The sequence below is a fragment of the Stylophora pistillata genome, chromosome 7 (assembly GCF_964205215.1).
Source record: "Stylophora pistillata chromosome 7, jaStyPist1.2, whole genome shotgun sequence".
Classification (NCBI taxonomy): Eukaryota; Metazoa; Cnidaria; class Anthozoa; order Scleractinia; family Pocilloporidae; genus Stylophora; species Stylophora pistillata.
In genome coordinates this window covers 24,185,104-24,329,282 of record NC_142525.1, presented here as the reverse complement: position 1 = coordinate 24,329,282, position 144,179 = coordinate 24,185,104, and the positions used below count along the sequence as shown (strand labels likewise).

Below are 144,179 nucleotides of genomic sequence, written 5' to 3'. Positions count from 1 at the left end.
TATGTCTCCTTCATGTTTTCTCTCAATCATCACTCACCCTACTTCTCAGATAATTCTAAACTTCTCGACACATAAAGGATCTAGAAAATAACGCCAAAATGCACCAATAACAGCAAAACAAGGTGCTATTAAAGCGACACATATACACTCAGGTGGTATAGTATTCAAGACTTCGCGATCTATTCGGTGGAGGAGCCTCACTCTTGTAAGAGAAATGATGTAACGTTCATTTCTAGGTATATATAACAAATAGACAACAACAAAATTATCAATATCTTTACATTTCTCTTGTAAAAGTTTTCTTTCATGACAAGTAGGATGTTACCATGAAAGAAATGAAAGCTTACGATCTAAACACTGACAAAACTAATGTGTACTTAAAAACAATTCTTTTCGTTACTTAGATCTGAAAAGAATCCAAAAAAAACCTAATTTAGTGTAACTTGTAAATTTTGAAATAAGACTCTGCCCAACTTTGATTCCATAATTGACTATTATAAGTGAAATAAGGTCAATCATAATGCAAGGAAATTAAAAAAGTGCACAATTTGGAGGGCTCCTTTAAAAAAAGTTTGCTGTTACGAAAGCTATTATACTTTCACTTTATAGCTACGCTTACTCTGTGTCTCTGAACTCCCCCTGGATTCGCGCTGTTGACGACATATGCAAATACAAGGGCTTGAGAAGGATACTCTGTCACTTTTTCGCCGTCGAGGCATGATGACAACTCTATTCTGAAAGTAAGATTAAAGCATAGATATAATAATTATCTTTAAATTTGGTCAGAAAATGCTCAAACTGACTGTGAAAATAAAAAAAAAAATGAATTTAAGCATTTTGGTATGCGCAAAATCTCGGGGAAATTACAGGGAAAGGGGGCTTTGACTACTTATTTAGTTGTTGTTGTTATGACTTCTCGGTCTTTGTACCTAGTGATGAGACGACGACAATTGCATAAGAACAAAAGATTAAACATTTTTTTTGACTAAAGAAATAACCGCGGTACCTTGGTGAGGCCAATAGAGTTCAAATGAACAAAGGCTGATAGTTTCTAAAGAAACTGTTTGAGGCTTCTCTTGCTGAAGGCTCGAATAGGGAATAGTATTTCGTCTTCAATCCTGTTTCCGGGTCTTTGTCCCTAATGTGGGTAGCAATTCAACGTTCCTCTCCGTGCTGTAACTCGCTTATGGTGGACGTGATGCTATGGACAGAATAGAGATGAAGCTCCTCTCCGAGAATGAGGTTCACTAGAGTGCTTTTTCCAGAACCACTTTCACCTTCAGAAATACGTTTGGAAAATATGGCTGAGAGCATGTCACCAAAAAGTAGTTTGAAATGAAAGTCAATTTCTAAATCCGTGGTAAACTGCTAATAGTTCTTCTCGCTTCTTTGCATCCAAGCCGTTTTATCTTGAGAAAACAGAAAAGGTCTGAAATAAAAGAATATAGTTGCATATGGACCCTGGCGAATGTTAATTGACATCTTTTCTTCCCACTTTTCCCAAGTTTCAATCCAACCGTGTGCCATTCTAATCGTTTGAATCAGTTAATGAAAAGTTAAGTGCAGTTTACGGTCACAGCTGCGATGATATAAATCTTAAAAGTGTTTGAGTTACAAGCACTGCTGAGTTTAGAAATAAATGTCCCTTGCATGGCTCCATGTGTCTGCTAGGTACATGTAACTGAGAAATCCGGAAAAATGTGGAAATGAAATGTTTTGACTTGAGCTTCAATTTTCTCACTAGCTGAAACGAACCGAACCAATCCTCAAACCGTTGGGTTTGACAGTGATTGATGCCACTGAAATTACAGGTCGTATGTAGGATGTCTATGATACGATTGATAGTATCAGTGGTCAAATATCCAAGCTTCTCTCTTCCGTTAAATATCTTATTTCTGTTATTGGTTTTCACTGGGCTCGATACTCGTAAGGTACGATTTGGTATTTCTTACATTATCTCTATTATTATTGTAAAAGCGATCGTGAACGTTGGCCATTGCTCTTCGCATGGAGTTGCATATGCTTGGTAGAAGACAGGATGAATGCTGTGATCTGCTAGAAAAGTTGTCAATATGACTAATGTGCATGAACCTAATGAGGTTACAGTGTCAATAAAAGTACAACAATTCAGATCTCGTCATGCAAACTATGTATATTATAATTGTACTCTTATTTAGTGTGAATGCCATGACTTCAGACGAAGCCCGAGTGAACGCTCCTAGAGCGTCTAGTTATTTACTGGAGCACTCTTGTAAACGAAGCTTGACAGCTGACCAAAAATTCGACCATAAAAACGACATGGGCTTAGTTTCATAGTTCTCTACATTACAAGAACTAAAGGTTGCAAGATATTTTGGGTCTATCAATTGAGTTTCACGATGTTTATTGACCATCGTAAAGAGTTTCTAAGCTGTCTTTTCGAGCGTTAGCTTTTCTTTAGATCGAATGCAATTTGGCAAATTTATTTAGTGCCGCTCTGTGATCCTGCGGCCTGCTCCAAATTCGACCTTTCCAGCGCATGTGAGCAAATCGTTGCGAAGATTCGCTTCGTCGTCGGTGTTTACATGAAAAGTCGTTTTCGAGGCTGTGATCCGAAGTTCGTCAAAGAAGGTTAACCTGCCTCTGCTTCGATCGGAAAAATGTTTCAAAAGTTAGATTTAATTTGCGACCTAATCAACGCAAGGGAAGTTTGAGGTCAAAACAAGTTAATGTGCTGAATTTCAATCAAATTACAAACCGTCTGAAACACGTTATTTGAGATGTGACCTGAAAACATGTTGTACTAACTATTGATAGTTAAAACTAAACTTAATCTGCTTTCATGCTAGACTTGCAGGCACTCAGGTCACTAAAGAGATGGCGATAGCTGTATTTTATATTTGAATGAAAAATTTCCCTAGCTGGATTATCAGTCTGATGCTGTATCAATGCTGCTTTTTTGTTAGTAAATTCGTTCGGGACTCGTATTTCTGCCAATTTTTTGGAGCGAAAAAAAGCGTAAAAGATCGATCGTGTATTACATTTTGTGACTCTGTTCAAACAGTTCCCTTGAAAGTTTTACCTGCGGATTACAAACACTCGATTAGCTCTCCCCTAAACACCGAGTTAAATGTACTTTTTGCAGTCTTGAAGGGCCTCATGATAGCCAGGACAGATGATGGACATTGCTCTCATCTGTACGTGTTCTAATTCTCGCATTAAATATTCAGGCAAACTATAGTGAAAAACAAGTACTGCATAGTCCATGATTGATCTAATACAACTAGAATAAAAGAGCCCTAGATCAATCGTCATTGTTGGTGATTTAAACATGGACAGGTTATGACCTGACAGTGCTGAAGGAAAGATTCTAACTGATCTTCAAGAAATTAACAATTTGGAGTGCTTGATAACAAAACCAACAAGTATATCAGTTCACTCACAAACGCTTCTCGATGTTCTGCTCACAAATACCCCAGAACTTTTTGTAAAAAGTGAAACGTACGATCCAGGACTAACTGATCACTGTATGGTATACGGAGAAATGAAAGAGAAAGTTCATAAGCACAGAACGAAGGTAACTACCTACAGGCAGACGAGAAACACTGATTTTCAACAGCTCAACCACGAACTTCTAGAAGCACCGTGGCATGTGGGTAAAATATTTTTTGATGTAGATGATAAGTACGAGTATTGGACCGCCCTCTTCGAGTGCACAGTGAACGCACACGCCCCTATCAAAAGAAAACGTGTGCGTGAAAAGGACGTACCCTACATGACCCCAACTTGGAAAAAGGCGATCAGGAACAAGAGGAAACTCGCCATACTGTTTGCGAAGAACCGAACGCCAGAGAACATGGAACTTAAAAGAAAGTACAGGAATATTGCCACACGCGAACGGAGGAAGGCTATCATGGAATACTGGTTCGCCAAGTCAAAGGAGCTGAAATCCAAGCCAAGGGAGTTTTACAACGCCTTTAGGCCATATTTTAATGGCAAAACTAAGGAGTCCACCTTAATCAGTTTAAAAACAGAAGAGAGCATCATTGTAAAAGATCAATGCGAGGTAGCTGAGCAATTAGTGAACTATTTCTCCACAGCTGCTGTTAGCATTGTAGGAGACAATGCTATTTGCATCACAGAGGAGAACCATGGCAACCATGGCAGCGTTAAAGCTCTGAGAGAAGCATACCAAGGAACGCACTTCGAGTTCAATCGCGTCAGCAAGGATCAAGTGCAAAAGGCGCTTGAAAATATCAACCCCAATACGTCCTGTGGGTGGAACCCCGGAGCACCGCCTAAACTCCTTAAGAACGTGGCCTGTGGAATTGCCCCATCGCTAATGACTCTCTACAACAGCTGTATCGAGCTGGAGCCATGGCCTTGTGCGTGGAAAATGGGAGAGTGGACGCCAGTGTTTAAAAAAAGGTGACAGACAACTGGCGAAGAACTATCGTCCCATCACGTCCCTTGTTACCGTAAATAAGACATTTGAGCATATGCTCAGTAAGCAAATCACCGGGCACTATGATCCAACTCTCTATCAGAGAATGACAGCTTATAGAAGACATCATAGCTGTCATACTACTCTACATAGACTCGTGGAAGACTGGAAATCAGCTGTTGACAGAAAGGAACTGGTGTACATACTGTCTACTGACTTGAGTAAAGCCTTTGACTCTCTTAGCCATTCTCTAATCGTAAAGAAACTCGAGGGCTATGGCATTGGACAAAATTCTCTCAACCTTCTTAGATCATACTTTGACAATAGGCTCAATAGAGTGAAAATAAAAGGAGTGACAAGTGACTGGAAATGGGTGGTGCTTGGCTGCCTGCAAGGCTCGTCCTTTGGCCCCCTTCTGTGGAATTTGTTCCAAAATGATATGTCATTTCATATAAATAATGCTAATTTGAGCATGTATGCCGACGACCATCAGATGTATGTCACGGGGAAGAAGCATGACGTTGTCGCGCAAAGTATCAAGATACATGTAGAGAAAGCTCTATCCTGGTACAAGAACAACTATCTCTCAACCAACCCAGAAAAGTTCCAGCTATTCACGATCAACCCGAGAAATGTTGACAAAGATAACCATAATCAATTTTTTTCTGTTGATGGTCATACCATTAACAGAATGGGGGAAATACGGCTTTTAGGAGTTCAAATAGATGAAAAATTGAGTTTTACTAGTCATATCAGTGATCTATGCTCTAAGGCCAGTCAAAAAGTAGGGGTCCTAGTGCGGCTACGCAATTTGATACCCTGTAATGCTAAACTATCACTTTACAGGTCTTCAATTCTGCCCCATCTAACCTACTGTCATTTAGTATGGCACTTTTGTAATGCATCGAATCGGAGAAAGCTTGAGCGGATTCAGGAGCGTGCACTTAGGGCGGTGTACAAAACTAGATCAGCGTCCTATCAAGAACTGCTATGTCGCGCCAAACTACCGACGTTGAACAATCGGCGCCTACAAGACATTACCACTTTGATGTTTAAAGTTAAGCACAGTCTTGTACCTGAGAATATTTCTGACTTATTTAATATAAAGAACACTCAATATAATTTACGGAACAGTGACTTTGAACTGCCAAGATTCAAAACTGTAAGATTTGGTAGGAATACTATTAAATATATGGGACCTCTCATCTGGTCGAAGTTACTAAGACACCTAAGAACGATAGAAACTCTAAATTCGTTCAAGAAGAAAATAAGAAAAGTCGACCTTTCAACTCTCGTTGAAATTTAAAACTTAACTAAATAACTTTATAATCTTTTTAATTATCTACTGTAAATAACTATCACCTACATACGTAAATGTAAGTGACTTTTAAATTTTTTAGTGTCCCCCATTAGCTTATAGCTAAAAACATAGACACTTAAATAAAGTTTTTCATTCATTCATACGAGCAACCTTGGCTCTCTTAAGTTGAATCAAGAAATATAATATATTAGAGGCTTTTTTTAACAATTTCATTAATATGGGTATTCCAGGTCAAATTACTGGAGATATTAAGATCCAAAAGCTTTACATTTTCTACCACTTCTAAAGCATCGCCATTGATGAGAATGGGCTTAAATTCTTGCTGGAACTTTGAAAACGATATTCGCATCTCTTTACACTTTTCATTGCTTAATTGGACTCTATTTTCCAGGGACCATTGTATTACTCTACCTGTATGACACTGTGCGTTACTAAGCTCCCCATTTGCAACCGTCTCGGAGATGGTGGTGTCATCTACAAATTTCCATAAGCGAGCATTTTGGACTACTGGATCGTTGATCATAATTAAGAAAAGCCAAGGCCCTAGTTTGGTTCCCTGGGGGACGCCCGATGGTACTGATCGCCAATCAGATACATATCCCTCACTAAGTTTGATTCTTTGAGATCTGTCTGACAAAAGTCGATAACCTAATCAATTACGCTATTTGGCACGTTTAACTTACATAATTTCTTTATAAAGATGCTATGGTTAATTAAATCAAAGGCCTTACGATAATCGAACAAAATAGTTCTTATAGTAGCATCATTCCCGTCGGTGCCCTCACACCAAACATGAAGCATGTCCAGTAAAGCGAAGGTGGTACCGCGCCATACTGATTCATATCGAGATTATCAAGAACGGCAGGCATGATGTAATCGCGTACCACGAACTCCTCTACCACCTTCGAGATACATGGAGTGAGTGAGATGGGTCTAAGATCTTTCTCTAGCATTTGCACGGGTTTTTTCTTAGGAAGCGGGATTATATCAGCCAATTTCCACGAAAGAGGTAGGCGTTGCTCTTTAAACAGTGCGTTGAGAATTTTGCATACAGGAAAAGCAATAAGATCGGCGTATTCGCGCAGAAACCAATTAGGAACCTGTCAGGACCACATGATTGGAATAGATGAAGTTTTGATAGTGTTTTCCAAACAAGTTTTTCGGATACTTCTAGGAACTCCGGGGGATTTTTTTCTAGTGCCAAACGAGTAATGGGACACAACAGACGATACTCTTCAAGAGGCTCGAGGAGTGCTTTATTTATGGAGTTCGCCAATTCATGTGTGGGAAAGTTCTCAACTTTCTTAACGTTTGTATGATTGGTGAGATCGCCTGAGAAAATTTTTTTTGTCAGTCGTTCGATAGCCCTCAACCAAGTTCATTTCCCAGAACGAGAAACTATAAAAATTTCCAATCTAAAAAAAAAAAAAAAAAACACTCATGCTAGCCCGTCTAGGTCAAGAATACGGACAGAATGATTGTTGGCGTGACTATGTTTGCATATCGACTTAAAATGTAAAGAGATACTTAGCGTTCAGTGTCGGGTTCTTGTTCTGATATCCAGCTCATTTTGGTCTTCAGTCCAGCCGGTCATGGCCCGGAAAAGAGCGTCAGAATTGTCCAGCTCGTTAGCTGAGAGCCAGACGATTTTTCTTGTCCGAGCCATGACGATATCTGGCATTTACAAAACTTTTAAAACGTCACCTCTTGATAAATCGACAAAGGGTGAAGAAAACAAACAATGCATGTGGTCTCGTTATCTCATTTCCAAGAGTTCCCTTAGGCCTGCTTTCCATTAGTTTTGATCCCGATAATTTTCTTCACGCAATCACAATGAAGTTATCGTTTTCATTGGTTTTATTATGTTGTCAGCAGCTTGTCATTCAAGGGGCAGAGGGTAATGCATTCATTTGGATGTTGAACCGGAAAACAAAATATGCAGAGTTAAAAAATGAAGTCATATTTGAAGCCAGAAAACCCCCCTTTTTTGGAATTAGATAGCATGCTTTTTCAAACATATTTAAAACTATGTTTAAATTTGGTCATCGTATGAACTCTAATCTCTGTCAGTATGAATTGATTTGCCCTCAAGAAGGATACACGAGTTTACTTTTCGAAGCTATAGACAGGATAATATAAACAGAGCTGTTTTCGATGCCTAGCTCGGGCTGTTACGAAATGATTGTGTTTTGTACAAGTAAATAACCCAAATGAATTCCGATGATTGCAAGTTGGTCTGAAACGGCTTTCTGTAATTTGCGAAGCGAAACGAAATGAAATGAAGATCTATAATTTGCGGAATAGTAATCTGGCGACGATTTTCAAAGTAGAAATCTGTACTTTTGCGAAATGGACGTCTATAAATGACTTGTGAACCAGATAGAATCCGTAATTTTCGAAATAGAAATCTGTTAATGATTTGCGACACAGAAATCTGTAATTTGCGAAATAGAAATCGCTTGATGATTTCCGAAATAATTTGAAATCTGTAATTTGAGAAATGGAAATCTGTCATTTGCGAAACGAGAATCTGTTTAAAAAAAACTTCACAGCTCGGCCAGAATGAATAGGTCAGCTCACTTCAAATGTGGATTGTATACGCAGCCTACCAATCATAAGAACAACAATTAGCGAAAGTGAGAAATAAAAAATCCGTGTGGCGCTCTTTGCGAAATCTCCACTACGTTCGTGAATAAAGCAATGCGCCATCTATGTTAGAGAAGAGTTGCACTATGCAGAGTAAACGTATGAAGGTGTAGCCTGATCGTCCGGGTGAGTGTAGTCCTGAGAAGGACTGTTGTCGGTGGTAGTGACTGACGTTTCGACAACCTGTGCGGAAGTCATCATCAGAGTCAAGAGTCATCAGAGTCATCATCAGTGTCAATCTTGACTCTGATGATGACTTCCGCACAGGTTGTCGAAACGTCAGTCACTACCACCGACAACAGTCCTTCTCAGGACTACACTCACCCGGACGATCAGACTACACCTTCACATGTTACCCCCGGGTTCAAACCATTTACTGCAGAGTAAACGTAATTTGAAATATTTGCTAGAGTTGTAGCAAGTTCGAATGCGGGATTTGACACTTCCTGACCGAAAATACACGTGGAAAATGTCGCGGTAGGCTTCTAGATAAGATATTACGTTTGTTGATGTAACTGACCCCAGCTATTTGATCTTCTTGAGCTACACGCATGTTTACGATTTTTTCGTTTTTCTTTTATTTATTTACTTTTTTTACGGATTTGTATTTCGCAAATTTCAGATTTTCATTTCGTTTCGATTCGTTTCGTTTCGCCTTGCAAACTACAATTAACATTGGCATGAGATTCCAAGTAACGCCATTATTGCTTAAACTTAACCATTTCCCCGAGTTCATCGATTTTATCAATGGTTTTTTATTTCTTTGATGCCATGATGAGAAAAGTCAATGAGCACAATTTGTAGGTAGGAAAGAGATGACTATCAGGTTGGGCATTACGCCGCAATTTTATAGCCTACGTACTCTTTAAATATATGAAATCGGCTCCCCTGTCGAGTACACAAAGCGAACTTCACTGATTTCTGGGAAATCAGTGAAATCAGTGGTATCAAAAGGGGGAAGGGGAATTTAATTATTTCGTAGCGTTATGCACTTATCAAGTTGTGTAAATAGCATTCAAGCCTAGAAGTGTTGTTAAATTAATGTTATGGCAACATCCATCAGCAGGTTGATGAAATAGAGTCAAAACCCTTTATTGCTTATTATTGTGTTGTTAGAAAGTAGCTGCATCATTTACATTGTTGTCATCAGTACAGTAGAAAGCACTCCTGTAACTCCCACAAGTAATTAACCTGTAACTTCTCTCCAACATATCCCTACATCCTCCAGAAAACATGTAATCGGAATACTCAGATTCTTGTAATTAATTTCCAAGGACAATATAACAGCTGGAGTGGAAAACTAACATTCAGATCCTGAGAATTAAACGGTTACAGCAAATCTCTCACTTAGACCTTAAAATGCCTTCTTCACGTTGTTTCGAAAGAGAAAAAGTACCTTGAGGTACCAGCAGACACATTCGTCAATTAAACGTTTGTTGTGAGGAAAATCTCTTTCCCACTCCCCGTAGAGGCTGGCCAACCATTTTAAGAGGTTAAAATCTCTAACCCCATCCCCCCTCCCCAGTCTCCCCATTCACCGCTCTCCCTGTAAAACACAGCACAGCCATTGTTAATCGCTCTGGATTGGGCGTCTAATCTGAAGTATGTTCTACGTCTATTAGGAAGAGAGTTTAACAAGAAGAATATACGACATCAAATCACTAAAAAAATTTCCCATAGTACAAAAGGATCCAAAGGACTGTGGATGACTGGAAGGGCAATTCATGTTATTTCCGAACGGAAGGTTTCAAAGGCGAGGTATGAATTCCTTCGTAGATAGAGTTATTTCCTGTTATGTGGAATGAAAGTACTGACATAGTAAATTCTGGAAAGCCTTGCCATTGGATTTTATTCGTTAATGAAGAAGGTGCATTTATGTGTACGTGTAAGCTTGTAGCAGTCGAACAGACACAGGATGCTTCCATGAATGCTAAAAAATGGTCGGAATGCGACAGAAGTCAGCACACCTTTCCGAAAATCTCGCATGATTCCTTGTTTTCCATGTTTTCAAGATTTCACAGTGCAATTTAGGATCTAGCATTTTAAGAGACTCCTTGGGACCGACCGTAACGGGTCCAGTGTAGTCGAAACATTCCAACAGAACACATTTCGTGGGCACCCTCTTTGAATCTGTGTATTTTTTTTTTTTCCAATAGGTTGAAAGTGTTGACAGTGATCTATGAAAAAACAAATCCCCCGGAAGGAACTTACTGTAGAAAACAAGTCTCTACAATAGACATATTTTCCCATAATACAAAGGTAACTTTAAAGTCCATGTTGATGCGCGTCATCTATTTTTGGATGTGATTGATTTAGTGCGTGCGGAGCGTGTGTGTGGAGTAGACATTTTTTGCTATGGTCCACAAAAAGAAATTATAAAGGCCTACGGTGTCGCGGGATAGATATGTAAGTTCGTTTTATCTGTAATTTATCCTTATTACTTGTAGTTGGCCCAGTTCGCAGTTCAACTAATATATTATTCATTTTGTGTGTGATCATTGTGATTTTACGTACCGCGACCTCGTGGCCGCGTGGATATCTGAGTCGATTTCTTTATATTAGTTCTATATTTCCGCTCGTTTCTGGTTGTTTGCATTTAGCCTGTTTAGTTGTATTTTGTTGCCTCTGAGGGTTTTCATTTGTCGATCGCTAGTGTCTTGTAACGTTTGTTTGTGCAACTGCCTTACGCTAGTCCTTCATAATTTTGTTTATTTCAGTTTACGAGATCAGTTAATGAATGTGATGTGAATTTCGCTTCGGTTTCTGTAAAGTTCCAACCGTTCTGGTATTTTTCTCCGGTCGTGGTTTTCTCGGCAATACATTCGGCCTTGATGTTCGCCTGCCGTTACAGGACTGTACTTACATCTATAGTTCATAATCAAATTATTTGCCAATTCAATGTGAGAACAACATAGAAAAAGGTGACTGATGAGAGTCTTCTAAGAAGCTTTTAAACTTCTTACCCCTCATTCGCAGGTAACTTCCCGACCTGGATTCCAACACTCAGTGCTAAATTACACAAGGAGTTCGAACTGTTTGTCATTCTCTAATGCACATTCGAAAATATGCCATTCAGTATAGACGAAATCGAGGAACTGGAGGATCTTTTCGAAATAATGAAATCGTTTAATCTTAGCGCAAAAGGATTAAAGGGAGCGGACGACATCAAGGTCAAACTAAAGGAGCATTTGGCAGCTCTAGAGGGATCTTCCCAACGGGAAGCTGGGCATGTAAGTAGAAGATTTCTCTGTATATCATTGTATTACTCGCTAAGGTTACTTCCTACTTTCAGAGGCCGAAAAAATCAATTTTTTTTTTGGACTAGATTGAACTTACAAATTTTAACAAACTTTTAGGGAAAAAAAAAATTAAAAATCTCAAAAAGCGTCCGACTTTATATTTACAAAAACTTATTTTGAAATAAAAGTTATAATCAGTCAGGAAGGTGTCATATTCTCGTAAATAGCGAATCCCCCTGGGAAATATTCGCGGTAATTTCATGTCATTTGCATATTTTGTTTACATCGCGCACTTGACAAAATTCACACGCGGAAGTTATCTGCTCGGGGAAAGTCTTTTCTCACGGATAAAAAAAAAACGTAGCTCAAAATTAGAGGAATCCTTGGGTAAAGAAAAAGAAAAAAAACAGGCCCAAAGAAGAGAGAAATGCCAGCATTTTGTCAAAAAAGAAAACAAAAACAAAAACAAAAAACAGTCCTTGCTGAAAGCGACACTGATATGTGATATGTAGCGACTCTGCTACATATTTCCTGTCAAATCATTTCCGAATTGTAACACCCTAGCAATTGTTTTCCAAAATTTGTCTCAATTTGGCCTGCTCCAGAGGAAGTCGACGGCATCTTTGAAGTTTGTCCGCCCGCCACGAAATTTTGTCCTTTGGTAAACAAACCGGTCGCGCTTGGTTTTTCATTGTGATGACAGATTTTTGACATAAATAAACAGTTTTGTCCTCAAGTGCGACTTGTCCTAAAGGCTCTTGGTTTGGCCAGGAGCCTTCGACAAGCTCGGCATCCGCTGAAGATTGGCAGCATTCGACTATCCTTGGGGCAAGTAGCTTAAAAATTAAAGTCAACACCACAGAAGGTTGTAAACAAGATTCTTTGTCCGAATCTGACGAAATCGATGGGGAAAAAGAAGAATGCGACAGATTTACCCTTTCTACCGTGGGGTTTTCCTTCGCCGACTTCGTCTTGTACTAAACGATCAACATAGTGAGATTTAAAAAAAAAAAAAAAAAAAAAAACATGACTTCTACGCGATACTTTTCCGGGAAAAGCTTGTTCCCATAGTCATTGACGCTAGGAGGCCTCGTCTTCTCATTGGCTTGCTGTTTCAGGAGGCGAGATGATCTCCTGGTGTGACGCTAGTTGGTTACAAACCTTTAGGAGCTAAAATCTTGCATTTGATTTTGAGAGGAATACATACACTTTGGGCGACTTTATAGGGTATGTAGATTTGACCGATTTTCGTGAAATTTCGCCAACACATTCCTGGCATGAAGACGAACAAACGTGTGTCAGGAAATTTTGATATTTGAAATATTTTTTACGTGGTGTCCATTTACGCAACTGGCTTCGCATATTTTTCGCTACTCTAACTTTAGATGCGAATATCTAGACAACCAATCAGAATATGGGAAAAGCCTGACACGCTTGTGTTGATTGATGCCTTGTGAATGAGACTATGCAGCCATTTTTCTCGTGCCGGCCGCAGGATCCGAAACCCGATAAATTCATAGCAGGACCCTCGGTCGTTTCACGCCGTACCGGCTCCTGGCACTTCCTAAATGAAAAAATCGCCTAAATTATATTTTTTATCGTAAACTGCATTTATTAAGCTTTGTTTTTATGTATAGTTTGTTAGGGTTTTCTTCAAACTAGCGTGCGTACGAGTTTTTTCCCGAAGGACACCCGCGAAGGTAGGAAGTATCCTTAAAGGCCCATTTCCAACCGAGATGCCTTGCGCTCCATTTTCCTCGTAGCTGCGGAATCGCTTTGATATCTTCTTCCATCTTACTAATTAGGGCTTTCAAAGTTCCATCTTGAATCATGTGCGAACAAAAAACTATCGTAGTATCCATACCAGTAAATAGTTTTTAATTCTTACATGTATGACGGTGAAAAACGTCATTTGAAAAGTTGATGCCGCCGAAGAAGCGGTCAAAAGGAAGGCCGAGTCTGCTCGGCTCGGCAAAGATGATTCGACTTCGAGAGTCTGTGTATGATTTATGGAGGGCGAGGAAAACAACCATGGGTTTCGGTAACACTACAGACAGTGCTTTTGCAGAAATGTTATTGCATTGTTCCTACGATGGAACTAGAGACTCCGAGGAGATTTTTTCGAGGTGAGAATAATTATTTGACTGATTTTTACTTGAGATCCTGAGATATGTATGTAAGCGATCTCATTTGTACAAGTCATCATTCTATAATTGAAATGCATAAAGTAAATCAGTTTTGGCCAATATTGGTTATCTGTTTATATTTTATTTAGTGTTAAAGCCGAACAATTTCCTTTAACATCAGGTAAGCTTTGTACAAGTTTTATACACAGACTCGATTTCTGATTTTTCAGTCTCAAATATTTGGCTGCAAATTTGTTTACTGTGTTCTTCACCAAATCTTTGTTTTTCTTTTTAATATAGTGTTTGTGAATGACTATCAGAGTTCGCCATTTAACAATAGCGCGATTCCAAAACAAAAACAAATGACTGCAAAGGATCTCGGATGGAAATGGGCCTTTAAAGAGAGTCACGAAGGTCGTAAAAAGCTTAACGCATAATATAAAGAAACTTAAATGATGGAGAAGAATGGAAATCTAGGGCTAATTACTGTGCGGTTGATGACTTTGTGGTACTTCTGTTCTCGATAAAATATGTTAGGTAACCTTGCTTCTGAGACAAAACTTATTAAAGTATTGCGTTATTTTCAAAGGCGAAGTTAGGATGTGTTACCAAACATAGTAACGCGGTAATGAGTAACGTAAGTGACGGCATAAAAATCTCGGCTTTCCTTCCGCAAAGTGTTCAATTAGCAAATCTTGTCTGTTTTTCTAGAATTCAGTAGTATTTATATTTGAACTATGCCACTTAAGTAAAGGTGCTTGGTGGGGCTTCCTGTGAAATATCTGTTAAGAGATATTTACGATTTATAAAAAAAAAACAATATAACAAAATAAAATTCAAAACAGTAACATAATATGTGATATTAATTCACGTCATATTTTATACAACATTTTCAGTTAACTTTAAATTGCTAGTATAGCTTAAGCCAAAGGTTTTTGAAATTTCCTGGAGAAATATAAAAATTTTCCTAACCAATTTTACAATTTTCCAAATTAGCTCCAGTGACGACCTAAAGCCACCCCCACAGACATCCCCTCATCCCAATTATCTATGCTTTCAGTAACTCACATGCAAGGCAGATGGAAGTGATAGTTCCTTGACACAATATGAAAAAAGGACTGGTTTTTTTTGGAAACCTATCACCTGCATCTCGTCATGAGAAGACACAAGTGCTTTTTGCACTGCAAGAATTAAGCCCGCTGAGTTCGTTTCTTTCGGGTGTGATAATCCCGTAGTTAATCTCATTTAATATCATTAAATAAATCATGAGCCGACTTGCTCAAGTTATCAACACTCTCGAGTTGGCACCTCGATAATGTGATTATTTCAATATTCGAATGTCACGCTTTTGCCCACCAATCTTTTCTTTGCATACTGGTATTACAAACGCGTGATTCAGTAGCAGTAGAGATGGCACTGAGGAAGGTTTCTCGCGCTTTACTCGGGTCATCAGCCCTGAATTAAGTCCTCAATCGAGTTGGTACATTCTTAGTTCGAAAGTTTGTGGATCAACGCCGACACGATATTTTAAGCGGTCGCCTGTTGTCGCCAGTTTTCCAGGTGATTTCAAAGAATCGACAGTGCCTACATTCGGCTGCAAGATGGCCGCCACTCGGTGCTCTAACAAGAAGTCTTTAAATGCAACGGAAATTTTCTGTTCCTCGTTTGGGTTGATAACCACTCTGCTTTGCCGTTCTTCTTCGGAAAGCTCTGAGTTCATTTCGCAGCTGAGAGATTTGCTGAACACATTACATCTCACTAACATGTCTGCTGACGAAGAAAACGGAAGCAAAGCAAACAGAACGACACGCGCTTCACGGCGCTTGGAAATGCCACCGACACCAACGAACAAGACGTCGTCATCTATGGCTATGTCGCGTTATCAAAGACGTGTATTACGTGTGCGGAAAAAAAACAGGGAAAGTTTGGCGATGGTGCTTTGAAACATGTTTGCATTTGGCGACCTAGAAGCGAAGGCCATCGTCGATGAAATTGTCGAAGTTGAACAACATGCCTCGATTAAACGTGTCATTTCAAATGCACTGTTACTTCTTTGCCCAAAATGTCGCCTCCATCATTCCTCGATGACTACCAACTTGAGAACAATATCTATAAATATAAAACGCTATTTTTGTGGAAACGAGGTTTGAATGACACGAATGTGTTCTTAATATTTGACAGCTTTTCACTTGGTCCTTCTTTGTTTGCCAGTTTGGAACGTGAAAAGCCCTCGATCAGTGCGCTTGTGAAAGTGCCTTTACATTCTGCAATTGCTTCAACTGCGATTTACTATTTATCATGACTTCCTCACCAAGGAGAATTTAATAGAACTGAATCTGTTCTACCGCAAAAGTGTTAAGAGTAAGAAGGTGCTGTTATTGCTGCAAGTGCTTTTGTTTCTGTTATAACCCTGTTTGTTTCTATACCTTCTTAGACGTTTCAAGTTTTATCGGAAGCTTGCAAGTTGGACAAAAGAAAACGTGATAAGCTGTGTAGCCTATACCAAAAGACAACAGAATTCTTTAGTGAGTTAAAAGAAGACGTCATCGTAAAAAACCTGGAAGAAAGCTTGGGAGACTTTAGAACAACCTTGAAGAAAACTGCTGAAAATATCAGGCTGAAGGATCACTATGTAGTTCTTGTTGCAGGTGAGCGGGAATACGAAATTTTATCTAACGTAGAAATGTGGTCAGTGAACAATGCTAGACAAAACTCTAACCCGCTTACATTCGTGGTAAAATTTTTTAGGGAGACGGAATGTATTCTTTACCAGACTAAGTGATTAAAAAAACTAGAAACACTGACTAAATTGATTTATTACCGGTCCCGTGAAAGCCAATATCCCGAATGATCCCGTGCGACTATGGAACACTCTTTGCTCTGTCAGATGAAGATGGCAGTCTCTGCAGAAGGTTTTCTTGTCTATTTCATTTACTCCCTTGCCGCTCCCTAAAGCAATGACAACTTTCCTCGGTTTTGAAAAAGACCAAAAACAAGGTCACCTCAGGGCCCAACATCTCCATTGAGCTCTGAAATTCTTTAAACAGTGGCAAAATTTTAATGTAACAAACTCAATCATTCGTATTGGCACGAAATATACATCTAACCCACCGCTTTTTGCCTGTACCTACAAATTTCACTCAACCGCAACTTTATATTTCTTGAGATTCGAAAAAAATTCTTAGAGAGTATCGTTTACACCTTAACGAGGGAACAATCGCTGATTTAGCACTATCACTCCTGCCCGGTTTACCGTGGACACTCGTAGATATTTTAATGAGAGAGACCACCTACTCCCGTCACTCAGGAGTAGGTGGTCGGTTTGGCTAGCTGACTTGCTAGGCCATGCAATTAAAAGTATGGTATAAGTGCAGAAGGAAATTGGACATTTGATGTAATAAGCAGTAGCGATCATAACACGACTTCCAGTCACAGCTTCACGCACCACGAGAAGCTTAAGTTAGCACATACCCAGTTAGCGTACATATCTACTCAGCACAAGAGTTTCGTAAAACGCATTTTATTTAAGGACACAAACTCTAGTTGTCAATTTTTTTTAATCCCGATCAAAAGTGAACATTTCAAATCCACTGACTTCAAGAATGTGTTACGCATTATAAAGAATTTTACTTACCAGAATATCGTCTAGACGTTGCCTCATAGGCTAGAAAACATGTTCTCCAATAACTGAAATCTGTTGTTCCTAGAAGTTATTTATGTCATTCCCACCTCTTTTGTTACTAACAAAGTTCATCTTTGAAAAACAGGTGAAACCAGTGCAGGAAAAAGTAGCATTATCAACCTCATTCTTGGAGAGGAACTTCTTCCCTATTCAATTCTTAGTACAACATCAACCATATGTGAGCTGAGATATGGCGAGAAACCTGCCATTCGCGTGCACTTCAAGGGAGGAAGCGACTATACACAGGTGCCCATTTACCAGGAGTTTGAAAATTCCTCGGAGGATTTAAAAAAAGAGATTGGAGAGTTTCTGAACTTAAAAGATGAACGAGAGAAAGGATCTCCTTATCAAAAAGTGGAACTGTTTTGGCCACATGATTTGCTTAAGGTAACTATAACGTTGTCTAACCCGAAAAAAAAAACAAACAAAAACATAAAACAAAAAAACTAAGAAACAAAATCATCCGGAAAAAAGTGTTTGTTGATAACGGAAGTTAACGAGTGACGTTCAAAAAAAATACCAGACTCCTTCCTTTTAGTTTCCTTTAAATCTTAGATCCATTTACTACATGTCTAGACTTCCCTTTAAACTTATTGGTAGAAAAAGGGCTGACAGGGTGATAATCCACAAAGGATCATACCCAATCAGTTTGAGTTTCCTTCATTATAAACTCGAGTTATGAGTTTAATAGCCATACTTGGAAGAAACGATCATAAAAGTAAAAGAGATATACTATTTACATTCAAATTCATAATTTAACGCTATGGTCGCTGTCAACACAGGTTACATAATGATTTAATTTTTCTTTTTTTTCCATGTAGGAAGGTGTTATGATTGTTGATAGTCCTGGAGTTGGAGAAAACGAAGCCATGAATAAATTTGTCCTGGACTACCTGTCTGAAGCCTTTTGCTTTATCTATGTGATTAACAGCACCAATGCTGGAGGAGTTCAGGAGGACAGGGTGAGCTCCCATAGCTCTCCTTAATATTTTGTTCTAATCCCAGACCATAAATGAATGATTGAGAGTGGATTTCCAAACATCTGAACTACCTTTGTAGAGGATACTGTGGCTTGCGCTGTATTTTCCCCACAATATCACATATCATTTCTCTCATTTCTTCGAGCCAAGTAGAATTTTAATAATCTGTCGGTTTTTTTATTCCATGCCTCAATTTATGGTTTGAATGGTTCTTTATCGAGTCTCATTAGTTTGTATGAATCATCCTGTTTATTTGCTGCCGCTTCTTTAGATATGTGATTAAACACCAGAAATCTTCCCTAGACTTGCTTTGCCTCAGGGCCTCATTTTTTCCTTTTTTCGGTGAGGCAGGCGAAGAAAAGTAACTATTCCTCCTAGACCAGTCATTATATACCAGTCATTAAATATGTAATAATTTATCTTGCGTCTTCATGCCTTTTTTACTTTAGGTACCCCAGCGAATTCACTTCACAGTTTGATATTTTTATTTTCCTAAAACAGCTTCTTATGTTGCTCGGCGAAGCAAAAAGTCTAAAAAAGGACGAAAGAATGGATGACAGGTTGTTTACCAAGTGTGCATTATTTGTTTCCAACAAGTGGGATCAAATTCCTGGCAACAATGTCGAGCAAGTGAAGCAAAAGCAAATTGAGAAACTTACTGAAAGGTTTGGAGACCTTAATCCGGAGAAGCAGATCTTTTATCTATCTTGCATCAGAGCTCAGCGTGCACAAAAGTATGGGGTCATCACCGAGGAATTCGATAAACTTTTGGATGGAATAAGTAGTCTCGTTGTGTCCTATATGCAGAGTAGTCTTCAGATCTACTTCAGGTAAGCCAAACATTATTTCAAAATAACGAAGTCTTGCCACGTAAAGGATCATATTGGCTGACACTGCTTTATGCTTTGGTTAAGAGTGCTCTTTCAACTTATCATTGAGTTTAATTGATAATAGAGTTTCTCCTGAGCTTAACTAAAACAATTCTAGCAGCCAGCGCGCAAAACTCTCGGTTGAGATATCCAGGTTTAAGCCCCGGGTCCCGACAACTATATGCCCCTGAGGTCATATTCAAAACTCAAAATATATTTAACGGAGTTACGGATATCGGCTAGCCATTACTTTTTCCTTGGTGTTATTGTTCAAATTTCAAGACTACAATGACGTCGTTTTGAATGGAAATGGCATACGAAGACTAGCTTTTGGGGACCCGTGTGATAAACAAGACTCCCGAGAAACTAGCTTCTGACTAGGTCATTGCGTTGTACCTCCATATGAGAAAGTAGCAGCAAATTGTTAGGGGAAACGTGAAATTTAAGGGGATGGACTTCGATGGACTTTCAATCTATGCAACTCGAATGACAGCTATTTATTTCACTATATGCATTGGAATTCGGGATACTTTTTGGCAAGATGGACAACTAAACTTTCGTGGTTAACTATGTCTTTGAGTGCTTGAGTATGAAAAGAGAGCTTTGTTCCACAGGGGGGATCAGGGAGGGGGGGGGGAGAATCACAAATTAATACATCCACAAAGGGCTTAAACTCGAAAAATTCTGTGAAAGTCCTTAAATATGTGTATCCAATTTCGGACCTCATAAGCCTCATTCGGACAAAATTTGACCTCATTCACGATTCAAAGATACGGAGTTTTCATGAAAAAATTCAAGGGTTAGTACATCTGTTCACGTTGATGGTCATTCATTCCCGAGGAGACAGCTGTCAGGATCGCGCGAGTAATAACACTGAATTCAAGTGAATGCGATGGACTTAACACTTTTGAACATCCTACAGGTGGCTTGAAGACCTCCTGTCTCGAACGTCCGGTCAAGTTCGCAGTCTGTTGAAAACAACGAGTATGTCACGAAAAGAATTAGAGAAGAAGATAAAACGAGTGATGGATAGAATGGCTGAACTGGAAAGCTCACAGGACCAACTTTTCGACGAGCTGAGTGAACATCAAATGCAAGTTATCAAAGGAATTATTAATGATCTTGTCACTCATTTCAAATCAGACGACATCGCCAGGAAATTCTGTTCGTGGTACGGGCATGAGATCCCTGTAGTTAAACCAACGTGGGAGGAAACTAAAAGTGAAGTACTAAGGTGTATCTCCGAAAGAGCCCGGAAGTTTGTACAGGAATGGGAAGACGAGAAACATCATTTTGCCAAAAGCCAAGTTGCCCTGATTCATCATTGTATCGAGAAGTATGACATCATGGAAGAAGATCTCAGAAACGTAGAAGAAGGAGCTCTCTCTGGAAATCCAGTGCAGGACAGACCCGACGACGCATACTCCGGGCTACCTGCTATTCAACCGAAAACACTTTCCAAAACACATCCACCAGGCAATGCTCCGGTATGGTTCCGACAAGGTTTGGCGTCAGTGGTACTTAGTACTCCTTTTATGGCTGCTCTGTCTAAGACATTAAAACGGAACTTTCAAAACAAAAAGAAGCTGGAAAATTTCAAAACTAATCCAAATTCATACATGGAGAAGAAATCCAAGAAGTGTCTGAGGATTATTGCGAATGAGGATAGCTTGCTCCCCTTCATAACTGAGCAGTTGGAGGATGCTGTACAGTTCCTGGTTCAGATTAAGGCCAAGATTCCTCGAATTAGAGAAGGTGATAAAAAGTTTTATCTACAACTGCTTACAGATTCGAGGAACGTGTTCGAAATCCAGGGGATCTACCAACCCGTTAATTCGAGTGTGGACGCATTGAGGCGAGAAATAGCAGTTTTCAAAATCAGTTCCATGAGAACATCGGATTTCTCAGCAGGGAAACTAATCTGGAGCCAAGATGATAAATTTATTGTAGGAAAAGGAACCTTTTCCACAGTTTACAGTGGTGTTCTCTCGCAAGAAGGACAACCAGAAACTAAGGTGGCGCTTAAAGTCTACAATAGCCCTCTTAGAAGCAGCAACGTATGGCATTTTACCGAGGAGGAAAAAGTTCTCAGGTAGGGCTCTTCATTTGCATTGCGCGCAAAATTACTTTTCAAAATTTTAAATACAAAACTCACCTCACAAGAGCATTTATTGAAATATCCTTTTTGGAGTAGGACAACAACCGCGCTTTAATCATATCAAACCAGAACTAGGTGCGTTTGAACTGGGGGTTGAGTAAAGTACTTTCAACCTTATCCCTCTATATTTTATGGTAAAACGTCTGCAGCTCGAATAGGATAAAGCACTGAACAAAATTTTTACGTAAAATGTTCTCGCAAGTATCACAAAATTATCTTCAAAAAGAGTACGACATATCTTTAATTTCGAAGACATGTTTCGATGTTACGAACATCATCGTCAGTTACAGAATATTTGAAAAACCGTTAGGACTATGTAACAACTAGGCGAAACATGCATAATTAATTATGATTAAGTGACAAAAATTACATATTTGAGTGAATAACAAAGTGTTGGAAAGAACATAAAGCCTAAAGCGTAAGCGTCATGTTGACGTGATGAACTTGTTGGTTTAAATTAGGCTTTTCCCAGTTTAAGTGCATAGCCTCCTTAAGTTTAAGTTGAAATTTAGTAGGGGCGGAATCAAGGATTTCTTAACAATCCGCAGAGCAAGATTGACGACAACTTTCTGAGTTTTGTAAATGCTTGAAGATAGGTGAGGACTTGTCTGAAGAGAGATGTTCACGGACGCGTGTGGAAAAATGACGACCAGTTTCGCCGATATAGCAAGCATTTACAGCAAGCATTACAGCAAGCACACGTAAATTTATATACCACATGTGAACGAAGTTCTCTAGGGACAGAATCCTTCACTGAGAAAATATTTCCTAAAATTAAATGTGGTAAACACTCATTTGATGTCAAGATCATTACAAAAACGACCAACAAGGCGACGTATTTTGTTTTGAGCTATAGTAGAAAAACGGCCTAAATAAGGTAACTTATAAAAGTATTGTTTACCCTGTGAAGTGATATTAGAGGAAGGAGGTGTTTGAGTAGAGCCATTTCGGTCGATGGCTGTGTTCAAATATCGATAAACGCATTTATCGATAAGATGAACGGGGAAATGTTGGTCACGAAATTATATCGTTTCTTACCTTTCAGCGTTCTTAAGCATCCGAACATAGTGAAGTTTTTTGGAACACATCTTCTACAATCTCCGTTCCTAACAAAAGTAATGATTGTCTTAGAGCTCTGCCAGTGCTCCCTCAAAACATACGTCATTTCCCATACTGAAAGTGCTCCCGCACACTCTGAAGATGAAGTGGCGCGTAAAAAAGTGTTGCACTGGGCTCAACAGATCATAGATGCCTTGAGCTATGTCCATCAACAAGGATATGTCCATCGAGATCTAAAACTGGACAATTTGTTGGTAAGTTATAGGCTCTTTAGTGATTTGGGTGAAGAAGTAATACTCTCTGAGCGAAAAAGAGTAATTATTTCACACGCGTTCTCATTGATCTCATTAAATTAGCAACAAACCCTAAATCTTTGAGAATATAAGTCAAGCGAAGCCACAGCCTCACATCATTGTTCGGTATCTAAGCATTTCCTATCGCTACAGCGAAGAAAATCTTAATTCTCCACTGGTTTTACTCAACATATTGATTTCTTGATGACTTTTAAATTCTCCTCTGTTAAGTTGACAGCTGATAACAAAGTAAAACTATCTGATGTCGGCGTTACCAAGCAGGAAAAGGAAATATCGGGTACGGTGTGCGGCTCTCTTCTTTACATGGCACCAGAGGTCTTGGCTGGCGAAATGTACGACAAAAGGGCTGATATGTACAGCTTCGGTGTGCTGCTTTGGGAGATGTGGTACGCCGAGACAGCCTTTGAAATAGAGCTCTTCACCCAGCCTTCACAATTTCAGCTTCTAGATCAAATAAAAGATGGACTTCGCCCAAGTCATATCAAAGGAACTCACGAACCCTTGGGCCCTTGGGGAATGTGGAAAAAAGTCATGGAGACGTGTTGGTTGAGCGAACCAAAAGAGCGACTGACTGCTGAGACGAGCCAGGAAGTCCTTGAAATGATAAATGAGGCATTGGCCATCGAGCTTCAGGGAAAAAGTGATCCTTATACATTGCCGAAGGAACCCCAAAGCCGATCGACCACAGATAGCAATCTCAATCTTTTGGATTCTACCAAAGACCCCAAACCGAAACCGAAACCAAAGCCGCCAAAGACAAAGCCAAAGCCAAAACGAAATTCCGTGTCATTTACGAACAAAGAAGGGGAGGAAGATTTACGTTTCCAATAAAATTTAACAATGTTGTATCGAAAGAAAAGAGCCAGGTCCAAATTATTCGATTTAGCTAACTTTAGCATCAAGGCACAATATTAGATCAAGCCTTCCACTTTTATTTTGTAATAATTCATAATTTTCTTAAAGTGTATTCTCCCTATAGTCTAAGGGTGTTGACGCCTTTTCTGGTTGATATCGTAGTTTATATTAAAAATGAGTATGGTGAAAATTATCTTTTGACAATTTTGAAATACAACATGAATGTAACTCAAGAAGTTTGAGCGCGATGTTGAACAAATCTACTTTAAGATTCATCTTAATTCTGCCATAAAAAGAGAGGGATCACCGGATTGGTTTTACTTTTTTCATTCGTATCCATCCAAGACCATGTTCTGCTCGAGATTCACACACGAGAAAGATTGACTTTGCACCGCATAATCATTCGCTATATTGTAATGAGGAGTCCCTCGAACGTACGAGCTTTTCGATATTTTTCTTTTCAGTTTAGAGGTTCATTAATATTGCTACTAGGAACTGAGCATTTGACCCCTAGAGGAAAAATTCAATCTGTGGTTGGTAGATGTCATTTTCTCGAAATAAATTAAGTTCCGTCTTTATTCTTCAACTTTATTGAATGAAAGGAGATTTGAGATTGTCAATTCATTGAAAAGTACTCCAGCAGGTGAATTCTTGGCAAGAATCCATAAAAGTCATATCTGGACAAGAATCGAACTACTGACGGAGAACATACTTTAAGCTTAGGCTTTTCGCTGCTTTATCGCTATCGGGCTTAGATTTTAGTTTGAAAACATTTCGAGGTAGAAATACAAAATTTTAATTAGGTCAGACAAGATTCCTCACGCCTATGTAAGCTAAATAATTCATTGATACAGTCGATTTTTATTTTAATACAGTGTGGCCGAATTGGCAACTATCTTTGTCGGATGCTGTCACAGAACTCTATTGTTTAGCCCAGGAGCGGAAGTTTGTGACACTTTGCAATTAGTAAAAGCGAGCTTTTATATTTTAACAAAAGGCCCGTTTGGATCAATTCCTAAACTATAAATATGCAAGTCATAGTTTATAAGTCAATCAAGAGTTAAGAAATCAAATGTTTTGTATTTTTACAGACCTAGGGTGGTCATTAATTTGATATATGAAGGCGGTAGACGATAGCGGGTTTGGAAAATCACACGCCTTTTGTAGGCATGTTTATGTTTGATTAGATAATAGAGAAATATGCTACGTAGATGGCATCAGGCATTATAAATGTAGTGCATTTCTCTTTTTTTGCAACAACTGATGACTGAAGATTTTCGTAGATTAATCAGTATTGATGTTTGCCTCTGTGGTATATGACAAAGTTGTGTAACTGTGCCTACATGGCATTAGACAATTCCAATTGAGAGCTCCCAAGATATTCCGGGAAAAAAGTGGATCGGTTACTCGACGCCTTAAATAAATCGAGGTTTCTTTATGACACTGAAAGCGCTGACAAATCGCTCGTTTGGAAACCCTACAATGACGTCATAAATTCTTTCTGGCACACTAAACGAGATGTCGTCGACCTGTGCATTTAATAAGCAAACAAACACCACTCAACAATCAAATTTATTGATGAAGTATCTGTTTTAGAAGCTACTTTTTTCTACGTGTAGCCTGTTTTCAAGGAGGTGGGGGACCCCAGGCAGATGGGGTAGTCCACCTAACCGTGGTCGACAAATAGGCCGCGTTTCCATGCAATCTTACATCCCGGGAATTCCTTAAAAACGCAATTCTTTTCCTCTAAAATTTTCGCCAATACCTCGATGCGTTTGCCGTTTCGGACATTACGGCATCTTCTCTTCGGCATAACACGTAAATATAGTCTTGAGCTCAAAATAAATGACTAAACGGCTGTCGAGGTGTACTTGCCAAGAGGACGGAAAAGTTTGTGATTTCACATTTTTGTTCTCTATAGGACGGCTAAGAAAATTACAAACTTATTTTTTTCACAATTGTTTTGAACATTGGATCTTTTGTCTCGATACGTGGTCGTTGATGTCGCGGTCGTGGTTTTCTTAAAGTCTTTTACCCCACCTTAAGAAGTTTTCGCGGCAAAATTGCCACCCCGGCTGACAGAGTTAACCTACACGGCACACCGGGGAAACCCGCACGAGGGAACTATCCCACCTATCATGTAAAACACGGTGACCAAGATAAAATTAGAGATCATAAAGACATGAAGGCTCCTCCACCTAAACGAGTGACTTCATCCACCTGAAATTCCCCGCCTCAACGTAAACAGGCCCTTATACACAACTATCTTAAAGTGTGAACGATTTAACATGAAGTCAGTTCTCGGCATGAGGAACCGCTTCAATCGACAGACATTCCTGGACACGTTCTAAACAGTATGCCTTCTTTACAACTCCTCAGAAATAACTCTTTAAGAGTAAAAATTTGAACACGCCTGGCACAGAGGCTACCTGAAAAAAAAACTTTACTAAAGATGCACTCTCAGGGTGCAATACAATCCAACATTTACAAGAAATCCTTACGAGCCAGGGGCACTTAATACAAGAACAACCATTGCTCAGAAGTATATTCAAAGAAGTGCCCTTAATATAATACAGAAAGGGGCGTTGATCCAAAGACCTCTACTTGTGAATATTATCCATGGTATCCATGACAATTAAACATTTTTAAACGTTCTCGTTGTTCCTACTTAGAGGTCTGGCAGTAACAGAGCGGGCAGTGTACTCCATTCGATCCAAAGTTCTTTTACATCCCATGGGAACCGAGATTAGTCATTAACTACTTCCTTTCACGTTGTGATTGGTAACAGGGTCTTAACTCCCTATATATTTTGTCTCTTATTTATAGAGAACGATTGCCAGTAAATGGGGGCGCGTTTCTTCTGTTGATGATAGCAATATTCGTCAAAGACATCCACCTCCGCCCCTATTAGACGCACTTTGACATTGATTCTCGCGAGGAATTGCCTTACTAAACCCCCCTGAGGAGTAGATAAAGGGAAAACTAGTATTCCAATACATTTTTATTTGAAAAAAACGACTTTTATTCTTCAGATTAAAGAAAAAAAATGCGTGCCAGTGTTAGCACCCGCTTGATTTGTTTGTAAGATTTTATTATTTTAAAACAGAATCAAGAGGAAATAATGTGAAAAACCAACGAATAGAAAACCAGAATGCATCCGGTAAAGTTCCCTCTTTCCATATATTTCCACAAATTGGAACCTCTGATGTTAGGGACGTTTAGGAAATGTTTCAAAGTAGAATTTATGTGATTGACTTTCTGATGTGAGTGTCTTGGACCACCTGAAAGTTCTCAGTAAATCACTTTTGGGGTACACAATCATTGCAGGAAAAAACGATACTAATCCGAGAGGAGGAAATCTAATATGGTGAAAAAAAAAAAAACCGACGAAGAAAGAAACCCATAGAAATATGGAAAATGGATGCACTCCACCTAAGGTAATTAAGACTTTTTTCACCTAGCATACTTTGGCAGGTGTTTCGACCTAGTACACTCTGTTCCACTCTTTGGTTGTGTTTCGAAACGTTAAATACATGTGGAACGAAGCACAAAGTGGTTTTGCGCTTCCAGGCAATACTTGTGGATATCAACCGCTGTCTGGACATATCTAGTTATCTCTTGATCCCTTGCTTGTGACGATCACTGTGGGGTTCCTATATATAACAACAGGTAAAGGACTACTCAGAAAATAATTGCAATTTTTGAACACCATTCATACGTTGTGATGGCTTGTACGGCTAACTGTTATTCCAGCACTCGCGAGAAGGACAAGACACTTAGGTGGCTCTTAAATTAAAGGGAGCCCTCACGCTTTTTACAAACTACGTTCGAACTGTATTAAACGTTTTTCTCAATAGGTCTAGCAAAAACAACAACAAAAACGTAAACAACAACCAAAACAAAAACCTACGGAGCGATCTGAATATTTTTATCGTTTTCTAAAGAAGGGTCTAACAGCCACTTCGAATTTTCCGAGACTGCCATTTTAAGTGGTGGGCAATGCACTCTGGGTTGACGACGTGGTTCCTCGGTGCACTTGTGGTGAAGTGTTTCACCCTTGTTGATATTACATTGCTTTCGTCTGTAGGAAATTTTGTAGCGAATACTTTAGTGTCAGATCTTCCCCATCAGCTGAAGCCACAAGCACTATGAAGTGTTCGATCGGCGGTCGACCTTCCCCATGAGCCGGAGCCATAAGCACTATGAATTCGAAGTGCTGGATCGGCGGTCGACATTTTCAGAATTAAAACCTGACGTTTCTCTATATTCTTCATCTTCTACTTTAATTTCCTGTCTCTCTTTGCTTGAAGACTTCTCCGGCTCCAACTGATTGGAAGAGATCTAACTAAAATTTTCTTCCCACGATAGAAAAATGGGTAATATGTACAGCTTTGGTGTGATGCTTTGGAATATGTGGTAAGCAGAGACAGCCTTTCATACAGAACTTTTCACCTATCATTCACAATTCCAGCTTCTAGATCGAATAAAAGACGGACTTCGCCCGAGTCACATTAAAGGAAATCACCAACTCTTAGGCCCTTTAGGGATATGGGAAACCGTTGTGGAGACGTGTTGGTCGAGCGACCCAAAACCAGAACAAAACTTAAGAAAGACAAAATGATCCTAAGAGAACTTTTTTCCACTTTAATGACACTCAAAATACTCCACTGCTATCTCAATAACGTGATGTAAGTTATTTTGTGTTTTAGTTGCAATGTGATATACATACCCCTTTACATCACGTATGCAAAGCGGATTTTTGGATATAAAAAAAAAATTACCCAATCATCTGATCTCGGAAACGCGTGATAGAGCTTTAGAAAAACAAACAAACAAAGAAACAAACAAATAGCACGTCACTCAGAAAAAAAAAAAGAAAAAAAACTTCCCTTACTTTGGGGTCACCAAAAAATAACCTGGCCGTGATTATATAATTTCCTTCCTTTTGTTAAGGCTACACAGTGGAAATTCAAGTAACTAAGAGGAAATCTACATGTATTTGTGAAAATATTAATATCCGCCTGTATCCTGCGAAAAAGTTGCAATAACATTTCCGATTTATCATCTAAAAGCTATTAAGAAGGAGAATTATCTGTCGTTATCATCTTTCCTAATTAAATTTGGATCATGATCAATGACTTGTTCTTTTAAGATGAATAGGCGCATAAATCTCATATTTGCAAAGTATTCTGAGTGCAAAGCCGAGGAAAAACTCCAATTTTTGTTTCGTTGGCAGAAACTAACAGCGTATTAATAAGAACCTGTTCCTAATTCTTTGAGTAACAATTAGTGTGTTATTCACTCAATGAATGTCTCTCGAAACTGGATTGTGAAGTAATATATTAAGATGCACCAAGAAACATAATACCAAAATCAAATAGCTTTAGTAACAAAACGATAGATTTGGTCCAGAAATAGAATGACAAAAGGCTAAGCAACAGGCAAAAAACCTAATTAGTTCTTCGGAAGCCTTCAACCCAATTTCACCAGTGGGACAAGTTACAGGAGTTCCAGCACGGCCTCTTTATAAAGTTCAATAGCTTCCCTGAGGCAATGTGGGGCTGATGGGCGTTTCTCTGGTTGTTTACTCCAGCAGCTCTGCATCAAATCTTCCCAGGGGCGCGGGGGCTGATTACAGCCTTTCACATGTCTTGGGCCTAAGCCCTTCTCCACCATGGCAAAGAACGTTCCAAGATTTGGTACGTTACGGACTTCATTGAAGGCCTGCTGTCCATACCACATCTCCCACAAAATTATCCCAAGGCTCTACATGTCTGCTTTGCTGTCATACAGTTGAGAATGAAACACTTCTAGCGCCATATAAACAGGCGTTCCCGCAAAGTTCCTGTGATCTGTTCCATAACCTTGGAAACGCCAACGTTGGTAATCTTCGCTGCATTTGCCGCTGACCGCTTTTCAAAGTGAAGGAAAACTAAAAAGATTAGCAAACAGCGTATTATCTTGTGATATGATATAGTCATCGGCGAAAAAAATAATTTGTTAGAGGATTCTGTTGGAGGACAGGTCACTGTATCTCGGGTGAATTATAATTTGCTCTTTTACCATGATTTGATTGACTTAATTAAAAAAAAAAAAAAGCCCAAAGCTGGTACAAATAGTTCTTCTATTCTTTTTCTCTTCCTTTTTTTTTTTTTTCTTTCTTGTTTCGTGCACCGAAGAGATTTCGTGGAGCTTGACTCTTAAATATGAACAATCTTCATATAAAAAGCTTGGTCACAAATAAATTTTACAACCGTCTCTTACACACTATCACTTAGGAGTTCTTTTTCAGTTTCATACCAGTATATCGTCCAACTTGAGATCTCTGTGAACTACTTTTTGCTCATAAATAAAGGTCAAGGCAGCAGTTATTTGTTTCATCCATCGACAGGAGTCTCTTTTTGCATCAGCATTCTTGGAATTGGCAGGAGCTCCTTCTGGATTTTTGAAGATGCGATCCTTCAAATTTCCGGTGCAGTATTCCATGTCTAGTATTACCCGGATTTCACCATCATCCTTGAGAAGCGACGTGCCATGAAAATTGACAACGTTTGGATGCTTTTGTTTTCTACAGTGGCCCAGAAGGCCCAAAGCAAAAAATATACTGCAGAAAATAAAAAAATATACTGCAGCAAATAAAAAATATACTGCAGCAAATAAAAAATATACTGCAGCAAATAAAAAATATACTGCAGCCAATAAAAAATATACTGCAGCAAATAAAAAATATACTGCAGCAAATAAAAATATACAGCAGCAAATAAAAAAATTATAAACGCAAAGAAAGAAAGGACCGCAGCAAATAGAAAAATGTAACGCAAACAAAAAATACTGCAGCAAATAAAATATGCAACGCAAACAAAAAAGAAAACGCAAACTAAAAAAATTGGAACGCAACGCCAAGGAAGACTGGGTAATAGTTCTTAGTTTCCCGCCAAAACAGCATGAGCTGGAACTCGCTTTTGGTTATGGACGAAAGCGATATGCGTAGGATTATAGAAGATTACTTTCATCAGGGGTACGAAAATAGAGATATTATCGATTTTTTAAAGGAGCAGCATGGTACTGTCATAAGTTCGCTGCAAAACATGGTTTCGGAAAGGCGGGCAAGCAAAGGATGTGTTAGCGGAAAGGATGTGTTAGTGTTAGCGGAAAACTGAGAACTATTACCCAGTCTTCCTTGGCGTTGCGTTCCCATTTTTTTGTTTGCGTTGCATATTTTATTTGCTGCGGTATTTTTTGTTTCCGTTGCATTTTTTATTTGCTGCGGTACTTTTTTTCTTTGCGTTTTGATTTTTTTATTTGCTGCAGTATATTTTTTAGTGGCTGCAGTATATTTTTTATTTGCTGCAGTATATTTTTCATTTGCTGCAGTATGTTTTTTATTTGCTGCAGTGTATTTTTTGTTTGCGTTGAGCCTTCTGGGCCACCGTAGTTTTCTTATGAGAAAAAGTACAAAACTATCGTCATATGCCAAAACTCTGCACGAACAGAACAAGTCATACGTTTATATATGCGATGTCGCAACAGTCCAGGCTGTAGTTTTATCCCAATTATATTCATACTTTATATTTTAACATATTTATATGAATATGTTATATATAATTTTTTTAAAATTGTCTTAAAAAACAGTTCTTGATTTATTATCTAGGACTCATTTGTAATTTTCAATGATTGTACAGTTTTTTTGTAAATAACTGTGTAATTCAGCCTTTGGCTGCGATGTAGTTTTGATAAACTATCTATCTATCTATCTATCTATCTATCTATCAATCTTCCTCAAAAGACGATAAGATTGAAAATAAATACCCATACAAAAATTCAAAAGCAGAAAAACTGCATTTCGTATCTACAGCTGGTGTCCCAAAGACATACCTTTATTTCTCTCATTATTGTGCAGCTCATCTTGCTCCAAATGAGTAGTACCAGTATCGCAAGAGCCAACAAATGGTCTAGTTACTGATCTTGTTATGTGACTTAACATCTGCGCATAATACTGCTGGTTGTAGAATGGAAAGTATTTTATCACAAGTTTTCGCCATCAGAGTTTTGTCAGTTTTCCCCAACCGTTTGCTGTCATATAATATAAGCTTCTGGGTGCAAAATCCCTCCATGGGAAGGACAGCGTGCAAATCAAAAATTCAACCTCTAACAACTTTATGCTGAAGTAATAAATATTCAGTGAAATTTAAATAACTTACTGTAAAAGCCCAATTTCATTCACAATATCGCAGGCATTTTCTGCTCCAAGCGAATTGGTATAAATTTTCAATGCCACAGTTCGTTTGTCTCCGTTCTCAGTTTTCATTATTCCCCTGTAAACAGAGCAAAAGCACCCTGACCCAGAAGGTCAGACTGGCCTTTTAGGTCTAACTTCTCACCAATAACACCAGCTGCAAGGCCCTTTTGCAACCCAAAAATGGCCAGACGACCTCTGATCTCAGAAGCTGTATCTACAATGGGTTGATAGGTTTCTTTTATCTCTTTTTCTGAACGTTTCCATCCAGACGTTGTTCACACAGCAGTTTATCGACCTCGATTAGCTCTGGAATGCGGGCTTCAATTTGAATTGCTTAAGACATATGATGGCGTCTTTCAGTTGCTCCTTCACGAAGGTTATAGGAACATCACCCTTTGAGACATCATCCAAGTAATCTGCTGACGCTTCTTTTATAAAAGCACATTTGTCTTTTTCGTATTTCACGATTTTGCTTCTGTTTTCCAATTTCCTCGTAATCGCCATTACGCCAACCACAGGGGCACTGATCACTAATGCATTAGGCTAAGCGGAAACCAGATAGGCCTCGTGATACCGATGGCAACCTCCTCTGTCGTGGTGAATGCGAGGCTCTCATCAACAGGATGATCAACTTCTGTCACCAAATCCTCAGACAATGCAACTCCCTGTAAATTGTGGGGCTCCCCCACAAGAAAATTCTACCGCTCCCGGAAATGCTGTACAAAGCAGTCAGGAGTACTTCCAAAAACGTGGTTGTCTTCTTCCCAATGCTCTATTATCTCTTGCAAGCGGCTTTGCATTGCTTTTGTGATGTTACTTTTCGTCACCTCCCAGGATGCTTCTGCTTTTGGTACGTCAACCAAGGACTATGAAGTAAAGTGAGATCTCACCTCATCGGACCGAAGATAAACGGAAAGACTGTTCATTGCTTCAGATGTGCGACACTTTAAATAATTGTGCAGATGCTTCATAACCTCATTTTGTTTTGTGTCTATTCGGGTCAAACGAAGCAGAATAAACGTCATCACTCTCATGACTTTTTCTTGATCTCTCGAAGCGTTCCTCACCTGGGCCGTGGCATGATAAACTATTTGGGAGAAAAAGGCCATATAGCCATCTAAAGGAAGTAAACGTAAATCAAAGTTCATCCAAGTGGCTTTGGTCATGCCCAAGTTCACTACTTACATACTCTTACACCTTTGGCACCTGACAATCGGCTCATACTCGGTTCTTATGACTTCGAATATACATCTGTTATGTCAGTAACAGAGTTACACCCAAGTTTAACTAGAAACTCTTGAATGGATAAACATTTGACTGATTCAAGTGTCCATTTCAACTCACGAGCAAAATTCATTCGTTCAATACAAGTTCTTGTTAGTTCGCCTTTGAATTTGATTGGTTGTTGTGTTCTAGTAAAGCTGTCGTAATGGCTGGGAAAAAGATGCGATTTATAGCATAAAATGGTACGATTTGTGGATAAATTTCCAATCAGATTGCAAGGATCAAAAGTAATTTCAAATATAGTTGTAATAAAGCTCTAGCTTATAACTTTAAAAAAAAATGTATCTTACGGTCCTGTTGCCAAATAATTGTCATTTAGCTTTCTTCGTATTGGTCGGGTTTGATTTCACTCGCGTTGAACAATGTAAATGTGTGTATGAACGAATAAAAAAGATGAACTCTTACCTCCAATAAATTTCAAGCCTGGCTTTGATGCCCCTGAGAATCACGGATCTCATGTAGTCCATTTAAAAAATCTCCTTTTTCGAAATATTAATGGCCTGCTTTTTCAAACATTTTTTTAAACCTTATTTAAGTTTGGCCACTATACTAGCTTCAGCTACTGTCAGTATTTATCCCTCAAGAATAATACATTAGTGCATTCCTCAGGTAATTACTGAAAGGCGAGACAGAGTAACATCAACAGTGTTTACGATACCAAGCACGAGCAATGATAAATGATTGTTTCTTGTGCGAGTACTCCGAGCGAGTTCATATGATTGCAAGGCCTTTTGATACCAGAAAAATGACTGTAATTGTGAACGAATTCGAAGATAAAAGTTAAATGTTCAACTGTGAACACTGCTAATATCAACTCTGTCACTAAAACACATTGAGATCGATACCGTGTCACAACTTTCTCATGTATCATGGCTTGACTGTTGGTAAATATATTTTTGCAAAGTGAACTGACATTTTAGTGTTTTCGATGCTAAAGTTCTTGACCACTCAACTTCCAATGCAAAAATATCCACGGTCGTGGTGAGTTGAGGAACATTAATACAGGTTCCCACCTCAGGTAAATCTTCTGAGGGGAACGTTCAATTGAGCCACGATTTGCATTTTTTTTCAGGCTGTGAAATGATAGAGTCAACCCTTAATTCAGCTTATGCAATTTCAACACACCACAACACAATAGATTGTAAGAAATTTCCATAATGTGAGTGAGGAGAGGCTTACTGAAACAGAGCCGGATGCCTCTCAAATATCCTGCTGTCTTTCTTCATTCGAGAACATAGAGAAATGCTTAGCGTTCTAGAGAATTTATATACGTTCTGAAAAGTGTTACCTGACCGGCCGTCAAATTAGGTGTGTTCGGAGACTGCTTTAATTCAGTCTTTACTCGATCTCTCATCTGCTCCAGGGACTTTAATCCATGGCATGGGATTCCAAGCGCCGCCATTGTTTGAAACATTTCCATGAGATCATCGATTTCACCTATGGGTTTTGTTTTCTTTGCTGCCATGAAGGCAAAATTTTAAAGAACAGAAATTAGAAGGCAGGTTTAGAAAAGGGATGACTACCATTTGGGGTACTAGGTTACTATTTTTAGCGCTTCATACTGCTTAAACAGATCAAAATGGCGTCCCTACTGCTAATACAAGGCGAACTTGACTTTTTCCAGGAAAAATGGCACTAGAAATAGATGGGGGGGGGGGGGGGGAGGTAACTCATTTCTTGTTATGTTTCCTTAGAAGTACATGGGAATGTTTTCATTCTACTGTTTTGACGAACTTTGCTTTCCAGTTATTTAGAGTGGTGCTAGCTGAGCTCAAAGTTTTAATGTTGTGGCAACGTCCATGTGTAGGGTATGTTGTCGTAAGAGAATCGAAATTTTAACTTGACAAAGATCATGTTGCTATAAAGTAGCAGCGTCGTTGTTGTTCTCGAAAGGTATCAGTGCAGTTAAAAATGAGATCTTCAAATATTTCTGTATTCCATGCGTCACGGTCATGAGGATACCAAGGACTGTGGATGACTGAAGGCCAACTCATAAAATTTCCAAACAGTAAGTTCCCTAAATAGAGTTATTGCTTGTACCGAACGAAAGTATCGACATAGTAAGTTGTGGAAAATCTACCACTAGGTTTTATTCATTACTGAAGAAGATACATGCAGGTGTAGTCGTATTTTTTAAGGCTAAGCTTTGAGTGGTCGAACAGACAGAGGGTATTTTTATAAATATTTAAAAATGGTCGGAATGCGAATTAAGTCCACCACATTTTCGCATGATTCCAGGTTTATGTGGCAAAATGTTAAATGACTCATTTGGACCTGAAAATAGCACGCGAGTTATATCACTTTGATAGGAGAGATTTTTTTTCGCTGGGCCAGGACCTGAAAGCAACGCACTCATCTTTCGCTTTCACCGGCCAGAAATCTACAGAAATTATCAGCAACCACGATATTTATATCACAGCATAAATTTCAATTAGTCGAGAACGTCCTAGATGATGACGTGCAAAACTAAAAGGGGCCAAAAAATCGAAAAGATAAAGATGCCATGTCGAACAAACACATCGCAGTGGTAATAACATGTTTTGAAGTCCTATTTCTAATAAATGAGCACCAGTAACTTCTCAAAGAATAAAAAAAAAAAATTACTTTTTAATGCAGCCTTTCTAATTTTGAGACATACCACTCCGAATAAGTAGTCAAGAAAAGCAAACAAATGGTCAGTCATGGAGCTAACTACTCAGATCAATTTTGGAGAAAGGACATTCATATCAGCACTGATACATATGCTTCTAATATGCCTTCCGAATAGATTTATTCCCGCAAAGAAGCATTTAAATTAAAATGTTATTGTTCAAACCAATCCTGAGGTCAAATTGCAATCAGTCTTTATCTATACATGTGTGAAGGCTAAATGTAATTTTTCACGTCTTTTTTCTTGATTTCTACTGTAATATAAGAACTTGAGTTTTAGCCCCACCTGTAAAAAGTACACTTCCAGGAAAGAGTTGAGAAATTTCCTGTACAATATGAAACATTATAGAAGATGACCTCGGTTAAGATAATAATGTACAATCACCAAAATACGTATTTATCGTGTCTGTCAGTAGAACATGCAAACTGCAAAAGGCGAACTGCAGATTGCAAACCAGGTACAAAACTCAAAACGCAAACTTCAGTTGAGGTATTTTTCTACTAGCGTTTTTTCATTATATTAAAAAAAAAAAAAAAAAAAAAAAAAAAAAAAAGAGAGAGATTTCTCTAAGCGGCTTTCAAAGGTGCTCAGTTTTTTGCCTCAGTCGCAGCTTTGTGTGGGCCTGGCTAATGAAACTCGTACTGCGTTACGGATGTAGAGCAGGATTTGATTGATGACACTGACCCCTAACATTTCCTAACGGAAATAGAAAATTATAATCATAGGTTTTGCTTAAGCTAAATCCAGAATCAAGCGATGCTATCGCAATCATCACTCAAAGTCAAAAACCCAGACGATTTTCTTTTGCAACGACCCCAAAGAAAAGTTCTTTCGCCATCGCTTCTCATGGGACCACTGAGATACAAATCCTTAAAATCAACAAGTTTCAAGTGTCCAAAGAAATTGAAAATTGAATAAGCCGCGACGGCAGGGCTATATCACTTAATGGCTCCAGCCGTTTGATGATTGATATTTCCGCTATATGTTTCTAATGTTATAAATAAATCAGGGTTTATTTCTATTTCTAGCCTAACCTGCTGGTTATTGCCTTAAATCTTGGACAAAAATGGCATCACGCGAAAAGAAGACAATACCTGATATGTTCAGAGCAAGCGATGCACTTAGAATCTCTTGGTCAGGACTAAAAACACTGGAAGAGATGAAAGAGAAGTGACGAGCGGAAGTAAGTCCAGCTTCAAACACCTCCAATGGGACAGAAAGTCAGGTAAGTGTTAACCGTGTCTCAAAGGACTAATAATCATATCAAACTATTTCCCCACTGCGATGGACATTTGTTTTTGTCGGCTCCAGCCTTGCGCGGCCGCTAACCCAGATGCCCCACCCGATTCGCCTTTAATCTACCGCTTATAAGCAAATCTAATTATACCAAATTACCGCATACATGCTGATAAAGTAGGACCTATTTACCTACTGAGATTAGATTACCGAGAACAAAACAAAGGCCAAAACAAAACAAAACAAAGGAAAATAAAACAAAGGAAATGATTTCAGAATGTTTTTCTGTTCTTCAGTAATCTTCACGCGTGGAATTTTATCCATGATCTCTTTTTACCAGATGTAAAAGCGATGAATTTTCCTCTTTCGCTTGAACCTTGTCACATGTCAAGTGCGACTGCGATACCGAAGACATTCTGAAATCATTTCCTTTGTTTTGTTTTCCTTTGTTTTGTTTTGGCCTTTGTTTTGTTCTCAGTAGGTAAATAGGTCCTACTTTATCAGCATGTATGCGGTAATTTGGTATAATTAGATTCGCTTATAAGCGGTAGATTAAGGGCGAATCGGGTGGATGCCCTCCTGAGCAAATTTCAAAATGGCGGATAAGCCAAAGAGAGAGATAAGAGAACCAAAGCGATTTTGCAACGAATACTCAGCATACACCCCTGTTAAAAAGGTCATTTCACAGAGAAAAGATACAAAATTGTATGATATTGAAGTCACGGAGGTTGACAAACCCAACAAGAGACTGAAAATACACTACATTGGCTACAGTACACGCTTCGATGAGTGGAGACCCTTCGGGGTTCTGTCCTCGTGTACCGGTTCACAAGAGCCAATACAAAAGACCAAACAATACGCAATAGCTAACCGATAACTCCTAAACAAAGAAAGAACGATGGTAATTCCCTTGTGAACCGGTACACCAGGACAGAACCCCCTTCGGGGACGGTGAAGCGTCTGAATATTTTCCTTCGAAATTGTATAGATTAGTAGGCTGCAACAAAAATTTATTGAACGACGTTTTGGGTAAAAACAGCAATCTAACCTGAAAAAAATGTATTTATTCCGACTCTTTCGGAAAATAACTTTACAAATCTTACTTGTTTATCTCGTAAGTAAACGATGGTGAAGCGCTTTCCGAGCTACCCGATTCTTCTCCCACTACTTTCACGCTTATAAAATAGAAAACGAGCAAAAGGATGAAGGAGTGGCTGTTTTGACTAGCCATTTGACGAGGTTCAATCTGCTCCTTGTTCCACAATTTACATATCAAAACAAAGGAAATTTGTTCCTTTCTTTGATTTTGGCGGTACATTTTCAATTTGCGCTTGCGTAAGAGAGAAATTGCCCAAGACTCCTTGCTCGGTCTTGTTTTGACCACGAACGCCTTCTCAATTTTGACGGAGCAGCTCGGGAAAAGGTGAAAATGACGAGGGAAAAACTTTACTTTGGAGTACGAAAATGCACAAAATGGAAAGCCATATTATAGTTCAATATTTCGGTGGTACATTGTTAACTTTTTATACAGAGAGTCGGCAAGATGATATAACATCCAAAAATCGCACTCAATTTGAGTGGGCCGATGAAGTGGGCGTGGTCACGAAATTCAGTAAGAGACTATTTGTACCCCGTGAGTTTGATATGCTTATTCGAGTTATTTATAAATCGTAACTGAATTTAAAAATATACCGGAAACTTTTTTTTCGGAATTTTAACAAACGTTTCTCAGAGGTAGGACGTATTAATTTTCCTATTACACTGTCCAGTTACAAGTATGATGAGTACATTGTCTTTTTGCACTCAAATCGAGCTGGTGATGACCAATCATGTTCGAGAATTTTTTTTAACTTTTGATTAATTCCATATATGTTATCTTATACTAGAACTGTATAGTCCACAAAAAGATAGTGAACTCATCTGATCGTGGAAACACGATATGCGATCTGAAAAGCAAGGTTAAACTAATGCAAATGACACATCACTCAGAGACAATCTTCTTCGCATTTATGGCACAAAAAACCCTGATTTTACAATTCATGATCTAATAACAAAGATACAGTAGGAAATGGTGCATGCCAACGTGCAAGAATAATTTCAATTTTTCAACTCATAGTTCAAAACAATCACAGTCATCGACAAATTATATTTTTTTGCCACATTTCTTGCTTTAATTTGGATGATGATCCACTAATTCTTCAAATTATCCTATATAAATATGTAGCTATTATTTACGAACATTTTCAAGCGAGAAACTGAATGCATCGTTCTCTGAGTCACAGCTTCCGAGTTAAATCTGTTGGTCAAAACTTTCGATTATCGTTTCCAGAAACTGGCACCCGAGGTAACACACTAAAATACATAGACTAGAAATCTCAAAAAAATTATTTTTATCATTACAATACATTAATCCCGATACCCAACCAGAGGATACTATGCTGTAAGAATGGACGAAATCTGATTACTTCGTCTTTCCGCTAACAAAACATAATTCAACCAATAAGAAAACTAGGTTTGGTTAAGAAGTAGAATTGGAATAGACTAAGCCACAAACATATTGATCAATTCTTTTTCAACCTTAACCCACGTGGGTTTACCAAAGGCGATGTATAGTTTTCTCGCAATATGAAGTTGTCCTGTACACGTCCTAATCGCCAGTGCCATCTACTGCTCCCTATACAGTTCAATAGCCTCCTTAAGCCAGTGCACGTTCCTCTGCTTTTTCGTTCTAACAACTCTCCATCAACTCTCTCCAGCGACGTGAGGGCTGATTACAGTCTTTCGCATCACATATTTTGGCGAAGGCCCTTATCCACCATAGCAAAGAAAGTTCCAAGATTCGGTAATGGTCACAGATCTCACTGAGGGCTCACTGTCCACACCACATCTCCCACAAAATCGTCCCCAGACTGTCGTTTGTCTGCCTTACTCTCATACAGCTGAAAATGAAACACTTCTAGTGCCATATAAACACCAACTATTCCGGTCACGAGCCTGCGGTAGGCAGGCGGTTTCATAACAAAATGTCTGTAAACATCGCTGCCGATTTTATAGAGAAATGTACGGAAGGCACGTAAAAATTGTAAATTTTCGCAATCATGAAATACTTTTTCAATTTGCCGGACCGGGATATTGATACTAAAAGTAAAAGCAATCTGTTAAAAAATAAACAACAATAAAACGAGTGTGGTAAACCCTTCCTTTTACTATCTCTCGAAAACGAAGGTATCTTCCATACAAACCTTATAATTTAGGTGGCGAAAACGCGTGAATCCGACGCATCAGCATGGCATAAATCATTTCCGGAACTAAGTGCTCCATTTGCCGGACTGGACCTCTGTAATAGACTCTCTCCAGGTTCAAAATTTAAATTTTAAAGCTCAGACCGATTTTTCAGCCCCTTCAATTTTTGGCCGCAGAGCAGTGAAAATTAACAAACCGAAGTCCACGATAAAACTGCAAAAACCTCTGTTTTCAAATGACGATATCTTGACTGTCTTTTGTCCAAATTTCTTGAAAAAACTCTCGTTTGAAAGCTAATTTTGTGGACTACGTTTGTCAAAGCAAGTTATTTTCCTCAGCGGCTTTATTATATATGTTAAAATCTTGGTTATATAAACAATATATTCTGTACCTCACTTCGCGGCGATATGAGCCCGTTGATACAAGAAGAACAGCGGTAAGAGGGGCGTCACATAAGGTGCGCTAAATTGTCGTGACCGAAATAGTTGGCGATGATAGGTGTACCCGCCAAAGTTCCTGTGATCCTGTCCACAGTCTTGGAAAAGCCAGCGTCAGTAATCTTCGCTTATGAAGTGAAGAAAAGTGAAAAAGATAAGTAAAAAGCGCAAAAAAATTATGTTGTGACATGAAATGGTCATCACAAAAGAAAATAACTTGTTAGAGAATTTTGTTGAAAGACAAGCCACTGAAACTCAAGAAAAGGAATGATAATTTGCTGTTTTAACATAATTTAAGTTTAATTAAGTGACTAAACCTTGGATTAAAATATAACCAAATGCTGACCAAACTAGTACCTTCTTTTTAATATTTCTTTAATTGGAATAGATTTTAAAGCGGCTAACCGGCTTATTGAATTATACACATTTTTCCATTCTCGGACACCATACGGCAATATGCATGAAACTCCGTTTTTGATTGTAATTCCCTTTCGCCTCTCTGAAACTGATACGAATTATGTTTTTCTACGAGAATAATTATGGTGGGCAACCAGACATGGTTTTATGCTTCTCTGGTTTGAAGATTTAATGAATGCAACCTAAATTACAATTCATCGACCCAACGTTTCGTCACTTCTGTCTAGTGCCTTCATCAGGAGTGATCTCACCGTTGCAAAAAGAAGCCCTTTTATATACTCACTAATTAGCTGCCTTTTTTTCTGACGAGGTGTAAACAGGCGTCAGGTAGTTAGCCGCCATCATCATGAGTTATGTTGTTTTTGAAGAACTTATCTTGAATGAGATTTTACAATTTCCCATAAACATTTATTATTTAGTACTTTTTTCTCGGTTTCATACCAAGATATTGTCCAACTTGAGATCTCTGTGAAAAACTTTTTGATAATGAATGAAGGATAGGGCAGTAGTTATCTGTTTTATCCATTCACATGCGTCTCTTTTGGCATCGGCACTCTCGGACATGGCGGGGGTTCTTTCTGGATTTTTGAAGATGCAATCGTTCAAATTTCTCGTGGCATATGGTATTTCGTGGACTGGACTGGCCTGGACTAGTAAAACGCGCACTAGTAAAGCGTGGACTAGTAAAACGTGGACTAATAAAACGCGGACTAGTAAAGCGCGGACTAGTAAAACGCTGACTAGTAAAACGCGGACTGGTAAAACGCGGACTAGTAAAACGCGGACTAGTAAAACGCGGACTAGTAAAACGAGGACTTGTAAAACGCTGACTAGTAAAACGAGGACTTGTAAAACGCGGACTAGTAAAGCGCGGACTAGTAAAACGCGGACTAGTAAAACGCGGACTGGTAAAACGCGGACTAGTAAAACGCGGACTAGTAAAACGAGGACTTGTAAAACCCTGACTAGTAAAACGCTGACTAGTAAAACGCTGACTAGTGAAACGCTGACTAGTAAAACGTTGACTAGTAAAACGCGGACTAGTAAAACGCTGATAAGTAAAACGCGGACTGGTAAAACGCGGACTAGTAAAACGCGGACTAGTAAAACGAGGACTTGTAAAACCCTGACTAGTAAAACGCTGACTAGTAAAACGCTGACTAGTAAAACGCGGACTAGTAAAATGCTGACTAGTAAAACGCAGACTTAACAGCAACAACAACAGCAACAACAAAAAACAATTTCATACGAAGGCGATCACAAGACTTAACGGCGAGCCAATTCAGTGATTGACAATCCCTGTTTGACCTTTAAGCTACAAATGGGTTTGACATGCGCCAGATACAAACCATTTTATAAGTTTAGGCTAACAGAGAAAGAATTTTATTCAGAAGCAGTTCAAAATCTTAAACTACACTTTCGTCGTAAATTTCCCGGCATAAGCGCAGGAATTCGATGAATAAAAGTCGCATTAAATCTCCTTGTGTCTAAGTAGAAAGAATCTCATTGACTTCAGCTTTTCGGTGGAAGAAAAGCCGATTTACACACGCCATTACAGAAAACAAAGAAGCAGACTGACAACTCCAAAACAAATATTTGCATTCACTTACAATTTGACTTTCTGTGACATTTTAAAACGGAACAGAGGTAAATCTTCGAAGATTAATGGTCGTTGAAAATAAAAAAAATACTTTCCGTAAGATCTCTGTTTTTCTCTTTACGAGAAAATCGTCGCATGATCAGTTAACTCGTGTGTGTTTGTCACACCAGTACTGCTGTTTCTTCAAAAGCGTATGCTTCTTTACTTTTCAATTGACAGGTGTCACATCGTGACAGTTGCTTTTCAAAAAAAGTGTTTGAAAATTTGTTCGGAAGCCTTTTAACTACCTTTACAAATAAAAATGTTTCGGCGAAAGCTTTCTCTTTAATTTTAATAACGTTTGTTTTCTTTATAACTCACTCGGTATCAAATTGTTAAGTTCAGGGAGGATTTTCCCGTAATTAAACTCGTAATTGCAGCCCTAAATCATTCAGGTTCTTACTAGTCCGCGTTTTACTAGTCAGCGGTTTACTAGTCAGCGTTTTACTAGTCCTCGTTTTACTAGTCCGCGTTTTACTAGTCCGCGTTTTACCAGTCCGCGTTTTACTAGTCCGCGTTTTACTAGTCCGCGTTTTACTAGTCCTCATTTTACTAGTCTGCGTTTTACTAGTCCGCGCTTTACCAATCCACGTTTTACTAGTACAGTCCAGTCCAGTCCAGTCCAGTCCAGTCCAGTCCACGGAATACCATTGTCATTTCTCGTGCCGTGTTCCACGACTAAAGGAAGCGACATACCATGAAAAGTGACAACGCAGCGTGAGTTTGCTTTGAAATCACAAGTATGATTTCAGACCAAAATTCCACAACACCAACCTCAATTACCACTTTATTAAATCTAAATAATTCCCGTAATTTCAAAGTCAAACGAGTGCACAACGTCAGTTTGATTTGAGATCATGACATGTATGATTTCAGACCGAAGTTGCACTATACGAACCTCAATTACCACTTTCTTAAATCTATTTTGAAGTAGCAAAATTCATTCGCTCAATACAAGTTTACGACATAGCGCGCGTGCTTGCCCTATCTAAGTCCTATTGAGCCGCTATGAACAAAATCTTTATTTACGCACGCCCGTGCGTAAATAAGATGACTTGAGCTTTTTTTTTTTTTTTTTACCTGACTGCAAAATTGCCGTCCTGTTAAGTTATAGTGCAGTTTTCCTTCTCTTTAAAATACGAAAGAAACTAGCCAAGAACCGCCCAATTTTTCAATCGGCATACACCCTTCTCACGCAGCGCCATCTTGGATTCCATGCCGCACCAAATCGAGGCTGGACGGGCATAAACTTTGGGGTGTGTTACACTAGTGTTACAGTAGGAATATATGACAAGTAAGCATGGCCCACGATCATTGCTCTGTTAACTTCTATACGAATGACAAGAGAAATCAGAGTGGCAAGAATTTATCTTTTTTCAACTTCAAATTCTTTATTGAGATCGAAATGGATTGCCGCTATAAAGCGAGATGAAGGGCTAGATTTTGAGGTAAGAATCGAGCCGTGACCGGCGAGTTGTCAGACGCACGTGTTACTAGCGACCGACTTTTTGCTTTCGATTTAAAACACAGCCTGTACACGTTTTGTAAAATGTCTACTTTTTTCGTATCCAGAACACTAGAGTCATTTAAGGAATTTACTCGTCTTTTACTTTCTATTTTTCATTTTACTTTTGGCGCAAGCAGTCAAACGCACATGGCAATGTTTTGTTTGTTTTTGTGAACTCGGATTTTGTATAATGTATTAAAAGAGATTCTCCGGCCCTCGTTTATTCGCGTTATAATTTGCGGTCTTAAACTAATTTCCCAGATCAAGAAAGGTTCTACTCTTGTGTGCTCGGCTCACTTCAAGCCAGACGATATGTATAAGACTATAACTGGGCTTACACGCCTAAAACGTGGAGCTGTGCCATCAAAGTTTGCATGGACCAAGGAGGGTAAGGAGCGCCGACCAAACAAATTGCAAGAGTCAAAAGTTATTGCCGAACAGCAATCACAGGAGCAGCGACGTCAATTCTTTGTCGATTCAATCCAGCAAGATGTCGAGATGGAAGAAGAGGAGACTGAGTCAGCAGGACAGGAAACCAACGCTGGTGCTGAGCCAATGCAAGTAATGTCTATGGACGGAACGGAAACGAAAACAGTCAGCCTGACGAACTGAGCCCTGAGGAACAAATTGAAATACTTAAGGAGGCTGGATATAGTTTTTCACTTTTCTGATGCAAGATATTTAAACTAAAATCAAGAAGCTTAGCTTTAACGAATCGCGATCACATTTTCCCCTGAAATAAAGATATTATTGAAGAATCAGTTTGTTGTAAATATATTGAAAAATTCGTTTCCATGGCAACGTTGCTGGCTTACAATGCTGGGTCCAAAATTAGAATTGACTTGAATTTTCTTAAAAACTGGACGGTGAATTTATTTTAGATTTTGCATGCGTCCTTTGACTGTCTTGGTCTGCTTGACTGTTAAGTTTAAAAAAATTCTGTCAGAAAGTTTAAGGAAAAGAGGCCTTTTTTAGAATTCATCGTTAACTTTTTTTCCCTCTGACAGAATTTTTTCGAATTTGTGTAAAACACGCAATGAGCCGTTCAAAGTTAACGTGCAAAAAATAAAAAAAAAAAATTCACCGAGCGGAAACGGAAATACGTTAGTCTAAAGTTTCAAACTTCCGAAAATTTCGACTCCACAAGATGGGCAATTGCGCATGCGCAAAATTTTTGTCACGCCACGATACTTGCCATGGACGCCAGAAGGTTTTGGACGTCTTCTTCGCCGAACGTCCTTCGCGCTCTCCTAAAGGGCTTTATTTTGCTAAGAGAGGTTCACCTTCTGGGTGGATTGCGCCTGGAAATGGCTGCTGCTCTATTTGCCTTCAAAGTGCTGCATTATTTTGTGCAAAGTGTCGGGATGTTTTGTTTCTCTTGGAGCTGATGGACACGACGGTTGGCGATTTGCTGAGAATGGAGACCAGTGCTTCCTTCCCACCGTTTTTGTAAAGTTCTTTTAAGTCATCGTAACACAGACCGCTTTCTGCAATTTTCTGAATGATGTTTTCTTTGGCGAGGAGCCCGTTATCGCCCTGTGAATAGAGCTTGTCTTTGAAAGTTTACATGCGTTCGTGGCGTCCGTCAAGAAAGTCCAAGTCTACGAAAGCGAAGGAAGCGGATTTCACATGCTGTTGTTTACAATGTCAGCACTTGTTAGCTGCAACGGGGATTGAAAGAGGACAAAGTGGAGGGCGCATACGCATACATCTTCCAAAGCATCGTGTGCGTTGAAATCTTCATCAAAAACAGCTTGATACACAGAAGGGAGATTGCTTTTTCATGGTTTTCCGTCAGGATTGAGAAGAGCGTTACCACCTTTAGCGAGTGTTTTGATGAGTGTAAGGCTATCGGCGAAAAACACTTTCTTCGACGATGTTTCTTTATTTGAATTTCCAGCACATCGTAGGAGTGTTGGAGTGTCGAATACACAAGAATTATGGCCAATTAAAACGGTGTGACAATGTGTACTGCTGGAAAGGAAAGTGGTAAAACATTGAAGACGTTCGCTAAGGAGTGTACTGGAACATTCTCTTTGAGCAAAGTTCTCTCACCATTCACAGTTTTGACAGTGACTTGTTTACACGAGAAGCGTAGCTGCTGATATTGCATGTAGGTAGCACCTGTTTAGTGTTCCGAAAACCAGCCACGATATGGTAAAATAGCTCCTACGATCGCGATCGTGTTTGCGGCCGAATTCACGCGTATTTTGGTCACTTGAGAGTGTTGTAGCTTTCCGTTTTTGAAACACACTACTAATACAGTTAGAAGAAAGTGTAGGCAGCCTACCTAGAGGCGTAAAACAGGCTACTAGGCAAATGAAAAAATGATTCTGACCTGAGCGCGGCGGCCATGTTTGTTTGTTTGTGTTTTATTTATTTATTTTTTTTTTTTTTTGCAAATTAGAACCCAGTCTGCGCGCGTAAAAGAAACTATATCTAGCCTCCTTAAGGCCAGAATCAAACATTTAGAGCAACAAGTCAAAGATCTTCAAGAGTCCAAGTTTGGAAGGGAAAACATCTCGAAGGATCCTGAATTGCTGACATTTTACACAGGCTTTACATCGAAAGAACGATTTGATAGCTTTTACAAATAAGTTGAGCCGTATGCAAAAACCATGATAAAATGGTCCCAGATCAAAACGAGGCAGAGGTAAAGAAAACTACCAGCGAAGGCGTAGCAGTGGTAATTTTGCATTGTCACTCTACGACCAACTGCTTTTATTTTTTAACAGAATGAGAGTAGGTTTGCTCGAGACAGACCTAGGAGTGAGATTCAATATTACCAAAAGTACTGTCAGTAGAGTGATTATAACTTGGGCAAATTTTCTGTACACAATGCTTGGCCAAGTGCCAATTTGGCCCACAAGTGCTCAGATCGAAAGTAGTACGCCTCGATGCTTTAAAACTACATACCCTAAAACAAGGGTAGTCCTTGACTGCACTGAAATTAAACTCCAAAGGCCTAGCTCCAAGGTCTTAAACTCAGAAACTTGTTCTACCTACAAGTCATTCACAACATTTAAATGCTTAGTTGGTATAGCTCCACATGGTGCAGTAACATTTGTAAGTTCCCTATATCAAGGAAGTATATCCGACAAAGAAATAACAAGGCGCAGTGGATTTCTGTCGCTTGTTGAAGAGGGAGACCAGGTAATGGCAGACAAGGGCTTCCTAATTCAGGATTTATTGGAAACTAAAAAAGCTAAGTTGACAATCCCACCATTCTTGTCAAGAACAAAGTCCTTACAACTCACTGCTAAAGAAGTGACAGATACCCACCAGATTGCCCACCTCTGTATCCATGTTGAGAAGGCAATCAGACGAATAAAAGAGTAGCAAATTTTTGAAAGAGTTTTACCTCTCTCATTGGCTGGCTCAGTAAACCAAATTTGGACAATATGCTGCCTTCTGAAAAATTTTAGAAGGCCACTATATTGAAACCTCAATTTCCCACTGGTTTTGTTTACCAAACATTGCTACAATCATAAGATTTGTGACACCTCAACTAAGTTAACCAAGTTCTTTACAATATGTGCTTAATAAACCAAAACTGATTTATTTGAATTGAACAAAGAAAGTTTTTTTAATTTGTGTGATTCCAGACAATTTCTATTCCTCCTACCCAGGGAGATGAAATAGGAAAGAGAATGTTAATTTCCTTCCTTAACATTAACACTAGTCTAGTACCTATTGCTGGTAGAAGCCCAGTCAGCATACATGTACATCTCATTTCTAGGATTTCCAAAAATTGTAGGGTTGGCTTAGTTCTACTCATTTTTCCAACTTTGCTTCCAAAGCGTGGCTATGCCACCACCTGTAACAATTTAGGAAGAAGGTATTCAAAATAATTCTGATCCAATTTCATTTTCACTTCTGAACAAAATTCTGCTTCAAACCTCAATCTTTCACAATGAAAGTCAGTTTTGCAGTAAGCATAAAAATCTACCCATTGACAACCAGTTAGCAGCAATTGTCCCATGACCTGGTAGTAATAGCTGTGTGTTGTTTTTAGTCTGTAGCTTACATTTACGCATTTGAGATATTTAAGCTCAAAGATGGAATCCTTAAGAGGGCACTTGATTTCCAGCAGCCCCCAGGGATTGACTTCTGATGGATCATACACTCTTCCATCTGGAGAAGAAACCAGATGAGGGCGGGAGGGGTTGATGACAATTCCGGCAGGGAAAACATTACACTCCACACTGTCAGCATATGCAGCTGCTGCCTCTTCCCCTGTTTTTATTCCATGCCTCATGGCTACAGTATGAACGGTTTTCTTCAGCTGTCTCGCTGCCAGTGACTCAAAGTCAGCCCCTCGTGTACAGACCTCTTTGAATTCAATTGAGGACAACCTCTGTGCCCTCAAGTCATGCCACTTCTGTGTGTCAGCCTGTTCTTGGGTTTCCTCCTCGTACAATTTAGATTCCTCCTTAGTAACACAAAGTTCTTCCATAAAATGCAATTGTTCTGGGGAGGGCACAAATGCATATTGGCTAACAAGCTCTGGAAGATAGAATGCTGGTGGCTTCTCTGGCTCATCAATATTCATATGAATTTTGGGGTATTTGTCAATTTTTGTTGTTGTTGGTAGGATAGCACAGAGCCACCAGCCACTTTGCCAAGTTTACTGTTGACAAATTCTAAATTATCAGTGTCTGGCAGAATAGAGTTAAGTTGCATATCCTCAAATTGTTTAAATATGTCTTTCATGGAATTGATAATTTGGAGGTCTCCAAATTTACCTGTTATGGGGTTATAAAGAGTAGACCGTACTCCATCTACCCTCCGAGTTTTTTTCTTTTCTGCTCTATCTTTGGCTGTTGGTTTCACCTGCTGAACCAGCACCTCTTGCACCTCCCGAGGATTCATTCCTGCTGTTCTTTGTGGCACATGCCATGTCTGTGGCAAACTTGTCTTGGACATCGCAGGAGATACACCTCTCAAGTCCAATTTTCGGTAGTGCTCAAGGAGGTACACTAACCCAATTGCATGGTTTCACAGCCCTGCTCCCGCCTCACAGTTGCAAGAGGTACTTGATATTCTGACTTCAGGAGTCCTTGAAATCTCAACCTATTGAAACATTTTAAAAAGAGCTGAACTTCTGCTTCACAATTTGCGTTTTTAACGTCAAACAATATTTATTAAGCTATTCGGTCAACATTTCAATAGAATACAAGACCTTGATTGAAACTCTGAAAATAAAACGAATTGAAAGTAAAACTTGAATTACAACAAACTTGAACTACACGACAGAAAAATACTAAAAACTGCCCGAAACTAAAACACATCATTTTTCTTTAATATTGCGTATTGTTGGCGTCCTTCTGTCTCGGGAGACAATGGAGTTGCGCCCATGGTCAGTCTGTGGTGGAGCTGCAGCGCCGGCTGTGGCTGTAGAGACCGATCCTCGAGCGGCAGATCCTGCTGCAGTTGCTGCATACGAAGACGTTGTCGTCCGAGGGGGATGGGTTGGCCTCTGCTCTCTGGCGCCTGCGAGCTCTCTTGTCTTCCCACTGCTCCTCTCTTTTCTGCTCTGCTGTCTTGATGGCTGACATGGTGGTGGATCGCCAGCCACTGCGGTCCGCTGCCAGTGCTTCGAAGCCTGCTGGCGCAATGCCACCCGCCTTCAGGTCACGCTTGAGCACATCCTTGTAGCGGAGCGAAGGTCGTCCAGTGGGTCTGGACCCAGTGGCAAGCTCACCGTACAGAATGTCTTTCGGTAGCCTGCCATCTTGCATGCGGGTGACATGACCGAGCCATCGCAGGCGTCTCTTGGTTAGCAGGGCGTGCATGCTCACAGTTCCTGCCCTTGCTAGGACTTCGGTGTTTGGGATGCGATCCTGCCAGGTGATACCGAGTATTCTCCTGAGGCAACGCAGGTGGAAAGCATTGAGCCTGCGTTCTTGCCGGGTGTAGGGAGTCCAACTCTCGCTGCCGTACAGTAGTGTGCACAGCACACACGCCTGGTACACTTGCGTCTTGGTCTTGATGGTGAGCATAGTGTTCTCCCACACTCTCTTGGTCAGGCGGGCCAGAGCTGTTGAGGCCTTGCCGATCCTCCTGTTCAGCTCGGTGTCCAGGCTGAGGTTGCTGGAGATGGTGGACCCAAGATAGGTAAAGTCCTCCACCACATCAAGGGTACAGTCACCTATGGAGATGCTGGGAGCAGTGCTGACGTCTTGGCCCAGGATCTTGGTCTTTTTTATGCTGATTGTGAGGCCAAACTGTGAACAGGCATGGGCAAAGCAGTTGATGAGCTCCTGGAGGGCAGTTTCGGTGTGGGCTGTGATGGCGGCATCATCAGCGAAGAGCATCTCCCGGATGAGGACTTTGCGCACCTTTGTCTTGGCTCGGAGGCGTGCCAGGTTGAACAGGCTACCGTCGCTCCTGGTGTGCAGGTAGATGCCCTCTTCGGATTGGCTGAAGGCGTAGCGCAGCAGCAGGGAGAACAGGATGCCAAAAAGTGTCGGCGCAAGGACACACCCTTGTTTGACGCCGCTCTTGATGGGGAAGGGGTCCGAAGAGGAGCCATCGTACTGGACAGTACCTTTCATTTCCTTGTGGAAGGAGGTGATCAACCTCAGGAGCTTGGGGGGGGCATCCAATCCTGTGCAGGAGTGTGAACAAACCTGAAGTGCTGACCAGGTCGAACGCTTTGGTCAGGTCTATGGAAGCGATGTACAGGGGGCGTCTCTGCTCACGGCATTTCTCTTGTAGCTGCCTCAAAGAGAAGATCATGTCGATCGTGGACCTTTCGGCTCGAAATCCGCACTGTGATTCTGGGTACACACGCTCTGCCAGTGACTGCAGTCTGTTCAACACGACGCGGGCAAAGGTCTTGCCGACGATGCTGAGGAGGGATATTCCGCGATAGTTATTGCAATCGCTGCGATCACCTTTGTTTTTGTAGAGCGTGATGATGTTGGCGTCACGCATGTCCTGAGGCACACTTCCTTCCTCCCAGCATTGTAGCAGAAGTTCGTGGAGATGTTCGAGAAGACTGGTCTCTTTGCCTGCTTTTATGACCTCTGGCGGAATGCCATCGTTGCCTGGGGCTTTGCCGCTGGCTAGGGAGTCTATGGCCTTACTGAGCTCCTCGATAGTGGGTTGGTCATCAAGCTCTTCCATGACTGGCAGGGGGCTCGTGTTCTCCACTGCTGTGTCAGTCACGACGGTCTCCCTGGAGTACAGCTCCTGGTAATGTTCCGCCCATCTCGCCATTTGCTTTGCACGGTCTGAGATGAATTCGCCAGTGGATGACTTGAGAGGGGCAGTCTTGATTGCGCATGGGCCGAAGGCTTTCTTCGTTCCCTCATACATGGCTCGAATGTTGCCGCAGTCAGCCGATGTCTGGATGCCTTGACATAGGTTCTGCCAGTAGTTGTTGGCGCACTGTCTAGCAATCTTTTGGGCTTCACTTCTGGCTCGTCTGAGGGCAGTCAGGGTCTTTTCACAGGGGTCTTTCTTGTAGTTCAGTAGTAGGCAGTTCTCTTGGATGAGATGGCTGGCTCAAGTTCCTCGATTCCGGCTTCGAACCAGTCGGGGTTTTTGCGCTCTCTCTTTCCAAAAGTGTCCACTGCAGATTTGTATGTAGCGTCACGAATGTGGTTCCATCTATCCTCAGCGCAGCTAGTTGGACAGTCGCTGAGGGCCTCTTGGATGGCATCTGCGAAACGTTCGCGTAGTTCAGGCACAGAGGTCACGGCTGTATTGATGCGGGGACGTCCTTTGTGCTTTGAGTGGTGGATTCACTTGGGTTGGAGACGCACTTTGCTGGCGACCATAGAGTGGTCGGTGTCGCAGTCAGCGCTGTGGTAGCTACGGGTGGACAGGACACTGTTCAGCAGGGGTCTGCGGGTGATCACGAGATCCAGCTGGTGCCAGTGACGGGATCTGGGGTGCCGCCAAGACACTCTGTGGTGAGGTTTCGTGGTGAAGAACGTGTTTGTGATGCAGAGGTCATGGAAGGAGCATAGCTCGAGGAGACGCTGCCCGTTCTCGTTGAGTTTGCCTTCGCAAAAGTGGCCGATGCATCGAGGCCAGGAGGTGAAGTCTGAACCAATCCGGGCGTTGAAATCGCCAAGCAGGTACAGGTGTTCTGAGGGGGGTATTTCCTTGATGGCGGTCTCAAGCTGGCTGTAGAACTCATCCTTAGCCTCTGCTGTAGAGCAAAGCGTGGGGGCATAGGTGCTCATGATGTTCACAGGGCCTGAGATTGTTGTGAGGCGAAGGGAAAGGATGCGGGCTGTGCCTTCTGAGGGTGGTTCGACTGAGGGCAGTAGGGAGTTCCTAACCGCAAAGCCTACACCATGCACACGATGCTCCTCTGGAGCTTTACCCTGCCAGAAGAAAGTATAGTCCTCCTCTTTCAGGCTGCCGTTGGATGGGAGTCTAGTTTCCTGCAGTGCTGCTATGTCAATGTTGAGCCTCTTGAGCTCTCGGCTGATGACTGCTGTCTTCCTTGCATCATCGATCTGCTGGAGATCGTCGAAGAGGCCAGGGCACATGGTCCTGACATTCCAAGTTGCCAGTCTCAGCGCTGGCGGCCTTGATGTCTTTCTTCTTCTTTTGTCTGGTGCGGGATTTACAGTCCGCTCTTCGGTGTTGACCTTAGCTCCAAGCACCCATTGAAGCAGGCAGACTGTGACGGGTCAGCACCTTACTGGCTGGGGGCTGCCCAGCTTGAGGCGGGCGATAGCTGACCAGTGGGACGCGAAGATCCCTCCCACCGTCGGAGACAGCCCCTGGCGTCCGAGCTCACGCCAATACGCTCTGGGCTTATAAACGGTATCTGCTGTCTCCCGTGTTGTTTCTGTCGCTGGAACAGCGGCACTGGAGTGACCTCTCCAGGGCGCAAGCCTGGGCGGAGTGTGTGGAGATCCTGGGTTGCCCAGTCGACAGGACCCCCCTCTCGGCCTCGCCGGTGTAGTCCAAAGGAATGCAGAGCAGTACGTTTGGCACCAGGTTCGCTGCAGGAGCTGCCGGAGTCAGTGAGCACTGCACTGCCGGAGTCAGTGAGCATTGTGTATTATTAGTTCATAAAGCGAGGTTTAAATCAGATGGTCAGATAAATACCTGAAACCTCCAAGGCTCGTCATTTTTCCGCTGTGACCTGTAGCTTCGAGCTCTCACGACGACTCCCGTGTCTAGTGTTCTCACTGAAAGGGAAGGTGCGAAGGCGGGTGTGGGACAACGTAGACACGGTACGAGTCAGGGTTTCTAAAGCTTCCTTTCATTACTTATTTACTTCGTTGGACGTTTTCGATTAACAAATCCGGGCATAAATAAAAGATAAGAACAATATAATACCTGTAAAAATGGTACGCATGGCGTGAATCACGCAACTGTTCGAACAAAATATTTCCATCTTCATCTAGACTTGAGGCATCAACAACAACCTGAACAACTCGTCAATACCGAAACTTACCTTCGATATCAAAGATGTAGCCTTCGTAGAAATTGCTGTAACCACGTTTATTACTTTCTTTGGGACCTTTCCATCTTTCTCGAGCCATTTCTCAACTAAAGTTGAATCAAAATAGGGAATATTCTTCAGATTTCAACCACGTAACAGATGCTACGCTCTCAGCCATAGTGAATTGTACAATGTACAAAAGTTTGCCAAACACGCGAAACAGAATGCCCGTCCAGACTCGATTTGGTGCGGCACGGAATCCAAGATGGCGCTGCGTGAGAAGGATCTATTGACCTTTTAGGTCCTGATCCAACAAGAAGCAACAAAAAAGCCGAAATAAACCCGCAAGTTGCTCGTTTCGCAAATTTTTCGGATCGCTGAGTTTCAAAAAACTCTATAGTGACTTCATTTAGCTTTGATTTTCTCCATAATTCCCGTTCATTTTGAGCTTTTCATTCACAGTTCTCGATTAACTGGATCGAATGCGCTCGCTCAAGCCAAGGTAAAAATTGTGGCGTGTTTTTGGCCAGCCAATAGGGACGTTTGTTTAATTTTTTTGCGTTGTGAGAGTTTTGCACTCTCAATGAAAAAGCTTCTTCGCACAGATCCTTGTTGTCACTCTGTCATAAAAGAATTTGTTCCTGCTTTTACCTGTGCGTATATCAAGTTATGGATGCACGCGGGAAGTTTGGAGACCCCTCACGCATTTTTCGTGTTCTTCAAACTTCCCGCGTGCATCCATAACTCGATATACGCACAGCTAAAAGCATCAACAAATTCTTAATTTTCCTAGTTTGTATTAAATTTATATAGATCCAGTTTTCCTGCGATTTGGCTGATTTCTTTCAAGAAAGTCTTTAAATTTGATTGGTTGTTCTGCTTTAGTAAAGCTGTCTCATTGGCTGGGAAATAGATGCGATTTAGAGCATAAAATGGTGTGATTTGTGAATAAATTGCCAATCAGTTTGCAAGGATCAAAAGTAATTTCAAAATTGATATAATAAAGTTCTAGGTTATTACTTTAATATCATAGGTGACAAATAACTCCTTAATTTTGGGGCAAAATTTCAGCGTTAATTTTTCATTTCACATGTGAAATTACAAAATTGCCATGGTAACATTCCTTGTGCATTTTCGTTTCATTTAGGAAACTTTTCTTAGACCGTAAAGTAAATTTTCAGTGATAATTTCCCTTTAAAACAAACTGTGTCAAAATTTTATATGGCCTCGTGCAAAATTTTAGTTTTGGTGCATTTCAACGGGCGCTGTTCTCATTTCATTCATCATTTCATGACGAATTAGAGCCAATCGTTTGAGAAAGATTTGGCAGTTGCCTAAATTTTGAAACATTATTAACAGGCACGAATAATTCGAAAGGTATTTTTTGTGAAGAAACTCAGAAAATTACGAACTTTAACAATAATGTATGCTTTAAACGAAAACTATATTCTTCTTCATGTTCTCGGTTTTCGATAGAATAAACCAGTAAAAACAGTTACGTTTGTGAAAGTAATTTGTCACCCACGATAGTAAAAGGTAATCAAATTGTTTTTTTCGTGAAATTAGGAAATAATTTCACTTGCGTTTTGTCAAAATTCCGATAATTTCCCTCGCCTAAAGATTCAGATTTCAAGCCTGGCTTTGATGCCTCTGGGAATCATGATTCTTATTCAGTCCAGTAGAGTAAGGAAACCTCTTGTTATGATCCCGTGGTTTTGAGCGATGCTGGCATTCGTCGTTGACATTTGGACAATCTGGTTTTCTGGAACTATGTCAGGGTAGAAGTTTCTTAGTTGTCTGATAACATGGTTCTCAACGTCTTTAGTTTCTTTCTCTCGAACGTGGTCCCAGTTAACATATGAAACATATGTATGAACTGCGGTTATGATACGTATATGTGCACGATCCTTCGCAGTAAAGCACTATTTGAGCAATAGTGAAAATCAGACCTGAAAAAAATTTCAGGCCTGTACGGGATTCGAACCACTGACCTCTGCGATACTAGTGCAGCGCTCTACCAATTGAGCTAACAAGCCAACTGGGAGCAGGCCATCAAATTAATTCGACATAAACCCGTGGATGATAAATCAAACAACAACAAACATATGAAACATATGTATGAACTGCGGTTATGATACGTATATGTGCACGATCCTTCGCAGTAAAGCACTATTTGAGCAATAGTGAAAATCAGACCTGAAAAAAATTTCAGGCCTGTACGGGATTCGAACCACTGACCTCTGCGATACTAGTGCAGCGCTCTACCAATTGAGCTAACAAGCCAACTGGGAGCAGGCCATCAAATTAATTCGACATAAACCCGTGGATGATAAATCAAACAACAACAAACATATGAAACATATGTATGAACTGCGGTTATGATACGTATATGTGCACGATCCTTCGCAGTAAAGCACTATTTGAGCAATAGTGAAAATCAGACCTGAAAAAAATTTCAGGCCTGTACGGGATTCGAACCACTGACCTCTGCGATACTAGTGCAGCGCTCTACCAATTGAGCTAACAAGCCAACTGGGAGCAGGCCATCAAATTAATTCGACATAAACCCGTGGATGATAAATCAAACAACAACAAACATATGAAACATATGTATGAACTGCGGTTATGATACGTATATGTGCACGATCCTTCGCAGTAAAGCACTATTTGAGCAATAGTGAAAATCAGACCTGAAAAAAAAACTTCAGGCCTGTACGGGATTCGAACCACTGACCTCTGCGATACTAGTGCAGCGCTCTACCAATTGAGCTAACAAGCCAACTGGGAGCAGGCCATCAAATTAATTCGACATAAACCCGTGGATGATAAATCAAACAACAACAAACATATGAAACATATGTATGAACTGCGGTTATGATACGTATATGTGCACGATCCTTCGCAGTAAAGCACTATTTGAGCAATAGTGAAAATCAGACCTGAAAAAAAAACTTCAGGCCTGTACGGGATTCGAACCACTGACCTCTGCGATACTAGTGCAGCGCTCTACCAATTGAGCTAACAAGCCAACTGGGAGCAGGCCATCAAATTAATTCGACATAAACCCGTGGATGCTTTACTGCGAAGGATCGTGCACATATACGTATCATAACCGCAGTTCATACATATGTTTCATATGTTTGTTGTTGTTTGATTTATCATCCACGGGTTTATGTCGAATTAATTTGATGGCCTGCTTCCAGTTGGCTTGTTAGCTCAATTGGTAGAGCGCTGCACTAGTATCGCAGAGGTCAGTGGTTCGAATCCCGTACAGGCCTGAAATTTTTTTCAGGTCTGATTTTCACTATTGCTCAAATAGTGCTTTACTGCGAAGGATCGTGCACATATACGTGGTCCCAGTTGTTGCACACGAACAAGGCGCAAGTAGACGGAAACTTCCCTTCATTGCGTTTGTCTACGACGCCTTCCAACAACTTTCCAAGCTGTCATAAACAAATAAAAATCTACATTGCTATCTCAACAAAGAAGCTATCTTTTTTGTTTTGGTTTGCCTTTTATATGGCCAATCATTCCCATTCTTCTCAATTTTTTTTTCTGACGTGTTAGTAGTTGTAAACGTAATCAAGTTTAGAAATCATGACCCAAGCCATTAAACTGTCGTCACCTCTGTTTACTTCATCAAAGCCTTTCTGTAGACTTTTACCGCCAACAATATGACATTTACTAAATTAGTGTAATTTTCAGTAAAACCGATAAGGTTCTTGTACATGTTGAAGAAACGGAAGAACCTAACGAAAATATTAATATCAGAATGGCATCCTCTCGGCTGATTGATTCCCTCGGGAATTCATATTCCTCTGTCTCTACTGATGTCATTAGGATAGAGTCTTCCGCAGTTGCCTTCTTTAACCATACTGGTACACCAAAAAGGGTCATGGTCAGTAAATGAAACGTGGTTTTAAACATGTGTCATGGTTCATCAGCATATTCTGAAATCGCTGAGCTCTGAGAGTGAACAAGCCGTATATCTCTTTTACGTTCTTTCACTCGATCGTCGCTGTCCCTTTAATGTACGATTGTTCTAGACGCACCACGTGGTTGAATACACCATGCGAAAACTGGGGAATATCCAAGGATATACTTCAAGGGATATTCCTAATTTACAAACCTTGTCTACGACGATAACAGTCTTTGTTGATAATCCAATTTAAGATAAGACGACGTTTCATTATCATTACAGGAGAAAGGACATAATAGGTGTTTCTTAAAGTCGTAACAGAGAATACTGAGAAGTAAATATCCCATTCAACAAACAGTGAGCTGTTCGTAGACATTTTATTGTTTATTTTTTGACAATATTTAAAGTATAATAAACACTTTGGAAAATTTCTGTTTGTCGAAGTTCACAGTAGTCCTCCACCTTCACTATCTCTTCATGTCACTCCTGGAAGACGTTTTGGCATAACGCAAGGCAAATCAAATGAGAAAGTGCACAATTCGGGAATATCAAAGTTTCATTACTATTACATAGGAAATTTCACTTTCATTTCACTGTCACACTTACTCTGTCCCTCTGAACTACTCCGGCGTTCACGCTGTTAATGATACATTTAAATGCAAGGGCTTGAGGTCACTATTTCGTCCATGATGTCAGGTTCATCAACACCTGGACGGTCAACAATGACAGCTCCATTCTGAAAATAAGACTGTGTTTATCAGAAAATTCTCAAGTAACAAAACATTACGTACATCTAAGCTTTTGGCGCACACTGTTGTAGACTGGAAGTTGTAATTGTGATTGCGTTACAGGAAGTTACAATGTTTGTTGATTTATTTCCACTTACTATGAACCTGATCGGAAGGGTGAAGTTGTGGGTGTCCCTGGCAATATTAAGAGTTCATTCCTTTTTAGTTTCAAGACAGGTCAACCTGATTGTTGTCTGTGATTAACAAGACCTTAGTTGACCTAGCTTTATCCTGAATAGTGCCTAGCAACAACCAATTTTATTGCTTAAAAGTTAGTATAAGAAGAGGAGTTCTTTTTTAGTTGTTCGAACAGCTCTTTATTCACCCATTGTAATTGAGGGAATGTATGAGAGGAATAAAACAACTCAGTCGACTCTACTTTTCTAAGTTGGTTTTAGCCATATCCCTAGTAAACAAGGCAAAGTCTACAATACACAGAAGAATTCGTGGAAATTCCAGTGGAAAGTGGGAGGAGAGGGCTCTTCTGACACAATTGGTCTTGGTTTTTTTTTTTTTTCTTTTTTTTTATTTAACCCTACTTATTATACGACAAAAATTGCGCACGAGAACAATTAAATCGTTTTTATGCGAATAAAGCAATAACCACGTTACTTTCAAAAGTCATGATGGGGCCAAGAGAGTTCAACCTTCTTGTAAACCGAACCTTTTTCTCGGCCGCTCTTCAAATGGACCTGGGGAGAGATCTGCTAATAATAGCTATTTTCAGATACTCCTACTAAGGGAAATGATTTCGTCTGCAATTTTGTTTCTGGATCCTTGACCCTGAAGTGGGCAACAGTTCTGCGAACCTCTCCGTACGTCAACTCGCAGATGGTTGTGGTGGTGCTAGGTACAGAAAGAGGTTTACCAGACTGCTTTTTCCGGATCCAGTTTCACCTTTAAAAATGCAACGACAGGAAACTATGAATGAGCACGTATCAACAGGAAAAACGTGTCCAAATTGTCACGGTCATACGAGCAACATTGTTTTCATATGTAGACATATCAATTGCGTATAATTAAACGTGTGGCTCTCTGAGGCAATATACATACATACGTTAGTTGACCACTCCCCATGGGGGCTTTTCACGGCCAATTCCCACCCATCCCACCCCAGGGGAGGACATCCACAACACAGTAATTTCGTGCGTGGGAAATTAACGTCTCCTACCCCTAACCCTGCAGGAGACGGGACCTACCGTTTATTCGTCCTTATCCGAGAAGACTAGAATATCTATCCATTTCTTGATTATAGAAATGTAGCAAATTCTCCTCACCTATTTTAAGACCACGAGTATTGGTCCGGCCAGGGCTCGAACCCTCGACCTCCCGCTAGGCATTTATAGATTATGCTAGTAAAAGTGACATATTATGCTAGTAGCATTGCTTTTTTTTTGGCCAAATTATGCTAACATTATGCTCTTTTTTCCAAATTATGCCACCATTTTTTTAAATTATGCTCTTTGAAAAAATGCAAATAAGTCCAAAATATATGTTTTTTAACTAGAAGCCGTTGGTCTACAGGAAAGAAACGCAACAAATCCACAATGAATTTCAAATAAACATGTGGATCAGGCATGGCCGACGCCATATTGTAGCCTTGCCTAATGAGAGGTACTGGGATCGACATGGCTAAAATGTGACTTCCGGTTTCGGTGCACCTCAGACCCGGGCTCAGTGCTTCACAGTGAACTACAAATGCTACTAGTTTAACTAAAACTTTAAATATCGATTAAGGTCACCAAGTGCTTGGGACTAGAGACAAAAAAATATCAAATAATGGCATCAAAAATGTCCTGATAATTATCAAAATGCGCAAATTATGCTAGCATTGCTACTTGGCAGAAATTATGCCAGTTTGCTCGAATTATGCCAAAAATTATGCTAGCATAATCTATAAGTGCCTACCTCCCGCACAACACAATCCGGCGCTCTAACATTATACGTACCGATAGTTTTGCCCTGTAGAAATGAGATATTAAAATTGAATAAGAGATACAATTTTACCTGTAGATCATGTTTAAGTAAGAAGTGATCTTCACGAGTGAGTTTCAATCGAAAACATTGCACAAAAGAAGCCTGGAAATATTCCGTCATCTCCCAGATACTAGTTGGCAGTCTCTACCAACTGAGTCAGTGACTCAACATTTACTTCACGAGTGACTTGCTCCCACAAATCATATTTTTAAACTAAATCAAATTTCGCTAAATATACTTGCCACTAATAGATAGTAATCCTTCTGTCCTAGTCTTATCTGGTGATTTTTCACCTTCTCTGTCACGTTACCCATATTCTTCAACAGCAAAAGTTCGACTGTTGTCATCAAGTTCAACAAAACACTTTTTAACCTCGTAATCAAACGCCATTAAACGATAACAAATTTGTGCAATTTTAGCAACTTTGAACACCCTAAGGCGATGCATTCCCGCTTTCAAAATTTATGGCAGGTCAAGAAGGAAACTTTGAAGTATTAAACTAGCGCTTTAAGAGGATACTTATAATGTATCACAAATCTTTACATTCGTACAAGACAAGAGACATAAATCACGACTCAGTGAAAGTCTCATCAACCAACAACTGGTCCATATGATAAAAGGAACTTATCAACCGCGACTGTTTTTGAAAGCAAGGGCAATGTAAAAGCCCCATTTTTAACCTTCACCTCGTGATAAATTGACCATAGGCAAAGAAAACAATGCATGTAGTCTCGTTGTCTACATCCAAGAGTTCCTTTGAAACTAATTTCCATATGATCACAATCACTTTCTTCACCTAACTCTAACTCTAGGCGAATGTGTCGTTTTCATTTGAGTCTGTTGTCAGCAACTTCGCATTCAACACCTGGAAAAGATTTTTCTTTCGGACGTTGTTTAAGCCCGAAATAAAAATATTCAGAAGAGCATGCATGAAACGTAAAAAAAAAATTAACATACCTGCATGAGTTGAAAAATGACGTCGTGCTTGAAACTGGGAAAACCTTTCCTTTTACGGAATTTTAATAGCATGCTTTTTCAAACATTTTTTAACCATTTATACGTTTGGCTGCTGTATGAGCTTTAGCGACTGTCAGTGTGTATTCCTCAAGAATAATACATACTGCATTCCTTAGGAAATTACTAAAAGGCGAGACAGAGTAATGTCAACGATGTTTACGATACTCTGCACCTAGCATGAGCGATAATAAATGATTGTGTATTCTGCAAGTACCATACCCTAAGCGAATTCAGATGATTCATGAGGGGACGCAAATCGTCTGCACTGCAAGTACCCCGGAAAGTCCCATACATTTTCTTAGACTAAAAGTCTAAGAAAATGTATGGGGCTTTTTGAGCGCTCCAGGCAGCTTTCCTGTAAGGCGTCATAATCTTGTTGCTGCCGACATCGATGTGACAGATAATTGCTTTTACTGTGTTTTTTTTGCCGGCTTATATTGTCATCAAGTTTCAATAAGACGGCTCTCATTTTTCACGAGAACAATAAAGTTTTTGTAAATTACGAGATCGGATGCACGCACTGTTTCAACTAATTCGCTCTTCTTGCTTGGGAATACATTAATAAAATGCCGGCGGACCTTGAGACCTCCACAAAGCTGGAAATACCAAATAAACGGGGGGTAAAATCGCGAAAAAATACTCCCAAAGAGAAACGTAAACAAAGTAGAGAATGGAGAAAGCGAAAGCGACAGCAGAAGAAAGCGGGTAATCTGGCCTAAGTTCTGCCTGGCATCGATGGTGGACCAAATGTGGGTGAGACAAACTCTATTGATAAAAAATCATTTTCTCCAAATCTGGATACAAAATAGGTAGGCAACGAAAGCGGACTTATCATGCTTAAGGCTAATTCTAAAGAAGAAATGGAAAGTAATGTGAAGCGACCACGATTAACAACCGTTTTAGATGTAAATTATTCAAGATCAAGAATGCTTGGGAGGGCGCTTGGAGACGATGCAAGACGAAGGCGGGCTCAATATTGAAGGACGTTTTTGGCACAGACAACTTTTAAACGTATTGGTAGTTAGAAAAATATCCATTTGAAGAGTCATCACGAGACTCAGGTAAACAGAACTTCAAATATTCGAAAAGGCTGATTGCTGTGGAGTGACGTCATAAACCGGCTAAGTGTATTTGCTGCCTTATGTTTTGTTGTGAATGTTGGTTTTGTGGTGTATCAGAACTCTATACCGTTAAATTTCATTAAAGATCCATCAAAGTGCCTGAGTTTGATTTTGCAGCTTATAGTGGTTGATGGAAGATGCATTTAAAGTTAAATTTCCCGTAGGTACTATAAGTTGGAATCACCTGAAACCATCTGAAACCCCCAAGGAAACTATCTGAAATTACCTGAAAATATCTCGAAACAATTTAAAACAACATGAAAGCACCTAAAAAACTACGGGTGACATCAGAAAATAAGTGTTAACAATCGAGTTTATCCACAGGGAACCCGGCTTACGGATATCGTATATTATGCCCTTCAGTACAGAATAGGCACCACAAACAGGTCTTCAAGGAAACATTCCATTGTTCTTGTTGAAAACACACTCAATTGGCTCTACGAATGGCTGGGAGCTGCACGGGAATATGCGAATTCATTTCTTGACAAGGCACTTGCGTGACAATAACGACATGAGATCACGAATGCAAAGAAGAAACTGTTTTAAATCGAAAGAAATACGTGAAGTTTTTTCAACGGGATCACTGATGCAAATTATATATGAAAAAGCCCAGGAAGGCCTGAAGATTTTCAAACTTCCTAAGGAAATGTTGAACATTGTGTTTTTCTTTAATCAGAGACGAATTTATAGCGTGACCTAGAATTTCACTGACTTTGTCATTGCAAAAGTGAAATATATGTGGATTTTTTGCAAGGTATTTTACTGCAAATGACAGAATATAGCTGATGAATGGTGGCCTTAACTTCCACTGCCTAAGTAAATTTCAAGTGATTCCAACTTTTAGTACCTACGTTAAATTTCCAGGTTATTTATGTCTGTCAATCTTTACTCTTCATATTTTTTTTATTTTTGCAATGTTTTTATGTTACATGTCGAGCCATGTTATGCTACTCAAGCAAAAAGGTGGTGATACTAACAAATATATAAATGAACTTTGCCAGCGAGGCCGGATTGGACACAGAGTGCTGTGTATTCTGCAGTTATTAAGGTAGGTTATACCTGCAATTGCTAAATGACATGCATCATAGCAGAATTCTACAGTAACACAAAACATTTTCAGGTTACCGGTATTTGTGATGCAATTTATTTCTAATCAATTAGTGACAGCTTTCTTGACTTTATGGAAAGGCAGAAATCTATGGTGGCCGAGAACTGCCATTAAAAATATTCAAATTTATAAGGATTATTTTTCTTATTTTTTTTTTAATCTCAATTTATTTCTCAGTTTTCTTTTTTAAATATTCCCCTCGATTAACTATGAATAAAAGCAAGTGAAAGTAAAATGTAAAATAGAAATTAAAAAAAAAACCAAAGGTAAATGAAATCAAATCAAAATTAAATACTACCCCGACCGAGCGCTGCCACTAGTTTTTTTTTTTTTTTTTTTTTCGCGGTCGGAAAAAAAAAATTTGTTCGTGGCCGAATGCTGCCACATGGCCGAGGGCTGCCAAACAAACCCAGAATTCTTTGCAGGATGCCTTTCAAGATTCTAGTATGGCGGATGCCGCGTGGAAAACTTAAAAGAGAAAGTGACTGCGAAAAGAGGGAAGAAGCGTGATGCAGGAGATACAACGCATCAATTAATTAAAGGAAAGAAGCTGTATAATAATAACTGTCGAATTCAACGAAGAATAAAAGCCTTTTGCTCACGGTGGGTTTCGCAATGCATACAAAGCAACCACAAAGCACCCACAGTTTAAGGGGACTACCTGGGTAATTAAAAGATACCTTCCTAATGCTGTGAAGGGAATAAATGACATTGGGCAAACTGTCCAACAACACACCCAAAAGGCGGTTCAGATGCATCTTCTTGCAAGGAATTTTGCTCGCCAGTTGGAACAAAAAATCATTGGAAAACATGCATTTGGAGAGGTCCTAAGGTATAGAAAGATCTACTACGGTGAAGATGATAAAGGAGAATTTGTGACTGTGGAGGAGATTATTGATGGACAGTTTACCAAGTACTTTAACAATACTGGTGATTGTTGTGTCGAGGAAACAGATGTTATGGGTCAGAAGGCTCAATGTCTAAACCATTTTTCTTGTGAAAAGTCAGACAAAAAACTCATGCTGCTAGACATACAAGGACATGGGTATGAATTATTCAACCCAGAAATTGCTTCTCATGAACTTTTTGATGGTAGTGCATTCTGGGTTTGTTTGGCAGCCTTTGGCCATGTGGCAGCGTTCGGCCACGAACAAATTTTTTTTTTCCGACCGCAAAAAAAAAAAAAAAAAAACTAATGGCAACGCTCGGCCGGGTAGTATTTAATTTTGATTTGATTTCATTTATCTTTGGTTTCATTTTATTTCTATTTTACATTTTACTTTCACTTGCTTTTATTTTAAAAATAAAAAGAGAAATAAATCGAAATTAAAAAAAAGAATAAAAAAAATTCCTATAAATTTGAATATTTTTAATGGCAGTTCTCGGCCACCATAGAAATCTGTCCACAAACATGAACATATTTTATCTGTGGTGAACAGGGATTATATATCTACAAATAATAGTGAATATTATGACTTTAGCCAAGTTAATTCATTATTAAGTCGTACGTGCACTTTATTGATAGGAATGTGCCTGTCCTGATGTTCCTCGTGGGGAAGTCTGTGCTGAGTGTTTCCCAAAGAGCAAAGCAAATATTGGGGGAGGGGGGGGGGGTAGGTACAACTCTGCATTTCCGTATTGACATGCATAAAAACGTCCAGCTTGCAGTATGGTACTTCACTTTCTATTTGGAACCCATGTCTTTAAATCTCACTTGGGATACTCAGTTTGACAGACAGTTACCAGCAGAAATATGGTAGCTTTGGATTATAAAGGTGGAAACTAAATTCACTGTTTTTTTTTTTTTTCTCTCTGTTTCAGATGGACAGGATTAAGAGATGACTTGCTCTTTCCCCTTGAAGAGGAACCATGTGATGTCAATTTATGTGCTCTGCATGCAATGTATAACACTTGAATTTTTAAATTGTGTACACCTATTGTAATATGGCACAGTCAACATTGTTTTCTTTTAAAGAAATCTATTTTCTTGAAGTTTAATCCTGTAATAATAATATTTTTGTTTAGTGTTGCCTGATCACTTCTGAGATAAATATATATTTGTCATATTTCTTTGATTAATTATCATAGCATTCAGCGTAATGCCAGAGGGCTTCTGGGATATATAGCAAACTTAGTTTTTCATTCACGGTTAATACAGGGAAATGCTGTCTTTCCTTTCTGGTTCACCCAGGTTGAATTCCTGGCATTCAATGTAATGCCTGAGTGCTTCAGGGATATATAAAATACTTAACTTTTCATTCATGGTTAATATAGCAAAGTGTTCTCTATCCTTTCTGGTTCTGGCATTCACAGTAATGCTGGAGCACTTCTGGGATATATAACATACTTAGCTTTTCTCTCATGTTCAGTGTAGGGAAGTGTTTTATAAACTTTCTGGTTCACCCAGGTTGAAGTCCTAGCATTCAGTGTAATGCCTGAGCGCTTCTGGGATATATAACATACTTAGATTTTCATTCATGATTAATATAGGGAAGTGTTGTCTATCCTTTCTGGTTCACCCAGGCTGAAGTCCTGGCATTCAGAGTAATGCCTGAACGCTTCTAGGACACACGACATGCTTAGTTTTTCATTCACGAATATTATAGGGAAGTGTTGTCTATCATTTGTGGTTCACCCAGGCTGAAGTCCTGACATTCAGTGTAATGCCTGAGTGCTTCTGGGATATATAGCATACTTTATAGTTTTTCATTCATGGTCAATCTTGGGAAGTGTTGTCTATCCTTTCTGGTTCACACAGGCTGAAGTCCTGGTATTTAGTGTAGTTAATGCCGGAGTGCTTCAGGGATACATAACATACTTAGCTTTTCAGTCATGGTTAATATAGGGAAGTGTTGTTTATCTTTTCTGGTTCACCCAGGCTGAAGTACTGGCATTCAGAGTACCCTTGCGAAATGGTTTCCTAGCTTTCTAGGATTCCTAGGAATTTCCTAGGAATTTCTTAGGAGTCAGTGGAATTTTCCTAAAAACATTTAAGCTCTCTAGAGGTGTGAACAAACATTACTAGGTTCCTAAGAATTTCCTAGGAAATTCCTAGGAATGATTACAGGTAGAATTTACATAAAAAAATAGATTCTTGATCCTTGGGAAATTCTTAGGAATTTACAAGGAAAAATTATTTTTTAAAATAAAACCTTAATTTTTAAGAATTATACTTGTGAGTTTAGCTTTTGAAAGAAAAGTGCCATTTTAGATGTTTCAAAAAGTCACTACTTGCAATATACCACAAATTTTTTTTATTTTGCATTATAATTTACAACTCATTAATTTTAAAGCAGATATTCTTGAAGTTTATACAATTTCCAATAAAACATTAATTTTTTATCCTTCAATTGCATATCACAATACATTGAAATAAAAATTTACTGTAGTAAAGAATACAAGCAGAAAACTAAATCAAATGCAATTCAAGTGGGATTTCAATCCATGTGTTTGGTGCTCCAGTCAGATAATAAAAAATGCTATACTGCAAGGACAGCGACTCTGACCACACTGAAATACAAAGTTATATCAGCCTGAGACATCCCTGAAAAATGGTTTATCACAATGTGTAAGATTCAGCCAACATAATTTTGCACTGTCTCCTGATTTATTCCAATTATATGGTGAATTCTACATACTTTCCATTTAAAGTAAACTTAAGTTCAATATAGATAGTATCAAGTATCAATTTATTTGCCACATTAGAATATTTTATACAAAAAGCTTAAGAACATATCTTTACTTAAATATTATAACAAGGAAGTCTTATTTGAAGCGATGGGAAAGTTCAAATCTGGCATATTGAGACTTAAAAAGTGATATTTTCTTATATCTAACCACAGACAGCATTAAAGTTTGGAAATCTTATTATAACATGGTTTCTGGAATTGCCATTTAGAAGCATAATCTTCTCCAAAATTTCAGTGACACTCTTTGCTTTCAGGTCAGACCTAAAACATTGAGAATAAGAAATGTCAATGCGATGCTTCTTTTCAAAAAGTGCTAGAGGAATAAAAGAATAGTTGTAGGTTCAGAAGGAACAGTTGAGGAAGAGAGGATTTTGAAACTAATTTCTTAAGCTTAATTGCCATTTTTATAAAAGAATTGCTTATCAATTCTATAGTTTTTTTCGTCCTGGTTTTGAAACTTACAAGCATCATTGAAGCTTGAAGTGCATTGAGACATTGTGAAATGCGCTATAAGCTTAAGCATTACATTACATTTTCTTACCCGGTCCAACGTAACGATGCACAGAGCGCATGTGATTTTCCATTGTCTGTTGTCGTGAGAGAACACGTTTACAAGCCGTACATTCATACTTCTCTTGGCCGTTAAGTTTGACTAATTTGTAAATTTGATGTTCATTCCCATCCATGGTTCATACTAGCAGGCGTTAACACTAACTTTAAAAGTCATTTATCGCTACTTCGATCACCGTTGATAAGATGGCGACTATGGCGCTGAATGGATTACACGATCACTAGTCCCAGTCTTTCATGAGCAAAATCTTCACATGACCGACACATGACCAAGTATAATCCAATAAGGTGAAGTTTCCAGGCTTGCCGCTCAATTCAACGTTCTATTCCGCTCTACAACGTCCTTTACTCGAAAGTTTTGTGCGTTGCAGCTGAGTCTTGCTGTGTTCTTCTCTGATCTAAACGTTTTAAAGCGTTCGCAGCGTTATTTGGGTTGTGGTCGAATGGATCGAAGAAGGTCATAGCATAAGCGTCTTAAAAGACAAAGACATAATACGTTATGGAAAAGAAATCGCAACACGAATAGAATAATGTCGTGGAATTGTCGCCATACGAAGTAAAAGAGGGCACTCAGATTTTCAAGGCGAAAGTTATTTCTGTTCATAGTAAGTATTACACTTTTATTTGGTTAATCGTTGTCATATGTATCATTTCTACTTCTATCGATTGATTGCAGAACATATGAATAAATATGTAAGAATTTTAAGCTTAGCTTTAAAAGTAGCTTTTCTAAGTTTCATTAGTTTAAACTGAATATAATGGTAATAAATGCTTCTTATTTGTGTCATTTTAAAGGTACTAAAGGTGAAGCTACAAAGCAAGAACTTAGTTTGCTTGTTCCAGGTAATTTTGAGTTAAAGGCTTTTCATAACTTTTGCACGTGTGACAAAGCGAAGCGCCATTTTGCGGGGTGACGACGTTACAGCGGACCAATCCTTTTCCATCCCCCTAGAAAAAAGCATTTCTGCTTTAGAGTACACTTTAAAGCTTTTAATAGCCCATAGTCTTTTTGTATGCCTAGATCATTTGTGAAAATTCACATCACTTTTGGTTTATTTATATGACAAAGATCCAATATAAAACCTTCGCAAATTATATAGGAACTGTCTCAGAAGATATTGAAAGCATGAGAGACACCAGCGTTGCAACTTTATATCAGAAGTCACTGTTTATATGTAGCGATTATTCGCAGAGGGTGAGGTGAATATCGTCGAATAATCCCAGAGATGAAGTCGAGGGGATTATTCGACAATATTCACCGAATTTGAGGCGAATAATTGTTTTAGTATAATTTCAGAGCTGAACAATAGAGAATTTTCAAAAGTCATAACATTTTAGTAACATTTATTAACATTTTATTTTAACAGTTTATATAAACCGCACAGAGCGGTTTATATAGCATCTTAGTATGATTTCTGAACTGAGCAAAGAGTTCCAGCCATCTGATTTGTCGAGCAGTTCCTTATATGATGCTATATAAACCGCCCCACGCGGTTTATATAAAATGTTAAAATAAAATGTAAATGTTACTACAATGTTATGACTTTTGAAATTTCTCTGTTGTTCAGCTCTTAAATTATACTAAAACAATTATTCGCCTCAAATTCGGTGAATATTGTCGAATAATCCCCTCGACTTCATCTCTGGGATTATTTGACGATATTCACCTCGCCTTCCGCGAATAATTGTTAAATAAGGAACCGCTCGAGCAATCAGATTGCTGGAAACTCTTTGCTCAGCTCTGAAACTATACTAATTAACAATTAAAATGATATCACATAAGAATAACAATCTTAATTAGTTCAGATGCTAAAATAGCATTGACATGTTTGTGTGCGCATTTTATCAGCCGGAATGAAAACATGCTCCACTGGAAAATAATGATTTTGCCAAAAATGTATATTTTGATCCAAACTTTTCAAATTGCATCAGCCTTGCACGATTTCTGATAATTGATATATGTGAATCCTAAGTTGTCAATTTATTAATCCTTTGAATGATCTTTTACTGTTTGTTTTGCATTCCAAGTAATTTTGTATTTACATGTACAATCTATAGTAACAACAAAAAGTATTGTTAATTATAATGTTTATTTGAGTTGTATATAATAAATTCAATTCAATTCCTATCATATGGTGTTGTATGTTTGATGCAGTTAAGTGCAATTTAATGGAGTTGACAATGTGGAGCACAAGTGCTACCCGGCGCAGTCAGCGGTCTGGCATGCACCTGTATTCCTTTTGTTCTTGGTCCACGGGGCGTTGTTCAGTTTTGTTAGTGTTTTAGTCAGTGTTTTTCTGAGCGTTAGCATTTTTCCCTGTTTTTCTCCTTCTGTGTGGGGGCTCATGGCTGGGTCGCCTGGATTTGCCATCCATGGGAGCAGTCTTCATCTAGGAGCTGGCTGCCAATAGTGGAAGCTCCTGGATGTCTCAGGCACCCTACCTCCACTTTGTGGGGCAGTTGTTAAAGTGTCTATATTCTATTTTTCCTATTTTCCTAAGAAATTCCTTGGAGTTTCCTAGGAATTTCCTTGGGGACCTAATCTTGGTCAGACAAAAGTGAAATGTGTATCCTAAGAAATTCCTAGGAATTTCCTAGGATTTTTTTCGAATTTTAATTTTTTCACTCCTAGGAATTTCCTAGGAAATCTCTAGGAATTCTTTGAATTCTTCGTCCCAATTTACTGTGAAATTTCACACCTTATTCCTAGGAATTTCCTAGGAATATTCTTAGGAAATTCCTAGGAAAATCTTAGGATTTCCTAGGAATTTCCTAGATCTTTTCGCAAGGGTAATACCTAAGCGCTTCTGGGATATATAACATGAAGAAATTCTTGTGACCCAAACTGTTCTGCTCTTTGAGCTCTTCACCTATCTGCAGCAGAGCGACAATAATAAATGGTCATTTGAGACACAAATTTGAAAAACAGTTTCATTTACTGCTAGAAGGCGCCCTGCAAACCGCGACGGGAAGAGAACTTCAAAACACAAAGTGCTGCGAAAAAAAAAAAGAATGAATAAATCAAGGCAAAACAAAAGCTGGTACATTTCTTTGCAAAGCTAGATCATGAAATTTCCGATGCGATGTTTTTGTAGGACGTAAACACATGACGACGACTGATTTCCTGACAAACTGGGCAATACGAGATAACATGAATTATGCAACAACACGAAATAATGCGCACAGCCTCAAGTAATCTATATACCGTATTTCCTTGAATAGGCGCCCACCCCTCGGCCATCCAAACTTCAAATGCGCTGGAATTTTTCTTGTTGACAAAGGGGCGTCTCTGGGTGTGCCACCTTAAAGTACAGCCTAATTACTATGCTCATATAAAGAGTTTAAAAATACAGAATTGCTGGGTTATACTGCACTTTTGGGTGTGCCACCTGAAAGTACAGCCTATTGACTATGATGAGAGAAAGAGTGTAAAAGTACAAAATATGCTGGGTTAAACTGCACTTTTTGGTGTGCCACCTTAAAGTACAGCCTATTGACTATGATGAGAGAAAGAGTGTAAAAGTACAAAATATGCTGGGTTAAACTGCACTTTTGGGTGTGCCACCTTAAAGTACAGCCTATTGACTACGATCAGAGAAAGAGTGTAAAAATACAAAATTGCTGGGTTATACTGAACTTTTGGGTGTGCCACCTTAAAGTACAGACCACTGACTATGATCATATAAAGAATTTAAAAATACAGAAATGCTAGGTTATACTGCACTTTTGGGTGTGCCACCTTAAAGTACAGACTACTGACTACGATCAAATAAAGAATTTAAAAATACAGAAATGCTGGGTTATACTGCACTTTTGGGTGTGCCACCTTAAAGTACAGACTACTGACTACGATCATATAAAGAATTTAAAAATACAGAAATGCTGGGTTATACTGCACTTTTGGGTGTGCCACCTTAAAGTACAGACTACTGACTACGATCATATAAAGAATTTAAAAATACAGAAATGCTGGGTTATACTGCACTTTTGAGTGTGCTACCTTAAAGTACAGACTACAGACTACGATCATATAAAGAATTTAAAAATACAAAAATGCTGGGTTATACTGCACTTTTGGGTGTGCCACCTTAAAGTACAGACTACTGACTATGATCATATAAAGAATTTAAAAATACAGAAATGCTGGGTTATACTGCACTTTTGGGTGTGCCACCTTAAAGTACAGCCTATTGACTATGATCAGAGAAAGAGTGTAAAAGTACAAAAAATGCTGGATTAAACTGCACTTTTGGGTGTGCCACCTTAAAGTACAGACTAGACTACGATCGTATAAAGAATTTAAAAATACAGAAATGCTGGGTTATACTGCACTTTTGGGTGTGCCACCTTAAAGTACAGCCTATTGACTACAATCATAGAGAGTGTGTAAAAGTACAAAAAATGCTGGGTTACACTGCACTTTTGGGTGTGCCACCTTAACGTACAGACTACTGACTACAATCATATAAAGAGTTTAAAAATAGAGAAATGCTGGGTTATACCGCACTTTTTGGTGTGCCACCAGTACAGCCTTTTGACTATGATCCTGGAAAGAGTGTCAAAATACAAAAATGCTGGGTTATACTGTACTTTTGGGTGTGCCACCTTAAAGTACAGCCTGTTGAATATGATCATAGAAAGAGTGTAAAAATACAATAATGCTGGGTTACACTGCACTTTTGGGTGTGCCACCTTAAAGTACAGACTACTGACTACAATCATATAAAGAGTTTCAAACTACAGAATTGCTGGGTTATACTGCACTCTTGGGTGTGCCACCTTAACGTACAGCCTATTGACTACGATCATAGAAAGAGTGTAAAAATACAAAAATGCTGGGTTATACTGCACTTTTGGGTGTGCCACCTTAAAGTACAGTCTATTGACTACAATCATAAAAAGAGTGTAAAAATACAAAAATACTGGGTTATACTGTACTTTTGGGTGTGCCACCTTAAAGTACAGTCTACTAAATAAGATGATAGAAAGAGTGTAAAAATACAAAAATGCTGGGTTATACTGCACTTTAGGGTGTGCCACCTAAAGTACAGACTTTTACATATGATTAATAGGAAAGGTAATAAATACTAAATAAGAAAGGTAATTAGTGCATACTGTGAAATTGAAAAGGAAGCAAGTACTTACAAATGGTGCCCATTTCAAAAGCGCTCTCCGACGAAACATCTGGGCACTGCACAATATAAACCACACCTCATAATTTACAGAAAAATAAACAAGAACTGTTGAACCACAAGTGAAGGTACTCGCCAATGCCACCTCTGGTATCAAAGACTTACATCAACACGGGACTGACAAAATGTAACACAGTTAAGAATAAAATTCTTAGCTGTGTTTACATCTGTGTAGGAGAGCTTCAACTTGTCCGGCGGAAGGGAGAATCCCACAATCTCTTCAAGGTTTTGAAGAATTTCAAATTCTGTTGGACCTGAAATGTGTTTTATCATAATGGGAAAAATAATAGATATACCCACAAAGTGAATCAATTGTAAAATACACACAAAGCCAATAATTTGACCACTCATGCACCCGACATAGAGCTAACATGAATATTCTGCTTTGAAATAGCAGACTACTGACCACTCTTCTTCTTAACAGGAATTCTATCACCATGAAAAGACTCTGGGCCAAAGCACTTCAGGGCTTGATTGGCTTCTGGAAGTGAACCAATCTTGTAGGCAATCAGACCACTGGATGCAAGCAACTGCTCTGTATTGCGCATCTCCATATGTAGTGCACACAACTGAATGCTAGTAAGCTCTTCATCAAGGAGAAAAAGGAGATCCTCCCGGATTCCAGTTGATCTGCAAATTATGGATAACAATGGTGCATTTACAATAATGATATTGTAAATGGGTACCCCAAAAGGAGCAGGGATGGCGTAGTGGTGAGAGCAATCGCCTCCCACCACTGTGGCCCGGGTTCAATTCCTGAACCTGGCGTCACATGTGGGTTGAGTTTGTTGGTTCTCATCCTTGCTCCACGGGTTTTTCTCTGGGTCCTCTGGTTTTCCTCCCCCGCAAAAACCAACGTTCCAACTTGTGTCCCCAATTAGCTTCAAGCTAAATACCCCTGATACATTATTAAAGTTTATTATTATTATTATTTATAAATAAAAAATAAAGTCTTATGAATATCATGGCAATAAATAAATGGTGGAAGGTGGCTGCTCTTACCAATGCATCAACTTTGGTACCAAAAAGGCCTCAAGCACTTCCTACATAAGCCTGTGCATTACTTAATGATCATGAATGGCTAAACTTAAAGTATACCTGTCTATGTTACACTTGCTTCGTAGGCATTCTAGGCAAGTTTCATCTGGGGCCACTTCATGACATTTGCAACCCTAATGGGAAATGAAATTACCTCAAAATAAATTAATATTATCTTGCAAAATTTTTTGGTTGCATTATTAGAGAAGACTGTAGCTTGTATATTGTAACTGATGAACTACAACTAAGAAATGCTCATTGATCCACATGTACACCAACACAAATACTAACCCTGATTGCATTGCATATAAAGCAGAATTCTACATCTACCCCTCGACCACCAAGTTGAAAATCAAGATCCCCTTTCTTTACCAAAAGAAAGATCAGTGTTTTGCAGTCCAATGAAACTAAGATATGACAAAAAAACAACAGCAATAAAGAATTATGATATGACATACCCCCGGTACATGTAGAAGATTAACTTACTGTTTAAAATAATGGTCACTGATAATGAAAAAAAAAACCCTCAATTAAGTTTCTAAAAAAGAAAGTCAGCATCCTCCCTTTTAAAAAGATTAAGGTTAATGTTCTTGCAAATAACAAAATGATAGAAACATCTTACCATCAAATTCTACATTGAACTTCATGCCATCAACAAAAATTCCTTGGTTCTTGATGATTCTCTTTTGTTCATTAGATCCTTTAAAAGTACCTTCAGGCTTTCCCTATCAAAATAACATTAGGCATGAAGACAACCGATGAAACTTGTTGTTTATGCAGAGCTTATGTTGGGGTAATGTTCTTATAATGCAAAAGGATTTGCAGTTTTTCTCCTCTTTCTGTTTAATTCCTAATGTGTGGGTATTGTTTTGTTGTTGTGTGTGTGTGTGTGTGTGTGTGTGTGTGTGTGTGTGTATTTGTGTGTATTTGTGTGTATTACATTTGTCAGATCTTAGAGCCAGTACTGGAAATTGAGTCAACAATACAACTATGAAAACTGTAACATATATGTTCAATAAAACTATGAGCTTTCAGTAAGGAAAGCTTTATAAGAAAGTGTCTCTACTTTGCAAATTAAAAACTTTGTAACCACGTCAAGCAAAGGAGAAAAAGTATTTTAGTAACATAAAATAATAGAAATTAATGATGAACCTGTTTTCTTTACAATTGGCAATGGCCAGTGGGTAGACAGACTTTGCACTCTCTATGTTGTAAACAGGGTTAAGACAGGGAACCAGACCAACCAAGACCTGATTTCTACCTGATCATAAAAAAATGATAATAGAAATGGTTGTTATAATAATTTCATTCTCATTCATGGGAACAAAAATTATGCATATTAACCAAACACTTAATCCGAGATAAGGTATTGTTTTATAATTTATGGCAGCAGACTTAAACCTGACAGTCAGTATTTACCGCAAAAGGGTCTTCCATCTATCTTCATCAGAAGTTTAAGAGTTGGTGAGCACACATTATGCAGCCTTTGCTCGCGGACAATCAACTCCAAAACAGGAAACAAATCCACCTGATAACCTTGTAAAGGAGAAGGCACCTTTTTCACATCCATGTATTTTTACAAACTCCAAAGATCACTTTTTTGGCCGCCTTCATTTGGTTAAGGTTCAACAATATTGGTGTGTCAGAGGATTTCTAAAACGGAAGCCAAAGAAAGAAAGCAAAAGAAAAATTAAAACAACAAAATTAACATGAAAAATACATCTGATATAACTGAGGTTTAAAAAAATTAGCTATTATCATAGTAATAGTAAATAATAATGAGACTTGCACTTCTACCACTTTCAAGCATTAAATTTGTTACTGTAGAACTGCTTCCAAGTTGGGATAAATTAAATCTGAGTGCAGACATATCCTTTCCAAAAGAAGCCTCTTAAGATTGATAACTAATAACAGACCTTACTAACCCCTGTCCTTCCAAGTTTGGTGATATTGATTACAGCTTGCCAAGTATTACCAGATACCCTTGCCTTGGTCTTGAAATATAATAGCACCCAATCTGGAACTCGGAGGCTTTCCACGTATAAGGAAAATGTTTCATCACCAACAAGCTCTTCCACCGTCCGTTTAACTCCTTTCTTTAGGGCCACATCCTCCACAATCTCATTTACAATAGCCTTGGCCTCAGGATCACCAAAAGCACACATGCTGGAAAGCACCGTTGATAAATTTTCTCGGGTCCTTTCACAGATGCCTTGTGCATCTTGGAGAACGCGGCTCCCCCTTTTCTTAATAAGGAAAGTCTTTTCTGGGGTCTCCAAATCACTCCTTTCAGAAATCTCCTTTAGATTAGGAGAACTAAGACTGCCTCTGTTTGGAGGAGTCAAATGAACCGAGACAGGCATTTCTTTCGTACTAGCTAGGCGGAGTGTTGAATTGAGGAGTCATTCTAAGGCGCCGAGCTGCACGTGGTCGCTCGCAATTCAAGTCGTTGCCGTCTCCCTTGAGGGAACTCAAATCCAAGCCATTCAAAAATTCTTTAATATTATAAATCGCGGCGGATCCTCCTCCTTCAGAAGCTCTTTTTTCCCTCAGAATAACCGATACAAGCCCAAAAGACGAGCAAACAACTTCAAATGCGCTGGAATTTTTCTTGTTGACGAAGGGGCGCCCGTCGAGAAGCCGAAATTTGTCGCTTTCAATTCGGCAGAAATCTTCTGGAAAAGTTGTCAGGATCGGCGATCGCTTAAAATATTGCAGAGGAGTAATTCCACAAAATTCTGTTGTGAGCACATACCAGTAATTATGCTCGCTTAATGCATCACTGACGACGCGAGAGAAGGTCGAAAAACCTTTCCTCAGCGCCATTTTTTGGGAAAATAACTAAGAAAACTACATGCATTACAAAGCAATCTGGGAAAAAAAAAGAACATTGTCCAGATCCAAAAACAGACACTGTCCAGATCCAACCGAAAGGGGCGCTTACGATATTAACCACGCAAACGCTGACATAAAAACCACATATTTAATTGGATTAGAGCGCCTGGGGAGTTTGATGTGTACTTCCAGTGCAGACGATTTGCGTCCCCTCATGCAAGTCCTTTTGATACCAGAAAAAATGACTGTAATTGGGAACTAATTCGAGAACATTGGTTAAAAGTTCAACCATGAAAAATGGCGAGTTTCAACTTTGTTAGCATTAGCTCTGTCACAACAACACACAGGGATCGATACTGTCACAACTTTTCCATGTATCAAGGCTTTACTGTCGGTAAACATATTTTGAAAGTGAACTGATATTTTTTAGTTCTGTCGATGCTAAAGTTCTTGACCACACAACTTCCAGTACTAAAATATCCAGGATTTTTGTGAGTGGAGGAGCATGAAAGCAGGTTCACACTCCTGTAAATCTGAGTAGAACTTGTATCTTTTGTTTTATTTCCGGCCATGATGAGAAATTCCCAATGGGTGAAATTAGGAAGCAGGTTCAGATCAGAAAAGGGAGGACCACCATATGGAGTACTAGATATCACTATTTTATTGCCTCATGCAACTTAAAAGCATAAACAGATCAAAATGGCGTCCCTCTTGTTTATACAACACGTACTTGACTTTTTCTGGGAAAAAATGGCACGGGAAGTGGGGAGGGGGGTGGGGGGGGGAGGTGTGATTCATTTTGCATTTCCTGTTTTGCTTTCTCGTGGGAGTATTTTCACTCGACTGTTTTGAGGGACTTTGCCACCAAGTTATTTGATGGCTCTAGGCGAGTTTCAAGTTGTGTGGGTGGGAGTCTTGCACAAAGTTTCACATGATTCATATTAAATACTGATCGAATTATTGTCACGGAAACATCCATGTCTGCAGTGTGTTGATGTAAGAGAATCGAAACCTCTAGTTCATCGTTCTGTCCTCGAACACTTACAATGTGGTTAAGAATGGGAGCTCCAACTATTTCTGTATTCCATGCGTAGCCATTTTGAAAAAAAATTACTAATGAAGGGATCAGAGCAGTAGAAAAAAAGGGCAACTTTCTCGAGGTTTTTTCCTGCACTATGGTGCAGTCCTTCACCATAATTCTTAATCTCTTATCTAGACCTTCGGAGTACTTTGAGGTTCTTTGACGTAGGAGCAGAGATGCTCTTAAATTGTACCTTTGTGAGAACAATCTTCGTCCTAGTCTCCTTGAAAGGCTGGCTAAATTCCACCCCCACTCCCTGACCCCTCTCAGCATGCATGAACAGTTACCGAGAACACAAAGACAACGCAATTACTGTTAGTCGATCTGGATTGCCCGTCTAAACCAAACAACGAGATATATCTTTTAAGGAGAGAGTTTGATGAGAAGGACATTACATGATTTATTTGCCCTTAGTGGATAAGGACACAAAGGACTGTGGACGACATAAGGCCAATTCATCTCATTTCCAAACAGAAGGTTTCAAAGGCGAGGTATGACTTCCTCCATAGATAGAGTTATTGCTTGTTAACGGAACCAAAGCATCGACAAAGTAAATTGTGGAATCGAAAACCTTACCATTAGGCTTTATTCGTTACTGAAGAAGATACATACAGGTGTAGTCGTTTTTAAGGGCTGGGCTTTTAGTGGTCGAACAGACAGGATGTTTTCATAAATACTTAAAAAATGTTCGGAATGCGAATTAAGTCGAGCACACGTTTGCAAACATGTCGCATGGTTGCATGTTTATTTGCCAAGACGTTGGATTGCGATTATGGGATAAAGTACCATAAACGACTCCTTTGGACGTGAAAACAGCACTTGAGTCAAACTACTTTGATCAGAAACATTTCGTTAGCAACAGTTGTTCCCCCCACTTTTTTCTATTTTTTGTTTTTCTTTCGCCGCGGGCTAAGAGCTGATAACAACACACTCATCTTTCGCTTTCACCGGCCAGAACTCAGAATGAATTCAGCATCCACGATATTTTCATCACAGCATAAATTATATGGGGATGTGCAAGAATAAAAGGAGGCCTGTATTCTCTATTAGTTATAATTATGTTTTTAATCTACTTTATTTACGTGATTAATACATGCTCCGTTACCACAAGTAGTCCTAGAGGTGGACTGCCTGTGAAGCTATTCTTGTATAAATCAATTGTGAAGGGATTCCCTTCTGTTGTCGAAATAATCCGTACAACTTCCATTGCAGAATGCACATCGAGCACAAAATAAGGACTTTTCTCGTCTAAGTCGACCGTATTTGTGAAAGCATTTATAACTCTACAAGTCATTTTCCAAGACACTTGGAATACTTAGAAAATATGCTTGGCCCATGTCTACGAGGTGGATATGGAGCGTATGAGGTCTAAGTTTGGCCACTAGTTCAGCATTGAACTGAAGATTGAAAACCTCGCTGCAATATTTTAACGTTCTTAAGCGATAACACATGTCTAAACAGCACAGCATGTTTTTAATGCTGATATCCCACGTCTGAGACCTAATAACTTCCTTCATCGCGATATTTTTTCAACGTAACCTTTTGAGGCATGACCATTACGGATTAACAGTAAAGAAAAGCAATCAAATGGTCGGTCACGGAACCAATACCTCAGGCTAAATACTCAGATCACTGTCAGAAAATATTTTCCTATCAGCACTGATATCTATGCTTCTAATATTCTTTCTGAATAAACTTTATCCCCGCAAAGAAGCATTAAAAATTAAAAGATACCATGAAAGTAGGTCTCATCCGGCACGCGGACAAATTTGCATATCCACTGTGAAACTCTGCATGCCTAATCTAATTGCGATTTTTATCTTTCATGTCAATTTTTGAATAAGAAATCACTCGGGGAACAAATAATCGCAGCAGTGCGACAGAAAAGGAAATATTTGCTTGCAAATAGAATTTTTATGCTTCTTCTCCCCGTTGTGTACTTTTTATTTCTTTTGGGGGCCTGGGACTTGGGGTGGCATTTATTTGGATTATACCCAATACCCTTTAGGATACTTGTGCTTGCCAAGTGACCAGGCTCCCATGTGAGCGTCACTCCGTTCCATCTTGATGGTGGTTAAAGACGTGGTGTGTCATCGTGGTTTTTCATTCGAGGTGAGTTTTATTAATTTTATCCCTTAAAACAGTTTCCTCTTTGACGATTTGTCTTTATAAGTCCCGAGCTTTCTGTGGTTTGGTCTATTTCCATTTTGCTTGCCCATGTACTTGGTCGAATTCACAGCTTTCTTCGTTTCGACTTTCTTTCTTTGGTTTTATGGCTAGCTCACCTCCCACAGTTCTTATTTTAGGCCATTCGTTTGTTCGAAGGCTGAGTTCAGACCTTAGATCCAATTTTTATGCCCGTGCTGCCGAGCATTTTAATCTTTTGGGCGACGCCGTGATTCACTTGCATGGCGTGGGCGGTCGTACTGTGAAGAAACTTCGCCTTTACGACCTTGGTGTTGTTTCTGCCCTAAAACCCGACGTCATCATTCTTGAAATAGGCACTAAGGATCTTGGTGCTAACCGTCCCGAGGTCGTCGGTTCAGGGATCGATGATTTGGTTCAATTGCTGCTCCAATCGTACTCTGTACGAGTCATCGGTATTTGCGAGGTGATACCTCGTGTTCGAGCGCCGTTCGTCAACACGCCGGCAACGATCCTCAACCAATATCTCACCGATGTTCTAGAGCCTTGTCCCAACGTTTTTTCCTGGCGCCATAAGGGCTTTAGTAATCCCACCGTCAGTCCTTACTTATCCGATGGCGTTCACTTAAACCCTCAAGGCCAATATTCTTTATATCGAAGCTATCGGGGAGCTATCTTGAAGGCCCTTCGCTTGCTTTGATTTCTCACCTTGCGGCTTTCTTTTTCTGGTATTGTTTTATAAGGCCCTGGTGCTGAATTTTATTAATCTTGATTTTCGGCCCTTGTTGGAAACAATTTTTGTAATTTTAAGCCCTTGTTACTCTGGTTTGTTTAATTTTAATTTATTAGGGCCCGTGTTGCTCATGTTTCATTTCCCTTGGAGCGCTGGTTGCTCTTGTTTGTTTTCCTTTTGAATTAGAGCCATTGCTGCTCTGGTTTTCTTTTAGTTGAGGCCCTTGTTGCTCCTGTTATTTTGAAGTAGAGCCATTGTTGCTCTGGGTTTATTTATTTCAGGCCCTTGTTGCTCATCCTTATTTTGAATTATTGCCATTGTTGCATTGGTTTTATTTGCTTTGGGGCCCTTGTGGCTCCTGTTTAATTTGAATTTGAGCCCTTGTTGCTCTGGTTTTATTTTACTTGGGGCCCTTGTTTCTCCTGTTTATTTTGATTTAGAGCCCTTGTTGCTCTGGTTTTTACTTGGGGCCCTTGTTGCTCTTGTTTATCTTGCATTAGCCCCCTTGTTACTCTGGTTTTATTTTACTGGGGCCCTTGTTGCTCCTGTTTATTTTGATTTAGAGCCCTTGTTGCTCTGGTTTTATTTGGGGCCCTTGTTGCTCCTGTTTATTTTGAATTAGAGCCCTTGTTGCTCTTGTTTATCTTGAATTAGCCCCCTTGTTACTCTGGTTTTATTTTACTGGGGCCCTTGTTGCTCCTGTTTATTTTGATTTAGAGCCCTTGTTGCTCTGGTTTTATTTGGGGCCCTTGTTGCTCCTGTTTGTTTTGATTTAGAGCCCTTGTTGCTCTTGTTTATCTTGAATTAGCCCCCTTGTTACTCTGGTTATATTTTACTTGGGGCCCTTGTTGCTCCTGTTTATTTTGATTTAGAGCCCTTGTTGCTCTGGATTTTATTTGGGGCCCTTGTTGCTCCTGTTTAGTTTAATTTAGAGCCCTTGTTGCTCTTGTTTATCTTGAATTAGCCCCCTTGTTACTCTGGTTATATTTTACTTGGAGCCCTTGTTGCTCCTGTTTATTTTGATTTAGAGCCCTTGTTGCTCTGGATTTTATTTGGGGCCCTTTTTGCTCCTGTTTATTTTGAATTCGAACCCCCTTTTTTTGCTCTCATCACAGGCTATTGCGGCGACACTGTGTCAGCCATGCCTGTTCCCCAAAAATATATATATATATATATACTGTATTGAGAATCTTTAGTGTTAGTTCCAGGTACTTGTTGCCCCCTTTTCTGTAGATGCCTCCTCGTCGTTCACAGCGATCCAAGCGGCCATCTGCTCAGGCCTTGGAGGCCTTGGAAATATTTCCTTTGCGGTGCAAATGTTCGCAGCCGATGCGACACAAAACCTGCAGGACACGAAAAACTGCGAGCACAATCGCTGACGCGAGATACGAAAATCGGACGATGTCGGAGAAGACCGAACTGAATTCCGAGAATTATCCGAAGGTTTCTACTGTTACGGACGGACGGACTTGCACTCTGGGTAGCATAGTATCTAGGACTTCTCAGAAGTCCGGAGATACAGAAAATGTCACCGTTCAAACCAATCCTGTGGTCAAATAACAATCACTCTCCACATAGACATATGTGAAAGCCAAATGAAATTGTTTTTTCTCTTTCTGGTTTTTTATTGTATTAAACAATATGCATTTTTTTAGAAGATGACTTCGGTTGAGTCGATTGTGAAATTACCAAAACATTCATCACCTTGTCTGCCAGTAGTAACTGTACACTTCTGACGAAAAATTGCAGACTGCAAACCGGGTACAAAATTCAATCATGGTGTTTATTTCTTGGTGTTTTTCATTTCAAAAAGTCTTCTCTGAGCGGCTATCAAAAGAGCTCAGTTTTTTACCCCAGTGCAGCTTAGCGTCGATGACACTCATGTTGCGTTACAGGTATCGAGACGGATTTGATTGGCTACATTGACCCATGGAATTTCCTGAAGGAAATATAAAATTACAACTATAGGTTTTGCTTAGTTGAATTCAGGATCGAGGAAATCTATTTCAAATATCACTCTCAAAGATACTTAGGCAAAAGCCCAAACGATTTTATTTTTGCAGAGCTCCCAAAGAAAAGTGTTTTTGCCATCGCTTCTCAAGCGACCACTAAATATGTCAATCGTATTAAAAGCAGTCAAAGCCTGTATATGGCTAGTGCTGTGTAAAATGGGTTAAGATGAATACATTTTCATGTAATTACTAGAATTTCTTATTTCAACCAACTGAAGAATGCCGTTGAAGTTGTTATCAGCAATATGCAGTTTTTGTTGAAGTGGGATTCCCGTTTTTAATCGTCTCAAAAAGGGCGATGTACAACTTTTTATTTCCAGCAATATAATAATGTTTTGAAATAGGTGTAACATTTACAATGAAAACTATAAAAAACAAGGTTTCAATTCCATTGCTAAAGCACGTGAAATTGGACATTTTCCCAGTATCATCAATATAATATTATAGTAATAAGTGTCGAGATTACGAGGTAGGTAAAGTCTGTTTACGAGCCAAGTGGCCCATCAGGTCGGCGCTTAACTCCGGTTTCTGAAGCTTTCTTTTTAAATTAATTTGTGGCAGTTTGGCTTAGTACCCGTGGTGACACAATAAGTGTACGAGTTACATTAGCTGGTACATAAATAATATTTCTCTGTGTCTTAAGTTGTCTTCCTTTAGGTGCTTGCATTAACTTCTGATATGCGATTCTTGGTGCTAATAATCTACACTCTAATTCATTAAGGTAAAAAAAGTCTGACTTCTCAGGAAATATCAGACCATAAGCGACTGCACATGGTGGCCTCTTGTTCTTAATCAAATGATGATGACATATCCTACAAATCCACTCTTTGTTATCAACACTTGTTTTATCACACAGACAAGTTTTAATGTCAGTATTGGACTGTCAAAGTTTGTCAACATTTAGTACACTATGCCTATACCACAACTGGTCACAGCAAGCGCATATATACAGTGGCCCTTGACTCACTATTTTATGGAATTTTTTTATGTAATAACTCAAAAGAAATATTAGAAGTTCTATAGCTTCCTTGGTCGGTATTCATTACATTTTGCTTTTTTCTCTGTAGATGAGTTTTTTCTATAATTTTTTGGTATTTACTACGTTTTGCTTTTTTCTCTGTTGCACTTAAAGTTTTCCTATAGTTTCTTTAGTACTCATTGCATTTTGCTTTTTTCTATGATATTTGAGTTACTCAGTATATACTTTTTCTGATATTCGTTTCGTTTTGCTTTTTATTCGGGTAGTTAATTGTGTACAAATTCTATATTGTTTCCCGTATTCAGCTTTTTGTTGGTTTTTGAGGATTTTTTCATACTTTATTTTTACTAGAAAGTGTACAAGCATTGCTCACAATTAAATTAATAGGTGTTTCACTATCAGATTGAATTGAATTTGGAGTGTACAAAGCTGTGCATGATGAAACATGAAGCGTTTCATCTAAATGTCCTGAATTATTTGATAGTTTTTGAGTTTTCCAAGAAATTAGGACGCACAGGTTCAACTTAAATGTCAATTCTCTAAAGTTTTCACTTGATTCTATAATGTAAGTGTTCAGATTCATTGCATCAGAAACTGCTTGTGTTATAAAGTTATCTGTCCAATCACCTTGTATAGACATATCAGATAAGACTGTAACCAAGGCATATCAACTACTTTTTCTATGAAACGTTCAAGATTGTCTGTCATATGCCTAACTCCAACTAACTCTGATTTCTACATGACGACTTGAATCGCCATATAACTGGTGTGATATTGACTTAAATAAACAATCGCCACCTCAGACTCTACCACCAACATCTAATGGTCTTTATAATCTAACTCTTAACATTCTATAGCGCAATATAAATTTAGGGTCACTAAAGGAAATATTTCAACAGTATTAGCTATTATGGGGTCATGATTTGATTCAACATGACTAGAAATTAATATTCTTTGTGAAGATACATATGTAGCCGCTGATTTTATAGTTTTGTTATGAAAGAAACTATAGAAACTGACTTGTTTTTTGTAAAAATTTTGCTTTCCAAAGCTGAAAATTTCTAGCAATGTGATATAAAGCAGAAGAAAAAGGTACTGTTTTTCTCAGCATTTTTTTGCATTTCGTTCTTATTTGTCTAATATTTAGTGGATGTAAAATTTTTTTCAATAGTATTCTTGATGGTTCTCTATATCTTACTCTTCCATTTTTAACTTTTGAACACAATCAAGAATGTCTATACTTTCAAACACAACTCAGTGAGTTTATCTTAGACACTAACAGTTATTTATCTAAAGATGCATTACAATCAAATTGAACACTCAATTATATTTAGAACCTGAGGCACAACTTTCATAAATGCATTTATTGCAATACGCAATTGTTTGTATTGTTTGCACAAATAATTTTGCGTTCTGTGGCTAATTTTGGCAAGATCCACAAGGTATGGCATATCAAGTTTATTTTGTTCCTCAGTACTGGGTTTGTTTGATTCCCGATAGAGTTGTTTGGACTCCCGAAGGAGTGTTTTAGTACCACTGCTAAGTTTTTTTGCCTCTCGAAGGAACTGTGTTGTCCCATTGCTGGGTTTGTTTGCCTCTCGAAGTTGTATTGTTCCATTAATTAGTGGGTTTCTTTGACTCCCGAAGGAATTGTTTCGCCCTATTGTTGGCTTTGTTTGACCCCCGTAAAATATGTCTCGATTTGGACGATGGTTTCTTGACACGTAAAGGACACAAACGATTAAAAAAACGTATAAATATGTTTTGAAACAAATACTTTGTAAATGCACAGAAAGTTGAGCCTGGTTCTTGCTGCAAAATAGTGAAAAATCATTGTGTAAAAGTAGACGACTCACCTTACTTGCGAAGATACAAAGCACATTGCCAGCAGGAAATCGGTGCTGTTGTGGTCGATAACTATCCGTAATATCCATGTGGCAATTCCATGAGTATCTTTATTCATAGATTTTCGTCAATTTTCTAATTTAATTTTGATAGAATAAATACGTAAACCGAATCGCAGTGACAGTCTGTGTGAATTAAGATCCTAACCTGCATATTTTGATCGCAGGTGGCGTGTTACAATAATAAATTACTCTACTCGATAAAGATTCGAAATACTCCGGAATTTGCAGAAAATCGTTTCGAATCAAAATCGAGTTGTACGAATCAAACTGAGTAACAGTCATACACTCACTCAGATCGACAGCAAGATAATATGGCTAGGCCCATGTATAGGCCTTAGCCAGAAAATCAATTAGTTTCGAGAGTCCAATGCAATTAAGAATTAAGTAAGTCATGGGATCCCCCTGAGCCGTTTGATGATTGACTTTTCCCTAATTATAAATGTCTCTAATATCATGAATGACTAGGGGTTTATTTCTGTTTCTAGTCTAATCAACCGGTTATCGCCTTGAATCTAGGAAAAATATGGCACCAGGTGAAACGAAGACAATTGATGAAATCAGCGACATAGGTGATATGTTAGAATTAGTAAATGCACTTGGAATCTCTGCCGCAGGACTAACGACACTGGAAGAGTTAAAAGACAAAGTAAAGACCAAATCTAAGCCTTCAAACACTTCTGGTGGTACAGAAAGTCAGGTAAGTGTTTACCGTGTCACAAAAAAGTAAAGTACATATATTACCTATTTATCATTTATATATTGTAGCTCAATTTAAAGATCTGCAGCGAACCTTTGTCGGGAATTTTCAATATGTACACGGATTCTTATTGTTAGCTATCGATTTTCTCTCACGAAACAGTACATTAAACGCATCTACAAAGAATCCGAAAAGTATATGCTGATAAATGCCACTTAGATAAAAGATTGTTCTCCCCTCCCTTTTCATGACTCTTTCTCTTCTACTTAACCCCCTCCTGCCTCTCCTTCTCTTTCTCCTTCTCCTTCCCCATTTCCTTCTCCTCCTCCCTCCCTTACTATTCTTTCTTACTCCTTTTCCTTCTTCTCCTTCTCCTTCTGCTTCTCCTTCTCCCTCTCCTAGTCTACTTTCTTACTCCTTTTCCTTCTTCTCCTTCTCCTACTCCTTGTCCTTCTCCTTCTTATACTCTTCTTTTTTCTTCTTCTTCTTCTTCAATTCCTTCTCCTCCTCCTTCTTTCTCCTTCCCCTCAGTTATTGATTGTATTTCGGTTGAAGATTTTTCCGAGATTGTTGCCTTTAGGGAAGTGCTTTTCTACTAGGATAAGGAATCTGTGTCCGATATTGGCGCTGACGGTTTTGTTGAATGGGAGGCCGGGTTGTACCAAAGTATGTTGTTCCGTTGTCTGTCTTTTCGTTTGTTAGTCGTGGGTGATTTATAGTGTAGGCTATCTCGAACTTGGTGGGGTTGCTTAGTAGGCAGGTAGATTTGTTAGCGACGTTCGGTTTGTGGTCTTTCAGTGTTATGAATGCGTCTTTGTTAGCTGTGGTGTTCGCCCTGTCATCGATGCCCAGTTTTGTAGCGATGTTTTTGTTTTCTGAATGGATAGCCCGTGTTATTTTGTTTATTGCTTTTTTGTAGGATTTGGTGATGTTTCGTTCAATTAGGGTGTTGTATGTGGATGGTTCCAGTATATAAAAGTTCGTTGTTTTGTTAGCGGCGATGAAAAGCTTGGTTTCGTTTTTGATGCGTTCGGTATCGTATTTCAGCTTGTTGAGGAAAGGGTTATTCACTTGCTTAAATTTCGTCCATTGTATCATCTTGAGCATATCGTGGTGTCTTCAAATTCCTTTAGTTCGTCGATCGGAGAGGGGTTCCTGGTAGAATTGAAGCCGTATGTGTCTTTCGAGGGAATTGGTCGTGTGGGGGTTTGGTCGTGTCGGGTTTGAGGAGGAAGTATGATTTCCAGCGCATTCTTTCGTAGAAACTGCTCGGCTTTTTCGACAAGTCGTTGCAAATGGTCGCTCTGTGATGGTAACGGAACTGACTCCTCGTAGAGTAGCCAATATCGAACTTTTCCATTACGGGTTGTTGTAAAGTGCTCAACAAGTGTTAATTTGAAGCGTATTAGGAACTCTGCGTTTGGATTTTACGATTTCCAATTTAATATTTTTTTTTTTAGCGATCACGAAACGCGCCTCTAGGGATAAAAATGTAGTCGTCCAATTTTTTTTTTTTTTAACATATAAATATATATATATATATATAACTAACTGCAGACAGTACTGTTTCGGCCTTCTGGGCCTCATCAGTGCAGTGCTAATGCTAGGATGGAGGAGAACCAATATGGTCACCCCAAACGATCCAACCTTTGTGGTATCGTCTAAGCCATGCCAGAGTGCTCAAACTAGAGTACACTAGCGAGCATGCGCAATTGCAGAGCAATGACTCATCCTAGTTAGAGTGCTCAATTTGGACATGAAAGCAAAGCTTTGTATGCCAAAGAGCTATATCTAACTGCAGACAGTACTGTTTCGGCCTTCTGGGCCTCATCAGTGCAGTGCTAATGCTAGGATGGAGGAGAACCAATATGGTCACCCCAAACGATCCAACCTTTGTGGTATCGTCTAAGCCATGCAAGTACCTGTGGAAACTCAAGGAGAAGAGGGAAGACTATTCGATCTCATAGAAAATTATTGCTAGGCCTTAGAGCACATTCCAATGCCACAAAACGTTGCAATTTATGCCTCACTGAGAAATTTTTCTATACCATGAATCCTTCCTCATACGACAAATTGCTTAAAGAGAACATTACCAAGACCTACAAAAAGTCAAGCGATCACCTTGTTGACAAGTTAGACTCCCAGTCTGCCAGAATTGCTGAGCGACTGAAGTTGGACAACCGCATTGAGAAATTGGCTAAGAAAGATGCATTGATCTCGTTGAAAGATCATAAACCCAATTTTCAAGACAATCCATCATGCCGCTTAATAAATCCTTCTAAGCCTGAAATTGGGAAAATTAGTAAGCATATCCTCGATGAAATTAACAACGCTATCATCACCAGCAGTAAAGTAAACCAGTGGAAAAACACCTCCAGTGTCCTTAAATTTGTTTTATTAGTTTAGAAAACAAGAGCTCTCTTTCATTCATCTGTTTCGACGTTTGTGAATTCTACCCCTCCATAACTGAGAAGTTGCTTTCGAAAGCACTAGATTTTGCTTCTAAGTACTGCTCAATCAACAACCATGAGCGTGAAGTAATCGTGCACACAAAACGATCTCTACTATTTAAAGATGATTGCCCATGGGAGAAAAAATCTGCCAGCAACCTCTTTGATGTTACCATGGGGTCCTTCGATGGAGTGGAAACGTGTGAGCTGGTTGGGTGCTTTCTCTTATCAATTCTTACTGAGAAGTATGGTCAAAATATTGGTTTATACCGAGATGATGGTTTGGCTACCCTCAATGGAACACTGCAGGAAATAGAGAATATCAAGAAAGGTTTTTGCAAAGTCTTCCGCGACAATGACTTAAAAATCACAGTTGAGGCTAACATCACCAAATCCAAATTTTCTGGACGTCACGCTTGACCTCTCAAGTGGTAAGTATTACCCTTTCACTAAGGAAGGCAACATTGCCCTGTACGTGCATAAAAAATCCAACCACCCGCCATCCATTCTGCATAACATCCCTGAATCAATCAATAGGAGGCTCTCCGAGATATCTTCCGACAGGGAATGCTTCGATAGCGCTAAACCTATTTATCAAGAAGCTCTCAAAAAAGTGGGTATAGCTACACCCTGTCATTCAAAGCCGCATCAAACCAGGCACCACGTCCACCAAGAAATAGGCAGTGGAATATTACATGGTTTAACCCATCATATAGCAAGAACGTAGAAACTAACGTCGGAAAATGCTTCCTTGCACTTGTTGATAAGCATTTCACCAAAACTAATCCTCTTCACAAAATTTTTAACCGAAACACCCTTAAATTGAGCTACAGCTGCATGGGAAGCATTACAACTGTCATATCTAACCATAACAAAGCAGAAATCCGGAAACTCGCAAGAATAATGATCAAGCTAGGAAAAGCTGCAACTGTAGGAAACCTGACATATGCCCCATGGATGGAAGCTGTAACATGGAAAGCGTAATTTACCAGGAAGAGGTCACCACAGAAACTGCAAAGGAAACATACATTGGTCTCTGTGACACCGCGTTTAAAATGCGTTACACGAACCACTTGTGTTCATTCCGGAATGAACGTTACAGGCATGCTACTGAACTTAGTAAATATATATGGAGTCTTAAGGACAAGAACACTAAGTTTAATATTAAGTGGCGCAAGGTAAAACAAGCTAGTTCTTATTCCAATGTAGCTATGAGATGCAATTTGTGTTTGTGGGAGAAATATTTTATCATTTGTAAACCGCAAATAGCGAGCTTAAACAAGAGAAATGAGCTGACATCATGTTGCAGGCATGTCAGGAAATTCCTGTTAAATAACGAAACGTTACGATCGCGCGTGTAGTATCTTGCGCGCGCATGTACACATTGTTCTGTCTTTTAAATTTCGGTGGATTGTAACCGTTATTTCTGGCAGTTGCCTGACGATTGCTTCGCAAGAGGCATGAAACTCAGAGTTGCAGTAAAAGTTCAAGTAGCCTAGATCTTGAAGTATAATTATCCACAGCCCTAGCCCTGCTATCGAGCAGTTTTTAGTAGATGATGATCTCATTCCGCTATTTTGGTTATATATAAATATATATGTATATATATATATATATATATATATATATATATATATATATATATAACTGCAGACAGTGCACACTGTTTCGACCTATGTGGGTCTCATCAGTGCAGTGCAGACACTGGGCCAAGCTCTGGAATAAACCATTGCCTGGGCGCTTCACTTGTGGGACCAAGTGCAGACACGTTGCCATGCGAGAGTGCTCAAATCACAACTAAGGTGATGAGCTTCTATCTATCTAGATAGATAGAGCTTCTATCTATCTATCTATATATATATATATATATATATATATATATATATATATAGATAGATATATATATATATATAACTAACTGCAGACAATACTGTTTCGGCCTTCTGGGTCTCATCAGTGCAGTGCTGATGCAAGGATGGGGAGAGCCGATATGGATCCCCAAACGATCCCACACTTGAGGTATCGTCTAAGCCATGCCAGAGTGCTCAAACTAGAAGAGCCTAGTGAGCTATGCACTATATGTATACATATATATATATATATATATATATATTTAGTATAATTTCAGAGCTGAGCAAAGAGTTTCCAAAAATCTGATTGGTCGAGCGGTTCCTTATATGACGCTGTATAAACCGCTCCACGCGGTTTATATAAAATGTTAAAATAAAATGCTAATAAATGTTACTAAAAAATGTTATGATTTTAGAAATTTCTCTGTTGTTCAGCTCTAAAATTATATTAAAACAATTATTCGCCTCAGGTTCGGTGAATATTGTCGATTAGACGATATTCACCTCGCCTTAGGCGAATAATTGTTAAATATACAGGAAAGAAAGGAGAAAGCCTTGGCAAAATCATCGTATTAGACAAAAGTGATTTGATACATACCTTCTTCTTTTTGTTCTCTTGTACTACCTATTGCCTTTAGCCAGAAATCTCTTTTACCTGTCTTACTACCTTTTTTTCGCGAAATATAGCTGCAAAAGCCTGAAGACTCTTATTTGTTTTCCTAGCCATTCCAAGTTCTATCAGAAGCATTCAGGAAAGACAAGCAAAAACGTGACAAGTTGTGCAGCCTATATAAAGAAACGAAAGGTTTCCTCGACCAGCTGAATGAAGACACAACTCTCAAAGTCCTCGGAGAAAGCGTGAAGGACTTTAAAGCAACTCTGGATAATAATATCGAGAGAATCAAACCAAAAGATCAATATATTATCCTTGTTGTAGGTAAGCATTTATCCCTCCTCTAAACTGCGATTACCTCAGATTTCATCAAGCTTTAAGAACCAACTAATCAAGATCACGTTTGAAAAACAGGTGAAACCAGCGCAGGAAACAGTAGCATCATCAATCTCATTCTTGGAGAAGATCTTCTATCTTCTAAAGTTCTCCATTGCACTTCAACAATATGTGAGTTAAAATATGGCAAGAAACCTGCCATTCTCGCACACTTTGAAAACGAAGAGAAAAATCCGCCGACTTTGTGGGAGCTTGGAGATCCTTCGAGTTTCAAAGAGAAAATAGCAGAATTTGCTTCCTCGAAAACTCAAGATGGACGAGAGAGAGCTCCTTACAAGAAGGTAGAGGTGTTTTGGCCGCATCAATTGCTCAAGGTAAACGAGAGGGATCAATATTATCCCGAAATGCTTTTGTTAATCACTTCTAGTTATTGATCGTTTTTTTACGTTACTTTTTTCTTTTTGGAGCTTCATGAAGTTAACCGTCTGAATCGTTTAGAAGGGAATATGGAAACAGTTGAAATAAAAACACCAAAATCAGGCGTTTTATATTGATCAAAACAGATTTTATTACGGAGCACTTTGAAAATATTCAAACTTTACTCGCGGATTTAGTATACAATAAGGGTGGATGTTTTGCATGTGGCGTATTATTTTCCCCAACACCATAGCGGGTCGCAAAAATACAAGCAATGATCAAAATGTGCGTTCGTAGAATGCGTGAAACTACCGCATAAGTGATTCATCATTCCACTGTGATTTAATTTTCAGTTTTCTGACTTCTAGTTTTCGAAATTCCTCCTACAGCCTTATTTTCGCATCCCGTCGATTGAGTAAGGCATGCGTGATAAACTAAATAAAAACAAAACAAAACAATCCCTACAGTTTAAAACAAAGTTGTACCAATCTAATATTTGATGCATTTTTTTGTTACCGATTAATTGGTAGATACAGACTAAAAAGGTATTTCTTCGGTCCAAATAGGAGGGTGTCATGATTGTCGACAGTCCTGGAGTTGGGGAAAGCCAGGCTATGGATCAATGTGTGCATGATTACCTAGCAAATGCATTCTGCTTTATGTATGTTATAAAAAGTACCAATGCTGGAGGAGTTAAGAAGGACAGAGTAAGTTTGAAGGCAGCATGGCTATTTCTTCAGGCCCAGCTCTCTATATTTTTAGTTCTTGTGTGTTTGCCTTTCTTTACTGTTACCTCACGCGGCGTTTTCATTTGATTTGTTTATTATTTTCATTTTTGTGTTTTGCCTCATCCATGATAAGAACAGAGCCAAGTGGCTCATGCATATCTCGTTTCATAGCATGAAGTGACTAGGAGTCTTACTACTCCCTCCTGAATGAAACCATCACAAGCTGAGGATGCCCAACATTTCATCGGGCTTCCTTCCTGATACGTTGATATCCGTTAATACTATTAGGTGGAGTGAGGCACTGAAAGCCTCAAGTCTAAAACACAATGACCCCGCCAGGTCTCGAACCCGTACCTCCGCAACCCCGAGATCAATTAGTTTAATGGAAGGATTAGAATTTATCTGATCTCCCATTAGGTTCTATAGTATTATTTGATCCCTTCCCCCTCACCCCTCTCACTGGCAATAAGAGGGTTGTCAATTTTCTGTAGCTCTCCTTTTAATTTATACTCTGTTGGCAGGAATGACGGCGACTGATCCCCTCTCTCTTTCACTTTAACACCATGTGACTCCCTCCCCCGAACAAATCCTCTATTCCTTATCCCCAAACGATAAAGTGTAACTGGTTCCTAACCGTTCGACCATTGCGTCTCCTACTTCATTACCTTTATGCGGTTTAATTAGACTTAGCAGCAGAGAACCTGATCCCGACATGTGGTTTCCAGGACCTTCTCTAAAAAGCAATTAATTAGATACAATGAATATATGAAGTTCATATATTTTGAACTGCGGTATTGAATACTTATGATACACGATCCTTCGCAGTAGATAGCGCTATTTATGCAATAGCAAAAATCAGACCTGAAAAAGATCAGGCATGTACGGGATTCGAACCACTGACCTCTGCGATACTAGTGCAGCACTCTACCAATTGAGCTAACAAGCCAACTGGGAGCAGGCCGTTAAGTTGATTCGTAATAAAATATATGAACTTCATATATTCATTGTACCTGATTTATCATCACGGGTTTATTACGAATCAACTCAACGACCTGCTCCCAGTTGGCTTGTTAGCTCAATTGGTAGAGCGCTGCACTATTATCGCAGAGGTCGGTGGTTCGAATCCCGTACAGGCCTGATTTTTTTCAGGTCTGATTTTCGCTATTGCATAAAAAGCGCTATCTACTGCGAAGGATCGTGCATCATACGAAAGTAATTAATGTTAGATATCTTTGCCTCCTAACAGCTATTGTCCTTACTCCAAAAAGTGAAAGCCCATAAGGTGAATGAAAGTATGGACCACAGACTATTCACCAAAAGTGCTTTGTTTGTTGCCAACTTTTGGGATGAAATCCCCTCTAAAGAAGCCGAGGATGTAAAGAATTCACAGCTCGAGGCACTGACTAGGAAGATGGGTGAGCTGGACGAGTCACAAATCGTTTACATGTCGTGCAAGCGAGTTCAGCTCGCACAGTCGTATGGCCTCATCGCGGACGAATTTGATAAGCTGATGAATGGGATTATCCGTCTTCTAGAATCCTATCTGAATGACAGTCTACAAATCTACTACAAGTGAGCTCAAACGTGGTTTACAATGAAAGTCTCTTAATGATGCCTGATTCTATAACCTTACCATTTCACTCTTACAATTCTTTCTTTTCCTTCTTTCATGTCTTTTATTACCACAATTAGCAGTAATGTCGCAATCTGACTGGGCAATTTGTGGATTTACCCGGCTGCGCCTCGTGAGTTCACACTATTTTGACCACTATGACCAAGCCAAAGCACTGGGTGATTTGTTAATGTTATGCACGGACCCACTCTATTCCTTTCTTCCTCATCTGATTTGAAAAAATACAATTTAACTATTCACATATTCACGCCAAGGGACGGGGTGGGGGAAATCTCGAAATAGGTGGATGTGACACAGAAAGTGGCTTGGCAGAAAATTTTGTTCAGGGGCAATAATGATCTATAGTGTACCGACCTTTATCAAGATCGGTTGTGATACTTAACTGTTTGATAATGTATCAAACAGCGCTGCAAGTCTGACTGAATAAAGCTCTTTTGGAAAATTCTCAGGTGGTTGGGCGATTTCCTGTTTCGTACATCTGAGCAAGTCGGGATCCTGTTGAATTCGACGACCCTGTCAAACAACGAAAGAGAAGAGAGGATGCAAAAAGTGATGGATAGGATGGCCGGACTGGAAAAATCACAAGATCAACTTTTCAACGAGCTCAGTGAAAGCCAACTACAAGCGATCAAAGAAGTTATCAACGATCTTGCCAATTACTTCAAATCCGAAGACACTACCAGAAGATTCTGCGCATGGTCCTCATCTGACCTGCCTGAGGATAAAGCAACCTGGGAAGAAACGAAAAGTGAAGCATTGAAATGTATCTCTGAAAGAGCCCGTGCGTTTGTGCAGAAATGGGAAGAGGACGAACATCATTTTGCGAGAACCCAAGTTGCCCTTATCAAACATTGCGCCGCTAAATATGACATTATGGAGGTAGACATCAGAAACCTACAAGAAGAGGTAGGAAGACCAGAGCAGGAAAACCTTAGCTTTGACCCTTTCAAGAGATATGCATCATTGCGAAGACGACTCCCGGTGCAAGGCAACGCCCCAGTGTGGTTCAGACAAGGTCTGACCTCGGTGGTACTTGGCACTCCGTTCATCTATAATTTGGCTGAAAAACTTAAAAAGAACTTTAAAAACAAAAGGAAGCTTGAAAAATTCAAACTCGATCTTGTTTCCTACATGAAAAAAAAATCCCAGAAGTGTCTTGGACTCATTGCCAATGAAGAAAGTCTGCTTCCGTTCATAAATGATCAGTTGAAGGATGCTGTCCAGTTCTTGAAGAACATCAAAGCCAAGATATCACGACTGAGAGAAGGTGATAAGCAGATATATAGTCAGCTATACGAAGCGAACGTCAGAAGCACATTCGAAATAAAAGAAGTCTATGAACCCGTACGTTCGCGTTTAGAAGTCTTAAAGCGTGAAGTAACAGTTTATGAAGTCAACTTTTTAAGAACATCAAAGTTCTCAAACAAGGAACTACAGTGGAACCAAGATGACAAATCTATCGTTGGAAGGGGAACTTTTTCTACAGTGTATAGTGGTGCTCTTTTAAGGAAAGGACAGCCAGAAGTTGAAGTGGCACTAAAAGTCTACAACAACCCAATTAGAAGCAACAACATATCGCATTTTATTGAGGAAGAATATGCTCTGAGGTAGGCTTTCTGTAATGTCTAAAATATAACAACAGAAGTTAAACACCAAAGAAGAAATCCAAATGCATGTTGTTGAAAAGGCAAATAGCAGCTGAAGGTTAACAGCGGAAAGAATAAGCCGTAAGTGTAACTTTCTAATCGATGTGGTCTACAATGACGAAAGAGAACTCACAATTTATTCCAAGTAAAAAAGTTGGTTTCAGGAGTACAATTACAAAAAACACGTGCAATCTAAATAAAATTTTATGTTCATTTATACTAATTAGAACATGAACCTTGAATCGTACATTTATTTTTTTCCCTTTTTTCTTCTATAATTTAGATGCCTCAGTCACCCAAACATCATAAAGTTCTTTGGAACGCATCTTTTCCAATCTCCACCATCTTGGACAAAAGTGATTATTGTCTTAGAGCTCTGCAAATGTTCGCTTAAAACTCGAATCATGTCCCAACCTGAAAATGCTCCTGCGCTCTCCAAAGACGAAACTGCTAGGATGAATGTGTTACTCTGGGCTGAACAGATTCTTGATGCCTTAAACTACTTTCATCAACAAGGATACGTTCATCGAGATCTAAATCTGGACAATTTACTGGTGAGTAAAACTTTTCTTATGCTGGCCAAGATGAATGCAACCGCGTTTGCCTGATACACTGTGATCTCTAACAACCTTAGAGTATCAACCGAAGGGTTAGCCAGCCTTTCCACTAACCTGTCTTGAATGAAAGCCATGCTTTCACCTAAATATGGAAATATCAATGTTTCTTATCGACAAAGAAAGAAACCGAAAAAGCTCATTAAGTAAATATAATTCTCTTCCAACAGGGTAAGGGCGCCTCGAAATCGGAGTTAGCTTAGTATCACCGTCCATCATCACGAGGATAAAGAAGATTTCTTATAACCTGACAAAATTTCAATTCTTATTTTTTTTTCTGCGAAGCGCATTCATGGAAACACAATCTCGGGTATAAAGATTTGTCGCGGATGATTTGCAGATTCTATAGCACTTAAGTTCGAACATGAGCTAGTATGGGAAATGGCAAACACACTAAAAATTCCTTTACAATATGCTTCAGGTCAAAGAACCTATTTATTGAATCATATGGTATTCAAATCAGATATTTCCGGAACGTTTGAGCACAGGTCCAATTTGGCTGCCTGAGGAGAATTTTGAATCCGACTATTTCCAAAATTGGACAAGCATGTAGTCCTCTTACTCATTAATTACATGGTTAATCAGGTAAAAGGGCGTTGGTCAGTCAAGCTATTATTCTTTAATTTTTGAAAACTCTCCAATTAAGGATGAATTTGGATAGTTTGAGGCTCAAACTATCCAAATTAACCTCAAAAATTAATCTCAAAAATTAATCTCAAACTATCCAAATTAACCCTTAATTAAGTTTTGTGGATTAATAAACTAGCAACTTTTCAATTATTATTATAATAGAATACTTCTACTACTGATGGAAAACTGTTTAGTTTTTTCTTCTTATGTTTGTGATTTATCTTCGATCCGTGAAATTAATAGCAAGTGATTGATTATTTAAGTTTGGTTGCTTGATAGAGAATGATGAGAACTACTAATTTTTTGTGTTAAAAGACATAACAGATCTACCGCGATGGTGATTAGCTATTTAAGCTTGATATACGACAAGGAAAACTTTGCCTGTGATTTTTCTCCAGTTGTGGCTCCCAGGGTGACCAGCTGGCAAGTCAAAACGGCCTCATTACAAAATTGACGTAGGAAAAGTTTCATGAAATGTCATCATGTCAACGATACCTTTCTGATGCGAGTTTGTTACGGTCTCTTGTATTAGATGCGAGCTTCAATGTATTCTTGTTTGTTTACTTCGTCCCTTCCAGCACAATCTCACAGGTAAATCAAAACTGTGGTTTTGCAGATAAATTGATTCTAATCCCTCTGACTGTTAATCACCCTCTATCGTTTTCATGCGCTTGAATTTTTAAAAAGCGAGAAGAACCGCCGTGATAGTGTTCTGACATTTTGTGTTCTTTTTAATTTGCATAATCCATAATCTGTCCGTGGGAATTACCGCTGTGAAATGCTTTGATCTGATCCTGCCCTTAGCCTATCAAAGCGCGCGTTATATGGGTCATAAGCCTAATCTATCAATCTTATTCATCATGCTTCCTGGCATGTAGGGCAGCAACAAAAGCTCTCCACTCCCGTCTGTCTTGGGCTAGTCTCACAAGCCTAAGCTATATAATAATAGTATTAAGAGCGTGCCTCTGTAATTTCCGACCACTCGAAATTGGTTCAAAAGTAAATCTTGCCTTAAACTTTGCATGTGAATAAGGAAACCATTGCCTATCTTCGGAACCAAAGTGGTTTCCCTCAGATTTCCAAAGATTTTTTTATTTTTGAACAATTTTTCGCGCGTAGGTCGAATCGTGAAATTGACATTATTTGTGTACACAAAATGAGCAATCTTTATTAAGATCTCACGCTGTCGAAAATGATTCGATACGAGAGCTATTCTGGAATATATAACAGTTTAATACATTAAATTTCCAAGTGTGATCACAAAGGTAGAGTACCTTGATACATGTAAACACTATCGTCACGTCTAATATGCCGCTACTTGACTAAGCGGTAAATTGGTACTTTTTAAATTGCTATTTCTCCGTACTGAGACAAAAAATCAGGAGTTGCACACACTCAAGAACCGTATATGAGAGCACCATTTTCCGTAAAAATAAACATAGCTGTTATCGCAGGAAAAAAATAAAGTGAAGTGGAAATGTAAGGTTTTCACATACCTGTACGGCGCTGCTTTCAGTAATTTGCATTCGTATTTATCCACAATGAATTCCAAAATAATCGCAAATGAACAGCTCAGTGCACTTACTAATACTGTAGAATGTCTGTAAGTCTGTTTTTATTGTCCGAAGGCCCAAGGATTCCAAGGATTTCTTTCCAGGTGCGAGTCTGTAGGAATTTAGGTCATTCATTCTGAGTGACGATTCAGCGGCACCGAAAAACAAGACTGTGCTGCAAAGATAGAAGAACTGGTCACAGATTGTGGTGGTCTCCAGTCACTGCCCCCCCCCCCTCCCGCCCGCGGCTCCCCAGATTCGCATGCAATCGAGGCCACAGGGTTGTTTATCAGAGAAGAGAATGTTACGCTGAACGTCACTCGACTTTTTACATATTACCGAAATTACCGGCAAATTTGGAACAGTTTATAACTTGAATTCGGATGTAGCTGCGTATTTTAGGGGATACTGTGGGCGTACACAAAACGTGAGGAAGGCCATAACCAAGGCCATGGTGTAGGCCATGTCCTACCATGTGGCCTAACCTGTGGCTTACCTTATGGCCTACCCTATGGCCTACCCTGCGGCCTACCCTATGGCCTACCCTGTGCCCTAAACTGTGGCTTACCTTATGGCCTACCCTATGGCCTACCGGTGCTCAGATTTTTAAAAACATAAATATAAAATCAACAAGAGTCGAACGAGTACGCTAGCGTACAAGTCTATGCCTATAAAAAGGATCATTTCGCTTAAAGGATCATATTGCTTAAACCAAGTATGGATTCATTTTGGTGGTCGAAAACTAGCCTTACTCTTTATCTGAGGAATATGGTCGCATGATAGTTTCGCAAGATCATTATGAGAGCAACTTGCTTCCAGAATATTTTTTTGACTAAGTGAAAAAGTGGTATTCAACGTTCATCAAAAGGTCCTCCTAAACTTTCCCATGGTTAGACTAGCTCGTGTTTGCTATGTTAATAAAAATCAACCTACAATCTCCAATTATTGTGCCCTAATTGCATAGAGATAATATCAAAAATTATCAAGACTATTGTTTAAAAGAAATTTTCGGCGTACCTTGTGGAAAATATATTCGATTCTATCAGGTTTAGAATTAAACTTTATTCTTGCCGATTTTTTAAGTTGACAGATGACAACAAAGTGAAACTAATCGAAGTTGGTATAGCCAAGCACGAAAAAGAAATGACGGGTACGTTTCGAAGTATGCTGACTTACCTTGCCCCCGAGGTCCTGGCAGGTAAAACTTACAACACCGAGGCCGACATGTATAGTTTTGGTGTGATTCTTTGGGAGATGTGGTATGCTGAGACAGCATTTCAACCAGACGTTATTCCCCACTCACCATTTCAGCTTACGAAAGACAAGGTCACAGAAATCAAAGCCCTGCGCCCGAGACACATTAAAGGAACTTATAAACCCTGGAGTAAATGGGAGCTTGTCATGAAGACGTGTTGGGAGGGTGAGCCAAGTCAACGACTGACCGCTTTAGAATGCTTACAAGAACTTGGCGACCTCCGTCAGCGTATAGAGAAAAAAGCACCCAGCGGATTGGCTGTGAAACATGTTCCGTTACCAGAGGCAACCCAAAGTCAATCAACCGCTGAAAGCAGTCCGATTACGTTGAATCCCGACCCAATTACTAAACCGAAACAACAGCGAACACCACCACCAATAAAACCCAAGCCAGAAAGATCGTCTGTGACAATTGAGGAGGCAACTAAAAGTCAGTCAACCGCTGAAAGCAGCCCGATTACTTTTAAATCAGAAGTTATCCCCCATTCACCTTTCCAGTCTACGAGAGACACGGTCACTGGAAGTAAAGCCCTGCGCCCGAGACACATAGAAGGAACTTATAAAGCCCTTAGAGACTGGGAGCTTGTCATGAAGAAATGTTGGGAGAGCGAGCCAAGTCAACGCCTGACCGCTCTACAATGCCTACAAGAACTTGAAAGCCTCAACCAGCACATAGAGGAAAAAGCACCCAACGGATTGGCTGTGAAACATGTTCCGTTACCAGAGGCAACGCAAAGTCAATCAACCGCTGAAAGCAGTCCGATTACGTTGAATCCCGACCCAATTACTAAACCAAAACAACAGCGAACACCGCCACCAATAAAACCCAAGCCAGAAAGATCGTCTATGACAATTGAGAAGGCAACTAAAATTCAATCAACCGCTGAAAGCAGCCCGACTACTTTGAAACCAGAAGTTATCCCCGATTCATCTTTCTATTCTACGAAAGACACGGTCACAGGAAATAAAGCCCTGCCCCCGAGACACAAAGAAGTAACTTATTAAGCCCTTAGAGACTGAGAGCTTGTCATGAAGAAATGTTGGGAGAGCGAGCCAAGTCAACGCCTGACCGCTCTACAATGCTTACAAGAACTTGAAAGCCTTAGTCAGCACATAGAGGAAAAAGCATCCAGCGGATTGGCTGTGAAACATGTTCCTTTACCAGAGGCAACCCAACCCCCCTCCCCCCCCCAGTGAGACTGGACTTATGATGGGACCACCCTGCTGAGGACATTTTTTGTTGCGTTACTATTATGGTATAAAAAAACTTGTGCTTTTTCGTTTGAAGTTATTTTAGTAGTCTGAACAAAATATTTTAGTAGTCGGAACAAAACATTTTATTAGTCTGGACAGAACAGTGTGAAACCCGAGCCAATCACTAAGCCAAAACAAAAGCGAACACCACCACCAACAAAACCAAAGCCAAAAAAATAATCTGTGTCGCTTTCTATTAAAAAGAAACATTGAGAAAAATGTTCAATTTCAATGAACTCGACGGATAACTTTATAATAGATTTAGGATAGATTTATAGTAGTTTTGATATAGCTCAGGGACCAAATGTTCAACTCGACTATTTTCCCTTTTACCCAACTGAAAGCTGACACTTAAGCAACAATGGTCCCTCTAATTAAAAGGTTTTTGTTTTTAGTTGGACGGCGAAAGAGAAACCTAAGGCAATAGCCACTAGCCTTAACAAATGATAGTTGCCCTATAATTTCTGGCAAATACACGATTTTTACTTAAAAAATAGTGCATTAAAGTTAAAAAGTAAGACGGGGAACCCCCAAAAATTAAGTAGTTGAGTCTTAGTAGATGATGTCATAGAGTTTCAGGTATTCTGATCAAGCAGCCTCAGATTTAACTGGATATTTCGTATACTTTATAGTTTACATTGTACATCTAACGCGTTCCAGTGCAAGCGAATTATTACATTTTGTGGCGGATATTGGACATTAAATAACTTCTCTAACGGTAAAAACAGCTCACAGAAGGAGAAAAACTTTAGCTCGCTCGTCATTAAATCGACTTCAAGTTTTATGGATAAAACATTAAGTGACTTAACCTTATCGTGATCAAGGCAAAAATTTCATTTAAAAAATCCTTTTCATTCCCAGCACTACTTAGCACGAAATGACCTTCATCAGGCGATTCTCAATGTGGTGAACCGTCAGCCGTACAATGGCTAACGTTTCTACCATTAGCTATAAAAATCATCTCCACATTGAGACCCTCTATCATACTTGGAGCACACAAGAAAATCTTATAATTATCTTTTTCTGCTGACTGAGACGCCTTTGAGCCTGCTATACGGAAATGCTGCATAGAACATTTTCTTGGTGTGTTCATTCTGTTATGATCTAATTAATTTTGGAGGTCGCTAAACAGGACACATGAGAAAATGGCAGAGAAGAAAACAAAATCACTGGCAATGTCGCTGATCTGTTTGAAATACTTCAAGCCATCGAAGCGCTTGAAGTTTCTTGTCGTCAAGTATTAGGAGGATTGGAACAAATGAAAGCTCAAGTATAAAAACTGTGATGAGTCAGTCATTAACCTTTCCCCCTGACATCAGTATGCATATTCTCCTAATGTGCTGACAAGGAGAATATGTTTAACAATCAAGATCTTTATTAGTTGGTGATCATTTCCTTAATTCTTGTGCCCTTAATGTGTGATTCAGGGGTGATGATGTAAGGATAAATTAGATGCTGGTCACTCTGAGGGTTTAAAGGGTTAAATAGCCAAAACTAGATCGCTGGCTGCGTAAAGAATATTTGGGAATTCACTGGAAAAAAAGTTTTTTTTTTTTGTGTTGTGGGTGGGGAACAGTGCGCACAACATGAAGCCGCTGAGATAATTATGGAGACAATTTCTATTTTCGTGCAAATTGGAAATGTATCATTCTTGTCACGTAAATAATGATTGCAGATGCATTTTATTCCTATTATTCTCGCCGCTTTAAAACTTTAAGGGTGCTACAATGCAACAATTAGAGATGATTTTTCAAATATTGAAGAATGCAGGGGAAGAAAATTAAAAACCCGATCCTACTATGCTAAATTAATAAAAGTATTTGGACTGACCGGAGTCCAATACGGTCTGAAATCATAGGAGTGATTAACAAAATTAGACAAACGTGAAGCGGGAGTCCGATTTGTCAGTCCTGAGTATGATTATGGACAGAATTCGACGACAAAAAGTCCTGTTTCCAGTTAATCAAAACTATGACAAAATTAAAAAAAAAAAAAAAAAAACATCGGCTATTCGTTTTCGTGAAATCAACAACAACAACAACAACAACAGTAATTAGCCGAAATGCGCGACATCACAGGCTTATTACGCTTACTCGGTCCAATTACACAGGCGTGACGTGTCAATTGTTCTATCACACTGTCCAATTACAAGCATGATACATGCATTTTCCAAGAAGTGCTCAAATCGGGCTGGTGATGACCAATCATGTTCGGGAATTCTGTTATGCTTGAAATTAACTCTATAAATGTTATCTTATTCCAGAACTGTGTGGTTGACTAAACGATAGCGAAACTTATCTTATCATGGAAACCCAATATGCAAGATGTAAAGCCAAAAATTAAAGATATATGAAAAAAAAGTTCAACCAAAACAAATGACTCATCACAAAGAGGAATGCTTTTTCAAATTTAGGAGTGCAAAAAAGAACCTGATCTTAACAATCCATTATCTAAGAATGAATCCACAATAGGCAATGGTAAATCTAGACACCAAGTGAAAATAAGCATATACTCGGGTATGCATGTGACAGTATTTTCAATTCTTCAACAATGACATTCGTCGAGAAATTATATTTTATTGCCATCTCTCTAAAATTTGGATGATAATCCATTTATTCAAATGAGCTTCTATGAATATGTAGCCACTATTAACGAACATTGTAAGAGGGAAACTGAGTGCATAGTTCTCTGAGTCGCAGTTTCCGTGTAGAGTCTCTTCGTCAAGATTTGCATTTAATGATCCTAGAAACTGAATCCCGAGGTAACATATAAGAAAACATACATAAGAAATATGTCTACCGCAGTGCTGCCGTACATCAAAGGAGTCTCACAAACCCTCTGCCACCACTTACAGCAACAAGGAATACGCCCGTCCTTAAGTCCGACACCACACTAAGATCTCGGCTGGTCAGACCAAAAGATCCCGCTGACTCAAACAAGCAAGATGACATAGTCTACAAGATACTATGCCCATGTGGCAAAGTCTACATCTGGGAAACAGGACGGCCCATGCGAGAAAGACTGAAAGAACACGACAGGGATATACGACTCCCACGCACTCAGACTTCCGTGGTTTCAGAACATGTTAACGGAACCGGACACAAGCCGCTGTGGAACGAAATAAAGTTTATTGACCGAGAAAGCCATTGGTACACACGCAAGGAAATGAAAGAGGCTATTCACATAATACTCAACCCAAACAACATAAATAGGGACAACGGAGCCGAAATACCGGAAGCGTGGATGCCTACAATAAGAAAACACTAAAAACAACGCCGCACGAAAAACCAGCGAACGCCTGAGGGAACCATGGTACATGAAAACAATAGCCGGATCGAAATGCACCAGTCACAACAGACCACCATGATACACAATGCTGTGCCAGAACTAGTCAAACCCATCGCCTGAAGAAGAATTTTAAGAGTGTGTCTCTGTAAAAGCGGTCCGGTCAATTTTGCTTGAGACACAGATTTCCCTAATTTCTTGTGGGTTGTAAGAAATTCATATGCCTATACTAAAACCACAATCCGTTTGATCGGATCTCTTTATTTTTCAAAGTTTTACGGAAATGAAATTTCACTCGAGCGAAGGCCTGTCGTGACACTTTTCAAGACTTTAATTTGAGATAACTTTGGAGGACAATTTAAAAAAAAACTACGGAACTCAGCAAAAAACAAATACCACAGCCATGTATATTAATTATATCTTATCCATCGAGGCTACTTTCGTGAACATCACATTTCAATCAAGGAGACAGGAAGACTTGAATGACACCTTATCGGTTCGCTTAAGTCACACACGCGAAAACCGATCAAATTCAAGGTAAATTTTTGAAAAAGTGAGGTGTTCTTAACTGATCCAACCAACATAGTTAGGAAGTAGATGCCACAGAAAAGGTAACTACAGAAAAAAACTTTGCGGCCCGACCTTTACGAAAACTTTATAACTCCACGAACTTCCCTAATTTTCGGCAATCTCCAAGTTTGGTCGCCATTTTGAGGGACTTATGAACATGAAGCGTTGCAGACAAAAATCGAGAGGGTAGATCTAAAACCGTCAGAAATACATGCGAAAGCAATTCAAATAAACTTTACTTTCTATTCAAGCAGCAAAATGTGAAATTATTCGTAATACTTACCATTCCTGCGTTCCCATGCGACCATTTCTTCCAACAATTCAAACACAACTAGTGTTCAAATTCTCCTCGTCAGTCCACCATAAGAAATAACCTATGTCACCCAAGCTTGGACTCAGTTGTGAAGTACGAATCAAATAACACAATTGCTTCTTTTTCGAGGCAATATCATGCTGGTATTTGATTTTCTGATCGACAACAACGGTGTTCAGTAATGGATCGCCATGTTTACCTCATACACGGACCGCTGGCCAGCAGCTGAGTGAAAACAGAACAGTGTGGGGTGGGGTGGGGGGGGCTTATCGTCATAAGATATTAGAATACATGCTTAAAAAACTTTGGGACTCCCAGTCTAAACCGTGAAGGCATGCTTAGTGGTACAGACCACTTTTATTTTGTCCTCATAACTTTTTCCTCTAAATCAGAACTGGTATTAATTGATAGAGTTATCGAGGGTAACTGGGGTACCCATATTACTTTTTGCTTGTCTTCTGTGGTAAAAAATAAGGTGTATATTTTACGAGAACCTTTTATTTATGTCCCATTGCACGGAATGAACACTGTACTTAGAATGTTTTTTCTTAGTCATTTCTGCTGTTCCTACGAATGCATGCAAAATCATTGCTTTATATACAAAGCTGACTCTAAAATATGATTTTCCGCAACAGTAACCAATGTCATTTACGTATGGCGTTAATAAAACTAGCAATGTACAATTTTTAGTGTTTCCCACTTAAAAGCTCGACATAAAATTGTTAAGTGAACCATGTTAGTCTCAGCTCATACCTTTAATCAAACTGACCTTTTATCACTAAACCCTATTCTTTTAAATGTTCAGCAAGGAACCGTGAGCGATAACCCTACTCTTGTACGTTTGATCAGCCATGATCTAATCGGCCCAAAGTAACGAATATAAATATAGACGCAAGACCGATACAACGTCTTCAGGCACCAGAAGAACTTCTGCCTTCTTCAGGCACCTGAAGAAGGCTAGTTTGGCCAGCCGAAACATAGTGCTCCGTCTCAAAAGTTATCTACTTTGTATCGGTCTTGCCTCTATAATCCTATTCCGTTTTCATTTTCAAATTTATTGTCCATTTGTTTTCATACGAGAACGACAAAGAGTTTTATAAGTAAACCGAATGTTTGGTGTACCACGCTTGTGTATACAAGGACATGGAAAAGGCCGGCTAAATAAGCTCCTCCCCTCGGTCTGCTCCTAATTTTTGGTTGCTTTCGCCCCATGCCTCTGCACGACTCCCTGTTGGCTAAAAAGAAATTTGAAAGACTACTATGCCGGACGCCTTTTCTTTTTCATTTCAGTTACCCTCTACAATTCTTTATAAGTATGTTTCGTGTTGAGATTTGGAGCAAACTTTCTCCCCTAACCTCTGACCGGGGGTCCACGAGGGATCACGAAGTTTATGAGGTGTGGCTTGAATGTCATCATAATAACCACTGGGCAAATACATGGGACGCAAGTGTTCTCTGTTAAAAACAATACAGGTGTGGTTGGACAACAACGGTGTTTACGGAGGCTCGGAAAGGTTTTCCGTTTCCGTGATGTTTGTGAAACGATGACAGGTTGCAAGAAAAGAGCTTAATCGTATGGGCAAACTGTAAACATCTTTGCAATTATATTGTTGGGCAAGACGTAAGGTCCACAAACAGACACTCAAATTTTCAGTTATTGTAAATTATCTGAAAAACTAACTCGGTTACCTACCATTTTAGTTTCTTTGTAGGAAAGCTCCCGAATTTCTTTAACTTCTCAGAAAGTATGAAACAAATTTATCTAGCAGATTTTAAGAGTTCTTCCTGTACTTATAATTGTTGCCAACGCGATACGAGTTCGGGAGGTCTAAAGGAACTCGCTCTAACTTTGTATACTCGATACGATTTCACTGATTTCCGCGCCAAGGGAGCAATTCATGAGTGGTCTGTGGTTACGCTCGCTGGGCAAAGAATGGGTTTGTGACTTTCTCACTCAATTGAAGAGACTCGCGCCACTCCTATGAAATAGTTAAACAGAATATACACTGCGAGCAGTTTCTTAATTTTCTTAAATATAGTGAGGTCATGCGTATCCTCTGAGCATGGAGAAGCCGCGAGATTGGTGACTCGTGTGTCGCGTCTTTGCCGCTCCAAGCTCTCGGAATTAAGCAAAGATTAGCAACGATTCTACTGCGAGTTGAGCAACGATTCTACTGCGAGGATCGTGCATTATACGTAAAGATAATAAACTTTACCACTGATGCGATACAAGAGGTTCAATGGTTATCTCGATTATCTGAACACATTTATTTTCCCGAAATACTAAGGTAACTTTTAAGTCCATTTTCTTACATTTATAGTTCATGGTCAAACTATTCGCCAATCGAATGTGAGAACAATATAAAAAAAGACTACTAATGAGAGTCTCCCTAAAATCTTTTTAAAAATTTCTCACCGGGATCATTTGTAGGTAACTTCACGACCCCCGACATGAATTCCAATACTCTGTGCTAAGAATACTCAAGGAATTTGAACTGTTTGTCCTCCTCTAATGCATATACGAAGACACGAAAACCAGTATAGACGAAATCGAGGAACTGGAGGATCTTTTGGAAGTACGTAAATCGTTAAATCTTAGCGCAAAAGGATAAAAGGGAGTGGAAGACATTAAAGCCAAACTGAATGAGCATTTAATAACTCTAGAGGGATCTTCCCAACGGAAAGTTGGAGATGTAAGTAGAAGATTCCTCAGTATGTCATTGTAGTACTCGTTAAAGAGATACACTATGGTCGCAAAAAGCGTAGCCCTTGAAGAAACTTTAATAATGGCGAAGAATAGAAATTCTTGTGCTAATTACGGTGCGGTCCATGACTTTGTGGTACTTCTGTACTCGAAAAAATGTTCGGTGACAATCTGGTAGAAAATGATAAAATTTTGACCAAGGCATTCTTTCAAGAAGACTCACACAGCATATCATCTATTGTGCATCTCGTGAGCCGCTAGCAAAAACTATTTCAAAGTTCTCAGTATCCTTGCTTTTGAAACAAAGCATATTGAAATATCACGTTATTCTTAAAGGCGGAAGTTAGAATGTGTTACTAAACATAGTAACGCAGCAATGTGTAACGCGTGACGGCAAAAAATTCTTGGCCTTCCTTCCGCAAAGTGTTCAAGTTACAAATCTTGCATGTTTTTCTAAAGTTCAAAGGTACTTATATTTGAACTATGTCACTTAGGGAAAGGTGCTTAGTGGGGCTTCCCGGCGTGAAATATCTGTTAAGAGATATTTAGGATCAACACAACAAAATCAAATCTAAAACTATAACACGATGTGTGATATCATTTCACGTTATCTTTTATACAACATTTTCAGTTAACTTTAAGACAGACCTATATGCAACATGATTGCTAGTATAGCTTAATCTACAGAATTATGAAGTTTCCTGACAAATGTAAAATTTCCCAGACCCATCTTACAATTTTCCAAATTAGCTCTAGTGACGACCTACAGCCACCCTCCCCCCCCCCCCCCCACCCCAGTCATGCTCTCCTCCCAATTATTTATGCTTTCGGTAACTCACGTGCAAGGCAGATGGACTGATAGTTCCTTGACGCCACATGAAAAGAGGATTTATTTTTTCGGAAACCTAACACCTGTATCTCTTTAATTTTCTCGAAACCATATTTAAACAATCTAGCCTATTTTTTTCTGCTTTTTCCAAATTGTATTTCAATGGCGAATTGGATAGGTGAAGAAGAGCCACTTAGTGTATGTGCTGCCACTCAAACCATATTTTTTTTTCATTTATTGAAACCCAATTTAGTTTATTTAAATTTAAAGTCTTTAAAAACCTACCAAATTACTTGAACTGATACAAAAAATCCACTTTTTCCTAACTTCTCTGAGGAGCATAAATTTTCCCACACTAGGAATGAGATTCCTGGACCATGAAGAATCAATGAGTGCCAGAAATTCGTTCGTTGTAAGCTTCTGAACGGTCAGTTATAGCAAATATTTGAGATATTTCTTGGACACTTTGCCTTGCGTCTTATTAAAAAGATTATGGTAGCCCGCGATTACCTGGTAACCCCGTAAAATTTCCATATTGAATTTGAGCTGAGTTTTACAATTTATATGTTAAATGTTTATTTCTTAGGAAAGCCTCGAAGAAAAAATTCAACTTTTCCATTAGAAATAAAGAAGAGGAGAACAGGTGCGATAAGGCCCTTATAAATCTCTCTTTGCTTTTCCAGTCGAGTTGATTCAATCATTTTTTTTTTTTAACTTTGGAATTTTTTGTCCGTTACTCGTTATTTATTGTTGCTTTACTCTGTTTAGTAACACCAAAAGTTAGCCAGGCCGGGGTTGAAACTTAGCTTATTCAAAATGCCTCACAGCTGGTGTAAGACTCACGTTTACCGTTTCTCATATTCAGACTAGTCTGTCGGTGTGTGGCTTGGTAAACACAAGGAATGATGCGGACTCAGAGCATGATCATGGGGTGCCCTTATTCACCAGTACAAAGAAATTATTGATATATCTGTTCCGTGTTCCTTTAACTGAATTCATCAGTCCTGGTGTTACAGACTGATAAAATATTACGCCTTCAGGCAGATAGCAAAGAGTCGTTTCTGTTTATCCTCTCGGTTTATTTCTTACTTTTTTTTTAACGGAGTTCAAATTCTAAATTTCAGACTGCCCCTTCAAAGCTAGACGTTTAACGTATTCTTGAAAATTTGAAGATAAGAATCCTTAATCATTCAATTTCTGATTTTCTCAAATGGTGAGTTTCTTAGGAATCTTGTGGGGAATCTTGTCTGAATAATGATATTCTAATTCTTAGGAAATGAGCTAAACCCAGCGAAATCGGACAACGTTTAAGTCAGCTGGAACTCTAAGAGAGAGCTTAATGTTCAGGGCGGAGATCTTCTGATTAGGAAATATCAGCTTCAAAAAGAAAGGATAAAGGCTGATAGTTTCGAAAGAAACTGTTTGGGGCTGCGTCGGTGGGAGTAACGAAATAATTTGGATATATCAACAAAGTTGAAATGGTAAATTGGCCACCGTAATGATTACAAAAGCTGACGTTTCGAGCGTTAGCCCTTCGTCGTTAGCCCTTCGCTCCGACGAAGGGCTAACGCTCGAAACGTCAGCTTTTGTAATCATTACGGTGGCCAATTTACCATTTCAACTTTGTTGATATATCCAAATTATTTCAAAAAGAAAGGGGTTGTGTAAATATTAAAAAGATATTTTTGTGGAAATGAGATTTGAATGACACGAATATGTTCTTAATATTTGACAGCTGTTCACTTGGTCTTCATTTAAAATACAGTGAAAACTTTTTCTGGCGAAAATTTTTGGGAAACATTAGCTTTCGGCTGTTAATCTAAAGCCTTCCACGGATAAAGCATGAAATGCAAATTAGTAAAATAGATACAAAAAGCAAGGTAAAGGTGATAAGAAGAACAAAGTAAAAGTATGGAAAGGTGGCTATTGTTTAAAGAGACTGCTATGCTGATTAGGAATCGGCTTAGAGCCTTATTGTCCGCATTCTTAATAGCAGAGGTGTGCTAAGCCTCCAGAGTTTTTCTAATACGAAAAGAGCCTTTGTCGATAACTCGAGAATGGTTGAAATCAAGGCGATGATCAAATGACTACGCATGTTTCGCAATGTATGACCCATTAGCACATGTCTTTACATTCCTAATGTGTTCTTTCTTGCGGGTTTCAAAACAACGGCCGGTTTCATCTACATAACACCAGTCACAATTGGCACAGGGTATTTTATAAACCACATTTGGTTGGTGTTCAATAGGTGGTCTGAATTTAGGAGAACGGAATTCTTGTTGCAAAGTCTTAAAGGGCTTATTTACAACTCAAATATCGTGCTATCGAAGAATCCTTGTTAGCGGTTACGTAACACCATTGATAAAAGGAAGGAGAGCAAAACCGTTGGAGTTCTCTGGATGTTCAACCCATTTAAAAATCATGCAAACCAATTCTTCAGGTGAAGGGATGACATGTGTGGGTTGTTTGGAAATTTTCCGCTTTAGGGTATTGGAAATAACAGAGGAGGGATAATTTTTGGCGCCTAGAGCATCAATGACATGATTGATTTCAGTATTTTTCCCTTGGAGAGTACTTGGGAGTTTAATTGCGCAGTGTAGAAGGGTCTCAGCTGTACTAATCTTGTGGCGTTTGTCGTGGTGAGAAAAAAAGTCTAAATATCTGTCAGTATGAGTTGCTTTGCGGTAAACATCAATAGTGATCGTGTTATCATTGCGAGAAACCAAAGTGTGCAAGAAGGCGATCTGTTGGTCAGATTCCTCTTCAATGGTGAAAGAGATGTGTGGATCGATGGAATTAAGTGTAGTATGAAAAGAATTAACCGCATCTCTTTTGATGATGCAAAAGCTGTCATCCACATAGCGTTTCCATACTTTAGGTTGTACTTCAGATGTGTTGATGGCCACTTCTTCGATCGCTTCCATGCACAAGTTCGCCACCACAGGACTGACGGGGCCACCCATCACGCAACCATGGATCTGTTTATACCTTACCATCATAAATAAATTAATTGTTAGATAAGATAAAGTTCAACAGTGAGATGATGTCGTTGCTGTATAAGTTCGTGCGTGAAGAAAGTGTATCATCCTTAAGCAGTTTGTCCCTTATGTAATCACAGGCTTTGTCAACGGGGATAGCTGTAAATGGTGATACCACATCGAAAGATAGCATAACCTCATCATCCTGGATGAAACCACGACAAACGCCACAGGCTTAGTACATCTGAGACCCTTCTACACCGCGCAGTTAAACTCCCAAGTACACTCCAAGGGAAAAATACTGAAATCAATCATGTCATTGACGCTCTACGCGCCAACAATTATCCCTCCACTGTTATTTCCTATACCCTATAGCGGAATCTTTCCAAACCACCCACACATGTCATCCCTTCACCTGAAGAATTGGTTTGCATGTTTTTTAAATGGAATGAACCTCAAGTGAACTCCAACGGTTTTGCTACCCTTCCTTTTATCAAGGGTGTACACAACCGCTAACGAGGATTCTTCGAAAGCACAAAATTCGAGTCGTAAATAAGCCCTTTAAGACTTTGCAACAAGAATTCCGTTCTCCGAAATTCAGACCACCTTTTGAACACTGACCCAATGTGGTTTATAAAATACCTTGTGCCTACTGTGACTGGTGTTATGTAGGTGAAACCGGCCGTTGCTTTAAAACCCGCAAGAAAGAACACATTAGGAATGTAAAGACATGTGCTAATGGGTCATATATTGCGAAACATGCGTAGTCATTTGATCATCGCATTGATTTCAATCATTCTCGAGTTATCGACAAAGGTTCTTTTCGTATTAGAAAAACTCTGGAGGCTTGGCACACCTCTGTTATCAAGAATGCGGACAATAACTCTAAGCCGATCCCTAATCAGTATGGCATTCTTTTTAGCTTGAATTGCCACCCTTTCCATATTTTTCTTTGTTCTTCTTGTCACCTTTATCTCGCTTTTTGTATATATTTTACTAATTTACATTTCATTTTTTATCCGTGGATAGCTGTAGATTGGCAGCCGAAAGCTTATGTTTCCCAAACCTTTTAGCCAGAGAACGTATTCACAGTATTTTAATGTCTCATCCTGGCTGCGCTTCAATTGTTAATGGTTTGCAACATAAAAAGGACTCGATCATTAGATATTTTGTAACATATCTCACTGCGCTTGTGAAAGTGCCTTTACTTCCTGTAGTTTTTTTGACGCGATTTACTATTTATCTTTAGTTCCTCACTAAGGCAAATTTGATAGAACTGAATCTTTTCCTTCTACTGCGGATTTATTAAGAGTAAGGAAGTGCTGTTATTACTGCAAGTGCTTTTGTTTCTGTTCTAACCCTATTTGTTTCTATATCTTCTCAGACGTTTCAAGTTCTATCGGAAGCTCGCAAGTTAGACAAAAGAAAACGTGAAAAGCTGTGCAGCTTATACACAAAGACAGCAGAATTCTTTAGTGAGTTAAAAGAAGACGGCATCGTAAAAAACCTGGAAGAAATCTTGGGAGACTTTAGAACAACTTTGAGGAAAAATGTTGAAAATATCAGGCTGAAAGATCACTATGTAGTTCTCGTTGCAGGTGAGCAGGAGTACGAAATTTTATCTAACGTAGAAATTTGGTCAGTGAACAATGCCAGACACAACTCTAACCCGCTTACATTCGTAGTAAAATCTCTAGGAAGAAGGTAGGCGTTGTGCGCACTCTGATTGCGTTGCATCATGGTCGTAAAACAAAATGTGAGTCATTTGCATTTTGACGCGTTGGAGTGAATTTCTTTGATAGCAGCGTGAATATGCGGGGATTATATTGGGGGTTCACTGACTTTTTCCGTTACTTCGAAAGCTAAAAAGTTTTACGGGCCTGCGCGACTCCCATCATTCCTCCGTGACGAATTCGTTCAGCTGGGAGGCAACTTAAGTTATTAAGAAAGATTCCAAACTGCAATCTGCTTAAGAATCTCGACACAAATGGCAGCAGTTATACTCACAACCGATGGCGAGGGATGAATAACTCCATAGTCAGAAATGATATTCTTAGACGCAAGTTATTTAAAATACAGGTTTTGTAAACGGAAAATCCCCACGCCTCCTAAGAACGAATTTGTCTCACTCCACGTTTAGGAAAACATACAGAGTTTCAAAATACCCTCAGAGAATAGAGGAAACCTAAATGAGGCCTTTGAGAAACGTATCTCTGGAGTTATTTCTGCAGGAGAGAAGTATACTTTAAAACAAAGAAAATAGCGCGCACGCAGAAGAAAATATTGCCTTTTGTACCAAAATCTCATCCGGCTTTGCAAAACCTCAAGAGCACACAAGGAGGTAAGTTGCTAAAGAAACTGTGGTGTTGGGTCGGTGGGGGCAACAAGGTAGTTTGGTAATATCAACTAAGTTGAAATTCAAAATTGGCCGTCGTAAAGAGCTAAAAAGCTACAAAAAAAAAAGCTAGCTCTTTACGGTGGCCAATTTACAATTTCAACTTAGTTGATATTAGCAAATTACTCAAGAGCATACAGATTGGAAAACGGACACCTCAAAACTTACCCTTATTATCACAACGCAAAGGAAATTCATCAAGAGATATCCTAATAAGAGCTAAACCTACAGGGTAGAAGACTTATTTTAAAGTGCTAGCGAACAGTAGGAGACGCACAAGCCTATCAGCGCTTCTCAATGGTCGACTATCTTTTGTTTTCCGGCTTTCCGACTTTCCGGCGTGTTGCCTCACAACGTAACGCAACATACTGAACCTAACAATGGGCCCTCTCGCTCCATAAAAGGGTCTCAAACACTATCACTTAAATTGAATAAACCATTTGTATCGTTGGAGTGCGCGAAAGCGCGTTAGAGCGCGTTTGGCCAGAGCTGTTGAAGGAAGGATCAAAGTGGTCATAAAAGTCTTTGAAAGGCTTCAAACTAAGACCTTCTCGAAAACCGGTCTTCAATTACATGCTGAAAAACAGTGCTTGTGTTTATCCTTGAGAAAACGCGACAAATGCGCCCGAAAAATACTACTAAACATTCAGAATATATCAAATTACATTTACCAATAGTGAAAGGAAAAAGAAACGGAGAAAATAACCTAACCATAATTCAATGCAATCGGAGCGCTCAACCTGCCTGGGGAGACGGAATGTATTCTTTTCTTTGGAATACCAGACTAAGTGACTAAATTACCGGTCTCGTGAAGGCCAATATCTCGAATGATCTTGTTCGACTATGGGAAGACTTTTTGCCCTGTCAGCTAAAGATGGCGGTCTGCGTAAGGTTTTCTTGTCTCTTTTATTTCCTCCCCTGCCTCTCCCTAAAGTAATGACAACTTTCCTTTGTTTTGAAAAAGACCAAAACTAAGGTCACCTCCGACCCAAACATCTCCATTGAACACCACAACTTTAGATTTCTTGAGATTAAAAAACCAAATTCGTGGAGAGCATCGTTTACACCTTAAGGAGGAAAAAGTTGTTGATTTAGCGCCATTACTCCCAGTCCGGTTTACCGTGGACACTTTCAGATAGTTTAGGAAGAGAGAAAAAAGCCACCTAGAAATAGGCGGTGTTGGGCCAGCTGACTTGCTGGGCCATGCAGTTTAAATTGTAGTATAAATGCAGAAGGCGCGATCATAACACAACTTCCAACTTATTTATTCATTATAAAAGACTCCATACAGCTGAAGGAGTCTTGTGGGAGGTATCCAGTCACAACGTCACGCACCGCGAGAAGCTTAAGTTACCATATACCCAGTTGGCGTATAATGATCTACTCTTTTGGATAGTAGAAGCACGAGAGGAAAACTCGTCGGTAACTAAAGGCTTTTGAATCACAGTTAGTTTTCATAAAAGGAAATTTATCTAAGGACGCATTTCTATTTGTCAGTTTTTTTTTTTAATCCCGGTAAAAAATGAACATTTACTCCAAATCCACTGACTTCAAGAATGTGTTCGCAATGAAGAATTTACATATCGTAAGATCAAATCACCTAGGCGTTCAATTGATAATATAGACGTTACCTGATAGGCTGGAAAAGATGTTCTCCAGTCACTGAGATCTGTTGCTCCTAGGCGTTATTCATGTCATTCCTATCCCTTTTGTTAATAACAAAGATCATTTTTGAAAAACAGGTGAAACCAGCGCAGGGAAAAGTAGCATTATCAACCTCATCCTTGGAGAGGAACTTCTTCCTTATTCAATTCTTAATACAACATCGACCATATGTGAGCTAAATTATGGCGAGAAACGTGCCATTTGCTCGCACTTTAAGGAAGGACGCGACGATATACAGGAACCCATTTACCGGGAATTTGAAAATTCTTCGAAGAATTTATAAGAAGAGTTAGAAGAGTTTCTCAACTTAAGAAATGGACGAGAGAAAGGATCTCCTTATAAAAAAATGGAACTGTTTTGGCCACATGAATTGCCCAAGGTAACTATAACATTGTCTAACTTGAAAACAAAACAAAACAAAAAAAAGACTGAGCAAAAATCAAGTGTTTCTTCTTAATGGTATTCAATGAGCGACGTAAAAAAAAAATGCCAAACTCCTTCCTTTCAGCCTCTAAATCCTAGATCCATTCACTACAGGTCTAGCCTTCCCCTAAAATGTGTTGGTAGAAAAGGGGGTGATAATCCAGCAATAATCAAACCAAATCAGCGCGAGTTTCCTTCGTTATAAACTCGAGGTGTGAGTTCTATAGCCATATTTGGAGCAAACGATCTATTTACATTTACAGCCATAAATTGCTGCTATCATCGCTATCAACGAAGGTTACCTAATGATTAAATGTTTCTTCTTTCCATGTAGGAAGGTGTCATGATTGTTGATAGTCCTGGAGTCGGAGAAAACGAAGCCATGGATAAATTTGTCCTGGACTACCTGTCTGAAGCCTTTTGCGTTATCTAGGTGATTAACAGCACTAATGCTGGAGGAGTTCAGAAAGACAGGGTGAGCTTTCATTCCTCTCCTTAATATTTTTGTTAACTCAGATCATGAATGAACGATTGATACATCGGTGGATTTCAAAAGATCTGGACTACTTTTGGAGGATACTGGGGCTTGCCCTGTATGTTCTCGCAAAATCACAATTTTTTTTCTCTCAATTCTTCGAACCGCGTAGCACTATAATCATCTGTCGGTGTTTTAATTCATGCCTCAATTTTCGGTTTGAATGTTTCCTCATTGCTTCTCCCTAGTTTTTATTAATCATCATGTTTGTTTGCTACCGCTTCTTTAGATTTAAAACACCTATAATCTTTCTGGACTTGCGTTGCCTCAGGGCCTCAATTTCTTTTTCGGAGATACAGGCGAAGGAAAGTCATTATTCTTCCAGGACCAGTCATTATATACCAGTCACTAAATGTGTAGTAATTTCTCTGACGTCTTTATGCCTTTTTTACTTTAGTACCCGATCGAAGTTACTTCAAATTTTGATATTTTGATTTCCTAAAACAGCTTCTTATGTTGCTCAGCGAAGCAAAAAGTCTAAAGAAGGATGAAAGAATGGACGACAGGTTGTTCACTAAGTGTACATTATTTGTTTCCAGCAAGTGGAATCAAGTTCCTGGCGACAATGCCGAGCAAGTGAAGCAAACGTCGTGCACGTTAGAACCTTCGACATCTTTTATTTGAACCTCGCTTTTACATTCGGTTTCAAATTTTTGAAATTTTTCACACTATTTAAGGATAGTGGTGGTATTTCACTGAATTTACAAGCCGTTTATTTTTAACATCTTTTTTTCAAATTTCCACTGAATTTGCTCGTGAAGGAAAATAATTTACACCTTTTATCTCTTTGGTGGCAAAACGGAAAGAAATGAAGTGTACAAGCGAAAGCACTGAAAGTTTAACATTGCGATTAATAAAAGTACCTTGAAATGAAAATACGTGTATTGATATTTTATTTCTTTAAAAACAAAGAAGTGTTTCATGAACAGTCCAAATACTTTGATATTTTTATTTTTAGAAATTCACTACAGGCAACTGCCATTAGCTGAATCGTTGGAATGAGCATTCAACTGAAAACTTATGGAAATGCAATGTTCACTGGAGAGTTGTTGAAAGATGCATTGGTGAACAGTCCACCTAGAACTCTTGCTGTTAGACCATCACTACCGTTATTCATTGTTACGTTGTTGTGTTATTGCCGACTTCTGATGGAAGTGCAAGGCTGTTAACATTAATTTCTCACAAAGCTTCAGTGTGTGGACCGCCGCTTGCGTTGGCAGCAGTGACAGTCGTAGTAGTACGACTGAAAACCCAGCCAACTTGTTTGACATCCTTCGTTGTTTTTCTAAAAGATTATGGCTGTAGGTGGATATTCAACTCGGGTTGGCGTGATCTGTTAGCTCGGATATTGTTTTTTCTGGGCCGTGTTCACAGGATTTTCTCGCTTTCACGTTGTCGCGAGCGAAAGAGGCTTTTCATGCCTCTCCAAGAATTTATAGTTCAGTTCAAAACAAGGAAGAACCTCAGGCTCACTTTGAGAAACGCTTTTTTGTTTCTGGTTCTTTAAAAGGTGACAATGGTTTTGAAAACATTTTAAATTGACTCAGAAACCAAACTTTGTAACGATTTGACTATAGTTGTTATGCTTATGTAGATGCGAAACAATTTCACTTAGCCTCGTTTTCAACTGGCAATTCCACGCTAAATACCTCGCTTCGTTAACCAATCAGAATGCGAGATTGTACTCAATGATGCGATTCCATGCAATATAACATCCCGGCGATTCCGTAAAAACCTAATTCTTTTCCTCTACAATTTTCGCCGATACGAGAAAGGATGATTTCCACCCATAGGAATTAAGAGTATTGCCGCCTACCATACTTTGGCATGTGGTTCGACTTATTTCCTTTTGTTCCCCTATTTGGTTGTGTGAGTAGTTTTACGCCTCCAGTCAACATGATTGTCAACGGCATTCGGAACATATCTAGTTATCCTCTCTTGACCCACTTCATTTTTTGGCAGCCAGCGATGGAAAATCGGCTCTCCAAAATTTACGCTCTGTATAAGAAAACAAAATATGAACATTCCCCAAGACAATTCCACAAAAATAAGGGAAGCATTGTTATCGGCAGTGCCCTGCGTTCTTTATTGTCTTCCTCTCATGCGTTTCAAGAACGAACAGATCTGAACAAACAAAGCGGTGTTGTTGCTCACGAAGCGGCTAATTGTGAAAAAATATAGCGACTCCTTTTTTGAGTCTTAACTAGGAAGTTTATTTCACCAAATCAAATTGTATAGACTGAAGAAAAATTTCATATTTAGTCCATATATATATGTAATGGACATCTAAGATAGAATGCTCCGTTATATCAAGTCCACCTTAGAAGAAGGTTTGCAACTGGATCACTTCTTTATCGCATAATACAGTGGATGCTACTGATGATCACTGTGTAGTTCCTAGACATAATAACAAGCTAAGGACTACAAAGAAAATAAATGCACTAAAATAAATTGAGCACTACTCATACGTTCGTGGTGGCTTTTACAGCTAATAGAGTGTTTGCACCTACGTCACAGCTACGTCACAAAATTGTACTGTCCGCCATTATGGGGGAGTAAAGAGGCGTGCAGTAACACAGTTTACTACTATATCTTCCAACGTTTTTCTCAATTTATTGCATTATGCCGAAATTTTGCTTGGTTTTAAACTGTTCCCACGACACGTCTAAGCGAAAAGATCTTTCCTTTTGTCGAGTGCCCAAAATCGTAACGAGGCAAGGCGAAGAAACGGAGATTTTGTCAACGGAACGTAGGCGAAGGTGGCTGACCGCCATAAGCCGTGACGACCTTACGGACAAAATTCTTGAAAATGATCGTGTTTGCGGCGAACATTTTCATTCTGGAATAGCTGCTCCTCTGTGGGATAAGTGGAACGTCGATTGGGTACCATCGCTTAAGCTTGGACACGAGAAACTAAAGGTTAGCGAAGCATCAGTTCAGCAAAGTCAGGAAAGAGTCAGACGAGCCACAGAACGTACAAAGCGCATGGTCGAGAAAGACTCTGAAAATTCTCAGATAAGTCTTGCCAAAAAGCGATTAAAGCACAACGAAGCTGGCCATAGTGTTCAAAACATATCATTCGACGTGGAAATGGCAGATATTGAGGACATTTCTGAGAACTTACCCGACAACTTGAGGCATGCTGTAACCCAAACAGAGTTGAGCTGTAACACTGTGCTCTCGCCTGAGCCCATACATCAGAACTTGCCATCTTCTGATTTTGACGAAGCTTTTTTTTCTGGAGATGATGACAAAGTTAAGTTTTACACTGGTTTGCCATCCTTTGAAATTCTGCAAACAGTCTTCTTCTTTGTTGCATCACATGTTGATAGACGACGTGGAGTTCTAACTAAGTTTCAAGAGTTTTGTATGGTGTTAGTGAAGCTAAGACTTTCTGTCCCACACCTTGATCTTGCATATCGTCTAAAGATCTCGACGTCTTCTGTCTCTCGTATTTTAGTTACTTGGATAACTTTAATGGATATTCGATTAACTCCAATTATTAAATGGCCTAGTCGTGATGAGTTGTACAAGACCATGCCTAGATGTTTTTTGGATGCGTTCGGTCGTAAAACTACAGTTATTATTGATTGTTTTGAAATTTTCATCGATCGGCCATCCAACCTTCTTGCAAGAGCTCAGACCTTTTCAAATTATAAACACCACAACACTGTCAAAGTTTTAATTGGAGTTACACCACAAGGGACAATTTGTTTTGTGAGTGAGGCTTGGGGAGGAAGAACATCAGACAAGTTTTTGACTGAGAAGTGTGGAATTCTTGAGAAACTTTTGCCAGGTGATATGGTCCTTGCTGACAGAGGTTTTACTGTGCATGAAAGTATTTGGTTCCGTCATGCTGACCTGAATATTCCAGCATTTACAAAGGGAAAGGATCAACTCGATCCTGTTGATGTAGAGAAGACAAGACAGATTGCTACACTGAGAATCCACGTTGAGAGAATTATTGGGACATTGAGACAGAAGTACACCATCCTTCAACAAACTTTGCCAACAGATTATCTTGCCTGTAGATCTGGTGAATCTGTACCTCTCATTGACAGGATGTTAAGAGTTTGCTCAGCTCTTGTCAATCTTTGCCCACCTACCATCCCATTTGACTGATGGGGCATTCAACATTGAATGGATTGTACTTATTAACTATTGATGAAATATTATTATGATTTTTTTTCATTTGCATTTTTTTCATAAGTTTATTCACAAACATTTGGGTTTTAACCCATTTTCCATGTTGATGCCATGCATTCATTCTTTACATTGTTGATAACACTTATAAATACTCGGTGATAAACAGTGTGGACTTTGAATGCCTTGCTCTCAGGCAAGAACTGCTTCATGCTTCATGAAGCAATAAAATGTCACATAACCAACTGTTTAACCTCAGGAAAGGGAGTAATCAGTCCACTCTTTAAGCATGTTAATAGATGAGATCTCATTTGATTTACATCAAAGTTTGGGATATCCTTGTCCAGATTGTAAGAAAGTGCTGTTGCACTGAGCCATTGCAAAAACACCACAGTCAGAATCATTTGATTGTTGTTGCACAGGTACAACAGATATATCTTTGAAATCTTCACCAATTAAGTTCTGAACTTGCTGTTCCAGATCATTAAAAATAACATCATGAAAAAGACTGTCATACAAATTCACAAATCCTTTTTCACATCCAATTGAGCTTTCACATACCCAATGATTGCCCCCAGTGTGCAATATCTGAACAAAATCCCCATCAACTTTTTCAAATTTAAATATATTCCAAGACTTGTATGCTGAAATCCTTGTATAGCTGGATTGACTGTTTTCAAAAGTGATTGGGCATACTGTATAATACTATTTTCAAGCCACCCATTAGGTGATTCAATCACATCAAAGTCATGTGCAGATAGTTCAGCAATTATCCCATATTTCTCAACATCAACATGGTAAGTTTCACCCAAATTTATAATGTCAGAATCATCAGAAGTGTTGGAGATGGGAGAGGAAGACTCCTTGGATAGTTTTGAGCTTTTCATAGCAACAACACTTTGCAATTTACACTCATTACATAACCAGGACAATTTGTAATTGTTTGGACGACGCTTGTAGGATAAACAACTGAAATGGAAGAATTTGCCGCTAGGCGAAAAATTTAAGCGAAAATCTGCCCCAAAATGCTGGTTATGAAACCGTAAACCATTTGGTTGTAGGTTTGCAAGCTTTAAAGTTCTTAAATTGTTCTGTCGTATAAAAACTAGTTTGTGAAACCAAATGCAACACGAGATCAACAGCTTCAACAGTACGAAGGCATTCCCTACTTAACTTTTCGTCCGGAATCAAAAGAGGATCAACACGAACACACGAAATCTTATCAATATAACGCTTCTTTACAATACTTGCAGGTGATTTCGCATAATTAGACAAAGGAATATCATGAATAATGTTTTCTTCTGAAGCGCGTTGAGACGTCTGTTGGGCATCAGCATCCGCCATGTTGGTTCTTTACTCCCCCACAATGGCGGATGATAAAGCTGTGACGTCACGTGCAAACACTCTATAGTTAACATCATTCCATTCATATCACCAGGAATATTTTTAACGGATAACTTCTTTTTACGACCAGAGGTTAAATTTGTCAATTTTTACGCCTGTTTTACGCAGTTTTACTTTTTTTTTGCCGTTTTACAGCTATCGGTTGACCCCATTATAACTCTCTGTAAACAAATCAGGTGCAGAAAAAAAAAAAGACATTTTCTCAATTAATAGCACTTGTATCAAATCAAATTCTCTTGTTAAAAGCTCAATTTAAAATTCAGTATATAGCTTGCTTCAATACGAAAGGCAGAGTGAACTCTAACAAATTGTTTGTATCAAAATGGCTGCCGCTTCTACAACTACAGGAGTTGGTGTACAAGGGTACTTCTTCCCTTCCCTAATGGATTTCTCTCCTGCTATACCTCTCACAAAAACAAAAAAAAACGAAACAAAACAATTCCTGCGGAAAATGGATGACCTACTTCTCTAGCACCATCCTTGGTTCCATATCCTCCTAGCCTACGAATAAAGCTGACTTTTACATTTTTTTCTTCTTGATTTTTGGGTAAGACTTATCTTCCTGGCACATTATCACTTAGGACAGATAGAGTAGAAGACTGAGACCAACGTTCTAAGTATAAAATAATTTCAAAGTTACAGTTCTTCTACGGACATTTTATAAAGATGATTGGCCTCTTTATTGCACCACTCAGCGGTGGGGCGTTCATTTGGGTCTGTTTTCCAGCAAGTTTCCATCGTGGTTTGCCAGTGGCCTGGGGGTTTATGGCATCTTACCAAGTGTTGCGGACGATTGCCTTTATCCACTCAGGCGAAGAAAGCGTCTATAGTTGGTGGCCTGTAATAAACCTCGCAGAAGGCCTGCCGCCTATACCACATTTCCCACATAGGTAACCCCAGGCTGTATATGTCTGCTTTACTGTTGTACAACCGAGAATGAAACACTTCTGGTGCCATGTAGACGGGGGTTCCCGCTAAAGTACCTGTGATGTCTTCTCCTCCTTTAGAAACACCGACGTCAGTAATCTTCGCTGAACTCGTTTCTGATAGGTTAAGTAAAGAAAATGAAAATTAATATGCCAAATTTATTGCGGCCATTAACTCGAACAAGACTCTTAAAGACCATCTTTTCACAACAGACTTGTTAGAGACAGTCGGTGAGACGTTATCTCCGACCATAATATTCAGGGTGGATATAAAATCTGTGTCGGCTGTGTCTGAAAGCATGCACAGCGTTGAGAAATCAATAGTCTAAGGATAGGCTAGCTAAAGATTATTAAGCAAGTCAACTTCATATGAACAACAATTGAATTATGTGCGCCAGTTATATTTTTATCACATTTGGCAGTAATGGCGCAATCTTGCGATTGTCGGTAAGAGTAACAAAACAACAACAACAAAAACGAAAAAACAAAAAACAAATCGACAGTGGTTTAGCGTGGTCTGTACTCTTATCTACAACGATATTCGTCATCACAGTGGTTAGAATTTGTTTTGGACTCACTCGGCTGCGCCTTGTGAGTTCACAGTTTGACTACTGTGATGAAGAATATCGTTGTCGATAAGAGTATTGACAACGCTAAACCACTAACGATTCGTTAAATAGATGTCAAATCATTTATTTGTTCAATCACATATCTTGTAAACCTGTTACCATTCATTGCCGTTAATCCATATTGAAGGCATTTCTGTGTTAATTGAAGGTTTGCTTGTTGCAATAACTTGGAGTGACTTTTTTTTCCTTTTTTCCACATTTTGGCAATATCTAGAGTCACCTATGTATCATAACTCTCTATTTAAAGGTTGAAAAGATAAAAACCCTTCAAGTCTCCTACCAATACGTTCTCCAACTTAAGGTCCCTGTGAATCTCCCCTTGTCGGAAATCTCCCTCAGCCACTGACAGGCTTCTCTCAAGGCGGCGGCATTTTCGGAAACTGCGGGGGCTCTGCTGAGATTCCTGAAGATGTGATTCTTTAAGTTTCCTTTGCAGAGCTCCATGACCATTATAACTTTCAATTTTCCATTTATGTCAAGCAACGATGTACCATACAACGTTACGATGTGGGAATGCTGCAATTTTCTATAAACACATAAAAATAACAATTTTTCTATAGATACGAAGTAAGTAGCGGCAAGCAACAAGCATGGAAAGTGTTCCGCTGCGAAACGGCCGCGGAACGAGAGTTTGAAACGTTTGTTCGAGAAAAATTACTTCCATATGCCAGCTCCTATTATAATTAATTGGTTAGTTTTGACAGTTTACAACAACATTCATCTTTAGTATAATTCCTTGACTTCTCGCAGCGTAGCCAAAATAATGCTAGATCGAAATGTAAATCGTTTACTCCTACACCTCTCTCCGGCTCAAGTATTAGCTCAGAAAGACAAGTGTCTCGTTCATTTTCGGCACAAAGCAGCCTTAAGATTCGAGTGAACGATGTTACTGTTCATTTGAATAACCAGTGGGTTCGGGAAGAGTCTTTTGTTATTAGTTATTTTCCGTGTCGAAAAAGCAATTTTGAAGAAATGTTCACAGCCCACAGCGATGACACTTCGAGTGATCTTGGCCCACACCAAAGCCAAGGAATATTGGTTGCGGCCGAAGAAATTGAAGACTGACGAGACCTCAACGACGAAGGGAAACGGAGAAATGGAGACTGTAAAGTAAATTCATTTCCATTATGATTAAAGAACCAATGGTTTTCTGGGACAGGTGCATAATTAGGCCGAATTGATACTTTGATTCAAATCTTAGAGACTATCTCTCCCAACATGTGTGTTTTTATTTGCTTGATCCCCCTCTATTTTTCGGACTCCCGCTGTTTTCCTCATTTCAACTATGCGAGAACCTTGCTGCGGCTGGTCAAATTATACGGAGAAAAAAATAATCAGGACTGCATAAAGTAGATGGTTCCCAATAATAATGACGAAAAAGGTTTGGTGGATATTTGAACCCACGGTTCTCGAAAGTCCATGAATTATAATAGTTTTAAATGACTAGAAAAGCTGATAACTTACCTTAGAAGTTAAATTTCATTCAGGATAAGGCTTGCATTTCTGGGATTAAGCGATTCGCGACAAACTTTCAATGCCACACTTCGCTCCTCTTCGACTTCGGTTTTAATTTTTCCTCTGTAAACAAAGGCAAACGCACCGCTGCTAAGAAGATCTTCCTCTTTCCAGTCCAATTCCTTGCGGCTGACATCAACACCACGGACCTCTTTGCGCCCGAAAATGGCAAGACTACCTCTGATCTTAACAGCCCTATCCAGCATTGGCTGATAGATTTGATTTGTATTATTTGCTTCTTTGAACGTGTTTCATTCTTGAGCTGTTTGCAGGCCTCAATGTCAGCCTGAATCAACTCTGGAATGCGGGCCTCAATTTGCTTCAGACAAAGTTTGGCATCATTCAATTGGCACTTCACAAAGGAAATGAGGGTAGTTTATTTTAACGCCTCGTTCAAGTAGTGTGCAGACGCCGTAGCCATAAAAGCACACTTGTCTAGTTCGTACTTCTTAATTTTGCTTTTATCTTCTAACTTGCTCTTGATGGCCATGAAGCCGACTACTGGAGCACGGATAATATGGGCAACAAGACCAGGTGGGGCCCAGAGTTGGGCCCAGAGCGGGGTTGTAACACTGTTGGCAAACTTTTCCATGAGGGTAAAGAGACTTGCTTTACTAAGAACAACACTTTCCAGCAGAACTTCGTCAGATGTGACTGCGCTTTGTAGATTTCGGAGTTCTCCCGAAATAAAGTTGTATTTCGTTTGAAAGTACTCCAGAATTGATTCTCGAGTATTTGTGAACACGTGGTTGCCTTCTTCCCAGTTCTCTATGATATTTCGTAGGCGCCTTTCCAACACTTTTCTGATGCTGTTCATTGTTAATTCCCAGGAGGTTTCTGCTTTTGGAACTTCGTCCACAGTCCATGCGTGAAACTCGATTTTACACTATCCGACTGGAGATAGTCGGAGAGCCTCTGTACAGCTTTGTCTGTGCGATCTTTCAAATGGCTGCGTAGATCTCCCATCACCTCGTTTTGCTGTCGCTCTATTAGCACTAAACGGATATGAATTAAGGCCATCAATGTTTCGTTTTTCTCGTTGTCTCTTGAAGCGTTTTTCACATAGGCGGCAGCATGATAAGCTATCCGGGATAGCAGCTCGTCTAACCGCCTTCAAAATAGATGTATATATTGGAACGTGAATAGTCATTCTTTTGTTTGTACCAGGAACTAAGCAAAGAATTATCTGCTCAAAAGTAGTTGGGAAAGAGATTTGCATGTTTTTTTTTAATCTAACAAAATGGAAAAATCTCAATCCATCAGTGGTGGTCTTCATTTTTGTGTGCTGTTTTCTCTGAAGATAACCTACACTGAACTGTATATTCCGCGTTACACCATAAAATAAAGAAATTTAACCTCATGTTTTATTGCTTACTTCCAATGAATTTCAAGTCTAGCCTCTATGGTTCTGGTTACCATAGACCTGACCCCAGTCATTAGAGAGCACAAATCTTCGGTGATGATTCCATGTCTTTGAGCAATGTTGGCCACCTTAGTTGACATAAAGACGATTTGCGACTCTGGATCAAGACCAGGCCAGCATTTCTTAAATTCTTTGATAACGTAGCTCTTTACTTCTTCGACTTCTTCTTTTGGAAATTGGTCCAACTTATTACGACGAATAAAGCACACTTGGGTGGAAACTCTTCTTGCCCCTCTTTCCGTTTTCTAACAACATGTGTCAATAACTTTTCCAGCTGCAATTAAAAAGTTATCAAGGCATATTCTGCGGGTAACCTTTGTTTACCTTGATTTACTATTTCCCCCTGAGTGTTATTCAGGCTATGAAGTGGAGCGACATACACTTGACGTTAACATTTGTAAAGAATTTTTCCACGAACTGTAGGAATCTGAAAGCTCTGGTTCACCTACGTGTAACGCCACCTCGAATTGTGACGATAAAATATTTCCCGGCCCCATTGAATCTGCGAAAGCAGAAACTCTTTGAAAATTGCTGTGGATCTGAGACAAAATACCTTTCAAACATTTTACGTCCCGCTTAAAGAGGTGTTTTTTTTTTTCTTTTACCCTGCTACCTATTCTACGAATTCTGGTAAACACAAAATACGATTTAAAATAATAATTAACGTGACATAAGTTACCGGGGGGCGAAAATACGTTTTTGCCTTTAGTCACAGTCAAAAATTACCACTCGGCTCATGCGGTTCTTCATAATCATCCACATGAGCATCATTGCATCATCAAAGCATGCCTGATATTCATGAGTATTTAAAAAAAAAAAAAACTTACTCTGTTCTCCTGAATTCCGCCAGCGTTTGCACTGTTGATAACGTAGATGAAGACAAAAGCTCTTAGCAAGTATTCCGTGACTATTTCGTCCATGATAGTAGATTCTCCAACACCAGGACTATCAATGATGACTATACCATTCTAAAAAAAAAAATGACCATTTGCCTCGACCATCTTTATTGATACTAATCGAGAGAGAAGGGAGGGACCCCAAAACGTTCATTACAGTTTAGAGTTCAAAAATTATCCATATAATACTAAATTACAATAATGATCCCCTAGAGTTTAGACAACTTGAAATTGAAACAAAAGAACTTGATTTATTTATTGCAATTGAATTCAAATCTTTTCACACTCGAGTTAAATTTTCAACCATACCATTTTGTTTCTTGCGTGGTAACGAGTGTTTCATTTTAGTTGTAACTGAAAAGTCTAATTCACAAATCAGGGGACACCTTTAGGATTCTTTGAAACGGCTTCCTTCTTCTTGCCGAAGAGTTTACTGATTAATATTCTAAGATCCAAATAAATTACCTTCAAAAGTTGGTGAGGCCAAAAGAGTTCAACCCTCTTGTAAATTGAACATTTTTCGTGGTGGCCCTTCAAATGGACATAGGTAGAGATCTGCTCAAGATAGCTTTGTCCACCTGCTCCTTTACGGAGGGTAAAGTTTTTTGTCGGCAATTCCGTTTCAGGGTCTTTGTCATTGAAGTGGACCACAACTTTGCGTTCTTTTCCGTACTTTATTTCACAGATGGTGGAAGTTGTACTTAGAAAGGAGTAAGGAAGGTCTTCGCCAAGAATGAGGTTCACCAGACTACTTTTTCCTGCATCTGTTTCACCTTGAGTCAAATGAAAAACACTGCCTCTGTAGATTAAATTTTGGAGCTTAAGTTATTCGCCCAAAATAAAGTCCACCACTATTTTTCCCGCACCTGTTTCACCTTGAGTGAAATGACAAAACATTGGCTCTAGAGCTTAATTTCAGGAACTTGGCTTAAATTCTGACCGAAGATGCAGGCCTAGTTTCAGGTACGTTTTCATAACAATTTACAAGATGTGTTATTTTTCTTAGTGCTCTAGGTATGGCTACAAAAACAATTAACTAATTAAAAGTTTCTCTTGTATGTACGATCATATCACTATGTCTTGCCTCTTTTTCTATAGCAGCGCAATATTACATCTGTTCATTTAAGTTCATTAAGACTTTTGAATATCTTGTTGAGCTGACTAACTTCCTTTACGAGGTCACTGAGGTATACTGTAATGTATGAGTTGCCAGTAGCCGGATCCTAGCGTTTGCGCAAAGATCTCTGGGATCGCCACGGGGCAAACATTGAAGCCCGCTAGAAAGAAATGCATGGCAAAAAGCAGTTTCGATGTTCAACAAACCGATTTTTGGGAAAGATCAACGCTTCTTCGCCGCTGTTTTATTATAGATGGATTAAGATAATTTTAATACAACGATCTCAATATAACGATTTCAAGATATACCTTACTCAAGAAGAGAAGTCTATCTATATATTTTATAACATATTTCGGGGTAATTCCCACCAATACGTACACCGACCTTGTATTATCTTAATCCCTCTATAATGAAATTGCGGCGAAAATGCGTTGATCTCTCTCAAAAATCGTTTTGTTGAACATCGAAACTGCTTTTCGCCATACATTTCTTTATAAAAGGCAGTAATGTTTGTCCCGTGGCGATCCCAGAAATCTTTGCGCAAACGCAAGGATCCGGTTACTGGCAATTAATTTATTAAAATTCAGATCCAGTGTAGCTGAATTACTTAATTATTAACTTATCAAATTCATCCTCCTATTTCCAACAATTTACCTGCCCCTAAAAGGAAGTATTATCTCTGCTTCATGCGCGGCCTGTGGTTTCTCATTCTCTCTTTCACGTCCCCCACATTCATCGACAGCAAATTTAACATTTTGTCATCCAGATGACCTAAACAGATATCTGCTTCGGAGTAAAAAGTCCAAAGAGTTTCTTTTTTTCTGGTATCTTCCTCCATTGCTTCTGAGAGAACAGAAAAGGCCTAAGGAGGGAAGACGAAATTTCATATTTATAACAGACGAGAAATAGCCACGAATTCATTTGCTTAAACACTATAATAATGAATATCTAAGACCATCTAACTTAAAAAAAAAAGCCTATGTGCAAAATATTTGAACATGAGAATATTGAAAAAAATCATTCTCATATCAAATGCTTCCAAACAGAAGCATCTCAAAAATAGGTGTATACATGTGAGACCTTAGTAGACTGCTTTGAAATTTCGTTCGAGTGCTTATAAGGTATGTATAATCACATGATTCGAATGCAATTCGCGTTTAATCCGCACGAGTAATTTTTCAACGGTTATCCAAATTGCACGAGCCAGTATTGTGGGTGTAGTTTGCTGTCTCAGTCTATAACATTTTGAGTGCTGACCTATCCCGAATTCCATGAGAAAGTACCATGTTGTTACGTGTTGATAATGTACTTATATCTCATGAGACGTTTTGCTGTGTAGTGTCGCTGAGTATTTTTAGAGTTGTGCGTTAACATTTTGAGTGCTGACTTATCCCAAATTCCACGAGAGCGAATCATGTTATTACTTGTTGATAATAAACTCATATTTCCTAAGACGTTTTGTTGTGTAGTATCGCTGAGTACTTTAAGAGTTGTGCCGTATTTTGACGAGGCCGTAGGGCTCGTCAAAATACAAATACTTAGAAATACGGCACACCAAGACGTCTAATAAGTTATTTATTATCCAAAACGCCAAATTGTCATTTCGTGCAGCTTTGGCAACTTTAGTCAGTTGTAATACACCAGAACACAATATATTTTGAAAACCGCTAGCGCCACACCAGGAGATTTTCTCGCCTCCTGAAACCGCAAACCAATGGGAAGACGGGACCTCCTGGCGTCTCTGTTGAATGTTGAGTAATGGACAAAGTTGGCAAAGAAAAAACCCGCACAAGAAAGGCAAAGCGGGAGAAACTGCTGAACAGCAAATACCCTCATCGCTGAAATAACTTCCCTCGGGTAGGTTTATTCACGATTTCAAACGATTCGAGGCGATTGACTATGTTTTTGTATCAAGGCCGGTACTTGCTTATTGAAAAGAAACCTCGTTTTTAACCTTATGCACGACAAATGTGGCTTAGATGTTGACTTCGTTGTTCGCAATTTGGATGCCAGTGTGGAGTGGAGTGGCAGGACTGTTCTTTTGTTTCTGACAAAATGGTGCAATTTCTCTCTTCTTTGGGCCTGTTTTTTTCCTTTTCTTCGTCCAGGGACTCCTCTCTATTTTGATTTCTGTTTTTCATCCATGAGAAAAGATTTTCCACCAGCAGAGAACATCCACGTGTGAATTTTGTCAAGTGCGCGGTGCAAACAAAGTATGCAAATAACATGAAATTCCCGCTAATATTTCCCCTGGCGATTCACTCATTTACGAGATTATGATACCTTCCTACTTTGGGTAGGAAGCTTTTTGAGATTTTGGGCTTTTTCTTTTTTTAAACCTTAGGTAAAATGCCTAACTTAAATCTAGTTCAATACAAGAAAAAGCGATTTTTTCGGCCTCTGAAGGTGTGAAGTAACCTCAACCTTTATTTTAACCCTATGATAGTGTTAATCGCGCTTTGAGGATCATAAAATAATCGTGGGTTAAATTTTAATCGTTGATTTAGCGCTAATCGGCTTTCGAACAACCGGGACCTGGTGTCTTTCTTCATTAGAGAACACTGCGAAATGCATAGGGTTCTAGAAGATTGGCATACATTCTGAAAAATTACAGAAACTCTTACCTGACCAGCCAACCAACTAGGTGTGCTTGGAGACTGTTTTATTTCAGCCTTTACTGCATCTCTCATCTGCTACAGGGACCTTAATCCAGAGCATGAGATTCCAAGTGCCTTCATCACTTGAAACATTTCCTCGATATCATCGATTTTATCGAAGGATGTTTTCTTTGCTGCCATGAAAAAAAAAGTGTTCCGTAACAGAAATTAGGAGACAGGTTCAGGAAAAGAGTGAGTACCATATGGGGTACTGGGTTACAATTTTATCGCCTCATACTGCTCAAACAGATAAAAATGGCGTTCCTACTGTTTATGCAAAGTCGAACTTGACTTTTTCCAGGAAAAGATGGCACGGGAAGTGGTGGGGGCGGGAAAGGGTAATTCGTTTTACATTTCTTGTTATGCTTCCTCAGAAGTCCATGGGAATTTTTTTTCTCGACTGTTTTAACGGACGTTCCCATCAAGTTATTACATACGTATTTACATACGCATGATGCACGATCCTCGCAGTTGATAGCGCAGTAGATAGCGTGGTTTAATACGAATCAACTTAACGGCCTGCTCCCAGTTGGCTTGTTAGCTCAATTGGTAGAGCGCTGCACTAGTATCGCAGATGTCAGTGGTTCGAGTCCCGTACAGGCCTGATTTTTTTCAGATCTGATTTTCGCTATTGCATAAATAGCGCTATCTGCTGCGAGGATCGTGCATCATACGTATCTGATACCGCAGTTCAAAATATATGAACCTCATATATCCATTGTATCTGATTTATCACTTTCACGGGTTTATTACGAATCAACTTAACGGCCTGCTCCCAGTTGGCTTGTTAGCTCAATTGGTTGAGCGCTGCACTAGTATCGCAGAGGTCAGTGGTTCGAGTCCCGTACAGGCCTGATGTTTTTCAGGTCTGATTTTCGCTATTGCATAAATAGCGCTATCTACAGCGAGGATCGTGCATCATACGTAGTCACGGTTTAGTTCACCAGTTCAAAATATGTTTAAAAATCGGTTTTTCAACCTCTGCTATCAAGTAAAACCGGCGAGAAAATGTCTAAACCTACTGAAGAAGTCAACCTTGATTCAGACGATGAAGGAAAACAACCTGAAAACCCTCCAAAGAAGATCTTCGTGAATGACGATCAAAGGGCCTCGGGATCGGCCGTGCCACCCGAGCAAACCAACACTTCAAACAACAAAATGGCCCTCCTAAAAACGGCTATCCATTAACTCACAGAACACTTGATGAGCAAAGAAAAGACTTCGAAAACTCCTTCCGTGAAGGGAAACAGACCAGGGCCTGTCAAACGACATGCAACCCAGACAGATCTTCCCGCGAAAAAACGGCGCGATGTTTGCTCCTCCAGCAAAGAGCATGTTGACGACGATGACCGCGACCCTGAAGCATTGATGAATGAGATCATTGATGAAATCAATGGCTCAGATCCTTCTGACAAAGACCTCGACACTGATGACCCAGATGTGGATGAAACGTTGGCTGAACTCCAAAAAGAGTACGAGTCAGATGACACCCCTGGAGCCAAGCTCCAGCACAAGCAGCTTGCTAAGCTAACTGACAAAATGTTTAGACATCGTATGTCTGATAAAGCATTAAAAGACAAGCTGGATCGCCAAGAAAGGCCAGAAAACAGCAAAAATGCTAAGCCTACCAGGGTTAACCCAGGCATCTGGCGAAAGCTCAGGGATCACAATAAGAAAAGTGATGCACAAATGTATAAAATTCAACAAGCCCTTATAAAAGGCATTATACCAGTGTTACGTATGACTGACCTGTCCATGACAGGGAACCTGAGCAATGACCAACTTCAAATAATGAAGAAATTAGGCCTTGAGGCCCTATCTCTGTTATCACATGCAAGTTATGAGATTAATGTGTAGAGGAAACAACTTATGAAGTCAGACATAGGGAAGGATTATACATACCTATGCTCCTCTCAGATTCCTTTCTCTAACATGCTCTTTGGAGATGACCTCCATAAGCAATTGAAGGATATTGGTGACCAGAACAACATTGGTGCCAAAATCCAGCCCAAAGACTACCACAGCAGTAACTACAATTCTTATGGTGGCAAGTACTCTCACAGGAATTCAAACAACTTGAGAGGACAGGGCTTCAGGCCCTGGAAAAGGAAAGACGGTCAAAAACAGAGCACAAAACATCGACAACAGTCGAAATGGACCTAGAAAGCTCTAATGACCAGGTAAGCGACATCCATGTTAAAAGCTTTACAACTGGTAATATATCTAAATCTATAGCTACCTGGAGGCTGATGATCTCTGATAGTACTATCCTTGAGATGGTAACTGGCTATCGTATAGCCTTTGATTCAGAGCCTTTTCAAACTGTCGTTCCCCATATTCACTTCCCCAGAGGAGAAGAAATTATTGAAACAGAGATTTCTAAATTGTTAACTGAAAATGTTATCGTGGATGCCACTCATTGTGAAGCCGAATTCATCTCCACGGTTTTCACACGACCCAAGAAAGATGGATCACACACGTTAATTCTAAACTTGAAAAGGCTAAATGAACATGTGACCTATAAACACTTTAAGATGGAGTCACTGCAAACAGCTGCCCAATTGATTAAACAAGGCTCATGAATGGCAGTTCTCGACCTCAAGGATGCGTACTACTCAGTTCCTATAGTGACTGATCATAGAAAATATCTCAGATTTATTTTCAAAAACAACTTGTATGAATTTACTTGTTTACCCACTGGGCTATCTAGTGTCCCAAGGTCCTTCACTAAACTTATGAAACCAGTTTAAGCCTGCCTTAGATCAAGAGGCTTCCACCTGGTGGGTTACATTGATGACATCCTCTTGCTAGCTGATACACCTCAGGAGCTTGATAAACAAGTTAGCGATACCACTAAATTGCTAAAATCCCTACGTTTTACTGTCAATGACACCAAATCAGTGACAAAACCATCACAACAAGTCAAGTTCCTGGGATTTACTCTAAACTCTGTTACAATGGATATCACCATGGTCCCTGATAAAGTTGATAAATTAAAAAAATGCATGTAGAAGTCTTTTAAAATATCAGGGAACTCTTACTACTTTAGAGACTTTATCACATACAGCAGAGATATGCGGTTTCCAAGATAAATTTTCATGAATGATAATCCCGAGAAATTTGTCTTCCTGCACACGCATGAGAGAGTTATTTGTAAATATTTTTATATCTGAGGGGTTAATTTGTTTAAGTAGAGAGTGAAAAATGATGAATTTAGACTTGGCAGGATGAACAGTGAGTTTGTTAGCATTAAACCATAAAGAAGCATGAGAGAGCTCTACATTGAGAATGGTTGCTAAAAAAAGTAGCCAGGTCATTATGACGAAGAAAGATATTTGTATCATCAGCAAAGAGAATGATAGACAAGAGGTTGGAGACATGAAAAAGATCATTAATGTATAAAAGAAAAAGTAAAGGTCCAAGAACTGAACCCTGGGGAATCCCACAAACGACCGGATTATATTAAGATGTATGGTCATGGACCACATTGCACTGCTGTCTGTGGGACAAATAGCTAGTCAGCCAGGTTGATGGGATACCTCTAATGCCATAAAAAAGTTAGTTTATCCAGAAGTATTTTATGATTGACTGTATCAAATGCTTTCTTAAGATCAATTAATACTCCAACAGTGTACTGATTGTTTTCAAAACCTTCAAAGATTGTATTGACAAGTTCTATAGCCATAGCCGTAGAGTGATGTGGTCTGAATCCATACTGGTGATGATTAAGGATATTAAACTTTGTGAGAAATCCTGATAACCTGAGGTAGAAGAGTTTCTTGAGGACCTTAGAAAGATAGGGAGAATAGAAATAGGCAAATAGTTTGAGAACAAAGAAGGGTCATCACTTTTAAACAACTGGGATAATCTTTGCGATTTTGAGTTTATCAGGAAAGACACCATGCTCAAACGATAGATTGCAAATATGAGATAAGGGAGCAGCAAGTAACTCAATTGTTTCTTTGATGGGAGACACAGAAAGATTTACGAATCGACTCAACGACCTGCTCCCAGTTGGCTTGTTAGCTCAATTGGTAGAGCGCTGCACTAGTATCGCAGAGGTCAGTGGTTCGAATCCCGTACAGGCCTGAAATTTTTTCCAGGTCTGATTTTCACTATTGCTCAAATAGTGCTTTACTGCGAAGGATCGTTCTCATATACATAAATGAAATCTTTATAAGAAAATTGAGTAGATGGAACTTCACTGGCCAGAGAGGGTCCTATGTTAGCGAAGAAATAATTAAAGTTACTAGCAATGCATGAAGGGTTTGAACATACACCAGTACTGTCTTTCATATTACAAAAATGTTGTTCAGATTTCTTTTTAGAAATAATCCACTAATAACTGACCAAGCCTTCCTCGGGTCTGAGCTAACCGAGACTAAAATGCGTCAATCATTTTGCCTTTAAATCATCGTGTACTTTGTTTAAACGAGATTAAAAATAAAGCTTTTTTTTCAAAATTACCTTGAAAACATGGTTGTTTTGACACATTTTTAAATTGCCTTGTTTTTAAGGCAATTTTTTTAATTTTTACCTGAAAATCAAGGCAATTTTCAAGATGTGTCAGAAACCCCCTTTTGATACTACTCAAATTAATTACATCTTTTTTTCAAACGGTATTTTCCCGTGACAATTATGTGTTTATTTGTCATTTTTGATTAGGTTTTCCCCGATGAAATGACGGTTTCCAGTAAAGAGCCAAAACTTTACTACATATTATCCTAATCCACCGAAATAAAAAACAAATCACGTTAAGCTAAACACTATTGCTAATAAATGTCCTACGCAATGCTTGCGTGCTTTGACGCATTCTACCAATCAAATTCCCCTTATGCTACCTTGGACTTAACCCATTTCGTGTCATTTCCTTGTAAACAACCTGCATTTTGTCACATATTACACACGCAGGGTACAAAGTCCAGATAGGCGACAGTCCGTTCGTCTTGATACCCATTTAAAAGTCTTTGAAATATTACTCTTTTATCTTCGCTCAAGTATTTTAACTAATTCGAGTAACGGAGACCGCCATTAAATCTTTGGTGAAGGTCTCCTGGAGATAATATCGAGCTTTGGGTTGTTTTCCGCGGTAAATTAAAAACGCTCGTGCCGAAGCGCCAATCATGAGAGCCTCCACGCATGCTAATGAAGTATCATTCGCATATGTGGTTTGGTCTCGTTGTATTGTGCTTAAAATTGCTCAGACAACAGTGACAACAGACCACAAAATACCTGTGTCTGGTTTTTTTCTTTGGTTATTTGTTTGTTTGTTTGTTTGTTTTTTCACATAAATCGAAACGTCTATTTACCCTCCATCGAACGGTATTTTCATTGGAAACTTTTAAAGTTAATCAAAATAACAATTAACAGTTACTTAGTGTCCCATCTCAACCCTCCCATCCAAAAAAAAATACCAACAATTCTTGCACGCCTAGCAAGCCAACGTCTTGAATAGGTGGTTTGATGTTTGCCTTTTTGTACGGGAAAAAGAGCAGTTTTCGTTTAATGGAGAGCAAAAAACCCATCCAATTATTTGAAATAAACCCAGCCACACGTACATGTATTTTAAGGTTTGGCCATTGGTGTCTTGCTAATTGTCACGGAACGACCCCTCCCTCCGTTTCAGAGAGAGCGTGTTGCGTATTACCAAGGACATTTTATTCTTAGTGGGTGTCAATAAACAAATTCGGCTAACGTGCGCTCATTTGTCACGTGACCTGAATTGGGTAAACAACAAACACATGTGTTGGTAGGCGCTGTAGCTTGACCAAAACAGAAGTAGCCATGCCTCACTATTGTTGCGCCGAAGAATGCTATAGTAGCTCTAATCAAAAGGGTCTTTCGTGGCATAAATTACCACTAGATCGGCCGACCCTATTGTGACACTTGTGACAAACGAGGTCTAGGTCGAAGGGTGTCGCTAAATCGTGTTAATGCTACGGGACTATCTTACAGGTCATGTGCCTCAAGTACCAATAACCACGGAAAACCAAGGTGGACGGTTAACGGTGATTTAATGATGATGAACGATTAGCGAACCACGATAGACAATCACGATCACGATCGTAAACTGAAATAACAATGCAATTTACTTAAAACGTTGCGTAACTCATGAACAAAACGCTTAGAGCAATTAACCTGCCTCCGTCGATAACGCGATCAAAATTAACAACAACCAACAGGAATACTCGAAGATCATAATAAGCTACATCAAAATAACTCGAGATTTAAATCGATTGTAAGATTAACAAAATGGGCGTTCCCAGCTTAGCGTCTCATTCTTTGATTCGCCCCCTTTAGATTGAAAACAATAAATTGTACTATTGTACGACTCTGTACGTTAGCGTGCTTCTACCCAAAACAAGAAAACTAATCAAAGTAGGAAACTAGCAAAATTAGTCACATATCGGTCGCTTGTGCCAAAGGTTAAGAACCAAAAACGGCAAGTCGAACAGATAGAATGGACAAGGCGAAATACAATTATACACTGGCTAAAGGGACGCTAAACGAGGCTTTTATACGCGCGTGAGGACGCTAAAATATCTGATTACGAACCAATCGAGAATAGACAACAACGTAACCACATCCGTTACTAAAGTAATTGGTAACAAACAAATCAAATTCCACTTAGACTGAATGAATCGTTTGAGTATCCTTAACACCTATTGTCTGTCTGGATTACGAATATGAGACGGGATCCGCGATATTTGAACATCAACGAGCACACCAAGATATGCGGCGAACACGTTGTGATAGAAGACTACCTGCATCCTTACTAATTGAAAAAACGACTTAAGGACGATGCTGTCCCTTAGATTTTTGCGTGGAATAAAGATAAAAGTCTGTCTAAGAAAAGAAGTTCTGTTACGGAAAGCTGGAGGCGAAAAAAACTGAGGGGGATGGAGCAACAGACACTGCATCGGAAGGAGAAGGCGACCCTGTCACAAGCAGATCTGGAAAAGACCTGGGTTTAGTTTCACGAAAAACACAAACATTTGAGGATGACATGTGCACTTCGTCAGATCATTGGCGAATTCCCTGCTCACATAAATTTTCTGTAGCTCATTTGCTTTCGAAATGCACGACGCCTAAGAAAGAGGAAAAGCTGTTTACTCACTTTACTGGATCTAGTTCTCATGGTGAGTTCATTAACACGTTGCAGTTTTTATTGCCAAACCTAGATAGAAAATTCTTAATTTACTAGGATAGTGAAGCGAGAAAAACTACTGTCATTGATACAGAAATGTTTGATGGTGATTGTGACGACCTAGACGATTTAACGACGAAGAACAAAATGACATTAGTTTAAAACGTCCTGCAGGACAGAAACTACCAGTTATGGATGAGAACCTTCTCGCAATAATGAAACCTCGGATGGGTTTAAGCGTCCTTGATCTAGGAGAAAGATTTAATATTGCTGAGAGTACGATTATTCCTTATCTAGATAAACGACCTGTTTGTCACACTTGGAAGCAATAAAATATGGCCACACAGAGATATTATTTTACGAAACGCACCTGCAGAATTCTTGGAGAAGTACTGTATATTGTGATTATTGATGCAACTGAACTGAAGATTGATGTCCCAAGTGCACTTCAGAAGCACAATGAAAGTTATAGTACATATAAATCTCACACAACATTAAAATGTCTTCTTAGTGTTGATCCAAAAGGGAGGATCATGTTTATATCTCAACTCTACGAGGGTTCTATCAGTGATAAGCAAATAGTTCAGAGAAGTGGTTTCCCAGATATCCTAGATAAAAAAAGTCATGGTCTATTAAATAAATAAAGGTGATGCAATCATGGCTCACGAGGGTTATGATATTCAAAATGATTTAAAGAAACTAGGTTTGCAACTTAATATCCCTCCATTCTCGAAAGACAAGGTTGGTTTTCAAGAAAATGATGTCGTTCAAACCCAGACAATTGCAAGGCACCGCACACATGTGGAGAGAGCTATTAGCAAAGTTAGAAGGTTTCGAATATTTCATTTAGTCATACCAGTTTCTATGTTTGGATGTATCAACCAAATATGGACAGTGGCTTGCCTATAGTCAAATTTTCAAAACCCTGTTCTTGCATGACCTAATACTATGAATAACAACAAAGCTATACTTAAGTACACATTGTATTCTAAGAAAACTTCCTGTTTTTTTGTCATGTTTTATCTATAGTTTAATTTACTAAAAGATATATCATTTTTTTCAAATGTTAATTCAGCTGGCAGAGTTGAACATGTTACCAGACATAAACGATATCCCAATTTCAATATAGCAAAATTCACACCTGCCTCTGAGGCTTGGTATTATTCATTGCTGAGCCTCAAGATGATCCATTTTGTTTTATTCCCCCAAGCCTTACAGCCAATTATGAATTTGAATATATTGACATTGGTCTATTAATAAACCTTTCACCAGTTGAATGTTACTATGAAATAGATGTATCTATACTGCTTAAAAGTGAAATCAAGCAGCTTGGTTTCGTTGAGGAATATTTACCGCTACCTAAAAGTACTAGTTCTTCCTTGGCTCTTGAACAGCTTTGAGCTATCTTTGCTTGCTCAACAATACATGAAAGTGCATAATTGAAAAAGAAGTTCTTCAATTTGGGCAGCAGCTCATTTTTTCCAGTATTCAGAATCAAAATTAACTCTGTCTACACACATCTCTTTACTGTCTGACAAATATACACAAAATCACACCAAGGTTAAACCCAGTGAGGGCCAGCTGCCCTTGTACTTGAGCATAATAGAAATGGGTTTTCTTAAGTAAAAAATCAGCTCCAACTTTTTCAATATAAATGCCTGGATCTGATGATGCTTGATCAAGTGCATTTCCTTGTTTTTAAAATGGGCACTTTATCTCCAGTATTCCAAATTTGCTGCATGTTTGCTGATGGATCAAACACTTTTCCATCTGGGGTTGCACCAAGATAAGGAAATTTTGGATGAACAGAGATGCCAGCATCAAATATTGCAAAACTTGGTACTTGCTGTTGCATTTTTTTGGCATATATTGTTCGTGCTACCTTTTCTTTTCCCTTCCCACGAGAAATAGCTCTTACATTAGACAAATCCTTCGGGCAAAATATACTTTTCAGCATTGACTCTGAAGGCCTCTAAATTCTTAAATAAACTTTTCCAAAATTTGATGCAGTAAGTCTAAACTAATGCTGTTGCAACCATTCAGCTGATTCACCTTGCAACACTGTTCTCTGTTTTAAAGAGTTAGATTCACTTTTATATATCACTATGTGGTCAGTAAAAAAAGAAGTCAGGTCAGGCTGGTTTAAAATGTTCAGTTCAGTCAAATCAAAAGATGTCTTGTCAATACCAACTGGAAGGTCAATAAACTCTGTAATGAATAGATATGAAGAACAATTTGCTGCTATGTAAATTATGACCACACACTGCTTGTTTCAGTTAATTTTTCTAGGTCAGTATGTGATGATTAAAATTCTCAGCATCTCAATAATGATACCAATTAAAAATATGAAAATAACTCATAAGTGTAATGCAATTCTCATACTTCCATTTTATTTGTTATGGTTTAAAAATTAATTTAGATCAAAATGATGTTTACTGAACATCTTTAAATTTGTTTGTGTTTTTCCTTCTTTCCAAGATAAATTACTTCTATCATAATTCTCAAACAAAAAATACTGGTATTAATGTAAACCAACACAGAAAACTGAAAGCGATAAAAAATGTCCAGCCCTTTCAATTTTAGCTACAAAACAATGAAATTTCAACTTGCTCATGTTTTTATTCTACTGAACACTGTGGTTATCACTAAGGTGCATCATTGCTAAATATCAAAATATCAAATAAATTGTGAGATTATGATACTATACTCACGATCTTGTGATATTATCAAATTACCTTAGATTTATTATATCAAATTAACTGTGTGACTTTGAGATGTTGATGTCATCAAATGACCATTGATATATCTTTGGTACAGTACATAAGCCATGTCACAATGATAATTATTTTGAAACTATCATGATATTCTGAGGTATAAGAATAAAAACGACAATGACATCAAAATTGTGTGCTGCCTCATTCTTTAAGCATGGATGCCATCATGGTATAACATTCTTGTTAAGGGTTTGTGAAATTTTGATTTTCTCACCTATAAACTAGCATGATATATCATGATGACATTAGAATATCATGATACATGTATTACCAAAATATGGCTACCGATATCAGAATCTCAAATGTTTACTAGGGTCTGAATATGTGACTGGGGGTTTGATACAGGCTGGATTTTGATATGTATAATGATAAGGCCCAACTATCATGAGATTATGATATTGATAATTTGATATCATGATGACATTCTTATACTGTCATGGTATATCAAAATAGCAGTCCCCTACTCACATACAGGTGCACATGTATTCAGATCCTAGCAAACATTTAAGATTATGACATTGATATCGATACTTTGATATTATCATTATGATAGTATTTCAATATAATCATGATACATACTGTATATCAGAATATCAAACCCCAGTCTAGACACTAATATCCTAGCAAACAATTAAGATTATGATTTTGCATGATGGCAATATTTTGATAATATCATGACACTAGTCAGAACCTAGCAAACATTTCAGATAATGTATATGAGAACGATCCTTCGCAGTAAAGCACTATTTGAGCAATAGTGAAAATCAGACCTGAAAAAAATTTCAGGCCTGTACGGGATTCGAACCACTGACCTCTGCGATACTAGTGCAGCGCTCTACCAATTGAGCTAACAAGCCAACTGGGAGCAGGCCATACAGGCCTGAAATTTTTTTCAGGTCTGATTTTCACTATTGCTCAAATAGTGCTTTACTGCGAAGGATCGTTCTCATATACGTCTCATAACCGCAGTTCACACATATGTTTCATATGTTTGTTGTTGTTTGATTTCAGATAATGATAACTGATATTGATATTTTGATAATACCGCGATGGTCTAATATCATCATGTCAATGTGATTGATATCTCATGTTATCCTGATATAACATGTAACATGCTAGTTCATCAATTATCGGAAAAATACATCATAAACTCTTATCAAAAGTTATATAATTTTATTAGATCACAAAAAAAAAAAAAAAAAAAACTGCAGGAAATGTAGGTTTCAACCATTGGTCTATAAGTAGTTTCATATGCTTCTTGGACCAGCATTGATTAGAAACAACTGTTCTTTAAGTTTTATGTGTGTAAACCCAGTTTTGAAAGCATTTAACATGCCATTACATGCAGAATTTTTCGATTCATTATAAAACAATCATTTTGATCTGCCAAACTATTTAGCATGAATATTAAAGATTAGTTTAGATGGCCAATTCAAGATTCAATCAGGTTGTATTTACTTGGCTTACTTAAGGGGTTTTAACAGCAAAGAAGCTTTTTTGGACTTTTTATTTCAGTTTCTATGAAGGAAAATTGTTACATGCACTTGGATTGGTTTGTTTGGTCACTGTAGTCAGTTTTCAGTCAAGTCGCCCAGGATTCATCTTGCCTGGAGTCATTAATCCCGGAACGACAGAGCTTAATAATGAAATGCTACGTCAGAGAGTATGCGGTCAACAACGCAGGCTCAAGTGTCCTAGGTCTAGAATTTAGTACAATTAGCAGAAAATAATAAGGGCTGACTTTCGAAGCCGAGGAACTCTGTTTTTGTGAAAGGCATTTTCCTCTTTCCAAAGCCGGATTCAGGGAGAAAATTAATTTTTAAAAATTTTCAGGGGGTGTACCAAGTTTTTGGAGGTTGTTTTCTTAAAGAAAAGCAGCAATGACAACAACGTCTCAAAGCAACAGAACAGTAAATCAACTATGGAAACGACTAAAAATCCGTGTTTCTGCGGCAAAACCTAGTGCATGTGTAAAGGTTATTCAGCTCTGTCCCCCGGAACCTGAGTCATGCAGCTAGAAAATTTAGTCATGTTGCTGACTTAAAAGGTCAGACTAACAGACTATAAATAAGCAAAAAAGTTGAGAAATCTTTACCAATAAAAATATTTTAAAGTTTTTTTTTCTTAATTTTTTCGGGTACCGTGTTTAAAATTCCGGGCAACATGACTCAGGTTCCAAGCAACATGTTTACTTAATAAACATAGTGTCACCTCTTTCACGTTACACTTTTTAATATTTACCATCAAAGTTTGCATGTTGGCCACCTTTTAGTTCATTTTACAATAATTAGTTAGCCAACTTTAGATTAGTCTTCAGCATGCT

General features: G+C 39.1%; 5 protein-coding genes, 3 long non-coding RNA genes and 7 pseudogenes across 17 annotated transcripts; 9 read left to right on the top strand and 6 right to left on the bottom strand.

Annotated features, from left to right (window-relative positions):
- The first annotated feature begins 9,920 nt into the window (after positions 1-9,920).
- Positions 9,921-25,630, top strand: LOC111344030 (uncharacterized). 3 transcript variants are annotated; one of them, XM_022951234.2, is made up of 10 exons: positions 9,921-10,148; positions 10,547-10,649; positions 11,367-11,620; positions 16,190-16,403; positions 17,523-17,824; positions 18,259-18,399; positions 18,919-19,247; positions 20,209-21,378; positions 22,490-22,757; positions 23,028-25,630. In XM_022951234.2, exons 3-10 carry the CDS (start codon positions 11,456-11,458, stop codon positions 23,646-23,648), a joined length of 3,210 nt encoding a protein of 1,069 aa, XP_022806969.2. In that variant the 5' UTR covers positions 9,921-10,148; positions 10,547-10,649; positions 11,367-11,455; the 3' UTR covers positions 23,649-25,630. The 3 variants fall into 3 exon arrangements, with proteins under 3 accessions (XP_022806969.2, XP_022806970.2, XP_088583092.1); XM_022951235.2 differs by lacking the exons at positions 9,921-10,148; positions 10,547-10,649 and adding an exon at positions 10,682-10,796; XM_088726966.1 differs by lacking the exons at positions 9,921-10,148; positions 10,547-10,649 and adding an exon at positions 10,705-10,796 and having other exon boundaries at positions 11,527-11,620.
- Positions 25,631-29,482: 3,852 nt separating this feature from the next.
- Positions 29,483-31,980, bottom strand: LOC148727192 (putative serine/threonine-protein kinase DDB_G0279405). Its single transcript, XM_088726449.1, has 3 exons — positions 31,874-31,980; positions 29,973-30,276; positions 29,483-29,584 (listed from the first exon to the last, which is right to left on the bottom strand). Exons 1-3 carry the CDS (start codon positions 31,978-31,980, stop codon positions 29,483-29,485), a joined length of 513 nt encoding a protein of 170 aa, XP_088582575.1.
- Positions 31,981-43,885: 11,905 nt separating this feature from the next.
- LOC148727191 (uncharacterized) lies at positions 43,886-47,773 on the top strand (annotated as a pseudogene).
- A 4,302-nt stretch (positions 47,774-52,075) lies between these two features.
- LOC148727190 (protein CFDP2-like) lies at positions 52,076-53,842 on the bottom strand. The gene is made up of 2 exons (XM_088726447.1): positions 53,755-53,842; positions 52,076-52,968 (listed from the first exon to the last, which is right to left on the bottom strand). Exons 1-2 carry the CDS (start codon positions 53,840-53,842, stop codon positions 52,076-52,078), a joined length of 981 nt encoding a protein of 326 aa, XP_088582573.1.
- Positions 53,843-57,090: 3,248 nt separating this feature from the next.
- On the bottom strand, positions 57,091-60,798 carry LOC148727189 (uncharacterized). Its single transcript, XR_015989363.1, has 3 exons — positions 60,669-60,798; positions 58,268-60,411; positions 57,091-57,185 (listed from the first exon to the last, which is right to left on the bottom strand). It is a non-coding gene; the product is annotated as an uncharacterized LOC148727189 (long non-coding RNA).
- A 1,044-nt stretch (positions 60,799-61,842) lies between these two features.
- On the top strand, positions 61,843-67,022 carry LOC148727188 (uncharacterized). Its single transcript, XR_015989364.1, has 2 exons — positions 61,843-63,612; positions 65,494-67,022. It is a non-coding gene; the product is annotated as an uncharacterized LOC148727188 (long non-coding RNA).
- Positions 66,912-77,169, bottom strand: LOC148727187 (uncharacterized; annotated as a pseudogene). Its single transcript, XR_015989359.1, has 11 exons — positions 76,087-77,169; positions 75,581-75,814; positions 75,314-75,422; positions 74,784-74,886; positions 74,453-74,568; positions 74,222-74,295; positions 73,530-73,753; positions 73,229-73,377; positions 73,077-73,122; positions 67,903-70,925; positions 66,912-67,622 (listed from the first exon to the last, which is right to left on the bottom strand). The product of XR_015989359.1 is annotated as an uncharacterized LOC148727187 (transcript).
- Positions 77,170-78,361: 1,192 nt separating this feature from the next.
- Positions 78,362-101,450, top strand: LOC111334739 (uncharacterized). 5 transcript variants are annotated; one of them, XM_022940551.2, is made up of 9 exons: positions 78,423-78,568; positions 86,370-86,550; positions 91,574-91,787; positions 91,878-92,173; positions 92,783-92,923; positions 94,191-94,516; positions 95,027-96,184; positions 96,507-96,777; positions 97,866-99,222. In XM_022940551.2, exons 2-9 carry the CDS (start codon positions 86,377-86,379, stop codon positions 97,881-97,883), a joined length of 2,598 nt encoding a protein of 865 aa, XP_022796286.1. In that variant the 5' UTR covers positions 78,423-78,568; positions 86,370-86,376; the 3' UTR covers positions 97,884-99,222. The 5 variants fall into 5 exon arrangements, with proteins under 5 accessions (XP_022796285.2, XP_022796286.1, XP_022796284.2 ...); XM_022940549.2 differs by lacking the exon at positions 97,866-99,222 and adding an exon at positions 100,104-101,450 and having other exon boundaries at positions 78,428-78,568; XM_088726962.1 differs by lacking the exons at positions 78,423-78,568; positions 97,866-99,222 and adding exons at positions 79,961-80,189; positions 100,104-101,450.
- Positions 101,451-101,606: 156 nt separating this feature from the next.
- On the top strand, positions 101,607-106,379 carry LOC148727186 (uncharacterized; annotated as a pseudogene).
- Positions 106,380-109,845: 3,466 nt separating this feature from the next.
- LOC148727183 (uncharacterized) lies at positions 109,846-117,856 on the top strand. Of its 3 annotated transcripts, none has more exons than XR_015989362.1 (6): positions 109,846-109,872; positions 113,592-113,805; positions 114,348-114,548; positions 116,345-116,646; positions 117,025-117,165; positions 117,673-117,798. It is a non-coding gene; the product is annotated as an uncharacterized LOC148727183 (long non-coding RNA). The 3 variants fall into 3 exon arrangements; XR_015989361.1 differs by lacking the exon at positions 109,846-109,872 and adding an exon at positions 110,286-110,442 and having other exon boundaries at positions 117,765-117,856; XR_015989360.1 differs by lacking the exon at positions 109,846-109,872 and adding an exon at positions 110,286-110,442.
- LOC148727185 (uncharacterized) lies at positions 111,428-112,400 on the bottom strand (annotated as a pseudogene).
- On the top strand, positions 112,424-113,280 carry LOC148727184 (uncharacterized; annotated as a pseudogene).
- A 1,991-nt stretch (positions 117,857-119,847) lies between the features above and the next one.
- LOC111334730 (uncharacterized) lies at positions 119,848-121,347 on the top strand. The gene has a single exon (XM_022940541.2). It carries the CDS (start codon positions 119,848-119,850, stop codon positions 121,345-121,347), a length of 1,500 nt encoding a protein of 499 aa, XP_022796276.2.
- Positions 121,348-123,408: 2,061 nt separating this feature from the next.
- LOC111334728 (uncharacterized) lies at positions 123,409-132,076 on the bottom strand (annotated as a pseudogene).
- Positions 132,077-133,138: 1,062 nt separating this feature from the next.
- LOC148727182 (uncharacterized) lies at positions 133,139-134,098 on the top strand (annotated as a pseudogene).
- The last annotated feature ends 10,081 nt before the right edge of the window (positions 134,099-144,179 follow it).

What these genes read in the sequence shown, in the direction of transcription:
- LOC148727192 (XM_088726449.1), bottom strand. Translation starts at nt 31,980, where the DNA reads ATGAAAACTGAGAACGGAGACAAACGAACTGTGGCATTGAAAATTTAT. An exon ending in AATGAAATTGGGCTTTTACA is followed by an intron (nt 30,277 to 31,873) that starts GTAAGTTATTTA and finishes TATTTTCTGCAG; the next exon opens with TATATTTTTTGCTTTGGGCC. An exon ending in TCAAGTTGGACGATATACTG is followed by an intron (nt 29,585 to 29,972) that starts GTATGAAACTGA and finishes CACTTTGAAAAG; the next exon opens with CGGTCAGCGGCAAATGCAGC.
- LOC148727190 (XM_088726447.1), bottom strand. Translation starts at nt 53,842, where the DNA reads ATGGCTCGAGAAAGATGGAAAGGTCCCAAAGAAAGTAATAAACGTGGT. An exon ending in CTACATCTTTGATATCGAAG is followed by an intron (nt 52,969 to 53,754) that starts GTAAGTTTCGGT and finishes GACCCGTCACAG; the next exon opens with TCTGCCTGCTTCAATGGGTG.
- LOC111344030 (XM_022951234.2), top strand. Translation starts at nt 11,456, where the DNA reads ATGCCATTCAGTATAGACGAAATCGAGGAACTGGAGGATCTTTTCGAA. An exon ending in CTATGTAGTTCTTGTTGCAG is followed by an intron (nt 16,404 to 17,522) that starts GTGAGCGGGAAT and finishes TTTGAAAAACAG; the next exon opens with GTGAAACCAGTGCAGGAAAA. An exon ending in GAGGAGTTCAGGAGGACAGG is followed by an intron (nt 18,400 to 18,918) that starts GTGAGCTCCCAT and finishes TTCCTAAAACAG; the next exon opens with CTTCTTATGTTGCTCGGCGA.
- LOC111334730 (XM_022940541.2), top strand. Translation starts at nt 119,848, where the DNA reads ATGCCGAAATTTTGCTTGGTTTTAAACTGTTCCCACGACACGTCTAAG.
- LOC111334739 (XM_022940549.2), top strand. Translation starts at nt 86,377, where the DNA reads ATGGCACCAGGTGAAACGAAGACAATTGATGAAATCAGCGACATAGGT. An exon ending in ATATATTATCCTTGTTGTAG is followed by an intron (nt 91,788 to 91,877) that starts GTAAGCATTTAT and finishes TTTGAAAAACAG; the next exon opens with GTGAAACCAGCGCAGGAAAC. An exon ending in GAGGAGTTAAGAAGGACAGA is followed by an intron (nt 92,924 to 94,190) that starts GTAAGTTTGAAG and finishes GCCTCCTAACAG; the next exon opens with CTATTGTCCTTACTCCAAAA.